At 48.8% G+C, this 143,628-nt stretch overlaps 1 protein-coding gene and 1 non-coding gene across 2 annotated transcripts; one reads left to right on the forward strand and one right to left on the reverse strand.

Annotated features, from left to right (window-relative positions):
* Positions 1-18,016: 18,016 nt before the first annotated feature.
* Positions 18,017-104,789, reverse strand: ADAMTS3 (ADAM metallopeptidase with thrombospondin type 1 motif 3). The gene is made up of 22 exons (XM_077301170.1): positions 104,361-104,789; positions 98,357-98,384; positions 95,012-95,412; positions 80,964-81,123; positions 55,002-55,201; positions 50,964-51,047; positions 49,483-49,639; positions 47,646-47,751; positions 46,743-46,886; positions 45,737-45,869; positions 43,646-43,759; positions 42,132-42,277; positions 41,357-41,532; positions 39,872-40,005; positions 38,396-38,519; positions 34,900-34,980; positions 32,753-32,916; positions 31,689-31,854; positions 30,272-30,404; positions 28,922-29,129; positions 27,488-27,605; positions 18,017-22,453 (listed from the first exon to the last, which is right to left on the reverse strand). The coding sequence occupies exons 1-22, from the start codon at positions 104,427-104,429 to the stop codon at positions 21,855-21,857; spliced, it is 3,645 nt and encodes a 1,214-aa protein (XP_077157285.1). The 5' UTR covers positions 104,430-104,789; the 3' UTR covers positions 18,017-21,854.
* A 33,041-nt stretch (positions 104,790-137,830) lies between these two features.
* Positions 137,831-137,905, forward strand: TRNAA-AGC (transfer RNA alanine (anticodon AGC)). The gene has a single exon. It is a non-coding gene; the product is annotated as a tRNA-Ala (tRNA).
* The last annotated feature ends 5,723 nt before the right edge of the window (positions 137,906-143,628 follow it).

Below are 143,628 nucleotides of genomic sequence, written 5' to 3' on the forward strand. Positions count from 1 at the left end.
CTTTTTAAGGCTGTGATCCTGCAGGGACCTGAAGTGAGATCCAAGAAGAAATTAGCTTCGGTTTATGATTGGGCTCTAAAAAGCTTCATGGGATCTTCCTGCTACAAATCAGCATTCCCCAAACTATGGGTCAGGACCCCCAAATGGGTCATGAAGCCTCTGGAAATGGATTTAGGGTCAGACTGCATGACCTTTCCAGTGCTCTTTTGAATTTCGGAAACCAAGATCCAATCCTGGAACCCGTATCTTCCATGTCATACAGGTGCTGGTATATTTTTTATACTGCACATGCAGGTTGAGCAAGTAAAACATGTCTTTATGGTTAGCAGAGTGAGTTTCTTATAACCTTAGGGAAGAAGAAGAAGAAGAAGAAGAAGAAGAAGAAGAAGAAGAAGAAGAAGAAGAAGAAGAAGAAGAAGAAGACAAATTGGAGAAGGAGGAGGAGGAAGAGGAGGGTTTTATACCCCACTTTTTACTGCCTGGAGGAGTCCCAAAGTGGCTTACAATTGACTTCCCTTCCCCTCCCCACAACAGACACTCTGTGAGGTAGGTGGGCCTGAGAGAGCTCTGAGAACAGTGACTGGCCCAAGGCCACACAGTTGGCTGCATGTTGAGGAGGAGCGGGGAATCAAGCCCAGTTTTCCAGATAAGACGTTGCAGCTCTTAACCACAACACCACGCTGACTCTCAAGGCTTGGAATACGGCAGCTTCTGCTGTTCATTTCATGCTGAATGAAGATGAAGAAGCAAATCGGTGCGGAGGGAAGGAGCACCATTAATGTAGTTCCACAATCTCAACGCATTTCACCTGCAACTTCATTAGGGGGAATCTGTTGGATGCTTTTTCGTTCTGTCCCTTTCCATACACTGAACATTCGCTTGAATATTCAGCAAATGAAGCTTATGAACATTCCTTGGCTCCGTTGTCCACCAGGAAATCAGAAGGAGACTGAGATTGGGAAGGGCAGCTGTGCAGGAGCTGGAAAAGACCCTTAATCTTCAGGATGTTGATTTTGGTATCGATTCCTAAGATCGCCATAGGTTGCAATTGACTTAACCCATTTGGCCCTTCTCCAAACCTGGCCCTTACCAGGCTCCACCCCCAAATCACCCAAAATTTCCTAATCTAGAGCTGGCAACCCCACCTTTTGGGCCAGTCATTTCTTTTCTCTAATTTTCCTGACAGGATTGCAAGGAGGGAGGGACAGGAAGTGATGTACACATCACTCTAAGGCAGTGGTTCTCAACCTGGGGGTCCAGACCCCTTTGGGGGCCGAATGACCCTTTCACAGGGGTCGTGGCAGGGCAAGCAGCTTGGCCGGTGGGGGGGGGGGTGCCATCCACACAACAGCCTTGTGGGATAGATCGAGATAAAGCATTCGTCTGTCTGGAACAGCAGAAAGGAGCAAAATCGGCATGATGGGACAAGAGGCAGAACTGAACTGAGAAACCCTGGGGAAATTTTTTTATATACAATTATGAACCATGGACCTTCACGCTATTGCTCAGTTTTGATTTAATTTCTGTGAAAGAACACTTGCATAATTTTATGGTTGGGGGTCACCACAACATGAGGAACTGTATTAAAGGGTCATGCCATTAGGAAGGTTGAGAACCACTGCTCTAAGGTCATTTGGGAACAAAGGGAATAAACGTCTAATAGTAAAAGCTTTTCATCTGTACTTATGTCTGTACCCGTTCTCTGCACTTAGTTTCCAAGGTCTCCTCTGAATCACTGCCTCCTTTATGTGCGAACACAGGAGTGGGGGAGATGGAAGACTGAAGAAAATTAATGAATTAAATCCCCAATGAATGGCTGTGATTCATGGCAGGATGGAAAGGGAGCAGGGAATAAGCAGACACTGAAAATACGCATATGGCTGACATCCAAAGTAGATGCCTGGTGGGTAGATGGAGATTTAATTCTTCGCTCCCATAATGCTAGAACTTCAGGACACCATGAAACTTGGTTGGCAGAACGTTCACCACGGATGAAAAGGAAGAACTTCTCCATCCGGTGGAACTCCCTGCCACAAGGTTCAATGGTGGCCACAGACTTCCACAGAGTTAAAAGGGAATTGGTAAAAAAAATCACTGCACCCTCTTTTAAAAACAGGAATGCTGTTTTGTCAGGAGAGCTGAACAATTGGATGTGGGCTGGTACTTTCTTGAGCTAGACAAGGGGCCTCCAAAAGAGGTCTGGCCCATCCAAAATCCCCAAGAGGAGGTGGGGATCACAAAAGAGAGGGCAAAGAAGTCCTGATCTACCATTAGGGACTTATCGATTCACTCTGATATTTTTTTGTGGTCCTAAGAGTGTCCATGTCTGTGGACACTATAAGTGTCATAATTGCTCTGTGTGTGGGCCCTTTTGTTTTAGAAACAGAGATATTTTAGAGCAGGGGTCTAAACCTGTGGTCCTCCAGATGTCCATGGACTACAATTCCCATGAGCCCCTACCAGCGTTTGCTGGCAGGGGCTCATGGGAATCGTAGTCCATGAACATCTGGAAGACCACAGGTTTGACTATCCCTGTTTTAGAGGCTTGATGTGAATTTTAGCAAGGATTTGCCTTTCTTTCCTAACTTTTGTTCAATTTTTAAAATCTATATTATTATTATTATTTATTGGATTTTTTTACCCACCACTCTCAGAGTTGACTCGCGGCAGGTTACAATCGAGAATAAAACCCCCTCTACCATTTCCCGGAGTCCATTTAAGTTTGCACCGACTGCTTCAGTGACTCCATCCAGCCACCTCATTCTCTGTCGTCCCCTTCTTCTTTTGCCCTCGATCGCTCCCAGCATTAGGCTCTTCTCCAGGGAGTCCTTCCTTCTCATGAGGTGGCCAAAGTATTTGAGTTTCATCTTCAGGATCTGGCCTTCTGTGTTCTGTACATTTTCAAACTTCACATGTATAATTCTGTTGATGTTGTCAGGGTACTTCTACAACAGATCACTAGATTAATTAGAATCATAGAAACATAGAAGCAACAAACTTTATAATATCCCACTGAAGGCAGGGAAAGATTATGTCCTTTGGGTCAAACCAATAACCTGGGGTCTCTACCCCTTGCACATCCCACAGGACCACCCCATTGCCATTAGGCTAAGTCACCAGGAAAAGGTTACAAAAGTTCTCTTGTTAATATAAACAATTGCATACGGCCTTGAGAATAGAACATATCAGATACAGTCAAGCACAAGTTTCTGGGCCTTCTGTTACGAAACAGTCTGGTACACCAAGCTTCTCTTTGCAGAACAAAAAAATATAATTTCACCCCTTATTCCATCACTCATGTAAAATTTCCCCTTTTGTATAAGTTGCTCTTTTGTGGAATCGTTTGCTAACGGACTTACTGAACAGAACTGAAGAAGATACACACCGAAACATTTTCAGTTCTTTTTTACTTCAAGCAAATTCTGCTGCCAATTAAAATCACTGAAGGAAGAAACTGCGACAAGTTTGTTATTGGATGTTCATTGTAATTAGCTGTTTCTGCCCCACAGTATTTCTCTTTGTTTTAGTCCTACACTGGGTGCTCATTCCTCTGTCATACTGACACAATGAAGTGTTGCCAGCCATGAATTCTGCCATGTCTGTGCCGGTTGTTCTGTGGTTTTTGTCCTGTTTTAATGGGGTTTCATTGGAGTTTTTATCAGACACTTTGTAACTCGCCGCAAGTCTTGGAATCCTCTCCAGCCATATTGACTTATGGTGTTCCCATCTGCTGCTTGGGCATCACAACAGACAGATTGTTTGAGAAAAACAGCCCATCCTGGCTCTTTTCCTTTTGAATCCAGTCTCGGGAGTGGCAGGAAATAAATCAAATAATAATAATAATAGCATATTTTAAAAACCCTCAGAGCCAAGCATATCTCCAATACTCAGAAACCTTGCTGCACAAATGCCCCATGTAGCCTTGCTCGTTTTCGAAAATCACCTGGTGAGCAGCAGAAAAGAGGCTGGTGGGGAATCATGATGCCCACAGGTACCACTTTGGGGACGCCTGCACTAGACAGACCATCATCAACACCTGCAAAACTGCTCTTATCGTCTTAGACTGCTGCCTAGCTTGTACTTGTAGTTGACTCCCAAAAGGAATCATTAGTGAGACTGAGTCCAGCCGACAGAGGAAGGAGTTTGTGCATTCGTAAATTTTCCTGACACATTCAGGCTACCGAGCCATCACCTGTGAAAGGAAGAAGCACCAAAGTGACACTTGGAAGGCGGGGGACACGATGCTTCATGACAGGAAGGGAGTTGCGGGGACTTGAGCTTCCTTTAGCTGTGCAGTTGGTTCTCTTCAAGATGAGAAAGATGAGAAATCCTGAGGAGCCTTCTGGCAACCAAATCCTGATTTGTTGCCAAGAAAAAGGACTCTACGCCCCTGCGGCTGAAACAAAATGAGTCTGGAATCACACTTCACGGCTACCATGTCCTATTCGCTGTCTCTGAGCAGCCATTAGAAGGCGGCTTGTCTCAGAGAAGGGAGACATTGCGGGTGGGTGGGGGTGGGGGGAAATGACAGGCAGGGGGTCTCACAAGGGTTGCCAACTCCTGGGAAGACATCCCTCATGAATTTGAGGGTGGGAAATAGCCACTTTGGACGGGGAAATCTACGTCATTATATCTCCCTGATATAATTTGCATCTACGGGATGGCCTTTTCTCTTATCTCCCTCAGAGAGTATTACGACCGAGCTTTCGAAATCTGTTCAGGGTCCCTGGCCCTAAAGAGATAGAATGGGCCCTGACCAGGGCTTTTTTGGTCCTCTCATAGAGAACTGTTCTGCACACATGTGGTGCAAAGAATTCAGTCTTTATTGGGGGATTCCATGGGGTGAAGTGGGACAAAGCTTGGCAGGAACAAGAACATTGACAGAGACAAGCACAGTTGGCCCCCTCAGGTCTATATATATATATATAAGGGGTTAATTTAAGCGGGAGAGATCATTCTCATAGAGAAGGCTTTCGATCTAAAAGGCGCAAATTCAAGAGGCATTCAGTCTGTGCCCTCTGCCTTCCCTGGCAATAAATTTCCAACCCCTACTATGTGAACCAAGGATGAAGATAGATAAGGGAGAGCTCTTTGCAGTGGGGGAGAGAGTCTCTACTGGTCATGAACTGTGGGATGGAGGAGGGGAGGGAAGGTATAGAAAAGAAACATGAATGTGGGGTCAGGGATGGGTGAGGGACCAGCAGGTCTGTTGAACCTTTAAGCTAACACTCCCGAGAAGTTCGAGAGGGTGATTATGACACATCCTTTCTTCTGAGAAAGGCCATAGAACCCCTGGGGAGTTTTTGAGGAACCCTAGAGTTCTCCAATACCCTGGTTGGGAATCCCTGGTTTAAAGGTTCTGGCAGTACTTTTTATGCATTACGAATGCTAATGTTCAGGTGAGTAGCTGTACTGGTCCACATTAGATAAGGTAGATTCGAGTCCAGTAGCATCTTAAGCTAGTAGCTGATGAAGGGAGCTTTGACTCTCAAAAGCTTGTACCCTGAAATTCTTGCTGATCTGTAGGGGGCTATTGGACATGTGCATCCACATGTATGATTCTGTGGTTCTACTGACATGACTCTGGAAACCAGGAGCATTGCAATAGCCATCTCATTGTACCGAAACCACAACTCACAACTAAAAACTGAACACAAAAGCGCCTTTTAGTATGTCATCATGTTACCTATTTCTCAACCAGGGTGTCATGAAACCATGGGCTTTCTTGACAGACCTGGAAGGGTTTCCCAAATGGGTGGAAGTTAGAATCATAGAATCATAGAGTTGGAAGGGGCCATATAGGCCATCTAGTCCAACTCCCTGCTCAACGCAGGATCAGCCCAGAGCATCCTAAAGCATCCAAGAAAAGTGTGTATCCAACTTTTGCTTGAAGACCCCCTCACTGGCAGTCTTCAAGCAAAGGTTGGATACACACTTTTCTTGGATGCTTTAATTGTTTATATATTTTTAATTTTTGTTAAACATTCATTGGGTGATATGACCATATATGGTCCCTCCTCCCCAAATGGCCAGTGATGGGCCTGGAAGGGGTGAGGAAGGGACGGGCCCCGGGTGGGCGTGTCCTCTCTTCCCAACCATATTTGACACAATCACGCCACGTCTGGGGTTTCTCGAAGCCTGACGAATGTTTCAGGAGTTTCTCAATGGTAAAAAAAAAGTTGAGAAAGGCTGTATTAGAGCCTTTTGGAAGCAGAAGAGATGAACGAAAATGAGCAACAGGCAATACTCTGGAATCCTCTTCCAGCCATGTTGACTTATTATGTTCCCATCTGCTGCTTGGGTATCACAACAGACTGGTCATTTGAGAAAAACAGCTTGTGCTGACTCTTTTCCTTTTCAATCAACACTCTTATTAAGCAGCTCGTAGCACAGTTCCTAAGCCCAGCAGAGCTTTCTGCAACAAGTTATTATCCCTCTTAATGGGCCTGTGTCCCTATTGATTAGCCCTCAGCCTTACTCCAGATCTATTATCCTTCTTTGAATCAATCCGTTTGTTCCAAAATAGCTGCGTTTTTGTATGTCACTTCAGCCGTTTCTCAAGGTCCTCTTACACCAAGAGAGACTCTCATTTTATCAGCAGAATGGTTTGTTTTTCTCTCTTGATTGTCTGACACAAAAGTGGAAATAATAATCTGGGTTGGAGTCATATAGCCTTTTTGAAGAAGAAGAGTAGGGTTTTTTTTTATCCCTTGCTTTTCTTTACCTTACAATCACACGTTCCCTTCATCTCCCCACAGCAGACACCTGGGTGTAAACTGCACGGAGCTTTTATTCCAACCCCAGATCAATTCAGTCCCTGCCCTCTACACAGAATGCGATTTCCGTTTGGATTTGGGGCAATTTAAATTTTCCTTCTGCAGCAGGAAGGATTCATCCGAAGTGACCCTACCTTTACTGTGTGATATCTTAGAGTGCTTTTAATCCTGAATATATTATAAAATTGCATTGTTTTGAATCTGGGCTCTCCTCTGTGGTAGAGGACCTGTGATTGGCCACAGGTGGTCATGTGACGAATTTGCCTTAAAGGAGAAGCCCCTAATTTCTCTCAACTTCTGTCGGTCCTGGATTTTTTCTCCCTTCTCTGCCTTTTTTTATCTTCTCCCCCCCCCCCCCGAAAAGAAAGAGGCTCCCTGCTTGGCTCCTTCCCCCCCCTTCAAGAAAAGAAAGAGGCTTGGCTCCCTCCCCCTTCTGAACTACCCTAACCACGTGCAGAACACTTTCCTGTTTCAATGGGGGGGGGGGAAGAGGAAGACCCGAGTTCAAAGCGATCTGAATTCAACAGGATTGACAAAGGAATAAACAAATAAGTGCAGACTCTGCCCCTGTAAGGTAGGCGAGGTTGAGGGAGAGCTGGGACTGGACCAACGTCACCCAGCTGGCTGCATGTGAAGAAGTGGGGATTCGAACCCAAGTCTCCAGACAAAAGGGTGCCACTCTTGACTGCTACACTATGCCAGCTTCAGCCTCACCCAGCTCTCCTCTTTATCATAGTCTCACGTAGCTTTTGACTATGTTGGCCCTGTTGTCCCCAACATAGACTCTTTGGTGGTCAAAGGGGATCCCTCTTCACTTTCCCACCAGCTGAATAACTTGTGGGATCCAATCCTTTATTTCAAACCATTTTTAGAAAGACCACCTCACAATGAAACCTGAGTTCCTGGCTCCATCTAAAGAAAATGGCAGTCACTGGCAGTCTTCAAGCAAAGGTTGGAGACACACTTTTCTTGGACGCTTTAGGATGCTTTGGGCTGATCCTGCGTTGAGCAGGGGGTTGGACTAGATGGCCTGTATGGCCCCTTCCAACTCTATGATTCTGTGAGTCTGTGATTCTAAAATTAGGTGGAAGAGGTCTTCTGAGAATGAACCAAGCAAGGACTGTGGTGGTAGGACCTCTGCTTTGCATGTAGAAGGTTTCAGGTTCAATCCAGTAGAAAGCAGCTTCATGTACAGGTTCACTTGAAGAAGAAAAATGAGCACAGAATGACTACTCCGAGAAAAGCAACGAGAAGCATCTAGTTGAAAGGTACAAGGAAGTCTTAATCATGTTTGCAGAAACCCACAAAGATGACAAAAAATCTGAAATCAAAACTCACTTTGACAATAGGAAAGAAAACCACTTTAGTGGGCTATTTTTGACAGGTAGAGAACAACATAGATAGTCAAAATACCAGGAAGTAGCTCCAAAATGGGAACTTAAAGAAATGGACGGACTCATTCTAGCTGCACAAGAGCAGGCACTGGAAATGAAAAGTATGAAGGCCAGGATTCAGAAGACTAGTGAAATCAGCAAAGGTCAACCTGGTAAGACAAAGGATGGAAAAGTCAACCACATGGTCACTGCCTACAGTAAAACTGCTCAAACAGACTATAAGGATCATCAATAGAGACTTGCGTGGGGATCTTTGCAAGAAATATGGCTTACCAACAGCCAGAAATTCGTAGGAACACAAACCAGATGAGCTCATGGAGAATGGTGAACCAAAGATTCTTTGGGACTTCCAATTGCAAACAGATAGCCCCTGGTGCATAACCCACCCACCCCCAATCTCACAGCTGTAGAAAGAAAATGAGAAATAGCATTCAGATCATTGTCACTGCAATCCCAGGAAAAAGCAGAATGGAAAAGAAAGAACAGGAGAAGATAATGAAATACCAAGACCTACAAGTAGAGTTAGTGTGCCTCTGGAAGGAAAAGGTGACTATCCTGCCTGTTGTCATTGGAGCTCTTGGAGGAGGGCCTAGAAGTTTCAAGTCACACCTGGACATTCTAGACCAGGGGTAGTCAAACTGCGGCCCTCCAGATGTCCATGGACTACAATTCCCAGAAGCCCCTGCCAGCGAATGCTGGCAGGGGCTCCTGGGAATTGTAGTCCATGGACATCTGGAGGGCTGCAGTTTGACTACCCCTGTTCTAGACATTGAGCAACTATACCAGCTTGGCTCCAGAAGATAGTGTTGCTTGAACCAGCAAGAAACTTGTGAAGATACCTCTGCAGTTCCCAAGAACTTGACTAGATCTCGAATTGTAAAACACCACCTGCCTGTCAAATATCTCACTGTGACCATTCATAACAAGAACCCTAAATCAGTAGTAGTAATAGTAGTAGTCATAATGATAATGATGAAAAGAATAATAATTATTATAATAGCAGCAGCAATAGGGGAGACGTTCTCTCTGTTCTCCTTTATAAGGCTGGACTTGCAAATAAAAAAGCTGTTGAAAATAAGTACAGGGGGGGGAAAAACACACCATGTAACTGAATGCTCAGTTGCTTTGTTGTCTGAAGTGAAAAGCCCTGAACAGTTTTGGTTTTCAAGCGCTCCAACTCTTTGATCATTCCAATTGCTCTTTTTGGTCTCTTTTGCAGCTCTCTCTGACATCCTTTTCGAGACGAACCGTACATGGGATTTGTGAGCCACCGACTGGATGTCTGATCTTTATTCCAACCGGTTTTCTTTACAAAGAAAACATCCGTCAAACAAAAGCAAAAATGTGAAAGGTGTGCCTCTAAATTTTCAAACTGTTCCTTACAAAAAGACCTCAAAAGGATGGACGCCTTCAAAAGCCTCACTGTAGAGCACCTAAAAAAAAGGGAAAGTGGATGCCCAAATCGGTAAGAAAATTGACCCAACTGCTGGAATGTGCAAGAGCTGTAGGGTGCATGATTAAAATGCATATAAAGAGTATCCTCCAGGGGGCATCAGAGGAGATGTGCATTTAGCATAGTTAGATTAGTAACTTCCCGATATTTTTCAAATTATCTCTTCCTGCAGCCTGATTGGCCCAACTGGAGACTTCCTGCTCCTTTAAGCATGCTTCCTCCCGGCTTGCGTCCCCAACAGACAGAACAAACAGAACTGAATTAGACTGCTAGGGCTCTCTCCTCTTTCTCTACAAAGGGGTTTTCTCTTTTCACAATATATTTTTTAAAATTCTTTTAAGCAGCCTGGTATCTCAGCTCCGCTTTGTACATTTAAGCTCTGCCAAAAACTGCCCCCCCCAAAAAAGAAAAAAAGAGTTTTGAGAAATTCTGTAGGTGTTTCTGTAGAGCCTCTTGTGGCGCATAGTGATAAGGCAGCAGACAAGCAGTCTGAAAGCTCTGCCCATGAGGCTGGGAGTTCAATCCCAGCAGCCGGCTCAAGGTGGACTCAGCCTTCCATCCTTCCGAGGTCGGTAAAATGAGTACCCAGCTTGCTGGGGGGTAAACGGTAATGATTGGGGAAGGCATTGGCAAACCACCCCGTATTGAGTCTGCCATGAAAATGCTAGAGGGCGGGATAGCTTTACCTTTACCTTCTGTAGGTTGGCAACAGAGTACAGGACCCATAGTAATGGGTTTAAACTATGTGTAGAACAGTACTGGCTAAATATCGGGGGGGGGGATCTCAGAGTAGTTCAGCAGTGGAATGGGCTGCCTCAGGAGGTGGGGAGCTCCCCCTCACTGGCCGTCTTCAAGCAGCGGCTGGACAGATCCTTCTGATCAGCTTGAGGCTGATCCTGCCTTGAGCATGGGGGGTGGGACTAGATGGCCTGTATGGTCCCTTACCATTCTAGGATTCTAGGAATCATAGAATCATAGAATCATAGAATCATAGAGTTGGAAGGGGCCATACAGGCCATCTAGTCCAACCCCCTGCTCAACGCAGGATTAGCCCTAAGCATTCTAAAGCATCCAAGAAAAGTGTGTATCCAACCTTTGCTTGAAGACTTCCAGTGCGGGGGCGCTCACCACCTCCTTAGGCAGCCTATTCCACTGCTGAACTACTCTGACTGTGAAAAACGTTTTCCTGATATCTAGCCTATATCGTTGTACTTGAAGTTTAAACCCATTACTGCGTGTCCTCTCCTCTGCAGCCAACAGAAACAGCATCCTGCCCTCCTCCAAGTGACAACCTTTCAAATACTTAAAGAGGGCTATCATGTCCCCTCTCAACCTCCTTTTCTCCAGGCTGAACATTCCCAAGTCCCTCAACCTATCTTCATAGGGCTTGGTCCCTTGGCCCCAGATCATCTTCGTCACTCTCCTCTGTACCCTTTCAATTTTATCTACGTCCTTCTTGAAGTGAGGCCTCCAGAACTGCACACAATACTCCAAGTGTGGTCTGACCAGTGCCGTATACAATGGGACTATGACATCTTGTGATTTTGATGTGATGCCTCTGTTGATACAGCCCAAAATGGCATTTGCCTTTTTTACCGCTGCATCACACTGCCTGCTCATGTTTAGTTTACAATCCACAAGTACCCCAAGGTCTCGTTCACACACAGTGCTACCTAGAAGCGTATCCCCCATCCAGTAGGCATGCTTTTCATTTTTCTGACCCAGATGCAGAACTTTAGTACAGTCTAGTACAGCAGGGGAATGGGCTGCCTAAGGAGGTGGGGAGCTCCCCCTCACTGGCGGTCTTCAAAAAGCGGCTGGACAGATCCTTATCTTGGATGCTTCAGGCTCATCCTGCACTGAGCTGGGGGTTGGGCTAGATGGCCTCTGTGGGACCTTCCAACTCTATGGTTCTGTGATTCTAAGAAGGGGGTGAGATCAGGTTAGCCCTGAGGCCGACCAGGGTAGAAAAACAATTAATTGTCATCTAGTCACAGCCATGTTCTGGCAACATCAGTAGGGTTTAGAATGCAAGAGATGTTCAGAGGAGGCTTGCCATGGCTTGCCTCTGCAAGTGACCCTGGACCTTCCTTTGTGCTCTGCCTTTCAGGTGCTAACCAGGACCAACCCTGCTATGCTTCTGAGACCTGGGCCTAGTCTGCACACATAGGATAAAGCACTTTCAATGTGCTTTGGCAGCTGGATTTTCCTGTGCAGAACACGAAAATCTACTTCTAAAGTGCATTGAAAGTGCATTATCCATTGTGTGCAGACTAGGCCCTGGCTCCAGGACAGGGCCTGTTTCCTGCTGGAAATGCAAAGAGAATTCCAAAACGGAGATTTCAGCCCGTTTGTAAGCCTCCACGGTGCACTTTATGCTACAAACCATTTTCACAGCAACCCATTAAGTTTCTTAGGACACACTTTCATTCATTGAAAATTCACCATTTACCCGCAAATGATTCTGAATGGGAGATAACTGCAGATCAAGGACATGGGGATGTTCAGCCATCAATGGTTTCATCCAGTTTAGCAATACTAAGGAAATGATGTGATTGCCGCTTACCACTTTTGTGAATGGCCCCCCTGCTTTCTTCTTGATTACTTTTGAATGGTGCATAATTATGTCTTCCCCCTGTTCTTCACCCATTTCACAACCCCATCTCCTCCTAAAATTTTGGACGATCCACCGCATCCTCCTGATGCAGGAAGTTCCAGACTATGAATGCTTATGCTGTGATGCAAATCTGTCCATCTTTAAAATGATGAGAGAGAAGTTCTTTTTTTTTTTTTAATGGCAACAGAATCGCAGACGTATCCCTTTGGATAAACATTCTCAGTACCAGCTTGAAGGTGCTCCAATTGAATGATCTCAGATCTGGTTTCCGGCCATTGAAGGACAAAAGCGAAATGTTTGTTGTGCTTTCTGGAAAAATGACGTTTAAAGATTCCGTTGGGGAGCCATGTTGGTCCGAAGCGGTTGAACAAAGTTCACGAGTCAAGACCAGTGAGACCTTTCAGCCAAATGAAGTTTTCACAGATCTCGAGATCCTGTTGACACTCATCCTATACCTGCCAGAGATCCAGTTTGGTGTAGTGGTTAGGAGTGCGGACTTCTAATCTGGCATGCCGGGTTCGATTCTGTGCTCCCCCACATGCAACCAGCTGGGTGACCTTGGGCTCCCCACAGCACTGATAAAACTGTTCTGACTGAGCAAGAATATCAGGGCTCTCTCAGCCTCACCCACCCCACAGGGTGTCTGTTGTGGGGAGAGGAAAGGGAAGGCAACTGTAAGCCACTTTGAGCCTCCTTCGGGTAGGGAAAAGCGGCCTATAAGAACCAACTCTTCTTCTTCTTCTTCTTCTTCTTCTTCTTCTTCTTCTTCTTCTTCTTCTTCTTCTTCTTCTTCTTCTTCTTCTTCTTCTTCTTCTTCTTCTTCTTCTTCTTCTTCTCTCACCTCTTACCAAGCATCTCTGAGAGTGGGTGGGGCCATTTTAAGGCAGGGCTAGTTATTGGCTGCCCTAATTCACAAGAAAGGGTCATCAACTGGCAGATGAGGAGTGATAATTGGGGATGGGCTCAAACCAGGAAAACCCAGTTTGGGTTCGAGAGGTGTCCCAAACTCAAACCTGAACTCAGTTGCTGTACCGAACCCAACTGGCTTGGGAAGTTTGAGATATGAGAGGGTCTCCCTGTAGGGTCCTAAGAGACTCCAAAGCCACAGAACGTCTCCAATTAAGGCTCCTCTACCTGCCTACCACCTTTGGTAGGTCTTTCTCCTTGTCCCTGAAGCAGCCTGAAAAACAAATATATCCAAAGAGCCATCCCACGTCTTACTGCAACCAGAAGTGTGGCGGGGGGTGATGGAATAAAATGAAAAGAAAGGAAGAAGGGGAACCGCCAAAGAAGCAGACAGCAGGAAAATCCCACTAAGCAGAAATAGTATGTGACAGAGGAATTCAATCCTGATTTTTCCACCTTTTGCAGCAAAGAAGGAAACAAAGAAAGAATAATAGAATCATAGAATAATAGAATTGGAAGGGACCTCCTGGGTCATCTAGTCCAACCCCCTGACTATGCAGGACACTCACAACCCTATCGCTCATCCACTGTCACCTGCCACCCCCTTGAACCTTCATAGAATCAGCCTCTCCGTCAGAAGGCTATTTAGCCTCTGCTTAAAAATCTCCAAAGATGGAGAACCCACCACCTCCCGAGGAAGCCTGTTCCACTGAGGAACTGCTCTAACTGTCAGGAACTTCTTCCGGAGGTTTAGACGGAATTTCTTTTGAACTGAGAAAATGAATCGCAACACAGAGGAACCGAGGGAAAAGCGAAGCCCCCCTGGCCCTGACTGAGTGAGCTAGTGAAGCAGTCCCCCCAATCATGCCCAGCAGCAAAACCCTTTCGTGAATATACCCCCTCCATCCAAAACCGCAGCACCCATAAAGAATGCGTTCTTGTCCTACATTTCTATAGATCTGAGTTTCCTCCCTTCTTTCATAGACCATTTTAGACCCCGTACCTTTAGATTTTTATAGCTGACTTCGTGTGATGCTCCTGTTGCATTTAATGGGTATGGATTTCCAATTCTCATTTTTATGTTTCTGTCAAAAGGTACTTTGGAAATCCTTCTTGGATCAAAGAATGTGTGAAGGGGGAAATTTTTTAATTAGGGGAGGGGTGAAGTTCCCGGACATGGATTCACATGCGAAAGCAAACGCTCAGGGAGACCAGAGACAGTCATCTTGAATTCAGTTGCATTCATGAATGCTTTGCCAATGGATGCAGTTAATTAAAAACAGCAGGTATTATTTTCAACCTCATTGAATCCCTTTCCTGAAAGACCTGGCACTCTCCTGTAAGCCACGAAAGCTTTTCTTAATTAATGAGTATAGATTTTATGAGATTTTTTAAAAAGCTGCAGTTGTAAAAACTGACTGAGCTTAGAAGGGCATAACTCTGCTTAGGGTTTTTATAATGTATTTTCTTTATTTACACCCAGCCTTTCTCCCCAATGGGGGCCCATAGGTGCTCCCGTTGTTCTCTCCTCCATTTGATATTCACAACAACCCTGTGAGGTAGATGAGGCTGAGGGTGTGTGACTGGCCCAAGAATCTATAGTGGAGTGGGGATTTGAACACTACAAGCACTTTACAACACTGTATATTGCACGGCCTCTTGTGGCGCAGAGTGGTAAGGCAGCCGTCTGAAAGCTTTGCCCATGAGGCTGGGAGTTCGATCCCAGCAGCCGGCTCAAGGTTGACTCAGCCTTCCATCCTTCCGAGGTTGGTAAAATGAGTGCCCAGCTTGCTGGGGGGTAAACGGTAATGACTGGGGAAGGCACTGGCAAACCACCCCGTATTGAGTCTGCCATGAAAACGCTAGAGGGTGTCACCCCAAGGGTCAGACATGACCCGGTGCTTGCACAGGGGATACCTTTACCTTTACCTTTATATTGCACGGCTACTCACCCAAGCACCATCCATGCCTCTCCCCACCTACAAGGATAACACCATCAATCTTTCACTGGTACACAACCAGCAGTAGAGAAATCTGACAATGGGTCAGGGGGCTGGATGAGATTTGCCTCCTGAACCGGTTTTCAGTTGTGTGTATATAAGCCTGGGGGGTTTGGCCAGAGGCATGAACCTTCTGGAAGGAGCCAACGGGATCTTGGCCCTTACCCCGGCTTGCATTCTCTGGCCCTTCAGGCAGCTGTGTAGAGAATCCAGGGCCACCCCTGGGCATTGGAGATGCAGAGTATATGTTGTCTGTCTAAATCAGCAACTTCCAACTAAGATGCTCTACAGCAGTGGTCCCCAACCTTTTTAACACTGGGGACCGGTCAACGCTTGATAATTTTCCTGAGGGCGGGGGGGGGGGAGGGTAGTCTTTTGCCGAAGGACGTCACCGCCGCCTGAGCCCCTGCTCCACTTGCTTTCCCGCCGGTGCTCCTGAATTCCTGCCGCCCATTGGGGGGTGCTGCCAGCAGCAGCTGCGCAGTGCCACGCCGAGGGGGAGCCCCAGCCATGGTGGCCGCTGGAGAGCACCAAAGGTGAGCCGGCGGCAGAGTGGCAGGGCAGCCCCCAAGGCAGAAGCTGGGGAGGAGGACGAGGAGGAGCCACGGCCCGGTAACATCTGATCTCTGGACCGGTCCCGGTCCCCGGACTGGGGGTTGGGGACCGCTGCTCTACGGGCCTAGCCTCTTTCTCCACAATGGGAGTGAAAAAGAATCATAGAAGAATCATAGAATCATAGAGTTGGAAGGGGCCATACAGGCCATCTAGTCCAACCCCCTGCTCAACGCAGGGTCAGCCCTAAGCATCCTAAAGCAATCAATCGAGTGCTTGGCAGAATCCCACATCTTACTTCTGTAAGTGCCCACTTCTCCGAAGGGGCCTGTCCCCACTTCTGGGGTTCCTGGAAGCCATAAACAACTTTCAGGGGTTCCTCCACAGCCAAAAGATTGAAAAAGCCAGGTGCAAATTCTAGTTTTGCTTTTCTATGTTCCTATGCTTCGATTCCCCAGCGGGGAGAAAAGCCGAACAGAAACCCTGAAACAAATAAGATAAATGGGCCGATTTTCCTTTGGCTGCCCAGCCAGCATTTGAGTGAATAAATCAAAATGAAAGATCCGCAAAGCAAACGCTTCCAAGACCACAAGACGGCCGTGCAGCCGGGCAACCACAGCAGTTTCCTGAGAGGCTTATTTGGGTAGACTTGAGGAACTGTCTGACTAATGTTTATTTAATGGTAAGCATGTTTGAGTAGCGTTTGCCTCAGCTGAGCTCCATCAGACATGACTTGCAATGTGCCTCCGGGTACCCCGGAAAGATATAGATATTTATAGGTATTTATGCGACTTGGCTGCGACCCAGATCCAGCCGTGTGCAATGTGCGGGCAGCTGCGATGGGCAAAATGCATTCTCGTTAACCTTGCGACGCAATTAGAAGCGTGCAGGCATGCTTTACAAGGCAAACAGAGATGCCTTTGCATTCAAAACTGCATCCCACTCCTAGAATGTCTGGATATGACATTCATAGAATCACAGAATCATAGAGTTGGAAGGGGCCATACAGGCCATCTAGTCCAACCCCCTGCTCAACGCAGGATCAGCCCAAAGCATCCTAAAGCATCCAAGAAAAGTGTGTCTCCAACCTTTGCTTGAAGACTGCCAATCATAGAACCATAGAGTTGGAAGGGGCCATACCGGCCATCTAGTCCAACCCCCTGCACAATGCAGGATCAGCCCAGAGCATTCTAAAGCAGAAGATTTCCAGTTCGCTGGAAGGGCAAGGGGGAAAGCCAGGGGGAAGGTGGCATAGCAGGTCATAATAGAATAGTGCAGGGACGGCCAAACTGTGGCTCTCCAAATGTCTGTGGACTACAATTCCCATAAGCCCCTACCAGCATACAATTCCCATTTGATTCTTACGACTTTACATGGCCCTATCTGAGAGACTGTGAACTCTGTGATCCTGAGACGACTTGTGCCTTGTTCAGGATTGCTAACTAAAGGATGGGAAATGCTTGGGGATTTTGGGGGTGGATCCCAAAGGAAAGCAGGGCTTGGGGAAGGACTTTGGTGGGGCATGTCTTCCAAGATGCCATTTTCTCCTTGGGATCTGATCACTTGGAAAAGGGGGGGGGGAGGCAGAGGCACCTGGCAGAAGCAACATCAAAGGAAGGCCTCAGCTCTACATGTCCTGTTGTTGGCTCTGCAGAGGAACTAGTTGGCCCCAGTATGAGACAGGAGGTGGACTAGAAGGGCCACAGGTCTGGCCTAGTTGGGTTCTTCTGATGTTCTTACGAAGGCCTTGGCCTTTATGCCCTGTTGATGGTTCTCCAGAGTAACTGGTGGGTTACGGTGACAGACAGGAGACTGTTCTAGGTGGACCACTGGTCTGACCCAGCAGGGCTCTTCTGATATTCTTATGAAGGCCTCGGCCTCTCTACCCTGTTGTTGACCCTCCAGAGGAACTGGTTGGCCCCAGTGTGAGACAGGAGGCTGGACTAGGTGGACCCCTGGTCTGATCCCGCAGGGCCCTTCTGATGTTCTTATGAAGGTCTCAGCCTCTATGTTCTGCTGTTGGTCGTCCAGAGGAACTGGCTGGCCCCTGTGTGAGACAGGAGGCTGGACTAGATGGACCATTGGTTTGACCCAACAGGGCTCTTTGTATATTGTTATCCCAAATGGGATGGAGACAGGTAGCTCCTGCTTCCTTAGATGTTTCACTCGACCCCCATTCTAGCCAAACCATGGCTCTCCAGATGTCCATGGACTACAATTCCCATGAGCCCCTGCTCTGCTGTCATAGTGAGAGTACAGAGCCACGGTTTTTTGTGTAAATACCCGGCCCATGAAATCACCAGCACGGCAAAGCAAAAAACAGTAACAATCTTTTAATAAATAGCTTTACTTTTCATTCCTATATACAAGTACTTTACAGCAAAACCCCTGGTGAGAGAGAGACAGACAGACAGAGAGAGCCTACCCAGTAGACGTGTTGAAGGAGATGGACGGAGATCTCCCCCTAAACGGGAACGGTTTATTGCAGTCAGATGCATGTGGTTGTGGAGTCATCAAGCTGCGCAGTGGGGAGCCACATTCCACACTTGCCTTGAAACCAGAGCTCACTTCCAGCCATTGCCCCATCTAGAATCATAGAATCATAGAGTTGGAGGGGGCCATACAGGCCATAGAATCATAGAGTTGGAAGGGGCCACACAGGCCATCTAGACCAACCCCCTGCTCAACGCAGGATCAGCCCTAAGCATCCTAAAACTGATCTACTGATCAGTTAGGTCTGCTCTAGTGTGGAGATGCTCCTTGGTGTCCTGAATGACAAATAGGCCATTCCGAAAAGCAAAAATGAAATGCCTTCTTCTTAGGAACATTGCAGCACTTTTCACTGTTGGCTCCGGAAGCTTCTCATGCACAAGCACCATGGAAAGGAATTGAGCACACTGTCCCACAAATACAATGGTTTATGTGAACCTACGCAGCAGGGGTCCACAACGTGGTGCCCACGAACGCTGCAGCACCCACCATCCCTTTTCCTGGTGTCCACCTTCCTGGCAGGTGGGTGGGGCCAGGTGGGGCCTGTTGGCCGGAAGGATTTCTGATTGGCTGTGCAGATTAAAAGTTATATTTATCAAATTTCTATCCTGCTCCCTCTTCCATGAATGGGACTTGGAACAGACAGCCTGAAATGTTGAACAGACAGCCTGAAATGTTGAAGAGTTACTCTTAGGGCTATCTATAACCTCGCTCCCTGATACTTTGTGGTAGGCCTTGCCTCCTGTGGCAGCCATTTTGTGACTGCGCCCATTGGTTCATAAAGATTGTAGACCCCTGTTACACAGAGTCACATCAATATGCATTCAGTCCAAGTCCCCTCTGCTTAGAATCATAAAGTTGGGTGGGACCTCCAGGGTCATCTAGTCTAACCCCCTGCAGAATGCAGGAAATTCACAACTACCTGCCCAATGCAGGACATTCTGCATGGGTTTTCTCTTAAGATCTCTTTTCTGGAGACAGCAGGGACTGAACCTCGGACATTATGTGCTCTATCACTACCCTTCTTTTGAATAACTAAATCCCAGGAATAAACATATAACTGCCTTTGATTGAGTCAAATTGTTGGTTCAGCTCTCATAAACTCTGGCTATAGATGACAACTACAACTTCAGGATCTCAGGTGAAGCATAGTCCTCCTCACTATCTGAGTTCCTTACCTGGGAAAACAAGGATTCCACTTAGAACCTTCTACAGCAGAGGTGGCCAACCATGGCTCTCCAGATGCCCATGGACTACAATTCCCATGAGCCTCGGCTACCATGTAGCCCATGGACATCCAAAGAGCCACGTTTTGGCCACCCCTGTTCTACAGACAAAGTGTTTCCTCCACCATTGAACAATGACCTTCTTCCAATGGGTTTTGTGCAGGAGAAGTTCTTGGTACTCTTCCACGGGTCCAATCCCTTTTGGGTCGTGATGGGAACAGGTCAAGTTTGGATATTAAAGGGGCGATGGTCCACTTCCTCATTTTGTAAGTGAGCTCGGTTCTGTTGACCCCGGGGGTGCTGTGGGCACTGCAGCAGGATGCTGTGGTGGAACTCACTTGTTTGGAAAGAAAGGTACAGTGCAGAACGGGGGTGGCAGGCGGGAGGATGCCAGCACTGGAGCCAGTTCTCACTACAAGGCAGATACTGGCGCTGGAATTCGTATTGCAAGCATGATGCAGTCAATGGAAGAAGGCACTGCTGGTCTAGACCTTCACCAAACCTCATAATCTGCAGGCCTGGGTGATAACTCAGACGGTCACCAAAGAGGCACAAGGAGTCCGTTTGCATTCCTCCACAAATACTTTGCCATAAACGGCACAAACCACATCACAACACATGCACCTCACAACTGCCTCATTCCCGAAGCTCTATGGTGCGGCTGAGATCAAATGCCCTCCTAAACAACATCCGAACGTGAGGTTCTCTTTTATTTTTTTCCAAAATGCCAGTCACTGGGACTCAAAGAGCCAAGAGCAAAACTTCCACCTGCTGCGTTGGGATTCTCTCCTCTCGAACCTCCACCCTTCATAAAGTACGTGTGTGGGGGGAATCTCTGATGGAACACAAAAGACGTCTGTTGGAAGAGACCACCTGGTGGCTCCTAACAAGTGCACAGATGCACATTGGTTGCCACAGAAGATCTTGCACCAGAACCAACAGGTTGAAATGAAATTAAATTGGCTAAATTTTGGTTAAATATCTGGAAGAACCCCCTGACAGAGCGGTTCCTTCGTGGATTGGGCTGTCTTGGGAGGTGGTGGGCTCTCTGTATTTGGAAGCTTTTAAGCAGAGCCAAGATGGTCATCTGACAACCACATTGAGGGGGAAAAAAAGACAAGAGCAATGAATCTTTTTTCCCCGTTATAGGAAATAATGGAGCTTGGGTGCCTGTAGAATTGGACCCCTAATCCAATCTTTTAGAAAATTGAAGGTTCTTTTGAGGCATCTTCAGCTATGCTGCAAATGTGACACCTCTTCCTAAAACCTCCACCCCCAAGACAGCAGAATAGACAAAAAGGCAAACAGTCCCATTCACTTAAATGGCTCTGTGGGTTATAATGGTGCCTAATTGATTTGGGTGATTCTGATTCGGTCAAATCTGAAGGGTGATTCGGTGGGTTCGGATTTTACTCGAATCGATTCGGTCCAAATCTAAAAAGAGCTGAATTTTCATGCAGTGCACATGGTGAACGAGTGCTCGGCTTCTGTGACCCCTTCTTCTATGCTCAAGGTAATGCTAATCACAACTTTGGGGTCAGGAAGGAATCCCCGCCCCCCCCCCCCCGGCCACACTGATCGAGGGATCCCATGCCTTTTTTGCCTTCCTCTGGGCACTGGGAGTAGTGAATTTCCTGCAATGTGATGGTGGTTGGATGAGATGACCCTTGAGTTCCCTTCCAGCCCTGTGTTTCTATACTTTTATCCACAGATGCTGGGGAAAAGCGTGCATGGTGCTCTTTGGATCCCAGCCAGACGGAATGTAAACAAGGCAGAACTGAACAGCAGGCACCAAACCATGATCCAGAAATGTCCAATCCGTAAACAGACAATGGAGCGATGCAAATCTCTGAAAAATAACACTGTGATGTTTTTGTTTGTTTCAATAATATACACTATGTACATGGAAGCTGCAAATCTGACCATACAACATACCACTGGTTTATAGAGATAAATTATCAATACAATTCCGACGGACTCTTCTTGTTCCGCAGTAAAAAAAAAAAAAATCCCCACGAACTGTAAACTTTGGTACCTCTGGCAGCTTCCCTCCCTGCTTCCATCCCAAATTAAACCTCTTTCTTTTTAAATTAATAATATTAATAATAATAATTAAAAAGCAGCCAATGTGCAGTGTAGATTTCTGAGCACCGGAAACATAGCCAAACCCATTCAGCTACTTGATTCATATAACCTTTCTTTGGTGCTTTATTTCAAAGCACTGAAGGGTTAACCAGATACTGGGAGAGGAGGAGGAGGAGGAAGGAGGGAAGGATGGAAGCCACTGGAAAGTGAATCCAGCACTTTCCCTTTTTTTTTTTAAAGCAGTCAGTCTACAACTTGCATTCGAAAAGCTCGCCTGTACCCTGGGTACCCGGGACAAAAGAACAAAAACAAAGTCTCTGCTTCCTTCCTCTCCTTTAAAAATTTGCTCTCTGTCTCATCTCTCCACGGTGGGAGGCCTCAGAACCTGCCGCCGACCAGCCTGCTTTCCCGTTTTCCTGGTGTTTCTGTTCGGCGGAGCAGCTGCCTTCAAACGGCTGCTCGACGTGACGGCAGGGTCTGTCTCTAGCAAGGTTGAGGAACTTTGGTTCGCAAGAGGCTCGCTCTTGGTGGGAGGCTGATGTGGCACGGCGAGGAGCCCGGAGGTATTATTCCTCGCTTGGCCACGAGCTCTCCTCTCGGGCTGGTCAGCCGCTGGGACCCTGCTGCGGGACGGAGGAACGAGCGCACGCACTTCTTCTTCTTCTTCTTCTTCTGCAGGGGAGATCCAGCTCAAGGGGACTTTCCTCGCTAACGCAGACTCGGAGCGAGGAGGGACTAAAGAAGTGGGAGCGGCCCACGTTCTGGGAACGTCCCCGGGGTCGGCCATCATGTCTTCTTCGGTCTCCGCGGCTTCGCTGAGGAAAGGGACCGGAAGGGCAGTGCTGTGTTTGCTGCAGGATTCGCAGCAGAGCTTTTTGTAGCCTGGGATCGAACAGTAACGGGCCAGCACCTCCATCTGGCAGAAAATCGACTTGTCCCCCTGGCAGGGTTCATCTACAAAACAAGACACACTGTTAGTTAAAGAAGCCTAGTTCCTCAAGAAGCCTCTTGTGGCGCAGAGTGGTAAGGCAGCCGTCTGAAAGCTCTGCCCATGAGGCTGGGAGTTCGATCCCAGCAGCCGGCTCAAGGTCGACTCAGCCTTCCATCCTTCCGAGGTCGGTAAAATGAGGACCCAGCTTGCTGGGGGGTGAACGGTAATGACTGGGGAAGGCACTGGCAAACCACCCTGTATTGAGTCTGCCATGAAAACGCTGGAGGGCGTCACCCCAAGGGTCAGACATGACTCGGTGCTTGCACAGGGGATACCTTTACCTTTACCTAGTTCCTCATGGGTCAGTTACGTGCCAGAAGAGCTAAGCTCTAAAGGAGGGGTAGTCAAACTGTGGCTCTCTGATGGTCCATGGACTACAATTCCCATGAGCCCCTGCCAGCAGGGCCACAGTTGGGCCACTCCTGCTCTAAAGGCACATTTATAATGTAATGCTAAACACTGATCTGGATATCCCAGGCTAGCCCAATATCATCAAAACTCAGAATCTCAGCAGGGTAGGACGAGGCTAATATTTGGATGGGAGGTCTCCAAGGATGCAGAGGCGGGTAACAGGAAACCACCTCCAAATGACCTTGAAAACCCTATGGGGCTGCCATTAAGTCAGCTGTGGCGTGATAACATTTCCCGTCACCACTTAAACACAGTTACACGCTACTTAGCCCATTGACTTTCACGGCCTCAGGACTCTGCTAAGGATTGGGCTAAAGTTTCTTCAGCTGAGATGGTTTAAGACACGAATCTTCAGCGTTTCAGACCCCAAATGCCACGGTTATCCCACTGCCTAAGAGTCGTTCAGTAGGGGAATCAGCTGCCTAGGGAGGTGGGCAGCTCAAGCATCAGCTCAATGAATGATACTCAGGGCCTCATCCCGCAAAGGACAGTGACAGAGATGATCAGGGGTGTGGGGACCAAGCCCTAGGAGCTTGGGATGTTGGGCTGTTCAGCCTGGAGAAGAGCAGGCTGAGAGGGGACAGGATGGCTCTCTTGAAGTATCTGAAAGGTTGTCACCTGGAGGAGGGCAGGGAGCAGTTCATGTGGGCAGCAGAGGAGAGAATCCCAGTGCTGGCTTTAAACTATGTGTGGAACGACACTGGCTAGGTAACAGGAAAATTATTTTCACATCTGAGTAGTTCATCCGTGGAAAAGGCTGCCTAGGGAGGTGGGGAGCTCCCCCTCACTGGCTGTCTTCAAGCAGCGGATGGACAGATACTTACCCTGGTTGCTTTAGGCTGATCTTGCATTGAGCAGGGGGTTGGGACTAGATGGCCTGCATGGCCCCTTCCCACTCTAGGATTCTATGAGTCCAGTTCAGCAGTGGAAGGGGCTGCCTGAGGAGGTGGGGAACTCCCCCTCACTGGCAGTCTTCAAGCAGCTGCTGGACAGAGACTTCTCCTGGATGCTTGAGGCTGATCCTGCATTGAGCAGGGACCACATGGCCCCTTACATCTCTACAATTTTAAGCAGGGAGTTGAACCAGATGTTCAGTATGGCCACTTCCAACTTTATGTGTCTATGATGCTGTGAACAGGGTCGTGCGAGGTCTAGTGAGGTCTAGTGTCTGGGGCACTTCAGTTGCACGTATGGGGACTAAAGGAGAGTCTGTGTTTCTTTGGAAGAATCTGCTCTCTAACTTGCCTCCGGGGAAAGGCTCTCAGCCAATCTTGTCCGGCTCAACCAGAAGGCTTTAAAAACTTGAAGCACCCCGAAGCTGCCTCTAGGGAGGCCGGGCTGTACACCTGCTGAAGCCAGATCACAGACACAATTTAAAAAATCGAAGACCGGGCTTTTGAGGGGGGGGGGGAGAGAACAATTTACAACCATCAGCAGCTGTCGAGCTCGGAAACCGATTGCCAAGTTGGCTGAGACACCCTCATCCCTTGGGGTGTGCTGCGGCCACATCAGCATTCGTGTTGAGTCGCTCCCTTGGAAACCCAGAACGGCTTGTCTGATTTCCAAAAAAGGCTCCAATGGGATCACTTATCCCACCAGCAATGGATTTCAATTAAAACACTTGCTTCAAGATGGCTTGTTGTGTAAACGCAGACAAAAACATAAAAATACATCACGTACATTTTAAAAAAGAAATGGATAACAATCTCAGATTAAAACTATGAAAATTAATGGGGGCTGCACCAAGAAGAAGAGCTAGTTTTTATACCACACTTTTCACTACCCGAAGGAGTCTCAAAGTGTCTTACAAATACCTTCCCTTCCTCTCCCCACAACAGACCCCCTGTGAGGGAGGGGAGGCTGAGAGAGCCCTGAGATTACTGAAGAAGAAGAAGAGCTGGTTCTTATATGCCGCTTTTCTCTACCCAAAGGAGTCTCAAAGCGGCTTACAGTCGCCTTCCCTTCCTCTCCCCAAAACTGACACCCTGTGAGGGAGGGGAGGCTGAGGGAGCCCTGAGATTACTGAAGAAGAAGAAGAGTTGGTTATGTGCCACTTTTCTCTACCCAAAGGAGTCTCAAAGCGCTTACAGTTGTCTTCCCTTTTTTCTCCCCACAACAGACACCCTGTGAGGGAGGTGAGGCTGAGAGAGCCCTGAGATTACTGAAGAAGAAGAAGAAGAGTTGGTTCTTAGATGCCGCTTTTCTCTAACCGAAGGAGTCTCCAAGTGGCTTACAATCACCTTCCCTTTCCTCTCCCCACAACAGACACCCTGTGAGGGAGGTGGGTCTGAGAGAGCTTTGACAGAACTGCAATGTGAGAACAGTCCTAACAGAAATGTACTTCTGGATTCCTTTTCACTTCCTTTCCCTGTGACACTTGAAACAGAATTTAAAAGTACATCCCCCCCCCTGACAAAACAGAATGCTCAGCGTGTAGCAATTATTCAACCATGAAAGTTCTTTTTTTCCCTTTTGCGCCATTTGTTCTTTTTTCTTCCAAATTTAAACTGCCAAAACTGTCTGGGGTCTTAGGTGTAGATCTTGTCCGTCACCAGCCACTTGATTGTTTTAACTGGAAATGCTGAGAATTAAACTTATCAAATGAGGTCAATTAACAAGGTTGCCTTCAGCTGCCTCCTAAATACTGGGTACATTTAGCAGAGGGACAGAAGGACTGCGTTTCACCCAGTTTCTGTTGGTCTCTTTTGCTTCACTCTGTGCTGTGCTAAAGATCTGCTTATTAAACCTTGTTCTCTTAATCAATCTTCTCTAAATTGGAAGTGGGCCATGGTTCTCTGACCCACTCAGAAAAGCAAAGGGAAGACCCAGTGGGGTAAACCCTTGCAGGATCTCATCCTCCACAGGGCTCAGGTGCTGGGGCTGTGGGAGACCAAGAGGACTTAGGACGCCTTAGTGATGGATGCATTCTAGTAACCAAAACGTAAGCTGCAATAAATTTGTTCATCTTTGCCGGAAGCACAGGACTTCTTTAGGGTGTGGTTGCAACAGAATAACACAGCGGCCCCAGTGGAGTCTGATGCCTTCGTAGGGAAGCCTTTAATGCGGTGGTTCTCAACCTGAGGGGCGAACAACCCTTTCAGAGGGGTCGTGGCAGAGCAAGCAGCTTGGCTGGGGGGGGGGGGGCGCCATCCGCACAACAGCCTTGCGGGGTAGATCGAGATAGAGTGTTCGTTTGTCTGCAGCAGCGGAAAAGAGCAAGATGGGCATGGTGGGACAAGAGGCAGAGCTGAACTGACGTTGGGGGTCCCCGCAACGTGAGGAACTGTATTAAAGGGTCGCGGCATTAGGAAGGCTGAGAACCCCTGCTTTAAGGGGTGCTGAAAACCACTATCTTCTGTTCTGCCAAACCGAGCAGGGACATGAGCCGGATGGAGTCATTTTGGTCAACAGCACTCTTTTCACAGAGGGGATCATCCGATCAGAAAACACGGTTTCCCAAAAGGGGAATATTGCGGTGGGTTTATTTGCATTGCTGGCCCTTTACTGCCCTCATGTGTCCAGAAAGTTGCAAAACCCTTTGTGTCTCATGAATTTGCAGGTGACCGTGTGGGCTCATGGAAGCAGTTCAAAAGCAAATCGGGTAATGAGTTGGACCTGGCAGATCTGACCCCCTAATGAGAGGAGCTTTCCTCTGGGGCGGGGGGAGGGGAGCAAGACTCCTCTTGATGCTACAGGTTCCCATTACAGCTGTGCAGATTATAGCTGTGGACATGCTCACCTGGGGCCCCTCCCCTTCCCACCGCCTCCAGGCCCATCACTGGACATTTTGGGAGCATGGGGCAGGTCAACATGACTGTATAGGGCAGGGGTAGTCAAACTGCGGCCCTCCAGATGTCCATGAACTACAATTCCCACGAGCCCTTGCCAGCGAATGCTGGCAGGGGCTCGTGGGAATTGTAGTCCATGGACGTCTGGAGGGATGCAGTTTGACTACCCCTGGTATAGGGCAATATCACCCAATAAATGTTTAACAAATTAAAAAAAACAATTAACTAACTACCACCAATTTAGGAAACCCTCCCAGGTCCGTCAAGAAACCCCAGGGTTTCTACCACTGAGCCACAAGCACCCTCATTTGGTTGTACTAATCAGATCATTGGCCTATTATTATGATTATGATTATTATTAAAGTTGTTACCCGCCACTCCCAAGCAGGCTCATGGTGAGTTACAGATGTCCAGTTAAAACTCCCATTAAAAACCCATTAAAATGGGCAAGAAATACCGACAACATGGCGGAACCCCCTCCCCCCTTATCCCCAATTCCTACTACTACCTCCAGAGGAAGGAGGCAGGAGAGACAAGATACCCCAAAGTTGTAGCTAGACACCGGGGGTGGGGGGGCATGGATCTCCCCCCCCCCCACTGCCCCAGCCTCAACCATAGACCTGGCGGAAGAACTTGGTTTTGCAGGCCCTGCGGAACACTGAAAGGTGTTGAAGTTGTTATGGTCTGCTCAGGGGCTCAACTGGAGACCTTCCACAACATCTACTGCCAGAGTGCTTAACTGGAGATGCCAGGAATCGACTCTGACTTACTGGAAGGGGGACTGAAGTTTCAACTTACCGCTACAGGGAGCAAGCTTGCAAACCCGTACCGATTCCGGCTTTTCTCCATCACACTGCTCACCGGCGCGGCATAAAACCTGCCTGGATTCAGTTCCTTCACCGCAGGTCACGGAACACTGTGGAGGAATGCAAGAAGGCATGCTAGAGGATCCAAAGTTAGCAAGCTGCACTCATAGCCCTGGATCTGTGTGGTCTCAGATGCTGAGCTGACCTTCTGAACAAAAGGGCTTCTTCTGTTTAGGTCAGGGGTAGTCAAACTGCGGCCCTCCAGATGTCCATGGACTACAATTCCCAGGATCCCCTGCCAGCATTTGCTGGCAGGGGCTCCTGGGAATTGTAGTCCATGGACATCTGGAGGGCCGCAGTTTGACTACCCCTGGTTTAGGTCAAATGGAGAAGTGGGTAGCTGTGAAGACCCTGCAGGTTTCAGAAGAGAACGTAACAATTTCGTCTAATTGCTCCCTCCCATTGCATACCCTGCACTTTGCCCCTGTGGTGTGATTCATGAATCACAAGAACATTTCAGGGGACTCCTATCACTCCGTATCCTGGCCTGGATGGCCCGGGCTAGCTCGATCTGCCAGATTAAGGAAGATGAGCAAGAGGGTTGTGGGTGTCCTGCCTAGTGCAAAGGTTGGACTAGATGACCCAGGAGGTTCCTTCTAACTCTAGGATTCTATGATTCTGAGAGCTGTTTTTATACCCCACATTTCACTGCCTGAAGAAGCCACAAAGCAGCTTACAGTTACCTTCCCTTCCTCTCCCCTCAATAGACACCCGGTGAAGTAGGTAAGGCGGAGAGAGCTCTGGAAGAACTGATCTGAAATAACAGCTCTAACAGGAGCGTGATTCATACCAAGGTCACTCAGCTGGCTGCGTGTAAAGGTGGTGGGAATCAAAGCCATTTCTCCAGATTAGCGGCTGCCACTCTTAACCACCACGCCAAGCTGGTTCTCTACATAACACTGCTTATTATCTGGATTGGAGACCACCCATGGGATGGGAGACCACCCATTGCCTTAGAAGAAGAAGAAGAGTTGGTTCTTATATGCCGCTTTTCCCTACCCGAAGGAGGCTCAAAGCGGCTTACAGTCGCCTTCCCATTCCTCTCCCCACAACAGACACCCTGTGGGGTGGGTGAGGCTGAGAGACCCCAGATATCACTGCCCGGTCAGAACAGTTTTATCAGTGCCGTGGCTAGCCCAAGGTCACCCAGCTGGCTGCATGTGGGGGAGTGCAGAATCGAACCCGGCATGCCAGATTAGAAGTCCGCACTCCTAACCACTGCACCAAACTGGCTCTCCCTGGCTTAGAAGCCCTCTGGGGTCATTATAGGTCGGCCAGGACTTGAGAACAATGTCCACTACCAATCACTCCAAGGTAACTCCCCCTGAAAAGACACGTCCAATTTCATAAAAGATTTGGTGCTTACTGGGCTCCAGGGCCAGGTTTTCCATTGGGAAGGGCACGGGGATCGGTTGCAGGGCCTACGGCTTTCCGGGCGATCCCCGCTACAGTACTTGAAATGGACCGAGCGGTTCCCTCCGTCGTGGAGGAGCTGGATGCAACGGACGGTTCGGATCTGGTAACCGGCGGTCCCGCAGGTTTTGGTGCAGTGCTCCCACTCTTCCGAGGCCCAGCTAGGCGAGGAGAGAGGGAAAGGACAGCTGTGAAACTTCCAGGCGGCGCTAATTCATGTCAGAAACCCCAGCGCCAAAGATTGACTCCACTCAAGAACACACAAATATTTCATGATGCGCGAACTGGCGTTTCCCAGATGGAAAACGTCTGCCAACGGAAAAGAAAACAGGGAATTTTTAATCATTTACAGTGAAAGAGGAAACAAATGCGACAGAACTACAGAGACAACTTTGTAGTAAACAAGCGGGCTTCGTTCCGAGAAAACATGGCCCCGGGGGCTGGATCTGGCTGGGTGTTGAATGTGAGAATTTGTCCTACATACGGATACTTTACGGATCTATCGCTCACGCTGACTGCTGGCTCCTGCTTGAATTGTCTAGTGTGCGTGATGAGATGGGCGGCAGGTCGAGAAAACATAAAAAGTAAGTCCCTCTGCACCCAGTCATTCACACGCGGAGTTCACAGCCCCATGGTGGTGGCCACAAGCATAGTCAGCTTCCAAAGAGGACTGGATAAACATCTGCAGCCAAGATTCATCAGTGGGTATTAGGCACAAGGGGTAGATGGAACACTCTCTCTGAGGCCCCTTCCAACTCTATGATTCTAGGATTCTGTCCGAGGTAGTGATGCTCTGGATTCTTGGTGGTGGTGGTGGGGCAACAACGGAGGGCTTCTGGTGGACCTTCTCATGGCCTTCTCTAGCCCTTCTGGTGGACCTTATCATGGTCCCTGAGATTTGCCCACTGTGTGACACTGAATGGATGGGCCTTTGGCCTGATCCAACATGGTTTCTCTTATGTTCTTAGTGATGTTCCCTATTCTTGGTGCCTGAGGGGGGCAAAAGTGGGAGGGCTCCAGGAGTTCTGGCCCTGCTGGTGGGCCTCCTCGTGGCCCCTGAGATTTGCCCACTGTGTGACACTGAATGGATGGGCCATTGGCCTGATGCAACATTGCTTCTCTTATGTTCTTATGCTGGAGCTTGAGACATTTGGTTTCCATGGCGCCTCTTACAGACTGGTGCCTTAGAATGTTGTAGCACTTTCTCCAGGGCCTGCTCCCGTTGAGTTTTGATCCCTTCCAATTCGACCTTAGCTGACCTTGCGGAACCCCATGCACCTGGAACCCGTTTGCAAATGCTTACAATGGCTGCGTGCATTCCTGGAGATTGCACATCCTTCGGATTGGCTTTGGCTTTTTGCTGGCTTCACAGAAGCTACGGTGGACCATTTTGCTGTCGCTCTTCCTGCGGCACCCGTACTTGGTGTATTGGAAACCTGGGAGAACAAAATGCACGGTTAAGACAAGACATGCCGTTCAAAGGGAGGTTAATCACTTCTGTTCACAACTGAGAAGGTGTCTGCCATTAATCACTAAACTTCACATTTTTATTCCCCTTTAGGTTTAAAGGTAAAGGTATCCCCTGTGCAGGCACCGAGTCATGTCTGACCCTTGGGGTGACGCCCTCTAGCGTTTTCATGGCAGACTCAATACAGGGTGGTTTGCAAGTGCCTTCCCCAGTCGTTACCGTTTACCCCCCAGCAAGCTGGGTACTCATTTTACCGACCTCGGAAGGATGGAAGGCTGAGTCAACCTTGAGCCGGCTGCTGGGATCGAACTCCCAGCCTCATGGGCAAAGCTTTCAGATGGCTGCCTTACCACTCTGTGCTACAAGAGGCTCATCAACCTAAACCTAAACCTTTAGGTTTAGGGAATGGCAATTGACCCCAAAGGACTTAGGCAGGTGGTGAGCGGGTGGGCAGGAAGGGATGTACCAGTGTTTGTCTCTTGTGGCCCTTCCTTGCATCCCCAGGGAATTGATGGTCGCCACTGTGGGATATAGGTGAATTCCGGCCAGGCTGGATTCTGGAGGTTTCTGGTGGAGGGGGGGGGGGGATCACTTTGACATGGAATTGAGGTCACCGTGGGTAGGCAGAATGTCCTGGTACAGTGCAGGGGGTTGGACTAGATGACCCTAGAGATCCCTTCCATGAGTCTGTGATTCTATGACTAATAACTCTGTTATTCTAGCTGTTTACTAATTTCCTGCTAAACTCTAATGATTCCTATATCATTGTCTGAGGAAGTGTGTGTGCACATGAAAGCTCACACCTAGAATAAAACTTTGCTGGTCTTAAAGTTGCCACTGGACTCAAATGTTGTCTTTTCCAGTGACTCTTGTCTACTCTTAAAGTGACCAAAGTACAATAACTTCAGTTGGTGCTTGGTCTAGAGCAGAGATTCCCACCCAGGGCTTCCTGGAACCCAGGAGCTCCATGAGAGGTCACCAGGGACTCCCCGGCCTTTCCGAAATACCCTGCCTCAGTGGACACGGCCACTCTTCCAGCCTAGTTACGAAGCTCCTCGAAGCCTGAAATATAGCTCAGGGGTTCGTCCACAGCCATAAGGTTGAAAAAGTCTGGTCTAGCAAGACTTCAGGCTTACACCAGACATTTTGGGTGTGAGTGCATGCCCATGCAGGTCTGAACACACACCTACATTCCCCCCAGCCTTGTTTTAACCCCTGCCCAGCACAGCCCCCACCCTCCGTTCTGACTTGCCTCCTCCGCAAGGCTTGGAGCATGGGGACCACGTCTTCAAAGCCCACTCGAAAGTGTCCAGTTCCTCTTGCAGGACGTTGTTGCTGTTGACATTGGGCACCGAGTCCTCGTGGATGATGTATTTGTAAGTCAGGCTGGACTGCGTGTCGTTGTCCTGAGGGATGATCTGGGGAAGAACGTCATGGAGAAACAGGTGGGTCAGCTTCCTGATGCAAAGAGGGCAGGACCGGACTGATAACCACAACAACTTCCATTTTTATAGCCTGCCCTTTCTAAGAGACTCAGGGTGAGTAACAACACAATAAAACACACAGCATGATGTACTTTACATCAGGGGTAGTCAACCTGTGGTCCTCCAGATATCCATGGAGTACAATTCCCATGAGCCCCTGCCAGCGTTTGGGAATTGTAGTCCATGGACATCTGGAGGACCACAGGTTGACTACCTCTGCTTTACATGATTAAAATGATTAGTGTAGAAGTTTAAGTTAAAACGATGGTGTTAAAGGTCACTTCCTAAAAACTTGAGGTGGGGGCTAATTTATATGGGAATCCTGGGAGTGAGCAGCTGCCAAAGGAGAGTGGGACAAAAGATGGAGGAAGGGAGGGACATCTTTTCCACATAATATATTTCTGGTAAGGCCTTGGAGGAGGAGTGTGTCTCATGGCTTAAGTGCCACTCAGTACTTAACATCCACTCAGGATGGCTGTCCCGCCCCCAAGTGCCTCCTCCTCCAACCAGCTTGCCTGTCCATCCACCAGCCAGCCAATCGCCTTCCGTCTCCCACCCCTGATCACCCCCTCCTCCTTCCACTTCCCTCCGAGGCTCGGAGGCTGCAGATCCCTGCTGCATGAGAGCTCCCCCTGACAGTGAGTTCCTTTCCTGGAGGCCTCCAGCCTTTCCAGGTCCTGGAGGGAGGGAGAGGCCATCCACAGAATTCTTCCACCCCAACCACCCTGTTGTATTCCTGTTGTATTCCTGACTGCAACGGGCTTTGCCCCTAGTAAGAAAATAAGAACAGATCAGGAGAATCCCACCAAACGGCGAAGGCCAGGAGACTTACCAGGACGACGACAGGATCGTTCAGAGGGCCATCAGTGTGGAGAGTTTCTATGTCGTCTTCTACGTGGTACTCCCATTCGATGCCCATGTCAATGAAGGTACGGGAGTCGGATCCCTCCCCTTTCCTGTTCAGAATGTAGTGGCCCGTTGCCTGGTTTTTAACAGCTAAAAGGGGGGGGGGGAGAGCCACAATTTGTCATATGAGCCAGCAGATCCATCCCCTCTCCCCCCAAATCCTGCACACATAAACACATGAAGCTGCCTTATACTGAATCAGACCCTTGGTCCATCAAAGTCACTGCGGTCTACTCCAGACTCAACCTTCAAGTAGTTAGAATCATAGAATCATAGAGTTGGAAGGGGCCAAACAGGCCATCTAGTCCAACCCCCTGCTCAACGCAGGATCAGTTAAAGGTATTTAAAAGGCTGCCATGGAGAGGATGGAGCAGAGTTGTTCTCTCTCGCCCCGGAGGGACAGACCAGAACCAACGGGATGAAATTAATTCAAAAGAAATTCTGTCTAAACCTCCGGAAGAAGTTCCTGACAGTTAGAGTGGTTCCTCAGTGGAACAGGCTTCCTTGGAAGATGGTGGGTTCTCCATCTTTGGAAATTTTTAAAAAGAGACTGAATAGCCATCTGAAGGAGAGGCTGATTCTGTGAAGGTTCAAGGGGGTGGCAGGTGACAGTGGATGAGCGATAGGGTGGTGAGTGTCCTGCACAGTGCAGGGGGTTGGACTAGATGACCCAGGAGGTCCCTTCCAGCTCTATGATTCTATGATTCTAACCTTGTACTGGGAGCTTCTGCTTGAAAAACTGTCTTCACCCCTGAGCCGCAGCCCCTCACCAAAGCAGGTGAGCTCATGAAGGGGGAGGAGTGCGGAATGTGGAGCAGGGGGGGAGTCAACCCCATTTCTCCAGAGTAAGAGTCCACCGTTCTTTAATTGCTGCTGCATGATTTTGCTTGCTCCCCTCCCTGTTGACCCTTAACTCCAATCCTCCCCACCTTTCTGCAGATACAAACGTTTGGCATAGCATTAGTGAATACTCAGGACCGGTCACGCCATATCCTGGCCCGGATGGCCCAGCCTAACCTGATCTCTGCTGGATCGGGGACGTTCAGAAGTCCAAAATCCAAACGGCACAGATGTATGAAAGTATTTTTTTTCTTATTTAATGAATGCATTTCTAATTTTCAGCTCTCAGTATCCATCCATTTCCAAATATTGGCAACCGTACAGGGCCCTAAATGATACGTGTTATTGGCTCATATTCCATGTGAAATGTGATAAATGCAAAACTTTATTCAGGTACGTTGCTGATTGGATTTGTTGTTGCTGGAGGCACAATTTATCTTATCCCGGCATTAATTATGGCACTGCCTTGTGGTAGATATTGACCGCCAGTCCCTGATGAAGATACAGAAAGCGGGATAAGATTACCTGGGACCCCGTTTCGGTTGCCGATATTTGGAAATTAATGGATACTGAGAGTTGACAATTAGAAACACTTTCAATAAATAAGAAAAAAAGGACTTTAATACATTTGCGCCATTTGGATTTCAATTTTTTACTCATGGATCGGGGACGTTCAGCAGGGTCTCCGGGCTGTATGACCCCCATGCCCTATGATAAATAAATAAATAACCAATCCCATTTATCACACTGTTTGACACATCCTGTTTCATCCTTGAGGTCTGTTTCGGGTTTCTTGCTGTCCTAGACTTATTTAGAGTCCAGTGGCACCTTTAAGACCAACAACGATTTATTCAAGGCGTGAGCTTTCGAGTGCAAGCACTCGAAAGCTCACGCCTTGAATAAATCTTTGTTGGTCTTAAAGGTGCCCCTGGACTCTGATTTTGTTTTGTTGTGCTGCTTCAGACCAACACGGCTACCTGCTTGGATCTAGTCTTATTGGTCATGGGATCCATTGCGCTCCCTTCCGTGACGTAGCCCACTTTGAGATCCAGTGAGAAAGGCAGACGATAAATAAAACAGGTTTCAAAAAAAGAGCAGGACGCTTGGGGGCAGCACTTCTAAGCGGTCAGAGTTGAGCAAGGCTAACAACTGCTCTGTAAGATTGCCCTCCCGGGACAGCAGGGATCTTCCAGAGAAGGTCTAAAGGTCCAGCATAAGCAGAGAAGCACTTACCAAGAATGTGAGGGGAAGCCTCGTCTTCTTGGAGCGACACATACTGAGCACCCGGTGGGATGTCAAACATCTTTAGGTACCCTTTGGCATGTGCGGAAAGGCACGGGGAGAAAGCGGAAAGCAGAAAGGAAACAAAAAAAAGAAAGAAATCACAGCGACGGTTAGTCAGCGGCAAGAAGAGGCTGGTCCCACTTGCAGACGGGGAGCATCCATAAGCCCGTGTAGATCCCCGAGAAGAGGAGGGCGAGGTTTGCCACTGGGAAAGTCTTGCTTTTCCTTCCAGCTGGCGAAAAACAAGTGGGTCTGATCACAGACCTATCAGCCACTTCCGTTGTTATGATGACCAGGCAAACATAACAGCTCGGATCGTTTAGGGAAACCGTTTATGCTTCCTGAGGTTTGGGGAAAGATGATGACCAAGTTAAGACAGATCTCTTTAAACTTTGAAGGGTTTGCCAGCTCAGAGGCGGTTATAGGGTGGAACCGGCATCTGGGAAACCCAGGTTCAAATCCCAGCTCCCCCCCCCCCTCTCCATGCCATGGAAGCTGTCCGGGTGACATTGGGTTAGAGATGTACTGTCCGCCTAGCCTACCTCACAGGATTGTTGTGAGGATAAAACAGAAGAGAAGGGAATGATTTCAACCTCCCTGGCTCTTCATTGAGATGAAAGGTGGGATATGAATCAATAAAGACACATGAATCATAAGGAATGCATTTGTTTTCCCACTGATTTTGATCAGGGGATTGGGCATTTATTTCTTTCCTTATCGACTTCTTTCATTTAGACCCTGCCCTTCACCCCAATGGGACCTGAGGCAGTTTGCATCATTCCCCTCTCTTCCATTTTATCTTCACAACAACCCTGTGAGGTAGGTGAGGCAGAATGTGATTGTGTTGCAATTGCATTCAGCAGGTAATTTGGTAAAGTCAGGGCTTGAAGGGCTGTGGTTAAGCTGTTTAAGCAGCTGAGCTGCACCTATGTGCTCACTAGGGCACCTAATAGTCACACTGAAGTTACAGTGGGAAAATCCCAAGCACATGGCTGGGATTCCTTTTGTTTAAGTTGGGCTCCCGCCCATGTCCTGCTTTTTCAGGAAGATCAGTGTGTCCTTTGCTGAAGCAAGACGCAGCAGCCATTAAGGCTCTCAACTCTCCATCTGCTGACGTGTGACATGTAGTCTGCTTGAGCCTGCCACAGGGGCTTGCAATGTATCTTTTAAGCTTTTTACTCTGTTTCAGTAAGGAGACAGAAGCAAATGAATATGATATATGCTTGTAAATAATCTTTCCTAGTAAAGATTATCTCTCTTTTATACCTCAGAGTGCTGTGAGTCTGAATCTGTGGCCTCATCCACAAAGGCCTCTAATAACTGCATACTTTCCAAACACTCGGTTACTCTGCAGCTCTATTTTTCTGGAGGGACCTAGGACCAAGTCTACTCCAAAAGTCCCAACAGAATGGCCCAAAGTCATTCAGAGAGAGTGGGGTTGGAACCTGGGTCCGATGCCCTCGCCACTATACCGCGCTGGTTCTCAGAAAAACTCCTGCAACTGCTACTGGGGACAAAACCCAGCTCACTGACGCTCTCAGCGTTTCCATTTTTAATTTCCAGCCAATGGATGGAGTTAGTACACTACGTCCTCAGACGATTCTGTCACTGGAATCAGCAATCAAGAATTTCTCGCAGGAAGCATAAAAGGTTTGCTTGCACATTTTTTTTTTGCCAATGAGGGTAAGCAACTTTCCAGCAATGAGCTATGCAGCAAAAATAACGAGCTGTCTACGGTGGCCATGGATGCTCAACATTCTGCAACTGGGTGAGACTTACCCAGGACATTTTTAGGTCCTTTGGTTTCTGAGATGGACACATCGCGGGCTCCCTTGGGAAAACTGAACACTCCTCTCGTCTTCCCTTAAACAGAATGCCTTTGGTTAGTGACCTGGCCCTGAAGCCTTGAATTTTCATTGACTAGCTTCGCGCGGGTGCCCCAGAGCTGTCAAATACAGAAAGGACGTCCACGGTTCCATTTTGAACATTGCCGCCCACACGGCCGTTCTGAAGCCATTTGGCGCATAGTCAATGAAAGTTAAGACTTAAATACCCAGAGCCACGAAAAATGAGTCGGATACTTGCAGATTTGGTTCTCCAGCACCTTGAGCTCCTTATGGCACCGTTTGCTTAACTGTTTCCCTGTTGGGAGAGGTCGGTTAAACTTGCTTGGGGGTTAATCCCTGGAATGCCAAATGAAAACTAATGATAAGAGGCAAGTCAGACCTGTAGAAGGGACAATAAAATAGGCCACTGCTCCAAAGACTGGCCTCAAGGACTTTTCCCCAATTAGACAGGTGTGGTCCAGACCTCACAGAGACATAGCCTACAATATCTTCAAAAGGTGGGCCGATCTGAAAACTTAAGGACAGCCCTGCTGGATCAGACCAGGGGTCTATCTAATCCAGCAACAGGTCTCAAGCAGTGGCCAACCAGTTCCACTGGAGCAGGGGTAGTCAACCTATGGTCCTCCAGATGTTCATGGACTACAATTCCCATGAGCCCCTGCAAGCAAATGCTAGCAAGGCTTCATGGGAATTGTAGTCCATGGACATCTGGAGGACCACAGGTTGACTACCGCTGCTCTGGAGAGCCAATAACGGGGCAGAGAGGCTGAGGTCTTCCTCTTATAAGAACATCGGAAGACTCATGCTGGCTCAGACCAGTGGTCCATCTAGTCCGGCATCATGTGTGATGTGGTGGGCCAACCAGTTCCTCTGGAGGACTAACAACAGGGTAGAGAGCAGGGGTGGCCAAACTGACTGGCAGCAGCTATAACTGGAGATGCTGGGAATGGAACCTGGGATCTTTTGCATGCCAAGCAGAGGGTTTTCAACTGTGTCACAGCTCCTGTCCGTGGCTCTCCAAGATCTCAGGCAGAGGCCTTAACCAACGCCTCCTGCCTGGATCTATAACTGGAGATGCCGGGGATTGAACCTGGTCCCTTCTGCATGCCAAGCAGAGCTTTTCCATTGAGCCACATTCCCTCTGCTAATCCTCATTCTCTATCTGCACATACTGTTCCCTAATACAAAAATCAACAGGGGAAGTTGGAGGCTGGAGTCTCCATGTCTGCAACAGAGCAGTTGGACACAGAGAGTTTAGCTTTTTTGACTTTCAATATTTACAGCTATAGCACTAAAGGCTATAGCTTTTTTTTCTCATTCCCAATGACAAAGAGCTCTTGGCCCCCTATAATTGGACAGAGGGAGAGGGCGGTGCGTTAGAACTCTGTATTCACCATCTTTTTAATGCTCATTGTTGTTCAATGGGTTTTAATGGGGTTACACTAGTTTTTATTGCTTTATTGAGAGTCCAAAGGGAATGCGGCAGTATATAAATACAAAAATGAATGAATGAATGAATGAATGAATGAATGAATGAATGAATGAATGAATGAATGAATGAATGAATGAAAGAGTCAGGGAGGTAGACTTATCCCTACCAGGCTTCTTGGGGGTCCGTGTGAAGGTCCCTTTTACTGTCCGGCAGTGCGAGTTATCTCCTCCGCACACACCACACTTGTCTTCCGCTTTGTTGGACCCAATTTCTTTGTCGCAGCCCACTTTCTGCAGAGAGAAGTTCAAAGTTCTACTTGGTATGTTATTGTTATTGTTATATTGTTATATTGATACTGATACTGTTCCGTGTAAATGTTCCAAAAATGTTTTTTGTAAGCCGCCCAGAGCCGTACGGAAGGGCGGTATAAAAACCTAAATAATAATAATAATAATAATAATAATAATAATAATAATAATAATAATAATAATAATAATAATAATAATAAAGCAAACCATGAGAACTCAGAGGAGAGGGAAGTACCAATTGGAAAAACACAAAATCTACCACCTGTCTGTCACTAGGGTCAAGGTAAAACGATCTGCACTCTTCAGGAATCAAATCCCCAGGCCCAGCATTCAGAATCTTGAGAATCTCCGTTTTTATTACGAAAAACACAGAGGCAAGTTTCTAGTTCATATGACTGGTGAAATTTCAGAAAATTAAAACAGGGGCTGAATGGGAGGTCAACTCTCTTCTCCAGGACTGAAGGGGGTGGAGGTACGTTATCCAAAATATAGAAAGAAGGCTGAGGGGATATTCCGCAGACTTGTGGGATTCTGTTTTCCGGAGTTATGCAAAAGAGATTTCTTATTCCCTCCCACTCCCCATACGCCTAAAAATAAGTCATGGTTATATCGTCATGGGAAGGACATGGCCTCTGTGCCCTATTTTTGGTCCTCCGGGGGAATGGGTTGGCTGCTGAGGTTGACACATGGCCATGCGCATTCAGGATTGAACCTTGGCCCTGGACAGAATGGTGATTTTTAATTGTGAGCTCCACATCTGAATGTATTATTATATATGGTTGGGAGCTTTATGTTGCATGATCCTTTTGCCACCAACGGTCATATTCCATAGCAAATGTCCCAAAAGAAGGCAAACCCAAATTTCTGTCTAGAAGCTTAGAGGTTAATTCAGGCAGGCACAAATGGCTTCACAAGACTCTCGTGCTGCTGAAGACAAAAGGCGAGTAAACACTGGGAGTAGCTATAGAAGCAAAATCCCCCCTCCCTTCTGTACACAATTCAGTGTTGCAATGAATTATTCTTGATGGCCCTGGAAGGGTTTCCCAAACAGGAAGGAGTTAAATATATTTTTATATTTATCAGGTGATAGGACCATATATGGTTATGTCGACCATCCCCCCCCAAAAAAAAATGGCTAGCGATGGGCTTGGAGGGGGTGGGGAGGGGCCCTGGGTGGGCGTGTCCACAGCTCTGCTTCCTGCCTATATTCTGCACGATCCCGCAACTTCTGGGGTTTCTCAAAGCCTGAAGAACGCTTCAGGGGCTTCTTAATGGGGAACGAAAAGGAGGGGAGAACGAGAAAGGCCACCAAAACAGCTACAGTTGTCACTCACCACACATTCTCCCCGCACACAGATGCTGAAGGGGTCTTTGTAGGAACAGCGGGTGCCGTCATGGGTCAGTTGTTTCATATACGCAACATCTCCCGTCTCCTTGGACTGGCAGTAAAGCTGGCATCTCTTGTGGGCTACCAAAGACAGGATCATCATCATCATCATCATCTTCATCATCAATATTGTGTTTTGTTTCAGTATATTTAATAGGAACATCCAGAAAACCTTTTAAAAACATTGCTGCTTATTTTATATTTTATTTTCATTCTTATTTATTTATTATACTTATATTGGCCGCTGCCCCCAGCTTGCTGCCTCGCAGTAACTTTTAAATGACCTGGGACTGCATTTAATACATTTCAAGAACATACAACTTTTTGCCTATTGGTTTTGTTTGCTTTCGGGTGTAGACTCGTGGTAGCTAACAACAGATAAAATACAATACAACGCAATACATAAAACGCGCACAATTTGCAAATCACACAACAAACTGAAGCCCCCACCCTGGCTCCCCGCGATCTTCCAAGTCTCCAGGGGTGATGTTACCAGGGGGCAACGCAAGAGGAGGGGCAAGATCTGCAGTCTGCCCAGCCACAATCAAAAGCCTTGTGGAAGCCCTGTGTATTGCAGGCCCTGCGGGAAGGAGTTAGTTCCAACAGGGCCCTTAGCTCTTCTGGGAGCTCATTCCACCTGGTCCTAGTTCAGCCCAGACGAATTCCACACTGAAAATTATGTATCGCTATTCCTTTCCCATAGTTCCACTGGCATTCTATATCAAGTTATTCCAAGACTAGGGTGTGAAGTCTTTCCATGCATGGAGTAATCAGTATACTGGGAGATGTTGAAATGGGGGAGGGAGTCCAAAGTTGTTCTCGTTTTATCTAGGCTTCAATCTTACTGTATCTGTCTGATGCTTCTCTGAAAGCAGAGGTCCTCATAGGGGGGGCTCAAGAGTATCAATGCCCCTGGCAACCCCTATCTGGTGCGCATTGAGTGGTTTTAGGAAATTGAGAAATCCCAAGGCAACACTTTGTCTAAAGCTGTCTGCCCATGAGGTTGGGAGTTCGATCCCAGCAGCCGGCTCAGGGTTGACTCAGCCTTCCATCCTTCCGAGGTCAGTAAAATGAGTACCCAGCTTGCTGGATGGTAAACGGTAATGACTGGGGAAGGCACTGGCAAATCACCCCGTATTGAGTCTGCCATGAAAACGCTAGAGGGCGTCACCCCAAGGGTCAGACATGACTCGGTGCTTGCACCTTTTTTAAGGCAATGCTTGTTTCGGATTAGCCACTAGGCACGTGCACACACGCAAAAATCATGCTGTTTCCGATTCGGCTTGAAACGATTTGATCCTAATCCGAACCGCACGAATAGCCCTTCAATTTGGGATTTGGCTGAACTGATTCAGCTGAATACGAGGTTTTTTGGAATGGCCGAACTGAGTCTGAAGAAAGGGGATGAAGGCAACAAACTGGGATATCTTACCGTCGGGATGCTCGTAGGGCAGCCAGTGATGTTTGCTGCTCTGATACTCGAAATGCGAGTTGCGCTGTTGACACTGCTGGGCCCGGAAGTCCTCGTAATGTTTCGGACACTCTTCCATGTTGCACAGCTGGTACTCAAAGTTGACGCCCCCACAGTCTTGACCTCCGTTCACTGGCCTTAGTGGAGTGAAGGGTAAGAAAAGAGATTGTGTTTGGGAGACTCAGATGTTGGATTGCGAATCCTACTTTCCTCCCTTCCAACTCCCCACAACTTGACTGCCCTATTTTGTCAGCAAAAGACGACACGATGTCACCGGGGCTTTGTGGAAGGAGGAGAGGGACGGCCAAAAATGCATCAAAAGGTCTAGACTATGGCAGTAATCAACTTGCAGAGAGCCCGTTTGGCGTAACGGATTAAGAGCGGCATTCTCTAATTCGGAGAATCGGGTTTGATTCCCCACTCCTCCTCCAAATGCAGCCTGCTGGGAGACCTTGGGCCAGTCAAAGTTCTCTCAGAGCTCTCAGCTCATCCACCTCACAGGGTGTCTGTTGTGGGGAGAGGAAGGGACAGAGACTGTAAGCCTTTTTGAGGCTCCTCCAGGTGGTAAAAAGCAGGGTACAACAACCAGCTCTTTTTCTTATCCAGAATCATGAGGTACATTCCCAGGGGACAAGTGATGAGATCTCAGCCTTTCCCATGTCGTTTCCCTCCTGGCTCTCAAATCTTGATGCTTAGGTTGTTGACCCCCCTCCCCTCCCCAAATCTTCAGACTTACATGGGATTGTTGCACTGCCGTGTTCGGAAGCGGACGCCGGTTCCACACGTCCGTGAGCAGGAGCCGAATTTTGTCCAAGCCCCCCAGTTGCCGTCTTGCTGCAGTTGGTTGGTGTTCTTCCACATGCAGTGACCTTTGTAGCACCACTGAGAAAGAGGGGGGGGGGGGATGGAAATTCTCAGAAATTATTTTAGCATGCTGTTCATTTGACCCGCACAGGATTTCCAAGTAAAATTGAAAATGCGGGTCTGAACCTCAGAAGCTCTAGCTGGTTTGCATGAGCAATCCTCCAGGAATGCCACAGACTGGAATGGGAGGTTGCTGAGTGACAGATTATTACAATGGAACCCCCTGGGCTTAAAAGAGATATCGGGTTCTTATCTCACTACATGTGCTAACTTGCGCAGTTCTCACTTATGTCCAGAATTCAACTCACATCCATTGTTAACTTTTTTATCTGTACGGTAATTTGCTGCTATTGACAGGTCTTACTAAGTGAGTTATTCCAGTCTTAACTGTACTTATTGTTCAATTACTTATGCATCTTGACTCTAATTAGCTTTTGGAAACTAACCCCTCCCCCCCCACACACACACACTGGCAAAGGGGGTTCTGACCGTCTTGTTGGCCTCAAAGGTGCCACTGGACTCAAAACTAGCTCTTTTTCTTCCTTTCTCCAAATACTAGAATTTGAGGGCACCCAGTGGAGCTGATGGGCAGTAGGTTCAGGACAGACCAAAGGAAATACTACTTTACACAGAGAGTGATTTAAATGCGGGATTGGCTGCAAGGAGATGTGGTGATGACTACAGGAATAAATAGCACTAAAGGGGGATTATATAGATTCATAGAGGAGAAGTTCATCAGTGGCTACTAGCCATGGCAGCCGAGGGGAACCTCCACACTCAGAGGCACTAATCCTCTGAATCCCAGAGCCAGGAGGAGGCAACATCAGGGGAAGACTTTGTCCTCTATGCCCTGCTGATTGCCCTCCAGAGGAACTGGTTGTGAGAAACAGGATACTGGATTAGATGGACCCCTGGTCTGAACCTGCAGGGCTCTTCTGATGCTCTTAGGAAGGCCACAGCCTCTCTGCCCTGTCGTTGGCCCTCGAGAGAGACATGAGGCTGGACTAGATGGACCCCTGGTCTGATCCAGCAGGGCTCTTCTGATGTTCTTATGAAGGCCTCAGCCTCTCTGCCCTGTTGTTGGCCCTCCAGAAGAACTGGTTGGCCACTGGGTGAGACAGGAGGCTGGACTAGATGAGCTCCTTCTGTTCTTTTGTTTTTATCTTGTTCTACTGCAGGCCAATGCGGTTACCCACTGAAGCGACATTCCCCAAAGAAACTCGGTTATCCAGACCCTCACCAAAAAAGCAGCAGACCCCATTTAATGAGTTTCTAGAGAACTCTTTCTATGGGTTGGGAGGGCAAAACTGACCCAACCCAACATCTTGCTTCCGTCTCTTGGTACCACAATCTGACCCACTGTTACAATCCAAAGGGCCTTCTCACTTTGCTCGGTGCGCACTCCGTCCCGTCCAGCGGAGGCCCCTTCTTGGTCTTGCAGAAATAGGGGTTGTCCGGATGGCTGCACCACAGCTGTTTGCAAGGGTCGAAGGTTCGAAACTAAAAGGACGAGATATTAAGATACGTTTTCCCCCTTGAAGAAACGGGGCGGCATTAAGAAAAACAGTCGCAAAGATTAAAACCGGATAATGGCCCCAAGACGGACCGCAGACTTCATCTACTTTCTTTTAACATTGAGAAACCCCTGAAATCTTCTCCAGGCTTCAAGAAACCTGAGAAGTGCAGGGATGGTGCAGAATAGGGTTGGGAAGCAGAGCTGTGGATGAGCCCACCGGGGGACCCTCCCCTCCCCACCCCCTCCAGGCCCATCATTGGCCATTTTGAGAGGGGGAGGCGGGTCAACATATGTGGTCATATCACCCAATAAATGTTTAACATATTTTTTAAAAATATATAGAAAATTAATTAAATTCCACCCATTCAGGAATCCCTTCCAGGGCCATCAAGAAGCCCCCTGGCTGAGAATGCCTGACATCCTGAATGTGACTGCACATGAGTATTTGAAGATCTACTATTGCCCCCCATACACAAAAATCCTTCAATGGCACATTTCCATCCTGGAAAAGGCCATAGCTCTCAGCACCAGAAAGCATGGGTTGCATGCAAAAGTTCCCAGGATCCGTCCCTGAAATTCCCAGATGGAAAGTCTCAAGAAGGGACCCCCCCCTCGGGGCTAAGCAGCCGTACAGCAGGGCCGACTATGGCGTTAGGCTACAGTTCCCTCTTGCCTCTTCCTCTACTGTGGTTATCAGGGGGGGGATTTGTTATGGGGCAGATGAGTAGCGATTCATACAGCCATGTTTCTTGTTCCTTTGTTGTCATTCTATGTCCTGCTTTTGATATTTTAATGGGCTTTTACCCTGTTTTTTAACTGTGGACTATTTGTAACCCACCACGAGCCAGTTCTGGGAGTGGCAGGAATAAAGATCTTATCTTAATGATGATGATGATGATGATGTCCTGTCGGCTCGGGACCTTAGAGCAGGGGTAGTCAACCTGTGGTCCTCCAGATGTTCATGAACTACAATTCCCATGAGCCCCTGCCAGCATTCGCTGGCAGGGTCTCATGGGAATTGTAGTCCATGAACATCTGGAGGACCACAGGTTGACTACCCCTGCCTTAGAGAACTGCCATCACATGCTGCAGATCATGCTGAGCTTGATATACAGCAGTCTACTCAGGAGAAGGCAGACCCTCTCCACGGTCACTCGGTTTTCAGAGTGGGATATTACAGGGAATAGAAAGGAGTGTTGTCTCTGTTCTGGCTCAACTAGGGAATTTCGGAACCTATGGCCCTTTGGGGGGTGGGGGGCACCGTTTCCTCGGACACATTCTTGCAGGAGGACACAGCAATCGGGTCATTTCGAAGCTTAACACCTGCGCAAAAGGGCCTCGGGTACAGATCGGTTTTTTGCACCAGTTGGCCGTTCTCTGGGGACAAAGTGCCCGTTTTGCTCCGTTCAAAGCGCCCCCCCCCCCTTCGTCCTATTTTGCCTTAACTTAGGCTACACCAAAGATGCTCAGTCAACAGTTAATAGAATCATAGAATCATAGAGTTGGAAGGGGCCATGCAGGCCATCTAGTCCATCCCCCTGCTCAACGCAGGATCAGCCCTAAGTATCCTAAAGCATCCAAGAAAAGTGTGTATCCAACCTTTGCTTGAAGACTGCCAGTGAGGGGGAGCTTGCCACCTCCTTAGGCAGCCTAGTCCAGCGCTGAACTATTCTGACTGTGAAAAAGTTTTTCCTGATATCTAGCCTATATCGTTGTACTTGTAGTTTAAACCCATTACTGCACGTCCTTTCCTCTGCAACCTATGGGAACAGCATCCTGCCCTAATAACAATGGGATAAGCGTTATCTGGGGCAAGTGGTATGCTAAATTAACTCAGCCACAATGCTCATGCTATGGTTAACGGAGATTTTTTACTCCTCCGACGCTTTACTTCCATTGAGCAACGGGGCATCTCCTGAGAACGTTACATTGTCAAACATTTAATCTTTCCAGGGACATACCGCTGTGCACATTTTGTAGCCCACACCGAAATCAAAACGGCACTGTTCGTCCATAGAATAGTTGATTCCCGGCAGCTCCGGAAGCTTGGGCCAGTCGTGTTCAAAGGGGTCGTCGAGGAGGCAGTCATAGGAGCTGTGGGGAGAGCACAAGATGCGGTGATTGGCCGGTGACCCAACCGTAAACTTGGTGGCAACAAGGAACCTTTTTGCATTGGCACTTCCTTTCACTGAAATGTGTATTGTGATGGAGGGCCTCATTTTAGGTCATCTTTTAGTTAATTTCTATTGGCTAGCAAAAGAAGAAGGAGAAGGAGAAGGAGAAGGAGGAGGAGAAGGAGAAGGAGAAGGAGAAGGAGAAGGAGGAGAAGGAGAAGAAGGAGAAGAAGGAGAAGAAGGAGAAGAAGGAGAAGAAGGAGAAGAAGGAGAAGAGCAGGAGGAAGAGGAAGAAGCGTTGGTTCTTATATACCACTTTTCTCTATCTAAAGGAGTCTCAAAGCGGCTTACAGTCGCCTTCCCTTTCCTCTCCCCACAACAGACACCCTGTGGGGTGGGTGAAGCTGAGAGAGCCCTGATATCACTGCTTGGTCAGAACAGCTTTCTCAGTGCTGTGACTTGCCCAAGATCACCCAGCCAGCTGCATGTGGGGGAGGAACATGGAATCAAACCCGACTCACCAGATTAGAAGTCAGTGCTCCTAACCACTGCACCCATCTGGGGAGGGGCTGACTGCAAGGGCTCTGAACAAGTAACGAAAACGAGAGCGTAGATGAGCCCCTCGTCTGAGACACTAATTGCTGCACCTCACTGGCAGGCGTATGGGAACTAAAATGAATGGGTTGGAAAAAACCACTGAAATGGGTTAGAGAAGAGACAGAAAGGGGAACAGTTGGATGAGCTTGCAGAGAGATCCTAAACTCATTCTAGTCCTGCAGCCAAACAACCCATGAGCTCTCTGCATCCACATGTGTCATGGGACTGCATTTCCAAGTAACAGACTCATCCTTACTGCAGGTATCTCTTAAGCTCCTGGCCACTGCAGCGGGACCAGTGGTATCGGTGGAAGGCGGCTTGCACCAACGGAGCCATCACACTCCCCATGGCGGTCTCATCTCCACACCGGTTCCCTTGTCCGTCATGTTCCATTCCAAGCCTAGGACCAAAGAAAGTCAAAGGGGAGAAACTGTGTTTATATATGTGTGTGTGTGTAAGCAGCCTGTGCAATTTGCTCTTTGGTTCTCCAGAAGTTTACCATCCTAGGCTGGAAAATAAGCTTGGCCCCATAAAGGCCCTGCTACTCATTTAGGTTATGGTCACGTGAACATAGGAAGCTACTTTATGCTGAATTGGATCTGTGATCCAGCAAGGTCAGAACTATCTACTCAAACTGACAGCATCCCTCCATGGTTTCAAGTCAGGGTCTTTCCCATCACGTGCTACCTGGTCCTTTGAACGGGAGATGTAGGGGATTGAACCTGAGACCTTCTGCAAGCAGAGGATCATGTCACCTGCTGCCTGGTCCTTTTAAGTGGAGATGCTGGGGATTGAACCTGGGACCTTCTGCAAGCCAAGCATCACCTATTGCCTGGTCCTCTTAAGTGGAGATGCAGGGGATTGAACTTGGGACTTACTGCAAGCCAAGCTTCACCTAGTGCATGGCCCTTTAAACTGCAGGTGCCAGGGATTGAACGTGAGACCTTCTGCATGCAAAACAGAGAGATCAAATCACCTACTGCCTGGCCCTATTAACTGGAGATGTCAGGGATTGAACCTGGGACCTTCTGTGTGCCAAACGGAGACAACCCTATTTGATTTGTTGGCCACGTCTGATGCTTTGACAAAGGGTAGTGGGCTCTGAAAGAGGACCACTGTCGTCCCCATGTCCCACAGCCCGCTTTATTGCAAGACTTACACGTGTCCCGTTTCATGGGCGACCACAAAAGCCGAAGAAAACCCGTCTTCGTGATTGAGCGTGCAGCTTCTGACCGGGTGACACATGCCGGTAACCGGAGCATAACCTGGCGGAAGAATGCAACTGTGGGGGATTCTTTGAAATCACAACAGGGAGGGAAACAATCTGATACATGGCCGGAGCAGAAGAAGAGAGAGGAGCAGGAGGTGATATTTCTTCCCTTTCCCCCCAAATGCCAGGAAAGAAACCCACACATTTCTTTCAATTGAGAGCCTGGATCCTGTGAACCAGTTCTGTCCATGATAAACAGCCTGTCCCAAGCAGCACCTTTCCACTTCTGCAATATTTTCTCTGTGCCAGGGTTGGTTGCCAATGCCCATTTACGAAATTCCTGGAGATTTGGGGGGGATGCTTGGAGAGGTCAGAAGGACTGAGATAACATAAAGTCCACCCTCTAAAGTAGTTGTTTTCTCCAGGGGAACTGCCCTCGGTAGTCTAGACCAGGGGTAGTCAACCTGTGGTCCTCCAGATGTCCATGGATTACAACTCCCATGAGCCCCTGCCAGCGTTTGCTGGCAGGGGCTCATGGAATTGTAGTCCATGGACATCTGGAGGACCACAGGTTGACTACCCCTGGTCTAGAGAGCAGTTGGAATTGTGGGAGATCTCCAGACCCCACCTGGAGATTGGCAACCAGGGTTTTATTCAATGGCCTAAACAAAAATCCTGGCAGTAGCACCCTCTGTGGTGGAGACTATCCAGCACACACAAAATCCGTAAAATCAGAGTCCAGCAGCACCTTTAAGACCAACAAAGATTTATTCAAGGCGTGAGCTTTCGAGTGCAAGCACCCAAAGGGTGCTTGAATAAATCTTTGTTGGTCTTAAAGGTGCTGCTGGACTCTGATTTTATTGCGCAGCTTCAGACCAACACGGCTACTCATTTGAATCTACACAAAATCCACGTACAGGATCCAATTGGCAGGAAAATCCCTGTGCAGACTAAACAATGAGAAACCTGATGAAAAACACAAGTTAGCACTCTTGGGGAGTTCAACAGAGATAACTTCAAACTAGTGGCGTTCGAAGGAGATATCCATCATTCCTTTGTGTGTTTTACAGCAGAATGGGCCTTCGATCCGTTTGCAGCAATCTTCTGCGCCTTGCACGGTAACATGGATTTGCAATCAGTATTAGTCAGCTTACGGTCAGCATCAGCAAGCAAGCCTGTTTCGATTTCAAATTTCAAAATTCGATTTCAAACCTTCTTTAGTGTGAATTACAATAGGCCTGCAGGAGTCAAAGGCATTTTATGGAGGCTTCTGGCCTTCATCAAACTTCTAATGGATTTGGGGTGGATGATCAAGGGCCTGTCACAGAGCAAAGCCCCTCTTCCAGCTTGGTGTAGTGGTTAGGAGTGTGGACTTCTAATCTGGTGAGCCAGGTTTGATTCCCTGCTTCCCCTCCACATGCAACCAGCTGGGTGACCTGGAGCTCGCCACAGCACTGATAAAGCTGTTCTGACTGAGCAGGAATATCAGGGCCCTCTCAGCCCCACCAGCCTCCCAGGGTGTCTGTTGTGGGGAGAGGAAAGGGAAGGCAGTGATAAGCCGCTTTGAGACTCCTTCAGGTAGAGAAAAGCAGCATATAAGAACCATCTCTTCTTCGTTTTCTTCAGTAATATCCGGGCTCTCTCAGCCTCACCTCCCTCACAGGGTGTCTGTTGTGGGGAGAGGAAAGGGAAGGCAAATGGAATCCAAAATGGAATCCACAGGTTCATGCAACGACTCTCTGAAGGAAGCAAGAAGCCGTATTACAAGCTGTGTGGGCTGCAGTACCTTGCATTCCAGCTGGTCCGAAATCTTGCCTGGTTAGAAAGATGGCATGGTCATGGTGCTCCGAATGCTTGGGGTCCACCCGCTGTTGCTGGTACGCCCAACGGCAAACGTTCTCCAGGCTCCTGGATGGATTTCCTCGTTCAATTAGGCTGATGGACTGAGACAATGCCATGCGACAGTCAGAGCAGAATGGGAAGCTATCTGACCAGATTGGCCAGGGATTCTGGTGTTTTTTTTGGGGGGGGCATCATCTGGGCATGGAACTGGGGTCACTGTGGGTGGGCAGGTAGTTGTGAGTTTCTTGCCCTCTGCAGGTGATTGGACTAGAAGACCTTGGAGGTCCCTTCCAACTCTATGATTCTATGAATCGTAATATCAATCCATCGAGGTTGGTACTGTCTACTGAGACCAGTGGAGGTCTTTCACATCACATCCTGCCTGAACCTTGACTGGAAATACCAGGGCCTGAACCTGGGAACTTCTGCATGCCAAGCAGAGGCTCAACCACTAAGCCATGGACCCTCTCCGATGGTAGGTGGGTGGGAAGCAGAGAAGGAAGCACCCCAAAAACACACATGAAGCTTCTTTATACTGAATCAGACCCTTGGTCCATCAAGTTCCACACTGCCTGTTCAGATGGTCAGCAGCTCTCCACGTTTTTCTGGTGGAGGTCTTTCCCATCACCTGCGGCCAGATCCTTGAACTGGAAATGGCGGGGATTGAACCTGGGACCTTCTGCATGCCAAGCAGATGATCTACCACTGAGCCACGGCCCCTCCCAGGCACAACAATGCTCAGCAAAAGGGCATTTGTTTACATGAGACTGCTGGAGCCATAACAGCTGAGCTCTGCTGACGGCTTAAACTGTTGGGAGAAAATGCTACTCTTGTATGAAGCTGATGGGTAGTAGACAAAAGAAAGCACTACTTTACACAGGGAGCGATTAAAATGTGGAATTTGCTGCCCGGAGATGGAGTGATGGCAATAGGAATAAACAGCTTTAAACGGGGATTAAGTATCAATGGCTTGGTGACTGAGTGGAATTCATTCAGGCAAAAAGGTTGGCCACTGTGTAAGACAGGAGGCTGGACTAGGTGGACCACTGGTCTGATCCAGCAGGACTCTTCTGATGTTCTTAGGAAGGCCTTGGCCTTTCTACCCTGTTGTTGGCCCTCCAGAGGAACTGGTTGGCCCCTGGATGAGGCAGGAGGCTGGACTAGATAGACCACGGGTCTGATCCAGCAGGGATCCTTTTATCTTCTTAAAACAGCCCCCTCCGCCAACACAGAACACACAAAGTCTCTAGTATGGAAGGCCTGGAAATTTACCAAATATGCACATGCATTCAATTGCAGATATGAAAACCCTCCGAGAGCTCCCATGGGCATCCCTGAACTGGTTCCTCCAACCACCTAGCCTTACTGCAAGTCCGATTGGAAGGAAGAAATGAGAGACAGAAACGGCTCATCTAGTTCATTTACCTTGGCGTAGCCTAACATCATCATGCGCACCAGCACCACATTGATGTGGACCCCCAAGGATTCATCATGGTAAATTTCATTCACCTGAGAAAGGAAGAAAAACAAAAGAAAAGTTGGGGTTGCATCTGTCTGTCTGTCTCTGTTTCTCCATACCTCTATCCGTCTGTCTGTCCGTGTGCCTGTCCGTCCATCCTTCCATCATCCATTAACTAATTATCTGTCTATGTCCATCTAGCCACCACCCATCTGTCTGCTTGTTCTTCTGTCTCTATTTATCTAAACGTCTGTCTATCAATCATCTATCCATCCATTTATCCTTTATCGATCCATCATGTCTCTCTATCTCTCTATCTGTCTCTCTCCCTCCCTGTGTGTGTCTGTTTCTCTCTCTCTCTCTCTGTGTCAATCAAGACAGATAGGCAGGCAGACAGAAAGACAGCTAGATATTTAAAATTAATGATCGGAGGAAGATTGTGGTTTGGCACAAGCTCTCCCCCACCCACCCGCCCTTGAGACCCTACAACTCAAGGGCTCCTGCTGCATTTTTGGAAGGCAATCAATTTCTGTTAGACGCATGAAACGCTGAAGTCTTTTTGGGCTTCATCTTTTTGTTGTTGTTGTTTTTTTTTCAAAGAGGCTGATAAAGAATTGATCCCTTTGAAAGCGGCAGTCGCATTGATTTCTCTCCTACCCTCACAATGTGTTTTTCGAGGCTGGTTACCGGCAAAGAAAATAGCTGCCCTTGAACGGGAGACGTGCTGCAGCAGGGGTAGTCAAACAGCGGCCCTCCAGAGGTCCATGGACTACAATTCCCATGAGCCCCTGCCAGCATTCGCTGGCAGGGGCTCATGGGAATTGTAGTCCATGGATATCTGGAGGGCCGCTGTTTGACTCCCCCTGTGCTGGAGAATCATTCCCCTGAAGTCTATTCCCTAAGAGCATCTCCAAGGAGGGCTTCACAGGGTACAATGGCTGGTGAGAGGAGAAGACACTGTGGTCAGAGGCCATGGCTGCAGCTCTCCTGCACATGGTTGCTTCTCCTTGTTGGCAGAATCTAAATGTGCATAGAAGCTGAGCACATGCTCATTGAGGAACAAAAAGCTTCCTGGATAAGAGAACAAACTGCACAGGAAAAAGGAAAGAGAGAGAGAGAGAGACGCTTGCCAGTCTGCTCCAGGGGGAGAGAGGAAGAGAACTAACTAACTGTTCTCAGAAGAACAGGGGATGAACCTGAATTCCTGAGGAGAGGAAGGAGAGGCCATCGTGAGCTGGAAGGACGTACTCTTAGTGGCACAAGCATGGGGGATCCAGCCTTGAGTGTTCTGATGGGGAAGTGGGGAGACTGCAGAATGGATTTACAGATTGCTAGGTGGATAGGGAGCTGGCTAGAAAACTGCAACCAAAGAGTAGCTGTCCGTGGAATTTCATCAGATTGGAGGGAGGTGAGCAATTAGATGCCACAGGGCTTGGTGATCTTCGCCTGGATGCTTGAGGCTGATCCTACCTTGAGCAGGGGACGGGACTAGATGGCCTGCATGGCCCCTTCCCACTCTGGGATTCTAGGAGTCTAGTTCAGCAGGGGAAGGGTCTGCCTAAGGAGGTGGGGAGCTCCCCCTCACTGGCTGTCTTCAAGCAGTGGCTGGACAGATCCTTCTCCTGGATGCCTGAGGCTGATCCTGCACTGAGCAGGGGGTGGGACTAGATGGCCTGCATGGCCCCTTCCCACTCTAGGATTCTAGGAGTCTAGTTCAGCAGTGGAATGGGCTGCCTAAGGAGGTGGGGAGCTTCCCCTCACTGGCAGTCTTCAAGCAGAGGCTGGACAAGTCCTTCTCCGGGATGCTTGAGGCTGATCCTGCACTGAGCAGGGGGTGGGACTAGATGGCCTTTATTGACCCTTCCATCTCTATGATTCTAAGATCTGACACTCTAGAATGATCAACCATCTCTGGACAGCACCTTCTCTGTGGGGCTTGACATTTAAGCCATCCAGAGTTGCTGAAACTCTGAGAGAGGTATGACATCAGAAAGCTCCAGGGTTTTAAACTGCTAGACAGGATGAAATTAGACCCTTCAAGGGGTGTTTCAGGGAAGAACATCTTTCATCCAGTATCCTGTAAATGACAGTCCTTGGCTGTGCTCTGAATCAACGGCAGATGGCGATGTGCTCCCTTTTTCTTTTTTAGAAAGAAGAGACCTTTTACTTCGAATCTGCTTCAGGAATGATTTCAAAAAGTTGGCTCAGCGGTTTGCCGAGTAAAGGGCCATTAGCGCTGAAAGTCAATACTCCCCAAAGGAAACATTATTATCGCATCTAAAAGGCAATGCAGGAGATTAATTTGCCCGGCTAAATACCCAGGTTTGAAGTCAAGAGACAATCCCCTAAATGGATCCTCGCCAAGTACATCGATACTGATCCAGAAAAAAAGAGATCTGCATCTGGAAGCAAATTCTTGGGGCTCGGACAAAAGGTACTCTCGGGTTCCAATCTACAAGGATGTCTTCTACGCAAAACGGAATTATTCAAGAATGATGTGCAAAGTTACTTGGATAAATTATTGGGGACTGTAGCCTTTACTATGGTGTGTAGTTTGCTGTAAACCATTTTACATCATTTAATACAGACTTTCTCAATTTTTCTTCCTGTTGAGAAACCCCTGAAACAATCTTCAGGCTTCCAGAAACCCCAGAAGTGGTGCCATCATGCAGAATATGGTTGGGAAGCAGAGCTGTGGACACGCCCACCTGGGGCCCCTCCCCTTCCCCCCTCTCCAGGACCCTTATTGGCCATTTCGGGAGGGCAGGAGCGGGTCACCATGACCACATATGGTCATATCACCCGATAAATGTTTAACACATGAGCGATGGGGTGGTGAGTGTCCTGTATAGTGCTGGGGGTTGGACTAGATGACCCAGGAGGTCCCTTCCAACTCTGTGATTCTATTATTCTAAATTCCGTCTAAACACCTGGAAGAAGTTCCTGACAGAGCGGTTTCTCAGTGGAATAGGTTTCCTCGGGAGGTTGTGGGTTCTCCATCTCTCGAGATTTTTAAACAGAGGTTGGATAGCCATCTGGCGGAGAGTCTGATTCTGTGAAGGTTCAAGAGGGTGGCAGGTGACAGTGGATAAGCGTTCGAGTTGTGAGACCCGTTGGCATCCAAATATATTGGCACCGAACACCTGGTCCCTCCATGCTGCCTTTGTAAAGTATTGTCTCAGGGGACAATGGTTTTTTGCCATCTGTGGAAGTTATTGTATATTGTTATTGGGGTTTTAATGGGATTTTATGGGTTTCTTTATTGTACTGTATGGATTTTTTTTGTGGAATCCGCTGCTACCTGGTCTCCAAGAATGGCAGGCTAGAAATCCAATTAATTATAATAATAATGACAACAATAAAAGTGAATTGTGGGTACTACCAATGTAATGTATGTAGAAGGCTACATTGGGGTGAGTTTAAATTACCACTCTACCAAGGAGCACAGAGCCTCTTGTGGCGCAGAGTGGTAAGGCAGCCGTCTGAAAGCTCTGCCCATGAGACTGGGAATTCAATCCCAGCAGCCGGCTCAAGGTTGACTCAGCCTTCCATCCTTCCGAGGTCGATATAATGAGTACCCAGCTTGCTGGGGGGTAAACGGTAATGACTGGGGAAGGCACTAGCAAACCACCCCGTATTGAGTCTGCCATGAAAACGCCAGAGGGTGTCACCCCAAGGGTCAGACATGATTCGGTGCTTGCACAGGGGATACCTTTACCTTTACCAAGGAGCACACCAGAAATCCTTGGGAAAGTGTCCTGCTGGGCCTGACCTACCATACGAGGTAGATCTAATGTGTTGCACTGAGCTCTTTGGTGGACAATTAGGACAGATACTGGAGCACCAGACAGGCCTTCTGCACTGAAATCTGGGAAATGCCTCATTGAGGCCACACCCTGATTCTAATCAAGTGGATAGCTAGCTGGACCTCAGCCCTAAAAATACTGAATTTTGGGTCCCCAGCTGCCTCCCACCAGCTAAGAGCACCAAGGAAACTCACTCACAATATTCATCAAGGTGAGGAGGTAGTTCTGGACGTGTTCTTTACCGTGGAACCGGACAACCGAGTCGTCCACCCCGAGCAGCACTTCGATGTTGTAGTCATCGTCCCCCGCATGCCTCCGTTGTCTCAGGGTCTCGTTGAGATGTTCCACTATGCTTGCATAAGTGGAATCCAGGTTCGGTAGCCCTCCAAAATCAGACCCTGCAGAGAAACAGTAATGAAATTTTCTGTTACTGCTATTTTACTTCGCAAATAGCTTTCGAATGGATTCCATGTTTCCTTTTTTCGTTTGTTTGGTTTCAGGTCTTGCCTATTCAACCAGGTTAGGGTTGCTTGAAACCCATTTGTTAGTTGGGGGACAGTTTTTGACTATCTGCACTCCAGTGTTGAATGACCTCCACGTGTTTGGGTCTGGGCCCCAGACTGGACCTTTTGGGGCCCCAACCAAATGCTTGGGCTGCCTTGCAAAACATAAATCTATAAAGTCAGGGGTAGCCCATTGTTTGAAGAGGATTTGACTTCCAAGGGGCATGAACAATTAGAATCATGTTTTATTTCTAACATGCCTTTCCCTGAAGGTTCAGGGTGGGTAACAACCATCGTATGAAAAATAAAATAACATCTGTTCCACATGATATATTTCGGGTAAGGGTAGAGGTTCACAGAACGGTATTACATTGGCCAGGGGAGGGGACCTAGTTATTTCTGGGCCCAGCCTCAATCAAAGACCTGGTGGAAGTGCTCCATTCTGCAGCGGAACTGAGAAAACTCCGTCAGGGCCCTCAGTTCTTCCGGGAGCTCATTCCACCAGGTCGGGGCCAGGACTGAAAAAGCCCTGGCCTGGGTCAAGGCCAGGCATGCTTCTCTGGGGCCAGGGGCCACAAGCAGATTAGCACCCACAGAGCGAAGAGCCCTGCAGGGGGCATAGGGAGATAAATGGTCCCTCAGATAGGCAGGGCCCAAGCCACAGATGGCCTTAAAGGTGAGTAACAAAACCTTGAATCTGATCCGGGCCACAACTGGCAGCCAATGCAGCTGCCTTAGCACAGGCCGGATATAGGCCCTTCACAATGTGCCAGTGAGAACCCTAGCAGCTGCATTCTGCACCAGCTGTAATTTCCGGGTCAAGGGAAGGCCCATGTAGAGCGAGCTACAGAAATCTAGACTGTTCTCTCTGTCTTTCTACGTGCCCAGTTGTTCAATTAGATACGCAGCTCTCACAACATTTGTGCAAAATTGTCGCACCACGGCATTATGCGCGCTTCACCGACCATGCACCGACCATGTATCCCTGTTCAAAAACACAGGCATCTTTCAAATCTCAATTGCTTCTGCCCATCAAGGGGTTCTTATTTGCGATTGGTCTAACTGTGGTGTCACGGTGCTCATTCAGCTCCCAAATTTCATTTGTGGCTCTAGCAATGCATTACTCACTAGGAACACTGATCTGGGACCATAAACACATCAGGACTGAGGAAAGTAACAGATCTTTGTAGAATGTGTAACCCAGTGTGCGTACAGCCAGTTTTTAAAAAAGTTTACGAGAACGGGATTTTTGTGTATGATTTTTGTGAAAACTTCAAAAGCTAAAACTCCGTATTTAATGTCAAATTATTTTTATGTCGCATTCAAGATCTTGACGAGACAAAACCGTTGGTTTTTAAAGCGCCAAAATCATCCAAAAAAAACAAACACACACACACAGATAGCACGATACAACATATGTTTGCTGCCTCCAGACAAATTGTATGGAGAACAGCTCACTAGTGAATCATGGAACCCGTGACCAGCCTCCTGGATACTTACAGTTGGTGTCTAGAATCATGGAGTTGGATGGGATCACCAAGGTCATCTAGTCCAACCCCCTGCACTATGCACTATGCAGGACACTCACAACTACCTGCCCACCCACAGTGACCCCAATTCCATACCCAAGTGATCCCCTCCACACACCAAAAATCTCCAAAATCCAGCCTGGCCTGGAGGAAATTCACCTGCTTATCCAACCGTAACTAACAACAATTCTTTGGATATGCATAGAAAGGTCTTTAATTTAGTTGGTTGATCATTATTTCCACTGTATATCTTAAAGATTTCCCCTATGGGTGCTGCATGAGATGTTTTCACATCAAAAATTAGTCACAATTTACCTCCCAACCCACACACAAAGTTTATTCTTCTACGCGACGACGGCAGCAAGACTAGAATTGGCCAAGAAATGGAAAACGCAAGAACTACCTTCGATAGAAGACTGGTTGAACAAACTAGCTGACTTTGCCAAACGGACAATGGAAGAACAGAAGAGGCCTTTCAAGAACAATGGGGCCCTTATCTGAATTACTTAAGAAAATAATCTAAAAGGGGACTGAAACGGGGAATTAAGTGTATCAAATGAAGAGCATAGCCTGTTTTTTCTGTATTAATAATGTACCGAATCAGGCCATGGGTCCATCGAGGTTGAGTCCCCACTCTCCAGAGAAGTGAAATTGGTCTCAACGAGAGCCAGGTTTTTCTCTGCTCTGGCACCGGCCTGGTAGCACACTCTTCCGCGTGGGATCAGGGCCCTGCGGAACTTAAAACCGTTCCGCAGGCCCTGAAAAGAGAGTTGTTCCGCCAGGCCTAGGGTTAAGGCCTACAGCAGGGGTAGCCAACCTGTGGTCCTCCAGATGTCCATGGACTACAATTCCCATGAGCCCCTGCCAGCAAACGCTGGCAGGGGCTCATGGGAATTGTAGTCCATGGACATCTGGAGGATCACAGGTTGACAAACCCCTGGCCTACAGGACATCAACAATCACTGGCTCCTCTACATACAGAGAGAAATAACATCTGGACGCCATCTTGTGTACATCGGCATAACACTTTATTCCACGCACACACACACACACACACACACCGGGAGAAAGGGAGAGAGCTCGTTTTTTTTTTAAACAACAGATTTTTAACATAAATTCCTTTTAATGATAGAAATGTTTTTTAACAGAGGGCGCCGATATGTACTCAGGGAAGGACGGCCTAGAAATCGAATCAATAAATAAGTAATAAATAGAAGAGGTCGGTCGCATCTGGTCAAACTGCTGGCAACTCTCCGGGGGTTTCAAGCCGAATTCTTTCACCTCGTCCACCACCTGATTCACACTTGGAGGTGCCAGGGATTGAACCGGCGACCTCCTGCGAGCCAAAGCAGAGACTCCTCCACTGAGCCGCAGCCCTGACCGGATTCGAATCCAAGAACGATCTTGCACATGATACTTGCGCAGTTCCAGCTCCTGCCTCATTAGCTGGGAATTCTCTCTCCCTCCCGCTTGCAACCTGACGGCGCATAAATAACTCTCGCGTCTTCCCCACATCAAGAGGGACGACTTCCCCCCCCCCCTCCCCAGTTGCGAGCCGTCCCTTCTGCGGGTGAGAAACCAGACCTTGCAAACAAGCCCCAAGGTTTGACCTCTGGCTCCTTCCATGCTCAAGAATGCACAGGCTGTGATAGCGTACAAGTGGGAAATTCATACCCTGGCTCCGCTTTCTAAAAATTACTCCTTCTGGCAAGGGCTGCTGGAGTGCCACGTCCAACGGAAATATACAAGTCATGGCAGCGCATCGTTATGCTCGCGGCATGAATGGGAGAGTCTGAATGGGGAGGTCAGGGGAGAAGAAAGAGCCGTCTGGTCCACCTGGGGGCCTTGGGTTTGGCTGCCGTTTCCTTCTTTAAATAAGAGTGGTTTCGTGGTCAGGGGAGAAAGTGGAGAATCCTGCCTTTTGTGTGCCCTTGTGTGCAGAAGAGGGGAAAGGGCAGGGCGAAGCAATTTGCTCCTTCGAGTGTTCAGCTCGTCCCACGGCTGGTAGAGTAAAAGTCAGGGTTGACATACATGGAAAGTCTTAATGAAATATAAGAATCACGTCGTGCAGAGAGAGAGAGAGAGAGAGAGGGAGGGAGAGAGAGAGAGAGGGAGAGAGAGAGAGAGAGAGAGAGAGGGAGAGAGAAATTTTGTGCAGCTGCCGAATATATTAAGAAGAAGAAGAAGAAGAGTTGGTTCTTATATGCCGCTTTTCCCTACCCAAAGGAGGCTCAAAGCGGCTTACAGTCGCCTTCCCATTCCTCTCCCCACAACAGACACCCTGTGAGGTGGGTGAGGCTGAGAGAGCTGAGAGATATTCCTGCTCGGTCAGAACACTTTTCTCAGTGCCGTGGCGAGCCCAAGGTCACCCAGCTGGCTGCATGTGGGGGAGTGGAGAATCGAACCCAGCATGCCAGATTAGAAGTCCGCACTCCTAACCATGACACCACACTGGCTGATGAAGGAACGGACGGGCGAAACCGTACGTTTCGTCGTAGTCGGCCAGCGCATTGTTAAAGTAGCAAAGAGAGACACACATAGACGTGAAGCTGCTTAATTCTGAATCTGACCATCATCAAGGTCATCAAGGTCATGATTGTCTATTCAGATTGGCAAACGACTCTCCAGGGTCTTGGGACGAGATCTTTCGCATCGCCTCCTGTCTGGACCTAAAATTGAAGATGTCTGTGATGTGAAAGATCTCGGCCCAAGACCCTGGAGAGTCGTTTGCCAATCTGAGTAGACAATCCTGACCTTGATGACCTTGATGATGGTCTGAACCTAAAATTGTCTGGACCTAAAATTGAAGATGTCAGTGATAGAACCTGGGATGTTCTGCAAGCGATGCAGGGAGCTCTTCTACCATGCCACAGCGAGATGTGAAGGGGCAGTCACTGATAATTTGTGTGTCTGAAAGTCTTCGCTCATCAAAGTTCAAACTTAGAATCATAGAATCATATAGTTGGAAGGGACCTCCTGAGTCATCCAGTCCAACCTCCTGCACCATGTAAGACACTCACAACCCCTTTGCTCCTCCACTGTCACCAGCTACCCCTTGAACCTTCACAGAACCAGCCTCTCTGTCAGATGGCTATCCAGCCTCTGCTTAAAGATCTCCAAATATGGAGATCCCTTCACCTCCCGAGGAAGCCTGTTCCACTGAGGAACCGCTCTGACTGTCAGGAACTTCTTCCGGAGGTTGAGACGGAATTTCTTTTCAATTAATTTCATCCCACTGGTTCCGGTCCATCCATTCTATGACTCTATCCCTCCGGGACTCCGCGTGTAAGAGAGTAACAAATCTTCCTTTTCCCACTTTCCTCAATTTCCATTTCAGATAACGATTTCTGAGCCAGAAACTTGATAGCTCAGGTTAGCTCAATCTTCTGGGATCTTAGGAGCTAAGCAGGGTTGGCCATGGTTAGCATTTGGGTGGGAGACCTCCAAAGAACACCAGGGTTGTGTTCTTTCTTGGGAGGCAGGCAATGGCAAACCACCTCTGATGGTCTCTTGTGAGCCGTGCAGCAACTCTGGACTTCCCTGGTGGTCTCCCATCCAAGCACCAAAGAGGGCAGACCTGCCTCAGCTTCCAGGTTGGGCTACCTATTCCAGACCCCCTTATTTACTTTCGCACATAACAGATGATTCTTTTGTGGACAATTTCCACCCACGGACTGACCTCCCTTCATATTGTTCCCAGGAACAGTATTTCATAGACTGGTCTATCCGTGGTGTCTAGCCACAGTGATGAAAAGGAAACTCCACATTCAGAGGCACAAATCCTCAGAAGCCCAGAGATAGGAGGCAAAATCAGGGGAAGGCCTCAGCCTCTCTGCCCTGTTGTTGGACCTCCAGAGGAACTGGTTGATCCCTGTGTGAGACACCAAGCTGGACTAGATGGGCCAATGGTGTGACCCAGCAGGGTTCATTTGATGTCCTAGTTTGATGAAGTTTCTATGATTCTATGAAGTAGCGTTTGCTCATTTACCAGTTTTGTTCTTTTGAGCTTAGCCATATGTTCTATCCCTTTTCTGGGTTTGTCTCTACTGGTTGCATCAGCAAGAAGCCTCAATGGAACTGCTGAGAATTGTACTAGAAAGGTGGTGCTCCGTGGCTGGGCTTGAAAGTTTCGGGCAGTATAAAGTGTCCTGTGCTCTGATCTATTTTCCAATGTGGACTCAAGGGCAAGGAGAACATCTCCCAAAGACCGACTTAGCGGGGCACCACTTCTAACGTGGCGTTTCCACAAGCACACAGAAACATGACTGTGGACCCAGAGCATTCTGCACCAAGTGAGAAATTCCACGGCAGCAGTTCAAAGAAAGACAACGGAGCCCGTCAGTGATGTCATTTCTGGAAGGGAGCATCTTGGATTGTGGGTCTGTGGAAGTAACACTTGGGTTGAATGTAAGCATGACTGCTCCTGCCAGAAATAAAGGAGGGAAGGGTCTCATCTGACCTTCCAAAACGGCAAGATGGGGAACACAGGGCCAGCATGTACGAGAGCAGTCATACAGGGGGGGCTGAAGGAATGGGAATTTGGCAAGATGCAGCAAGCAACGCAAAATGAACCCTGGTGGGATTTAACCCCATTACAGGAGGGCATCTAAGCCCATTCCAGAGAGCTGTTAAAAATGGCGCAAGAGTCATTCATAGAAGGTTTCCGAACTCCTAGAAGGCTTTTTGGCTGCTGACTGTAGCATAGGATGCTATTTTGTGGTTAGGATTGCAAACCGCCTGGTGGCAGCTACAGATCTCCTGGAGAAACCAGCCGCTTTGGAAGGTGGACTTTATCCCTTGGATGTCCCTCCCCTCCCAAGCCGCACCTTCCCCAGGCTTCACCCCTTAAAATCTCCAGGTATTTCTCATCCCAGGGATCCTAATACTATCCATGGTTCTGATACGGTTACCTTAATAGTGTTAAGATACTTACGGTTTTTAACACCTTTGTAAGGTGTCTTAAGTCCACCACTGGAGAAAGAGGGTTCTCGAAGTACCTTAACAAAGTTTGAGTCCTTTAAGGCCAACCAAGTATTATTCGTGTGAGCCTTCGTGTGCGTGCCCACGTCTTCTACAATGAAATAGCCATCTTCAAGTATTTAAAAGGGTTCCAGGCAGAGGATGGAGCAGAGTTATTCTCTCTTGCCCCAGAGGGACAGACCAGAACCCATGGGGGTGAAATTAATTCAAAAGAAATTCCATCTAAACCTCCGGAAGAAGTTCCTGACAGTCAGAGCGGTTCCTCAGTGGAACAGGCTTTCTCGGGAAGTGGTGGGTTCTCCATCTTTGGAGATTTTTAAACAGAGGCTGGAGAGCCATCTGACGGAGAGGCTGATTCTGTGAAGTTTCAAGGGGGTGGGAGGTGACAGTGGATGAGCGATAGGGTTGTGAGTGTCCTGCATAGTGCAGGGGGTTGGACTAGATGACCCAGGAGGTCCCTTCAACTCTATGATTCTATGAAATGGGAATCATCAGACTATGTACACAAGGAGAGAGTAAATTAGCAGTTAATTAGTAATCAGCATCATGAAATTTACTGCTGATTTACTCTCTCCATATATACGTGTTCTGGCAATTTCCATGTCATTGTCGGAAGACGTCGGCACGCACACGAAAGCTCACGCCTTCAACAAAACATTGTTGGTCTTAAAGATGCCCCTGGACTCCAACATGGCTCTGAGACTTGTGACTAACACAGTGACCAACCTGAAAGCATTCTTAACCAACTAAATACATAATACTTTCACCAGCCAAACTCACTTTGCCATTCATCAGCGGATTCTGGCTCACAAAAGCGGATGCCCGAGACTCCTTGTAACTTTCGATCGTCAACGTCCCTTGGGATAGGGACTCATATTTTTGGACGATGGCTGAGACTCATTCTACGCCTGTGTCCCTTGAACAGACGCTATAGTGTGTCAACGGGAGCCCCTTTAAGGTTAAATTCGATTTTTGCAGGCTTCAGGAAAAGGCATAAATGAGGTCTCTCATTAAAGAAAGAAAGCAAACTTGTTTGTATACCGAGAGCGAAAGGAGCCAAACGGGAGTGTAAATCTGTTTGCCAAAAAAAAGAAGAAGAACCTTCTTCCACGAGCAGCTATTTAAAATTGTAAAGTTAAATATGGCTTGCTAAAGAGCAGAATCAGAAGCCGCTCAAGGGACAGAATTTTTGAAACCCCAGACAAACAGGGGCATTGCATTACTGTTTCAAAGAGCACGGCGTTGGAAATGCCAAAGCGATCGCAGCTAGATTCTTGAGTTTCTCTTACAAGGAACAGGGTGAAATAATGACCTTGTGTAACCAATACTTAAAACAACAAAAAAAATCCATGTAGCTAAAAGTCATCACCTGGCTTCTGTCTCTCGGTCATGCTCTTGTGTGACCAAGAAAAGGAATCTGTGTGCAGCTATGATAATTCAATGCCAGGACATCCATCTCCGTGATCCCATGATAAAGTTATCGGCAATTTCCAAAGAATCCAAAGGACCAAAGTAAATGAGCATGCCCTTTTTATTTATTTTTATTTATTTATAATTTGATTGATTTATTTCTAATTGGATGTCTAGACCGCTGCTCCCAGCGAACTGGCTCACGGAGGTTTACAACGCGTATATAAAAACAGAGTAACATACAACCATCTTCGGATACGCTGGCTATACTACATGCGTGCTGTATGATGAATAAATAAATATCCAAGAAACAGATTTTTGCAGATTATGAGTTTGTAGAATCATAGAGTTGGAAGGGGCCATAGAGGCCATCTAGTCCAACCCCCTGCTCAACGCAGTCTCCGCCTAAAGCATCCTAAAGCATCCAAGAAAAGTGTGTATCCAACCTTTCTTTGAAGACTGCCAGAGAGGGGGAGCTCACCACCTCCTTAGGCAGCCTATTCCACTGCTGAACTACTCTGACTGTGAACATTTTTCCCTGATATCTAGCCTATATCGTTGTACTTGTAGTTTAAACCCATTACTGCGTGTCCTCTCCTCTGCAGCCAGCAGAAACAGCATCCTGCCCTCCTCCAAGTGACAACCTTTCAAATACTTAAAGAGGGCTATCATGTCCCCTCTCAACCTCCTTTTCTCCAGGCTGAACATTCCCAAGTCCCTCAACCTATCTTCATAATCTGTGAGCATCTGGCCACCTCTGGCAGCCACTCATGCCACTGCCGCCTCTGCTGGCCCTCAGGAGTGTGGGTGGATTAAGGATGGGCTTAGCCAGGCCCAGCAGTGAGCCCTGCTTGCTCGGCCACCTCCCATGCCTCTCCCGCCGCCACCCCCATGGCCACCTCCTGCCTCTTCTGCCGCACTTGGGGAGGGGGTGGGACAGACTGACGTCACCTCCGTTACAACTTCCAGTGCAGCCCTGAGCACAGCATAAGATGTGTTCAGCATCCATAAGCGATTAGGACCGGACTCGGCCATGAAGTTTCTGAGTGAACCTGAACTGGTCGTTTAGACCTGAATCATGCCTTGAACAGGAAACTATGTTTTTTCTTTAAAAAAAAAAAAGACTCCCTTCCAGCCTGACAACACTGTGATAGGTTATTAGGGAAGCTGCAATCTGAGGCTGTTTCCGCCTTCCAAACAGTACGGGGGGCTCTAATGGAAGTGGAGCGGGAGGGGTCCGGAGGGCAGGAGAGCCAGCAGTGTGCGCGCAGACTGGAGAGGTTTTTCAGCCGTAGGAAAGGAGGCGAATTTTCGCCAGCTGCACACGAAAGAATGCCTATGAGATCATTCCTCCGATGACTTTTTCTTCCATACACCTGACATAATATGAACCAGTTTGGCGTTTACATTTTCTGGAAACTCTGTTTGTGGGTTTTTCTTTTTTTTAATGGCTCTTTAAGCTAAGCCTGCTGCTGCTATTGACGGCATGCGGCAAAGAAAAAGCGTGGCAAAGCACATGCATTTTGTCTCCTTGAAACATATCTGCACGTGCAACATGGGTCTTATTTAAACAACTAGGGACAAAACCTGTTGCAGTCAGGAATACAATGGGTGCTAGACTGGGGGGTGAGTGGGGTGGAAGAAATCTGCAGATGGCCTCTCCCTTCCCCCCAGGACATGGAAAGGCTGCAGGAAGCTGTTAGGGAACTTACCGGCACGGGGAGCTCTCCTGGGGCAAGGATCTTCAGCCTCTGAGCCTCGGAGGGAAGTGGAAGGAGGAGGGAGTGGTCATGGGTGGGGGACAGGAGGCGATTGGCTGGTTGCTGGACAAACAAGCAAGCCGGTTGGAGGAGGAGGCATTCAGGGGTGGGACAGCTGCCCTGAGTGGGTGTTAAGTGCTGAATGGCACTTAATACATGAGACCAGCTCCTCCTCCCAGGCCTTACCAGAAATATCAAGTGGAACAAGCGTTTGAGTAACAGTGACCGCCACATCTGTTCCAACAGATACTCTTTGAAGGTCGCTTCATTTCACCCCAGGTCAAATTTCTAGGTAGACTTTGAACCATCTTAAACTGCATCCTGTTCCCCCCCCCCAGCCCTCCTTGGGGCTGCCAGCTAATGCAGGTGACATGCAACTTCTGGTGACATGCAACTTCTGCGGCCGTGGCAAGGAGGCGTGGCCAACTGACCACTTCCAGGGTCCCTCAATGCCTGAAAAAAACATTTCAGGGGCTCTTCCATGGTCAGAAGGTTGAAACGGGCTGGTCTAAAGCAGTGAGGCCGACTTCTCCTCCAATGAAAACATTCAAAACCCCAAAAGAAAACGTAACCCAGGCTGCTGAAGAGGACAAGAAAGGAGATTTGTCCTCTACCTCCTCCCTCTCAGACATGCAAGTCTCCATCCCGTCTTTCCTTTCAGGAAAAGACCTGACTCCTACGTTTTGCCAAAAAAGAAGAAGAAAGAAAAACCGTCTCCTGACTAATCCATTTGCATTTGCAGAGGCCGATCAATAAGTCAGCCAGACACCCGACATATTGCAGACCAGCCGCTAATGTGCTACGAATTGGCTTAATCAGCAGGGTTGCATTCAATGAGGCCCTTCATGCTCATCCCTGGCTACGTTTCGGCCTCGTCCCTTCTCATCCTAAGCTCCGCAGGATAAAGCCAGGATTGCACTGCCTTCCCCCCCCCCTCCCCTCCCCTCCCCCTGCCCACCTTTTCAGTGCCACTCCTTTAACGACAGGCCCCAATAAATTGCAAGGGGGTTTATTGGCTTAGTTGAAAGGAAATAGGATTTACTGAGTGGACATTAAGCTGGAGCATCTTACGCGGCAGCAGAGGGCTTTGTCAGCGGGTCAAGACGAAAAAACAGCCACCCCTTATCTTTATTAGCAGGGACCGCGGCGGCCTTGTCGTTGTGTTCGTTTCCACAACTCCGCGGTGAATCGGGCAACATAACTTTGATTATAGCCGGTTTGGTGTAGTGGTTAGGAGTGCGGACTTCTAATCTGGCGAGCCGGGTTCGATTCTGCACTCCCCCACATGCAGCCAGCTGGGTGACCTTGGGCTCGCCACAGTGATATCACCGCTCTCTCAGCCTCACCCACCCCACAGGGTGTCTGTTGTGGGGAGAGGAAAGGGAAGGTGACTGTAAGCCGCTTTGAGCCTCCTTCGGGTAGGGAAAAGCGGCATATAAGAACCAACTCTTCTTCTTCTTCTATACGAATCGATCAAGATCGGGAGCCATATTTGCCTGTCTGTATGGGTAGTGGAGAGCAAGAATCCAGGATCTGAAGGAACAGGGACTCACAGAAGCTCCTCCCCTACCACAAATTTTGTGAGTCTTGAAGAAGTTGCTGGACTCTGGCTCTTTTCTGCTAGGACAAGCGGACTCCCATCTTAGCTGTATGTGAAGAAATGAGCAGGGTCTCACAAAAACCCCAACCCTGCCGCCAATTTTGTGAGTCTTGAAGGTGCTGTTTGGTGGAGTGGTTAGGAGTGCAGACATGTCAGGCATGGACCAGGCTTTCTCAACCAGGGTTTCATGAAACCCTGGGGTTTCCTGACGGCCCTGGAAGGGTTTCCCAAACGTATATATTTTAAAATTGGTTGAACATTTATCAGGTGATATGACTCTATATCAGTGGTTCTCAACCTTCCTAATGCCGCGACCCTTTAATACAGTTCCTCATGTTGTGGTGACCCCCAGCCATAAAATTAGGCAAGGGTTCTTTCACGGAAATTGAACCAAAATTGACCAATGGTGTGCAGATCCATTGTTCACGATTGTATATAAACTGGGTTTTTTTCCAGGTTTCTCAGTTCAGTTCTGCCTCTTGTCCCACCATGCCGATCTCGCTCTTTTCCGCTGCTCTGGACAGACGAATGCTCTATCTCGATCTACCCTGCAAGGCTGTTGTGTGGATGATGCCCCCCCCAGCCAAGCTGCTTGCCCTGCCACGACCCCTGTGAAAGGGACGTTCGACCCCCAAAGAAGTCCCAACCCCCAAATTGAGAACCATTGCCCTACATGGTCATGTCGACCCCAATGATGGGCCTGGAGGGGGTGGTAAGGGGAGGGGCCCCGGATGGGCGTGTCCACAGCAATGCTTCCCAATCCAATTCTGCACGATCGCACCACTTCTGGAGTTCCTCAAAGCCTGAAGAATGTTTCAGGGCTTTCTCAACAGTAAAAAACAGTAAAAAAAGATAAATGCAGAGGTTTGAATCATGCCTTTGGAGAATGCAAGAACTAATAATCACACACACGCTGTCCTGAACGCATTCACTGTCCCATGTGAGGCTTCATGTTCTTCCAAAGAAACCAGATGAGATGCTGGAAAATCCGATAGTCAGCACATTGTGATTGATAGTTAGGAACCGCAGAGAGCCTGGATTCCCACTGTGGTCACCATGCGGGGGTAGCAAATACCCATCCCATGCTGTAAGGACACAAGAGAAACTATGCTGGATCAGGCCAACTGGGTATTAATGGGTTTAAACTATGTGTAGACCTGAACTAATGGGTTTAAACTATGTGTAGAGCAGTACTGGCTAGATAGCAGGAAAAAAATTTTTTTCCACCATCCGAGTCGTTCAGCCGTGGAAACGGCTGCCTAAGAAGCTCCCCCTCGCTGGCAAACGTTTCTTTGAGGGCTTTGGAGGAGTCTTTTTCTGATGCCTCCTGATGTTTTTCTCCCAATGTGTTTTCGTTAGAACACCGCTCTAGTCCAGGGGTAGTCAACCTGTGGTCCTCCAGATGTCCATGGACTGAAATTCCCATGAGCCCCTGCCAGCATTTGCTGGCAGGGGCTCATGGGAACTGTAGTCCATGGACATCTGGAGGACCACAGGTTGACTACCCCTGCTCTAGTCCACGTTGGTTGGACCTCACTTGGAATACGGCGCTCAGTTCTGGCCCTGCAGTTCAAGAAAGGATTTGGACAAGCGGGAATGTGTGCAAAGAACCACGACTGGGACGGTTGAGGGATCGGAAGCCATGCCTTAGGAGGAGAGGCTGAGCGAGTTGGGGAGGTGTAGCCTGCAGAGGAGGAGGGCCAAGGGAGACAGGTCTACCTGCGTAAAAGGCAGGCTTGCTGAAGAAGCCGATTTGTTTACTGCAGCTTTAGAGACAAGGGCTAAATCCGCACGGAGCTTTTTTTCCCTTCTGCTTTCGATCCTGCTGAATTCCTGCTGAATTCAGATCGATTTGAGACCGAGTCTTTGTGCTCCCCCCTCCACTTGAAACAGAAACCCACCTGCAGGAGGCTGCGAGTGGGTGAGCTAGCGGGCAGGGGGGCGGGCAGGTGTGGGGGTGCCGAGAGGAGCGTAGAAGAGGACCCCTGATTTCATCCTCCAGAATTAAGAGAAGTGCCTCCCATGCTGATCTCTCAGCCTCTCCTACCTTACAGGGGCTGAACCTGCAAAGGGCAGGCGAAGGAGTGGAGGGGGCAGGGGGCGGGCATTTTGTGGGGTAGCCAAGATGAGTGGAGACGAGACAGTAGGGGACGGAGCTCAACAGTTTAGTATGACAAAAATCTACTGACCAGGGCTGCCGTTTTCTGATCTTGTTTGTCTGAAAATCTGCTGTAATACCGGGCAATTTCTGGGTGCTCACCAGAAGATTGGAAAGCCTGAGAGAAACCCACCCTCTTGTTTCCTACGCATGAAAGGGAGGCTTGGTCTTCATTATAAAAAGTTTGATGCCATGGTGAAGCCCCTGGTTGTTTTAATCTAGCAGAGGAATCGATGCTAAAATCAAATTAGAATTTCGGAGTCGATCTGAAGTCAGCCCTGGCCAAAAACACAAAACAAAACAAAACAAAACTGGCTTGTTTTCCTACCTTGAATTTATTCGTCATTCCTATGGGGGAGGGGAGCTTTTCACTGTCTCCTCCTCCCTAATTTAATTGCTTTTAATTAACCGAGCAACTCCCGCAGGTGGGAGAGCTACACTTTGGGGAGGCCGATGTTTGTTCTTTGGTCGGGAAAAATATCTACGGGATTGGACTCTTTTTCAGCTCTGGTTGTTAAAAAAGAGAGAATTAAACTTCATGGAACACAGGCCAGTGGGGTCAGGGGATGGGAGTAAAATAATTGGTGTGTGTGTGGGGGGGGAGAGATCTTAGGTTGGTTTTGCAGAGTCTCACGGTAATATATCATATATTGCTGTTTTCTAGGTCCCTGGGAGATTTTGGAAGCACTGGCAGCAGTGTAGTCCAGGTTTGGGCAGCCTGCGATCCGAAATAGCCATGACCACCCTGCTCACAAGGTCACGGTGTTAAATCTGTGGGTTCAGAACCGGACTTGGACACTGGAAGTGATTCGAGCTCTTTATTAGGGCCCCAGCGTGGCACAAGGAGGACCGGCCTGACCCCGAAACTGAACCACAAACCCCTGCAAACCCCAAATTCTATGCAGTAGCAAACAAAGGATCTTTCCGCCTATGCTATTGGTCAGTTTCAGTTTAAACTGACTGGATCTGGCAGATGGGATCTAGCTGCACATAGTTCAATTACGTTGCCCGCTTTGATCCAGCCTAGGACTTCAAGCTCGGTCCTTGGCAGAACCACAAACACCACATGGTGTTCTAGGGCCCTGAAGACCTAAGTTCAAATCCTCCTTATCACAATTAGCTTTGAATCTGAGACCTTATGCGTGCCAAACAGATGGACGACCTCTGAGTCATAGCTGCTCCCCAGGACCCGAGCCATCCAGGTCAGGGCCATCCATATTAGGGGGTTATTTTTGAGCAAAAATTTCTCTGGGGCACCATAAATGGAGAGGGATATATGTGTGTATACTTCCAAGTCAGCAAACATCAAAGATCGTGAAGAGTTTGGAGACCAAGAGCTTGGTCTGTTTAGCCTGGAGAGGAGACGAATGAGAGGGGAGCTGATAACCATCTTCAAGTATTTAAAAGGCTGCCATGTAGAGGATGGAGCAGAGTTATTCTCTCTTGCCCCAGAGGGATGGACCAGAATGAATGGGATGAAATTCATTCAAAAGAAATTCCATCTAAACCTCCGGAAGAAGTTCCTGACAGTTAGAGCGGTTCCTCAGTGGAACAGGCTTCCTCGGGAGGTGGTGGATTTCTCCAACTTTGGAAATTTTATAAACAGAGGTTGGATAGCCATCTGACGGAGAGGCTGATTCTGTGAACGTTCAAGGGGGTGGCAGGTGACAGTGGATGTGCGATAGGGATGTGAGTGTCCTGCATAGTGCAAGGGGTTGGACTAGATGACCCAGGTGGTCCCTTCCAACTCTATGATTCCATGAAAGGGCTCCCAAGGACGAGGCAGGGTGTTTCCAGAATGTTTGATTTTTTTCTTTAAAAAGGGGAAACCCAGATGTTTTTTCTTGCCGACAATTTTCCCCAAGAACGTTGACATCGCTCCACTTTAAATCAAACAAGCAAACCGAAATACTCCGGGCTTCCTTGCCAGCTCCAGAGCAGCTTCCCTGGGAAAACAGTAAAAATAGCTCACGCCTCTTCTGCCCTGGTCTAATAAAGCCCACCCTGAAGTTTTCTTCCAGGAACAATTAACAACGTCGTTTAGGAGTTCCTGGGGAATTGTAACCGTCTTTCCTTGTGAGGCCTCGCTGGCTTCCTTTAATGGGTCCACTCTGCTCTTCTGTTCCACATTAAAAAGCCATTTGTAACGCAGAACAAATAAGCTGTTTCGCTACGGTCATTATTAACGTCCTGGGCGCCCCTCCCCCCCGGCATGCTGGAACCAGTGACGTCCTGGTAGCAGTGACCCAGCTGCTTTCTCCAGGATGGCGGCCACGAAGACTTGCCAAAGAAAATGCCACCATCTGGTCATCCCACACAGCCTGAGAACTTGTCCGAGGTTTCCAGGAGAGAAAAAGTGAGGGTTTCCAACAAACTTTGACACAGAAGAGGTCACCAAAGAGTGGAGGAAGGGATTTCCCACTAAACGGCTGTCTATAAAGAAGTCTACCCTGCATACCATTTTAGTTCCAGATGGAGTCCAAAGTGGGATAGACCTGTAGCCATATATCAGGGCCCCTCAACATGGGTGCCATAACACTGTCCAACGCCAGTTCTAGTGTCCACCATGTGTATTTTTAGCAAGTGAGCAGAACTAGGTGGATGCTTTAGGATGCTTAGGGCTGATCCTGCATTGAGCAGGGGGTTGGACTAGATGGCCTGTATGGCCCCTTCCAACTCTATGATTCTATGATTCTATTATTCTTTTGCTTAGCAAGACTTCTGATTGACCACTGGAGATTTGACCGACTGTGCAGTGTCATTCCAGCAGCAGCTGCCATCACAGTTTAGGGATCTTCACTGAGTGACTGAAGGAATGCCATGTGGAAGCCACTCTGCAGCTGGTTCCACCTTCTGCGGCCGCCATTTTGTGGCTGCAAAAACCACACTGTTCCAGAATTCCAAAGGTGCCCACAGGCTCCTAAAGGTTGGGGACCTCTGTCCTACATGACATTTCAACGGCCATCTTTGCCTATTAAGATCTTCTCTGGTCCCTCTCGCTTTTGGGGATAAGGAGGTTGGCAACTGGCCATGGGAGATGCTTCATGAATGGAATGACCTTGGATGAGGTTGACCAGAACTATCTTGGGAGGCATCTAGGTGTCAGACAAAGAATGTGTGTGTCTGTTCTCCCCACCCAACTGAGCTCTTCTTTGTGTTATGGCTGCATGACCCAATCGCGACCTTGTGAATTTCAATACCGCTTGAGCACACCGACTTTCGTTAATGATTTAATCTGTTGCATAAATCATTGCTATCTCTTTGCCTTTCTCAATTGGACAGGGTCTGTTCTTACATAGTTTGGTTCTCCTGCACTGTCTTCTTTGTATGTTTTTCTCAAATCTCACGGGTTCTTTTTTGAAAATCGCTACAAGTTGCCGATCTCGCTAAACGGTTTTGGGTTGCAAGGAAAATACAATATAAAGAAACGAGATGGGGGTGGGACCAGAATGGTGATATAAAACTGTATTTTATTTAATGTCAAAAATGGACACCGTGTCTTGTTTATAGCCTCAGGCTCCGTTTGTCAAGAGAAGGGGGTAGGCAGCGATCGCCTAGTCGGTGATAAACTAGCAGCATTAATACTGAAAGGGGGACAGTTCCTTTAGTGAGAAACACAAATACTGAATGTTTGTTGAAAATAACCCACGGCAGACAATATAATCTCTATCATGGGAAATTAGACCAATCGGTAGACATTATATTATCAGTATTGGGCATGCTGTATCCCTGACCCCCTACACATGTTTTGGGGCGGGAAAGCATATCAGGGTAGATGTTTTGTCACCCCACTGAGCTGCCCTGTTCTAGTTGTTAGTGTTATCAAATATTTGGGGCTGCACTGCTGCTTCTATCTATCTATCTATCTATCTATCTATCTATCTATCTATCTATCTATCTATCTATCTATCTATCTATCTATCTATCTATCTATCTATCTATCTATCTATCTATCTATCTATCTATCTATCTATCTACCTACCTACCTACCTACAGTATTTGCTGGCGTATAAGACTACTTTTTTCCACTGAAAAACATGCCTCCAAGTGGGGGGGTCGTCCTATGCGCCGGGTGCACTTCAGTTGGGATAGACATAGCTGCCCATAGTGGCCCATAGTACTGTAATGTAATGTAACGAACTCTATATTTTGAGTGGAAATGTTGGGGGATCGTCTTATACACCCAGTCGTCTTATACCCCAGCAAATACGGTATTTATTTTTATGCCGCTGCTCTTCCAGTGGTCTCGCGGTGGTTCACACAAAATGGAACAATAAAATACAATAATCCCCCCATAAAAACACCCCTTTCCATGATAAGTAGATATAGATGCCGACGTCTTATTCGAGCATTCCAATTCCATTCCCCCTCCCTAATCCCCCATTAAACTGGAGGGCCAAGCATCTTCCGCTGGAAGTGAGGGGCCGGTCTAATAGGAATCAACTGGGGGGGGGGGAAATGAAAACATGAGGACTCTACCCTGGTCTCAAACATACGCCTGGCGGAAGAGCTCCGTCTTGCAGGCCCTGCGAAAAGTTGACAACTCCAGCAGGGCCCTCAGCTCTTCCAGGAGCTTGTTCCACCAGGTTGGGGCCAGGGCCAGGTGGACATAATTCTTTGGGGCTGACTGTGGTTCATTTCTTGTCAACTACTTCAAGCAGAATACACAGAGAAGTGACTAGCCAAGTGTGATCCATGCAGATCAACAAATCTACATGTTTGGGCCATGCAAAGATAGAATACAGGCTTCAGAAAGCCCTGGGGAAACACGACGTTTGCAGAGATTTGTTAAAACAATAACCCTCGAGGGGAGAAATCAGGAGTATTCGGCCTGGCACAATATAATTTTTTTTTTAAAAACCCAAACAAATCGTGACAGTTAGAGAAGACTCAGCTGAGTTAGACGATTGACCAGCAGTCTCTCTGTGTGTGCAGGGCCCATTCATGTGTAAGGAATTCCACAGACATCTCTGACACCATTTAAAAGAGGCACTATAAATCTTGGGGGTGATGATCTAATAAACTGATGCCTCAAACAAAGCCACCTCAGACAAGCCACTATAGCTGTTGACTTCGTGCTCACCTCTATCAAGAAGAAAGGTCTCGTGGCAGAATGGGTAGCCTTCCGCCCCCACTCTCTTCCTGCAACAAGGTTGAACACAAATATCATCTCTCTCTCTTTCTCTCGTTTCTGCTTTGTGATGTGCGCAAAAAGGTCTCTTATCTCCAGAGGGGCCCAGCCTTAAGACATAACAGGGCTTTGTCTCCCGGAGATTTCAAAACTAATTCTCCAGGATCTTGTTTGGACAGATGTAACCCTTCGCATACTTAAAATGCTTGAAAAGAATTAGCTAGTAAGATGTCTTTGATAAGAAGGGCTTTTTCTCTCAGTGCACCCCCTCCCCCCGAAAAAAAAACGAAGAAAAGAAAATACAGCAGGGTCATGCCATGAAATCTATGATGCACTTTGCTATGATTTACGCATGTCTATAACCTTTCCGAGCATGACACAGCAGAAGTGCCGTCCCTTGGGAACCATTCCTGGCTGGGCGCATAATGTTCGCACAAGTCGTTTGCCTGTAGATTCCCAGTGGCTCTGAGTGTAGGGAGCTCTGACATCACAAGACGATTCTCCCTTGGGATTATCTATAACGGTCTTACAAAAATATAAGCAGGAACGAAAGAAAGAATAAAACCACAGGCATAAGATTTTTACGTGGACAACCGACCCAGGGCATGAGCTACATGGGAAATGTATTGCCACATAGGGAGGCATGTATTCGATCCATAAGAAGGAGGTTACTGTGGGGATGCTATGTGCAGCCCTGCACCCAGATATTTCCTGAAAACATTTTCATTGTCCACCTCTGAGGGATCATCCCATAACTGACTCACAAGGGAAAGAATATTATTTCAAAACGGATTCCCCCCTTCTTCTTTAATTTACAGCCAATAACAGACACTGTAAATCACCAGCAGACAAGGTCGCCAGTTTCCTGTTGGCAACTGGTGTGGGATGGGGACTTATGGGGAGCAGGAAGGAAGCCCAGCCATTGTGCATCAATGTACACAATGTTCACTGCCCACACAACCCGGACTTGATGTCAGGGCAACACTCTGGTATTTGGGCAAAACCTCTATGGTAAATTTGGCTTCTACCAGAGAGATTTTGCCCAAATGCCAGAGTGTTGCCCTCAATGTCCTTGTCATGATGATATTACTTCCGGGTCACATGAGCAGTGAAGTAGACACATTGGTGGAATCTCTTTTTAGGGATTAAGGGGGGGGGGGGGTATGGCATTGCTGCAGGCAGCTTCTATTCTGTACTCTGTTCTCACATTTCAGTACGGCAGGCCGGAGGTCCAAAACCTTTTGGCGTCTTTCGGACCCACAAAACGGCTACCAAAGTAGGCCGAGCCGAACCACAAAACGCCAGAGGGTGAGGTTATGCAGAAATGTAATGGTAAACTCATCCACATTTCAGGTAGAGACACTGCCTTCTAAGCTCCCCAGTAGCCAATCAGAAGCTCTACTGCCAGCGTCACCACCTAGCCCCACCCACTCTTCATGGGACGAGGGAAAGTTGGGGGTCCCTTGAAGTAGATAAAAGATGGGGGAAGGGTCTAATTTCTTCTAGAGATGTAAGATGAAGAGATAACCCAAAGCCCATCTGAGATTAATTTACAAAAAAAAAAACACTTAATAAATTTCCCATCCAAGAGAATTTTTCAAGAAGGGAAAATGCACCTCGCCGTCTTAACGATCCCCATCATTATCTGTGGAAACGGCAAAATCCCTCTTGGATGCCGTCTGGAACGCATGTAAATATTTGTGTGTAGAGGAAATTGCAGTGAGAAACCACAAAACGCTACTGGAGTCGTGGAAATGATTCGTCTTCTCCACTCTGGCATCCAAAGGGGATTTGCCCAGAACTATCTCTCCACTGGAAAAAAAAAACAAAGCAAAAAACCCAAAAACATCTCCTATGTCCCCAGTAGTTCTGGGAATTATCAGCTCCCACACCTCTCGCCCTCTATAGCAGGGGTGGCCAAATTGTTGCTTTCCAGATGTCCGTGGACTACGATTACCATGAGCCCCTGCCGATGCCATGCCAGCAGGGGCTCATGGTAATTGTAGTCCATGGACTTCCGGAGAGCCACAGTTTGGCCACCCCTGCCCTATCGTTTACTTTGCACTCTATCATTTTGGACCCTTGGAAGAGCTTGAGGGGAGACAGGCCACAGGAAGAAGAGGCGCATGGGGACAGTCAGCTCCCTTCTCCAGTGTACAACACTAATAATTATGTACCACCAAATTGCAACTCGCTGACTTATGGCGACTCCTCATTTAATTTAATTTTCTCCATGGGAACTGATCTATGAAACCTGGAGATGAACTGCAATTCCAGGGGATTTCCAGCCACGGCCTGGAGGTTGGCAACCCTAGATAGATGAAAATCGAGTACTTGACAAACTGGGTATTTGATGAGAATGTAAAAATGGAAGGAGAGGAAAAAAAAAAAAAACCCTCCCCTCTCTCCACCCAATCTCTCCCCTTTCCAAATGCCCTCTAAGTCCCTGCTTGTTTTTCATATTAAGTGGTCACATCCCCACCCCCCTAATTATTACGTTAACATTGTCGTATATCATTAGCTGCTGAGCCGACTTCAAGCAGAGCCAGTGTCATCCGAAACTCCCTCTGGAAGGCGTTCTGGCAAATATGAGCAGGCCCAAAGCTTGAAAGGTGAAATGAGGTGACCTTAGTAACTTTGGAGGTTTTTAGAGGAGACTGCAATCCCGCCCGCTTTCCCCGTTCTCCGGGGAAGTTTCCCACCAGGGACCCAGAGTGTTGAGCCTAGTACCTTAGCAACAGGGTTTGCCCCCAAAGCTTTTGGGTTCTCTTTGCGGGACCAGAACTGAAAATCCCGAATGGAAAGCGTGAGCTTGGAAAATCTGCTGCGGCGTCTGCCCACTCTCCTCCGCTGATTCAAGGCAAGGATGAGAATTCACTGTCAGGTTTTGCGACCAAGGCCAAGGGTAGAACACGTTGGAGGAGTGGGGGTACTGCCCTGGGTCACCTCCTCACGATGTCGCATGTTCCCCTGCCCACTGACCAGCTAGCCAATGAGACAGAGTGGAAAAACATGGACCACGATGGCATCACGTGGAACAGTTTGCAGAAGCAGATGCCGCGGAGGGAAGACACAAATGGGAGGGGAGGGGAACCCCCAAAACGGGTTGCTGGTTTTGGCATGATCTGTATAACTTCTGTCCCGTCTACTTCCTGACCGAAATATGGAGTCCTCAGCGCGCTACCAAACACAGCCTCGGAACTTCACAGGACGATTAGCTCATGCGAGTTTCACAATATTTCCACGAGAGAGAACCAGCTTGGTGTCATGGTTAACAGTGGCAGCTTCTAAGCTGTCGAGCAGGGTTTGATTCCATGCTCCTCCACATGGAGCCAGTTGGTGACCTTGGGCTCACCACTGTCCTGATAGTGCTGTTCTTACAGAGCAGTTGTCACAGTCCTGAGAGAGCTGTCTCAAAGAGGTTCTGTTAGAGCTCTCTCACCCACCTATCCCGCAGGGAGAGGAAGGGAAATCTGCTTTGAGACTCCTTTGAGCAGTGAAAAGTGGGGTATAAAAACCAACTCTTATTCGTCTTGTTCTCTACTCAGAGAGGAAAAAAAGACTTTTAAAAGGCTTATTCTGCACACAATAGATAATGCACCTTCAATGTGCTTTAGAAGATTTTCTTGTTCTGCACAGAAAAATCCAGCTGCAAAGCACATTGAAAGTGCATTATCCTATGTGTGCAGAATGGGCCTCAGAGTGAAGGTCTTGCTCATTTTGAACCTCCAAAGAAAAAAGGCATCCCTTCACAGCTGCTATTGCATTCCTTTTGTTTCATGTCAAAGTGCTATTTCCCCCAATAATGCTTAAATGTCCAAATCTGGCACATCAGAAAGGAGAGCAGGCAGAGGATTCTGGGTAAGGGACGTGGTACAGCCCCCATTCCTTCATTCCTCCGTTTGTGTGGGTAGCAAACCAGTAAAAAAAAAAGAGAGAGAGAGAGAGAGAGAAGCGGTCAAGAAACTTCGAGTGGTTTCATTTGCAAGGCCAAGGGAAAGCAAAGCGCAGCCAAAAGGACAGTCCGCCTTCCCTTGGCGGCTCTTGGCTCCTTTCTTTCGCTGAAACTTTCTAGGCAAAATACCTGAGGCTGCTTCCAAGAACACAGCAGCCCAGAGTGACCTCTGGCAAGAACCTCTGCTCCCATTTCACTCAGAAAATGCCTTGTTCAGTTCCCTCACCTAGCTCCTGATTTTGCTTGGGTTCCCCCCCCCCTTCCCCTTTTTCTTCACTCACTGACATATCTCCCCTGTCCTGCAGCATGTATATGAGAGAGTGCGTACTTGCGTATGCACCCTCATGCACGCCTGAGAGGGGCACTCTCCAAATTTGGCCTCAGATATAAATCTGACCTGCTGCCGCCAGGTTCCCTGCGAATGACTCACGGGCCCAGATAATTTGGAGCCTGTCCCTATTTATTTGTCAAACAGGGCTGCCCAGTTCCTTCAGTTCTGGCTGCTGGCCGGTGGAGAAGCAAATGTCCCTCGGGACTCTTGTTCCCTTACGTGCCGGGCTGGGCAGACATGTCAGGGAAGCGGCTTCTCTTCAGATGGAGTTCTTTCCTCAGGGTTCCTCTGCCAGGTCAAAATGTGCAAGGTTTATTGGCCCTTAGCAGGGCCAGCCGCGCCAAGGAAAAACCCAGATTATCGTTCAAAAAAGACATAGGTAGTAGGGACATCTCAACTTTTCCCCCACCTAAGGGAATCAGATTTTTTTTAAGGGCTTCTAGGCTTAATTTTGCATGTCTCTCATTTTAGCTAGGTGAAAAGGAGAAAGGGGCCAGTTCAGAGACTTCAAACGTTGTAGCAACAATATATTTAGGGTTAGACTTTTTAAAATCATAATATGGGAATAATAAAGGTAAAGGTATCCCCTGTGCAAACACCGGGTCATGTCTGACCCTTGGGGTGACGCCCTCCAGCGTTTTCATGGCAGACTCAATACGGGGTGGTTTGCCAGTGCCTTCCCCAGTCATGACCGTTTACCCCCCAGCAAGCAAGCTGGGTACTCATTTTACCGACCTCGGAAGGATGGAAGGCTGAGTCAACCTTGAGCGGGCTGCTGGGATAGAACTCCCAGCCTCATGGGCAGAGCTTTCAGACTGCATGTCTGCTGCCTTACCACTCTGTGCCACAAGAGGCTCTTATAGAAATAATAAACTGCACATATTTACAGATACACAAGCAAATCTTTCAGTGGATCCAACCCTACACTAGCAGGTTTACATGCGTGACATCACCCCTAAGGGGAACCATTGTTTGAGTTTGGTTGGCAGGTAGGTTGTTCTCCCAAATCCAGGACTGGCCTGCCTATCGCCCCTCCCCCCACATGCCCCACCACTAGTGATGCATTTTAGCCCTCTTCCTGTTCTTTGGGAAACTAGCACATCTATATACCAGGGTCCCACTTTACAGAATACGGGGAACAAAACAATATTTGCCATCAATGCGCCCTGATGCATAGAGTTATTTCGACTGCATTTGAGAGAACCATCTACTTATCCACAAACCCCTTGGCTTAGTGAACATTCCTCAAGGGGGGGGGGGACACATCATTTCAAAAAAGGGGGAGGGAAGGAAACTGTGCAGATTAGAATCAGCAGGAATTATTTTAAGGTTGATCGACCGCATTCTGCTTACATCCCAATATACATCCGCAGCAAAGCAATTACTCAGAAACAGTGACAAGTTCATACAAGTCAGCAATCTAAAAAACGGCCCCATCGTGGTTCCCCCCACCCCGTCCCCGTGACTTGGAAACGGAAATCGAACGTAGAATCCCGTATCGGCCGCCAAGCAGAAAATAGGCACAGGCACAGAAAAGCACCGGAGTACCCAAAGGGACTTGTGGGCCTCTTGCCTTAATGAACAACCATGCAAGTTTGAAGATACAGACTATTACTGGAACGCTGACCAAGGTCTATGAAGCTACGGCTCAAGCATCAGCCATTGAAGCCACCTTATACTGAATAAGACCCTTGATTCATCCAAGTCAGTGTTGTCCACGGGCACAGAAACTTCAGGGTTTCAGCAGAGGTCTTTCACACCACCTCCTACCTGATCCTTTCAACTGGAAAGGCCGGGGATTGAACCTGGGGGCATGCCAAGCAGATGCTCCACCAGTGAGCCATAGCCCCTCCCGTTTCCCCATAGGTGAGCACCAATCACCGCGTGGTGCATCACGGACTGATGCCTCTTTGACAGGTGTGAGTGAATTTTCACAGAGTAGTTCAGCAGTGGGATGGGCTGCCTGAGGAGGTGGGGAGTTCCCTCTCACTGGTGGTCTTCAAGCAGTGGATGGACAGGCCCTTCTCTTGGATGCTTCAGGCTGATCCTGCATTGAGCGGAGGGTGAGACTAGATGGCCTGTAGGGCCCCTGCCCACTTTAGGATTCTGTGAGTCTAGTTCAGCAGTGGAATGGGCTGCCTAAGGGGGTGGGGAGCTCCCCCTCACTGACGGTCTTCTAGCAGGGGCTGGACAGAGACTGATCCTGGATGCTTCAGGCTGATCCCGCATGGAGCACGGGATGTGACTAGGTGGCCTGGATGATCCCTTCCTATTCTGTGATTATAGTTATTTTCGCTTCAAGGGAGTACTCAGGCTAAATTGCTGCTCTCCAGATAATCAGCCTTTTTATGTGACTTGCGACTTCTTTCGTCGTCATCGGGTAATATTTAATTCCACCAAAGATATTGGCCTACACCCAATTCAATTGGGACTGAATCCCGTTTGAATCCAGCTCATCAATCAATCAGTTTACACCGCCGAACGCCTCCAATCCCACAAGGTTAATTTAATCACACAACGAACGCACAATCTTGGGACGCAGACCAAATAGTGTATTCGGCATCCAAAAGAAATGATAATTTTTGGGGGTGGGGCGGGGAGGGACGACAACACAAGTTCTGCAGAAAGAATTTTCACACTGAAAATTCTAGAAAATGCCAACCAATCCTAGCTAAAAGAATCTCTCTGGGGGACAAGCACTTCAAGTAGAAATCTCACGGTGAAAAGAAAACTCTAGAAATGCCAAATAATTGTAACAGGATGAGTCTCTTGCCGTTGGTTCAAAGAAAGATAAGCGTGATACCTTCACTGTGGAAGTCTGTGGGGGGTACATTGGTTGGATCCTGTGCCATCGCGGACCGCTTGTAGACGACGTGAGCCCTCCCGCCTTCTTCTTCCATTTGCTTCCCTTTCTCCAGCGGTTCGATGAAATATTCGTCTTCGTCCGTCCGAATCATTCCAGCCTACGGAGAGAAGCAAAGAGGCAAGCCACAAAGGATGGGATGAGTCCATCTTTCTCGGCAACCTTTCAGTGGCGTGGAGCGGAATGTACTAATTATCTTAGTCATTTTTGTTTGCCTCTGTTTTGCAAGAGTCAATCACAGTCCGTCAAACAGAGCAGGGGTAGTCTACCTGTGGTCCTCCAGATGTCCATGGACTTCAATTCCCATGAGCCCCTGCCAGCAAATGCTGGCAGGGGCCCATGGAAATTGTAGTCCATGGACATCTGGAGGACCACAGGTTGACTACCCCTGAAATAGAGGGTTAATGTGCGTTGACCCTTATTGCTGGGGGAACAAGTATTTTGGAGCAGGACCTGATGTTGCAAACCTGAATGTGCTACTGTATTGGTGCATCAGCATGAATCAGGAGGGGATTTCTTTGCTCTGTTGGGCATAATCGGTTCCAGGGTTTTTTTTTTTTAGGAGAGGGTATCGCACGTAGATAGTGTTTGGGTCCTCCATCTCCTCTGACACATGAAGCTGCCTTAGACTGAATCAGGCTCCTGGTCCATCAAAATGGCCTACTCAGATCGGCAGCTATTCTCCAGGGTCTCAAGCAAACCCTCCTGCCTGGTCCTTTCCCATCCCCTCCTGCCCGGTCCTTTTAACTGGAGATGCCGGGGATTGAACCTAGGACCTTCTGCATGCCAAGCAGAGGCAATTCCACTGCCACCATTCCCAGGCCTGCCATCTCTCAGTGGCTAACAACAACAATAAAAACATACAATAAAAGAAAAGCATACGATATAATCACATTAGAAGAAGAAGAAGAAGAAGAGTTGGTTCTTATATGCCGCTTTTCCCTACCCAAAGGAGGCTCAAAGCGGCTTACAGTCGCCTTCCCATTCATCTCCCCACAACAGACACCCTGTGGGGTGGGTGAGGCTGAGAGAGCCCTGATATCACTGCCCGGTCAGAACAGTTTTATCAGCGCCGTGGCGAGCCCAAGGTCACCCAGCTGGCTGCATGTGGGGGGAGCGCAGAATCGAACCTGGCATGCCAGATTACAAGTCCGCACTCCTAACCACTACACCAAACTGGCTCTCACCAAACTGGCTTATCCCTTCTCAGACCCCTAACCTCTCCGTACTCCTACCCCCAGTCTGCCAGATGGACCAGGTCCTCAGGGGTGATGTTGCAGACGAGAGCCCCTAAATTCCAGCTACAGGGGAGGGCAAGATTTTCTGCCTGCCTGGCATCAGCCAAAAGACTGGCAGAACAGCTCTGTTGAGATGAAGAGAGAACTGTAGAGTGATCAGCTATCGTAGTGGGAAGATGGGGAACTACCAGAAGGAGGGGACCCCTGAGAGCCAGCATGGTGTTATGGTGTTATGGTTAAGAGTGACGGCTTCTAACTTGGGGACCCAGGTTTGATTCCTTCTCCTCCTTCACATGCAGCCAGCTGGGTGACCTTGGGCTCATCACAGCACTGATAGGGCAGTTCTGACCGAGCAAGAATATCAGGGCTCTCTCCGCCTCACCCACCCCACAGGGTGTCTGTTGTGGGGAGAGGAAAAAGAATTGATTATGTTTATTGGATGATGTTTATGGAGGGGGGGGGTGTTTTGGATTTTACTGCCATGTTTCTTGATCTATGTATTGTAATTTTTCTGTCCCTTTTTAATTTTAACCCACCACAAGCCAGTCTCGGGAATGGTGGGAAATAAAAATTGAAATGCTAACAACAACAACAAGACTGTAAGCCGCTATGAGACTCCTTCTAGTAGAGAAAAGCCACATATAGGAACCAACTCTTCCCCGTCTTGTCCCTCATCTTCTTCTACTACTATTACTAGTACTACTAGTAGTAATAGTATTCTGGGTAACAAAGGGATGGCAGCTGGAGTGGACAAAGGAAAACCCAGGAAGCATTCTATCTGTTTGGAAGGTGGACTCTATTATACCCCATCAAAGCCCCTCCCCAAGCCCCACCCTCCTCAGGCTGCACCCCCCCCCCCAACACCTCCATGTATGTATGTATGTATGTATGTAATTAAATTTATTGTCCGCCACTCTCGGCGGGTTACATAACAAATTATTTATTTTTAATGCAATTTATTGGCTGCCCCTCTTGGCCAGGCAAGCTCGTGAGGGCTTACAATGGTGATACATTACAAGAATCCAAAATACTAAAATCCCCAATTAAAATCCCAACAACATAACAACATCATCATCAACATCAACCCTAAGACAAAGACAGCTGCAGAAAGGGTACAATCAACCGTGATGAAAACATCCAAAGGAAGGGGAGAAGGGGGGGCGGGATTCTTCACCCCTAGCCCGGACCAAACGCCAGTCCGGAGCTGGAAGCCGTGTCTCTTGCCCTCCGGAGACTCCGCTGTCCGTGCTGCCACTCAGCGACGGTGCTAAATCCATTCCTTCCAGCACTAAGCCCGTGTTTTTACCTCTCCTCTCAGCTTCGTTTTTGGCCGGGTCGCCCACGATGGTGATGACTCACTCCCAAACAGGGAGATCTGTTTCTGCCATTGCAGCTCCCCCGTGGAAATCCGTTTCCAACATCGAAGCCGTGCCATTTCAATTAACGGCAAGGCATACCCTTACCGCAGGAGCAACGGGCAGGGATATTTCGGTTCAGATAAGTCCACTATGGATCACACCCTCATTTTTTCCCCTTCCACCAGGCCAAGAGGCATTATTAGGCTGGCGACCTGTCAGCCTCTGGCAAGCGAAGGGACCGTTTCCTTGCCATAGGGGAAGAGGGCGGGAGAGAATTTGTGTGTGCCTACAGTTGCTATGCCCCTGACATCAGACCGGATCCTGGCACAGGGGGGCAGGGGGGTGGGCTGCCTAAAGATCCCGGTGTTGAGACTTTGGTCTTGAAAAAAAAAAAAAACAGTGCATTCAGGTTCGCTTTCCTTTTGCCATGACAGAATGGAAGGAAGCATCTGGAGTTGGAGTTGGATGTTATAAACATCTATCATGTTCCCCTTGAGTTGCCTCTTTTCTAAACTGAAGGGCCAAGAGGGTTTCAGGGTATAGGTTGGGAAGACTAACTGAAGCAGGCAACTTTGATACTCCAAAGATCAGACCCCCTAAAACCTTGTCAGCCTCTAAGGCAGGGGTAGTCAACCTGTGGTCCTCCAGATGTCCATGGGCTACAATTCCCATGAGCCCCTGCCAGCAAATGCTGGCAGGGGCTCATGGGAATTGTAGTCCATGGACATCTGGAGGACCACAGGTTGACTACCCCTGCTCTAAAGTGCTTCTGGGCTCAGACTTCAGTAGATTCTGAACAAAGTTTGAGTCCAGCGATACCTTTAAAACCAACAAATTTTAATTCCGGGGCTAACTGAGAAATGAATGACTAGAGAAAGAAGAGTTGGCTTTTATATCCTACATTTCACTGCCCAAAGGAGTCTTGAAGCAAGATTAGAATTGCTTCCCCATTCTCTCCCCACAATGGAAACTCTGTGAGGCTGAGAGATGAGGCTGAGAGAATTCTAAGACAGCTGCTTCTAACAGGACTGTGACTAGCCCAAGGCCACCCAGCTGACTGCATGTGGAGGAGCAGGGAATCAAACTCAGCTTGCCAGATTAGAAGCCCCTAAGCATGTGAAGTTAGATAAGAACCCAATATCTCTGTTAAGCCCTGGAGGGTCCATTGGACAGAGATATCAGGTCCTTGTCTCACTCGACACTCTGTTCGCATTTATTCCCAGAATTAAACTCTGTTGCTCCTAAAGGAGCCACTGAACTCAAATTTAGTCCTCACGTCTGTTTGTTAACCCTTTTAATACCTGTATGCTACTTTGCTGCTATTCACAGGTCTTAACCAACTGCTTTAAACCAATATTAGCTATACCTATCTCCCAGTTACTTATGCATTTTAACTGATTGGCCCTTCCTGGCAACTAACCTCTGCGTCAGAGTATCTGAAGAACTGCACATGCACACGGAGGTCTATACCCAGAGTTAAACTTTGTCGACCTTAAAGGCGCTGCTTGTCTCAGGCTACTCACCTGAACCTAAGCAGACTCTGATACTGGCAGTGAATTCTTTGCCCTAATCCCCCCCCCCCCCCAGTTCATCTGGGCCCAGTTCATCTACACCGGATTGCACGGGTTTCAACTTTCAACTGGAATAGGACACATATAAGAGCCCCCCTCCTGTGTTGATTTCAACAGCTGGATCCACTTTGGCTGGCGGAGGGGTGGGTGGGATCGGGGGTGAGGGCCGGACCTCAGTTCTTAGAGAAATCCTGCTGTTTCTGCTCCAGGAGCGGCCTTCCAAACTACAATGGGAACACTTGCTTCCGGCGCCCAACCGAAGACGCACGCAGGCCTGTGCGGAACTCTGGACAAAAGCAGGTGGCCAAAGGAGTCCCGCTTGAGCCCTCCCGAGACGGGAGCCCTGCCGAAAAGGGATCAAGGCTCCTGTGTTCTATCAGGTTCAGATCGATGCACCAGCCCAGCAGACGGGCCGGGCCTGCCAAGAGAAACACAAGCGAGCAGGCAGAAGGGAGGTGCGCACGGGGAAATGGGGGGGGGGGGAGAGATTGTGCCGTTTCTGGAGACAGTTCTCCACTCTTTGGACTTCTTAAAGAGCGGGCATGAAACGTGCTTTCATAGCCCGGTCTTCACAAACACACCTTCCCGAGCGCCATGCACACTGCTACCTTTCACCCTCTCTGTTAGCTTAAGGTGTGTTCGGTTCCATGACTGGGCAAAACCTGCGTCACAGGCTACCTGCCCCCTCGGGCCCGGGGAGGGGAGCCGCTCGGAGCCGGGCTGAACACTGGCCGATTTACTGGAGGGGGAAGACGGCAGCCAAGAAGAGACGGCGGAGCCCACATCACAGGGCTCCCAGCCCCCGGCCCCATCCAAACAAGAGCTGCAGCCGGGGCGGGTGTGTGTGTGTGTGTGTGTGTGTGGATTATGGATTTCCTAATTCTGCGGCAAAGGGGATGTATCTCAGGGTGGGTCCTGCAGGGGAGGGCAGCGAGGCGTTTCTCTGCAGCTTTCAAGATTTGGCAGCGTCTCGGTGTTGCAGAGGGAAGGATGCTGAAGAGGCCGCATCGTCTGCCGAAGCCTTCTCCTGAAGCAGAACCCCTGCTCTGTCGTGGTTAGTATTGGTTACTCAGGCAGGCAGGAGTTCTCCAGGATATCAGGCAGAGGTCCTTCCCATCACCTTCCGCCTGGTCCTTTTTAAATTAGAGATGCTGGAGATAAAACATGGGAGTTTCCACGCTCCAAGCAGGTGCGCCACCTCGGAGCCATGGTCCAGCCCCAAAGGAAGGACACTGGTCAGACTGCACTGGGAGTCCCGTGGGCAGTTTTGGAGGCCTCGCTTCAAAAAGGATGTGGACAGAATGGAAGGGGTGCAGAGTGGGGAGGAGGATCCGGGGCCTGGGGACCACGCCATGTGAAGAAAGGCTTAGGGACTTGGGAAAGTTCAGCCTGGAGAAGAGGAGACTGAGAGGGGACAGGTTGGCTGGTTTTATGTATCTGAATGATTGTCACTTGGAGGAGGGCAGGGAGAGGTTCCTGTTGGCAGCAGAGGAGAGGACTCGCAGGAATGGGTTTAAATTACATGTAGAACGGTACCAGCAAGATATCAGGAAAAAAATTCATAGTCATAGTTCAGCAGTGGAAGGGGCTGCCTAAGGAGGTGGGGAGCTCCCCCTCACTGGCCGTCTTCAAGCAGCAACTGGACTTCTCCTGGATGCTTGAGGCTGATCCTGCACTGAGCAGGGGGTGGGACTAGATGGCCTCTATGGACCCTTCCCACTCTAGGATTCTATGAGGCTAGTTCAGCAGTGAAATGGGCTGCATATTCTTGGTGCTTGGGGAGCAACAGAGGGAGGCTTCTGGAGTTCTGGTGGACCTCCTGAGGGCACCTGAGTTTTGGCCACTGTATGACACAGCATGTTGGACCAGATGGGCTGTTAGCCAGATCCGACGTGGCTTCTCCTGTGTTATCTTTTTTTCTTCTTATGTTCTTAAAAGCACACAATTTCTGTGGTTCAGGCTATTTGAGCTGTGCAAACTTGGGTTGGTGACGCAAAAGCCCTGAAAATGCACTTGGGGAAGGGGGGGGGGGGCAATGAGATCCAAGACGCCCTCCGTTTGGGTTGGCAGGGCCCTACCTTGCTGCCCACACCTTTGGCATTAACAGGCTAATATTTAACCAGAAGCATGGTGCGCATGAAAACAACTCCTTCTCGAATCTTAACGGGAGGCCTGAGCAGACCCCAATCCAAAAAGCTTCTCACTTTCCACTGGAGATTGTATTGGCTCGAAGAATGTTTAGGAAGCCAGTAAGGTCCAATGAACTTTTGTGGGCCTGATAGCTAACCAAAGAGTCGTGCAAGAGTTAACAGCCGGCCTCCTCCATGAAGTCAGTCATGACAAGATGACAGAAACTTGTCCCTATTTTTGTGTTTTAAAAATAATCAAGAAGGACGTCGATAAAATTGAAAGGGTACAGAGGAGAGCGACGAGGATGATCTGGGGCCAAGGGACCAAGCCCTATGAAGACAGGTTGAGGGACTTGGGAGAAAAGGAGGTTGAGAGGGGACATGATAGCCCTCTTTAAGTATTTGAAAGGTTGTCACTTGGAGGAGGGCAGGATGCTGTTTCTGTTGGCTGCAGAGGAGAGGACACGCAGTAATGGGTTTAAACTACAAGTACAACGATATAGGCTAGATATCAGGAAAAAGTTTTTCACAGTCAGAATAGTTCAGCAGAGGAATAGGCTGCCTAAGGAGGTGGTGAGCTCCCCCTCACTGGCAGTCTTCAAGCAAAGGTTGGATACACACTTTTCTTGGATGCTTTCGGATGCTTTGGGCTGATCCTGCGTTGAGCAGGGGGTTGGACTAGATGGCCTGCATGGCCCCTTCCAATTCTTTGATTCTATGATTCTATAAGAACTGTATGAAGCCCCAGCTGGCCTGGATGGCTCAGCCAAACCCAAGCCTGCAGCATTTTGTGGCTACGTGTCAGAATTTGAAAGGTGCCCACAGGCTCAGAAAGGTCGAGGACCTCTGCCTTGATGAGAGGCAAGAGGCGCTATCTAGTCCATATTTTATGGCACCCGCCCTCCAAGGAGCTCAAGGCAGCATGACACATCCGCACGCGATCATGTGCATGATTCAAGAGCATGCAAAGAATATGCTACAGGGGGCAGCATATGCTACAGGGGAGATGCATATTTAGCATAGTTACAATAGGAAATTGATGATTTTTCAAATCATTTATTCCTGTGTCCCAATTGGCTCCTTTGGAGACTTCCTGCTCCTTTGAGCACATTTCCCCCCCTGCTCACCTCTGGAACAGAGAAATTGAGGACAACAGAACAGTTAGACAATTATCTCTCTCTCTCTCTCTCTCTCTCTCTCTCTCTCCCTCCCTCCCCATTTTCTACACAAATTGTGTTGCTTTTCTTAATAAATCTGCTTTGCTCTTTTAAGGTGCCTAGTGCACCATAATCTTTGCATATTTAAAACCAGCTGACAACAACAAATTGAGGACAACAGAACAGTTAGACAGTTACCTCTCTCTCTCCCTCCCTCCTCATTTTCTACACAAATTGTGTTGCTTTTCTTAATAAATCCGCTTTGCTCTTTTAAGGTGCCTGGTGCACCGTAATCTTTGCAATTATATGCTATTAAAGGCTTGTTGTTGTTGTTGTAATCTTTGCATATTTAAAATCGGCCAACAACGACAACCCTGTGAGGCAGCTCAGGCTGCGAGAGAACAACTGACCTTCAGCAAGTTTCATGCCAGCATAGAGAGCTGAACCTGGATTTTCCAGGTTCTCCCCCGACACTCTGATCTCGCCCCTGCCAGAAAGTTTTTCAGCAGAATCGTAACCAGATTCGAGGGCAGCTTAACAGGCTAGCAACATTTTCAGGGGAGGGAAGGGTGTTGAGCTTACAAACGTCAAAACTCCCTACATTCAGGAAAGCTGATATCCCCCAAATATTGGGGGTCTTTGAAGTGTAACGGGACACACCTCTGGCAGCTCCACGGCAAACCAACAGGGGTGAAACTATGAAAAGAATGACAAATTTTAAGATGTAGAAGGGAAACTGCTTTTTAAAATAAAGGTGTCGGGAGATCTGGCTTTGTTTTTCAGCCCAAGCAGCAAGGGCTTAAACCAGGGGTAGTCAAACTGCGGCCCTCCAGATACCCATGGACTACAATTCCCATGAGCCCCTGCCAGCAAATGCTGGCAGGGGCTCATGGGAAGTGTAGTCCATGGGCATCTGGCCGCAGTTTGACTACCCCTGGACACAAGCGGCACGAGGTTGTAAATAATTGCCACTTGCACGTCCCGTTACTGTACCCGGCTTTAGCCTGAAACATTCTTCAAATATTCAAGACTTGGCTCCTTCCAAGGCAGCAGTGGCTATTTTTAAAGCATGGCTCACGCTGGCTCCGGACCCAGCCCTCGCGCCAAACTGACCAAGAGGTGACATTGGCCTGAATGGAATCACTCCACATTTTGGACTGCCCCTTCACCTGGCAACAGAAACTACACTCCCCCCCCTGGCCCCCGCTTCTTTAACCTTTTGGCCAGCTAAGCAACAGCAGGTAGATCAGCAGAGTATCTTCCACAGCTGGCTCCAACTTTTAGGGTCCAGGTAGTTGACCCTGATGGACTGCTGGCAAGTTTAAATTACTGATTATAATGCCTTGTTTTTTAAAGACCTATCTATCTATCTATCTATCTATCTGTCTGTCTGTCTGTCTGTCTGTCTGTCTGTCTATCTATCTGTTCGATTTATAAATGGCCTATCACAGTAGAACAGCTCCAGAAGGGGTAACATATTTATAAAACATATTAAAAAAATTTTTTAAAGTTCAAATCACAGTACGACTGTTAAACGGAAAGTGAAAAGGAGGATATAAAGAACATCTCTTCTTCTTCTTCTTCTTCTTCTTCTTCTTCTTCTTCTTCTTCTTCTTCTTCTTCTGCTTCTTCTTCTTCTTCTTCTGCTTCTTCTGCTTCTTCTGCTGCTGCTGCTGCTGCTGCTGCTTCTTCTTCTTCTTCTTCTTCTTCTTCTTCTTCTTCTTCTTCTTCTTCTTCTGCTTCTTCTTCTTCTGTTTCTTCTGCTTCTTCTTCTTCTGCTGCTGCTGCTTCTTCTTCTGCTTCTTCTTCTGGCAGACAATAAATTTCATGCTAGTTGCCCTTCCTGGGGGATACGATTTCAGGTCCAAGATTTCTACCTTTCAAAAGCAGCACACGCAAAGTGAGATCCGGCCTAATGTTTAGGAGTTGGCTGACGGCTGTCAGACATAAAGGTCTCCTTGAGCTGTCCTTGCGCCCTCTGTGTTGTATCATAAATATCCTTACACTAAGGGCCAAGCCCGTTGCATTCAGGAATACAATGAGTGCTAGATTAGGGGGATGGCCTCCCCCTCTCCCCAGGACCTGGAAAGGCTGCAGGCAGCTGTTAGGGAACTCACCAGCAGGGGGAGCTCTCATGCAGCAGGGAACTACAGCCTCCAAGCCTCGGAGGGAAGTGGAAGGAGGAGGGGGAGGTCAGCGGCGGAAGCCGATTGGCTGGCTGCAGGACAGATAGTCAAGCTGGTAAAAGGAGGAGGCACTCAGAGGTGGGACAGTGGGTGCGTGTTAAGTGTTGAGTGGCATTTAAGCCATGAGACCCCGTGCATGTCATACCTTCCAAATGCTCACCAGCGCCGACAAAAATTCTCACTCCCACGCAATATTGTAACCTGCACTGCATGGAGCCAGTTGGTTGCCTTATCTGGACCCACAAGCCACCCTGGTAAAATACATCTGTGCTAATAGTCCCCAGATGAGCACTTGATCATTCCTCAAACATGCCATTAAGTCCTGGATGTTTGCGGGAGCCACAAAGGAAGCCTGAGAACAAGGGAATCTCTCTTCTGCTTCCTGGCCTTTTAACTGACAACAAAACTTATTGGAATGACACTCCCAGTAGGGTACTATCGCCCAAAACAGAGGGCATTTCTCCTGGTCCCTTTTTGCAAACCCCGCTCTGGGTTCAGCCCAGTGCTAAGGATAGGCTACGTCCCTTTGGACCCATTCAGCAGTGGTGCTTTCCTGCTCGATCGTCTCCTTTCTGGAGAAGAGATCTGCCCCTAATAAACCTGCACTGATGGACTGCAGCATCCTCATTTCAAACACCTCTGTAGCTTTTTGTTGTTTGGCTGTGGCTACTATGCACCTTTGGGCCCTCCTGCTCTGCTCCCTGCCGCCACCTCCCCTCTCCCAATCCGCTCTCCGTTTCATGTCCTCCTTAGTGGCTTTCTCCCTTCTGGTGTTCCCAAATCTTTCTACGCAAGTGTTCACTTTCTCAACCCAAGGTCTTGCTCAAGCCAGGAACGCACGTGAGCCCTGTGACGACAACGCTCTGGACATTTGGTTCGGGAAAACCCCATCAATCAGACAAGATAGACGCCGGTTTTGCAAAGCACGTTACCAGTTGCAACACCAGCCTGCCCGAAATCTTGCCGGCGGGCCTGTCATGTGAGCATCCAACGTGGGTTCAGTCTGGGTCACCGAGACATCCAGGGCTGATCTGAACAGTCTAGGAATTATCTCTCTTGCTATCTTTCTGGCTATAGCAATGCCGAATGTTCAAGAACAGACACAACATGGGACAGAAGGTCAGGAAGGACGCCAGAATTCCTTCGAGAAGATGAGGGCAGCGTTTATTCCTTCTCTCAGGGCCACAGCCTCTGCACGGCACGGCAGAAGGTCCCGGGTTCAATCCCTGGCATCTTCCCTTAAAAGGATCTGGCAGGGGGGGATGGGAAGGACTTCTCTGCCTGAGGACCTGGAGAGAGGCTGCCAGTCTGAGGAGACCAAATTGCAAGACTACTCACGGGGTGGAGAAGGTAGAGAAATACGACACAACGCATTAGCTTGTGGGCACGGAAGGAAACGAAGGAGCAGAAGACAGAGCAGAGGAAAAGGAGTCAAGTTTTCACCCAAAGAGTCATGAACCTGTGGAATTCACTGCTGCAAGAAGTGGTGGAGGATGCAAACACAGATAGCTTCAAGGGCAGGGGGGGGTTGGAAATACCATCTGGATCTGGTATTTCCCAGCTGGTGGGGAAAGACCTGGACTGTTTACGCACTGGGAACTTCACTGCCCCAGCTCCCATGCAGGAGCACAAATCTGGGGAGGATGAGGTGCACCAGGCCAAATGCCCCCCCCCATGTGGGTGCAGGAAGAGGTGGGGCAACCCGCCACGACTAAAACTCCAGCCTGCAGCCCGGCATGAAACCTCCAGTGCATAAACGGTCCTGGGCACTCCTTTACACTATCTTGTAAACTACTTGAGGATTTCTCAGAGCTGTTTTCCTCGTAGATCGCGCCTCCTTTCCCTGCCCAGAGGAGCCCAAACTTGCCATGCGGCAAGCCAACAACCCCAAGCACCGGTGCCCAATGCACACATCCTCTGAAAACTAGCCACCTGCTGATGTAACGTCAGAGCAGTGGCGGCACAACCCTGTGCCAACCTGTCCTGCCTTGTATGGAAGCTGGACAGCCCTGTGTGTTAGGGACAGCAAGGGCTGTCAGCTGGAGAGCTGCAAAAGACAGATCTGATGGCAGGGAGACCAAGTTGGGAATCTGGCAGTGAGTGCACTTGCTCTCCCGTTCCCATGACAATTTCCCGAGGCCACAGATGGGACAGGTGGTTTAACACCTCCTCCTCCTCCTCACTAACTTGCTCTTTGATGCAGGAGAAAAGCCCAAGCATCCAGGAGCACCTTAACGACTAACAAAAGTTGTGGCCAGGGAGGAGCTTTCAGGAATCACCACTCGCTTCTTTAGACACAGCGAGAACGTGTGTCCATCCGTCCCTCTGTCATGGAGAGTGGGGTGATTTCTGATGCCAAATGACAATAGCAGGTGAATGACAACAGCAGGCAAATGACATTAGAGGTGTGATCGGATTGGGTGTGATCTGCAGAGGGGTCGAAGGTGTGGAGAAAACTGCACTGGTAATGAGACAGGAAACCTAGGTCTCGATTCAGGCCAGGAGGACATCTTGAGTTTCATTATTTCATTATCAGTGGCGATTCGGCAGTCTCTCTTTCTAATCGCCTTTTAGAATTCCTTTGCAGGAGAACGGCTACTCTTAGGGAAGGTACAGAGGATTCTTCCTCAAGCAGATGGATTTGACACACCCACACGAGCTAAGAATGTAAGAGCATCTCAGAAATATGGCAGCAGATAGGGGAGTCCTCCTTGCGCCTAAGCCCAGGGTAGTAAATACCCATTTAGCTAGCTGTCTCCAGACCACTGGAATATGCAAGATCAGGAGTGTGAATGATTCAAAGCCATATGAGGAATATCCTACAGGGGGCGTCGGAGGAGATGTATATTTCGCATAGTTTGGATAGGCACTTCCTGGTATCTTCCCATTGATTTCCTGCTCCTTGGAGCACCCTTCCTCCCTGCTTGCCTCCAGAACAGACAGAATAAATGCAGAAGATAACCGCTATTCACATAGACTTGGGACTCTCTCCCTCCTCTCTTTCTTTACAAAGTTTGTTTCTGTTCTAAATAAAACTGTTTTATTCTTTTAAGCAACCTGGTACTGGGAGACCAAACACACAACAGCATTATGGTGGCCAAGGGTAAAGCTGCCGTGTAGATCCAACCTGTAAGGCCACTGTGGAATGTATTGATTGATTGATTGATTGATTGATTGATTGATTGATTGATTGATTGATTGATTGAATGCATGAATGCATGAATGCATGAATGAATGAATGAATGCATGCATGAATGCATGAATGCATGAATGCATGAATGAATGAATGAATGAATGAATGAATGAATGATTTTTACCCCGCCATTCCCCAGGATTGATTTCTACCCTGCCATTTCTTATTCACGTTTCTATCAAAGCAGTGTATCAAATGCAGATAAGGGTTTCAGCAGAAAGACCCCCATCAAAACAAGCAAACTTTACCCTTCAAGATCCCCTGGTCCAATCTTTTGGAAACTTGGGAGGGTCCTGCAGCTACACTGAAAATGTGATGACACTACCTTGACACCCCCCCCCCGCCCCCCAGACCATGGAATAGAGAGAAAGGGAAAATTTCCCATTGGTTTTACTGGCAGTTTCACCTTCTCACAAACCACTGGAATGAAGATGAAGAAAGAAGAAGAGTCGGTTTTCAGACCCTGCTTTTCACTACCCGAAGGAGTCTCTAAGCAACTTACAATTGTGTTCCTTTCCTCTCCCCACAACAGAGACCCTATGGGGTAGATGGGGCTGAGAGAGCTCTGACAGAACTGTTTTGCGAGAACAGCTCTAACAGGACCGGCACTAGCCCAAGGTTACCCAGCTGGCTGCACACGGTGGAGCAGGGAATCAAACCCGGCTCTCCAGATTAGCAGCTGCTGCACTTAGCCACTACACCAAGACAGCTACAGTGCAAAACATCCTGAATGAAAATACTACAGAAACGAAGCAGCTCTTTCGCTGGATGGAAAACCACTGAGAGAAAGCATATATAGAAGAAGAGAGAGAAGAGATGGTTTTCTGTACCCTGCTTTTTCCTGCCTAAAGGAGTTTCAAAGCGGCTTACAATCGCCTATCCTTCCTCTCCCCAAAATAGACACCCTGCGAGGTAGGCGAGGCTGAGAGAGCTCTGAGAGAACTGTGGTCGGCCCAAGGTGGCTCCCTGTAGAGAAGTGGGCTGCCCCAGACAGAGGCCGCCGCTCTTAACCACTACACCAAATCTGCTCTCTGGCTCCAAGTTCTCAGAGAACAAGAGTGGAATACAAACGAAACACCTCCGAAACGTTCATATTCCTGACCAAGTGTTGCTGCCTGTCCAAGGATTTTTAAAAGTGATATGGAATATATCTTACCAGACCATCACAGTTGCTGACAGCGACTGAGGCTCCTGGGACACCCACGAGGTCGCCCACGTAAGCACAATCGGTCCAGAGCGCCTCCTTTTTCCATATCCTGTCCACAACGCCCCCGGTCTGACCCAGCTTAACGCTTTCCGTACTGTTCCCAGTTTCCACCGAATCTTCGTGCCATTCCACCACCGCCCCAGGCGCGATCAACCGAATGTTCGGGTGCAGCCGAAGGTGGAAATCCCTCCCGAAAGCAGTGACGTTGAAGTACAGCTGTCTTGAACTCGGGGAAACATCCCTTCTGGAGCGCCTTAACCGGCTCGAGGAAACCACGTTGGACCGGAAGCTTCCGTCCGCATGGGTCCTGACCGGGGTCGCCAACACGTAGTTCTTCGTTGCCAGCGTGTCTAATCGAGGCAAAGAACCGAGACAGAGGATTAACCATAGAGGCAAAAGAGAGGCAAACCAAACCATTTCTATCAAGGAAAAACCTCTTGATAGTTGGAGCAGTTCCTCAGCGGGGCAGGAGGTGGTGGGTCCCCCTTCTTTGGAAGTTTGTAAGCAGAGGTTAGATAATCATCTGAGAGAAATGCTGATTTTATAAACTGAGGCAGATGGTGAGGGGGTGGGCAGAAGGGAATGTGTCGGGGCCTGGCTCTTGTGGCCCTTTCTTGCATGCCCAGGGAAATTCTGGTTGCCACTTTGTGGTCAGGAGGTGAATTTCCTCCAAACCAGACTGACTAGGGATTCTGGGTATTTTGGGGTGGGGGTGAGGGGCATCATCTGGGAATGGAATTAGGCTCACTGTGGATGTGCAGGTAGTTGCAAATTGCCTGCATTCAGCGAAGGGTTGGCCTAGGTCTGTTTAGCCTGGAGAGGAGACGATTGAGAGGGGATTTGATCATCTTCAAGTATTTAAAGGGCTGTCATGTAGAGCAGGGGTAGTCAACCTGTGGTCCTCCAGATATCCATAGACTACAATTCCCATGAGCCCCTGCCAGCATTTGCTGGCAGGGGCTCATGAGAACTGTAGTCCATGGACATCTAGAGGACCACAGGTTAACTACCCCTGATGTAGAAGATGGGGCAGAGTTGTTCTCTCTTGCCCCGGAGGGCCGGACCAGAACCAAGGGAATGAAATTAATTCAAAAGAAATTCCGCCTAAACATCCGGAAGAAGTTCCTGACAGAGCGGTTTCTTCCTCGGGAGGTGGTGGGCTCTCCATCTTTGGAGATTTTTACACAGAGGCTGGAGAGCCATCTGATGGAGAGGCTGATTCTGTGAAGGTTCAAGGGGGTGGCAGGTGACAGTGGAGGAGCAATAGGGTTGTGAGTGTCCTGCATAGTGCAGGGGGTTGGACTAGATGACCCAGGAGGTCCCAACTCTGTTATTCTAAGATTCTAGTTCAGTTTTTGCCTCTTGGGTCATAATAAAGAGCTGAAATGAACTCCCAGTCCTGGTCTCTGAACTCACTGATCTAACAGAAACCCCCTAGAGTTTTTTTTCTTTGTGTGGGGGGAGAGACTGAAAAGAGCAGGTTTTGAGGAGGAGAGGAGTCCTCCTTCCAAATTAGCCCTTTCCTCCAGGTGAATGGATCCCTGTCACCTGAAGATCAGCTGTAAGGGGGGGGGGAGATCCCCAGCCATTGCCTGGAGGTTGACAACCTTGTATTCCAATTAACTTTTTGAAATGCAAGCATGCAACTTCTCTCTCGCAATCGGCAAACTTTTCACCCCTTTCATCTGCTTGGAAGGAAAACTTCAGGGAGACTTTTGATCCACGCCAAGGTTAAGTCCTTAGGTCCATTGGGGGCACATCCAACTGATCTGGGGGCCACCTCCGGCTCACGTGCTCTGGATTTTGTTCCAGCAAAGTGACCCTGGCAGCCTCATGAAAGTCGCCTGCAAATCCACGGAGAGGATCTGCTGAGCAGAGATAAGGCTTGGACCGAAGGCTCAAGACGACCTTGAAAGAGCTTCAAGGTCGCCTTGTGAAGGGGGTGCGGATAAACTTTTCTCTCTCTAAGTCTTCTCGGAATAATTTGATTTTGCACAGCTTGTTGAAAGGCAGGAGGGTGAGAACCTTTCTGATCTCCACAGGCAGGCCATTTCGGAAGAAGAAGAGCTGGGTTTTTATACCCCACTTTCCCACTAACCAAAGGAGTCCCAAAGTGGTTTACGGGCACCTTCTTTTCTCCACAACAAGTATCTTGCAAAGTAGAAGAAAAAGAGCTGTTTTCATTACCCAAAGGAACCACCAAAGTGGCTTATAAACACCTTTCCCTTCCTTTCCCCTCAACAGGCACCTTGAGAGGTAGAAGTAAAACTGCTGTTTTTTATACCCTGCTCTCCAAAGGAGTCTCAAAGCATTTTATAATCGCCTATCCCTTCCTCTCCCTGTAACACACACCTTGTAAGGTAGCAGAAAAAGAGCTGTTTTTTTTATATCCCGCTTTTCACTACCTGAAGGAATCCCAAAGCGATTTGTTAAGGCTGAGAGCTCTGAGAGAACTGATCTATAGTAACAGCTCTAAGAGAACCATGGCAGGCCCAGGGACACCTTGCTGACTGCATGTGGAGAAGGAGTGGAGAATCAAACCTGGTTCTCCAGATTAAATTCCACCACTCTTAACGACTACACCACGCTGGCCCTCAAGGAATCAGAGTAGTTTCTGATATCTTGTCACCATACATGGGATAAATCCTCCATACGGATCACACTGACGAAATTTTATATAAATAAGACTGTGAACGGCGTTGCCTGATTTCGCACTCACGCCGCATCCAAAGAAAACAAATCGGGAGCACCAGTAATGAAAAATGGGTAAAGGGGGAGAACGTACACATGAAAAAGAGAACTGCCTGTTCTCAGATACCCATCCGGATCACATGCTCTGCATTGCGCCGGACATATATTTGTTTTCCTCACCTGTAGTCTGCCTTTCTCGCTGAAGATCAAGGCGGATTACAAAACCAAGCGAACGATGCAATCCGGCAGTGGAAAATGTCTAATAAGCAATGCATCAGGATAAGGTTACAAAATCATAGAATCATAGGATCATAGAGTGGGAAGGGAACTCCTGGGTCATCTAGTCCAACCCCCTGCACTGTGCAGGACACTCACAACCCTCTTGCTCATCCACTGTCACCTGCCACCCCCTTGAACCTTCACAGAATCAGCTTCTCCGTCAGATGGCTCTCCAGATTCTGTTTAAAAATCTCCAAAGATGGAGAACCCACCACAAAAGACAATGTGGACGGAGGAAGGGGAGGCTGTTTAAAAGACTACAAATGATAAACAAAAGCATTTATTTATAGTTATTTTAGAAATAATTTTAATTAGTGTCCTTACCTATTGGAAGAATTTCTTCTTTAGCAGCCTGGAAGGAGAAATAAAATGAAATGAGTATTAATGTATGTCTGATCCAAGGTTGGGGACTGAAGCCCAGCATAGTTTGAGCAGTCTAAATACAGGAAGGAGAAGGAGAAGGAAAAGGAGAGAGTTGGTTCTTATATGCCGCTTTCATCTACCTGAAGGAGTCTCAGAGTGGCTTACAGTCGCCTTCCCTTTCCTCTCCCCACAACAGACACCCTGTGAGGGAGGTGAGGCTGAGAGAGCGCTGATATCACTGCCCGGTCAGAACAGCTTTCTCAGGGTTGTGGCGAGCCCAAGGTCACCCAGCTGGCTGCATGTGGAGGAGGAGCGAGGAATCAAACCCCAGTCGCCAGATTAGAAGTCTGCACTCCTAACCAGTACACCAAGCTAGACTAAGATTCAAATCCCACTATGAAAGGAAGCCCATGGGGCAATCTTGGTCTGGCTAACCTCTCTCCTACCTCACAGGGTTACTGTGAGGATAAAAGAAGGAATGCGTGTGGAAAGATCAAATCAGACCTACTAGGTATGTGACTTATACTGAATCATGTCATCCATCTATCCAAGTTACTATTGTCCACTCAGACTGACAGCACCTCTCCAGGATCTCAGGATAAAGTCTTTCCCATCCCCTCCTGCCTGGTCCTTTTAACTGGAGATGCTGGGGATTGAACCTAGAACCTTCTGCATGCCAAGCACAGGTTCTTCCACTGAGTCACAGCCCCTCTCCATGGCCCTCCACGACTTCAGGCAGAGATCTTTCTCATCATCTACTGCCTGGTCCTTTTTAACTGGAGATGTCAGGAATTGAACCTGGGACCTTCTGTATGCCAAGCAGAGGCTCTTCCACTGACCCATGGCCTCTCCCAGGGATGAATGCTCCTGAAGTGCCTACTGAATCAGACCCTTGGTGAATGAGGGTCAGTAGTGTCTACTCTCTTCCAGGTGACACAAAACAGTTAAAATCCCCATAAAACCCCCAAATTACATCATATAACATATAAGCATCAGTGGTCATAATTCTAAACACAATTACTCAACTTTTCCCATGTTCAGCTTGGTGGGAAATGATATTCAGAAAAGGGTGGAAGCCAGTCCAGTAGATCTAACAAATGATCTTGATTTTGGAGATCTCAGTGTTGGGGGGGGGGGGGATCTTCAGATGGATTAACTGGAGAACTGCCCTGGCCTCAACCATACACCTGGCGGAAGAGCTCCATCTTGCAGGCCCTGCGGAAAGCTGGTAACTCCCGCAGGGCCCTTAGCTCTTCCGGGAGCTCATTCCACCAGGTTGGGGCCAGGACCGAGAAGGGTGAGGCCAGGCGAACGTCCCGTGGGCCCGGGACAACCAGCAAATTCGTACCTACAGAGAGAAGTGCTCTGTGGGGGGCATAAGCAACCAAGCGGCCCCGCAGGTAGACGGGACCCAGGCCCCATATAGCCTTGTGGAGAGAGGGAAGAGAAGGCTACTGTAAGCAGCCTTGAGACTTTGAGACTCCGAGACTCCTTTGGGTAGAGAAAAGCGGCATAAAAGAACCAGCTCTTCTTCTTCTTCAGTAATCTCAGGGCTCTCTCAGCCTCAACTCCCTCACAGGGTGTCTGTTGTGGGGAGAAGAAAGGGAAGGCGACTGTAAGCCGCTTTGAGACTCCTTTGGGTAGAGAAAAGCGGCATATAAGAACCAACTCTTCTTCTTCCTCAGTAATCTCAGGGCTCTCTCAGCCTCACCCACCCCACAGGGTGTCTGTTGTGGGGAGAGGAACGGGAAGGCGATTGTAAGCTGCTTTGAGGCTCCTCCTGGTAGAGCAAAGCGGCATATAAGAACCAACTCTTTTTCTACACTCACCCAGGCACAGCATTCAGCTAACAAACAGCATCAGCCCCTTTCAGGAAGAAAACATAAATAGCTTGAGCTAACAAACCCAGATCTCTGAACGGGCCATTCTATCACCGTGCCAAAAGAAATTAGCGTCTGGTGGCTGAAGAACTACCTTTCGAAAGGTCATTAAGCCTACGGTTCCTGAGGGACGGCGAGGGTGAGGAAACAAGAAGCCCTGTATGCTGACAGCGCTCCAGAATTCGAGGGAAAATGAGCAACGCTGAATTCTCTTGCGCCTGTCCCAGAATTGAACTCATGGAGACAGAGCAGCCCAGAGCGATGTGTCGCTTGAGCGCACACAGGTTTTCCAGGATGCCAAAATGCGACGGAGCTTGTTTGCCCAAAGACAACTGCAAGTGAAACACAACCATGGAGCAGCTGTGGAGGCCTCGATCTCACCTTCTTCAGCTCACCGCCTCCCAAATCGATTTGCATGCTTAGCAACCCACATGCCTCGAATAATACGGGTGCGTTTTGAACTGGGACCCGCATCTAAATTTCCTGTGATTCTTGGGGTCCGCGTGCGATTGGGGGACCAGTGGACAGAAGGGCCATGACCACAGATGACTTTAAAAGGGGAGACTGGCAGAGAACTGGCCTGGCAGTGGCTAAGGAGAACCTCCATGTTCAAAGGTAGTAAACCTCTGCATCCCAGTGCCAGGAGGCAACATCAGAGGAAGGCTTTGGCCTTGAGGTCCTCGAAGAAGGAGGAGGAGGAGGAGGAGGAGGAGGAGAAGAAGAAGAAGGAGTTAGTTCTTATGCGCTGCCTTTCTCTCCCCAAAGAAGTCTCACAGCAGCTTACAGTCGCCTTCCCTTTCCTCTCCCCACAACAGACACCCTGTGAGGGAGGAGAGGCTGAGAGAGACCTGAGATTCCTGCTGGGTCAGGAAGCACTATCAGGGCTGGGATGAGCCCAAGGTCACCCAGCGGGCTGCATGTGGAGGAGGAGTGGGGAATCAATCCCAGCGCACTCGATTAAAACCAGCCACTCTTAACTGCTACACCAAGCTGGCTCTCAAAACCCTGCAGTTTCTCTTTTTTCGTGATGTGTCAAATGCACTCATAGGATTCCTGATGCAGTCTCGCCCCAGACTTACAGATAGGCAGGACACTGGATGAGACAAGCCCTGTTCACATATGAAAGCAAACACGCGTCCATCTTGCATATACCCTGATGTGTAGAAAGATCCAGCGTGCAACTGAATTCAGAGACTGATACCTGGACAGATGTGGGACTGCGACACACAAGCCGCATGTCCGTCCTATACCCCACTCTGAAGCTGAACGTCTAAATGTTGTAGCAGACACATCCCAAGTTGCACCGCATAATTTTGGGAGAATGTTGATTTTGGATCATAGGATGCTAGAGTGGGAAGGGGCCATCCAGGCCATCTAGTCCCACCCTCTGCTCAGTGCAAGATCAGCCCCACCTCCTCAGTCAGCTCCCCACCTCCTTGGGCAGCCCATTCCACAGCTGAACCAGACTCCTGGAATCCTAGAGTGGGAAGGGGCGATAGAGGCCATCTAGTCCCACCCCTGCTCAGTGCAAGATCAGCCTCAGGTATCCAGGAGAGGGATCTGTCCAGCTACTGCCTGAAGACAGCCAGTGAGGGGGAGCTCCCCACCTCCTTAGGCAGCCCATTCTACCGCTGAACTACTATGTGATTTTTTTTTCCTGATCTCGAGCCAAAATCATTCTCCATGTAGCTTAAACCCATTACTGCAGGTCCTCTCCTCTGCTGCCAACAGGAATTGCTCCCTGCCCTCCTCTAACTGGCAACCTTTCAAATACTTCAAGACAACAATCATGTCACCTCTCCACCTCCTCTTCTCCAAGCTGAACATTCCCAAATTTGTGTATTTTTGCTATTGGTAGGATGGTGTTTATAGTTCAGGGTGGTCCAACTGCAGCTCTCCTGATGTCCAGCTGGCAGGAGCTCATGGGTATTGTAGTCCATGGACATCGGGAGAGTGGCAGTTTGGCCCTCCCTGTTCTAGGTCACGGTCCTGCCCGGGGTCCTGCCAAGGTACTCAGGTGTATGGTTGTAAGTCAAGTGCCATTATGGTAGACATTCAGTTCACAGTAGGCAAAATTGCTTTTGAGATCGTGCTCCTAACCATTACAACAACCTGGCTCTCACCATGGCTTACAAACACCTTTCCCTTCCTCTCCCCACCCTGTGAGGTAGGTAGGGGGGCGAGAGCCCTAAGAGAACTGTTCTGTAAAGCTCTAAGAGAGCTGTGACTAGCTCAAGGTTACTCAGCTGCGTGTAGAGAAGGGGTGAGGTAGGTAGGGTGGAGAGAGAACCCTAAGAGAACTGTTCTGTAAAGCTCTAAGACAGCTGTGACTAGCTCAAGGTTACTCAGCTGCGTGTAGAGAAGGGGTGGGGAACCATGACTGGATTGAGCCCTAAAGGTTGAACAAGGAAAGAAGCTGAACAGTAGAGCTGGCCCAATTCCTCGGCACCAGGATCTAAACCAGGGGTAGTCAAACTGCGGCCCTCCGGATGTCCATGGACTACAATTCCCAGGAGCTCCTGGGAATTGTAGTCCATGGACATCTGGAGGGCCGCAGTTTGACTACCCCTGATCTAAACCCGTCATTTCTCAGAAAAAGGATCAAAATGTGCCTCCCCACCATGAAATTAACATTAGCATTATTATGCACCATCTCTAGGCAGAGTTGTGGTTAAACTAGGATCTAGGAACCCCGGGTTCGAATCCCCCCACCCCCGCCACAGAACCTCACCGAGTGGCCTCGGGCCGGTCACGTCCTCTCAGCCTAACCTACCTCACAGGGTTGATGTGAGGCTAAGACAGAGGAAAGGAGAACGGTGGCAGGTGCTGTTGGATCCCATTGGGAAAGAAGGTGGGATATAAATAAACAAACAAACAAATAAATCGCTCTGAAAGTGAGCCGAGGTGTAAACTGAACCCTTCAGCTGCAGGGTTTTATGCTGGTTTTTCTTTAACCACGCAATTGAATACTGTCTTTCAAGAAGAGAGGGAAATACAGACATGCAGAGAGGCAGAGAGAGGCAGAGAGAGAGCGCACAAATGAGAAAGTTAGAAACGAACAGAGTTCTTCTATGACGGTAGGCATTAAAACCTTCAAGCCCATCTGTGCTTCGTTCTGTGCCCAAGCGAGGCAGGCCCAGACGCCTTTGCAGAACAGGGGTGGGTTAAGCCCTGGAGAAAGTTCTGGCGGGCGACAGCTGTCTTTTCCATCGGCATCGCCCACACGGCACATGTACCGTAACATCCCCATGGCGGCACACGCGCTGGGATTAACACTCAAAGAGGAAGCTCCTCGGAGTCCAATCTGGCTCCCTCGACTAATGCTTCAGGGGGGTCGCTGGTTGGCAGGTCCCCCTCTGGCCCCCAGTAGGGGATGGGGGTCGGGTGGGGAACGCCTGGAGATTTGGGGATGGTCCCTGGGGAAGACAGGGGCCTCAGTGGGGTCCGATACTGTAGACCCCCACCCCACCCTTCCAAGCATCCCTTTCCTCCAGAGGGACATCTCTGCAGTCTGGAGGGGAGCTGTCATTCCAGGGGATTCCCAGGTCCCACATGGAGGCTGGCATCCCTAGGTGAGATTCGAATTCAGGATCTTAGAGGACACTAAGATTTCCAGGATCTTAACTAAGAGTCAGTGCTCTCTTCCTCGGATATCCCCAAGGGATATCCAAAGCTCCCATCCCTCAGAATCTTGAAAGACAGAATTCAAGAAGAGCCGGGTTCGAATCCTATTAGCATCTTAGAAGACACTAAGCTTTCCAGGGTCTAAACTAAGACTCCACGCTCTCTTCCTGGGCTATCCCCAAGGGGACGCTTTCCTTCTCCAAAGCTCCCATCCCCCAGAATCGTGAAAGCCAGAATTCAAGAAGAGCCGGGTTCGAATCCCCGCGCCCCTCGCAGCCCAACAAGATTTCCATCCACGACCTGGCCACGGGAGTTTTGACTTGGGGACGCGGATCCCCCGGAAAGCTCGCCTCGGCCTGTTTTCTTGCGGACTACCTTCCGCAAAGCCGTCGGGGGAGGGGGGGCAAAGATGCCCGGGGAATCCTTCTCCCTCCCCCCCCCACCCCACTCCCCGCACTTACTTGCCCGTCCGCCGAAGTCCAAAGCTGCCCCAAGACGGCCGCGAGGAACCAAGCGGACAGCGGCACCATCCCGGAGCGAGATGAGGCGCTTTTCCTTGCAAGCGAGCAAAAAGAGAAAAAAAGAGGGGAAAAAACGGAAGGGGGTGGGAGAGACGGGGGAGAGGGGGGGGGGCTATCCCGGACTGCCCAATTTCCGCGCGCTGCACAATTGCAAAGGAGGGTGGCCCAAGGCAGCACCCCCGGCGCGACTCCTCCGCTGCGCAGCCCCCGGCTCGCCTGGCCCCCTGCGCAAAGTCTGGCGGCGGCCGGAGGAGGCAGAGCCGAGGGGAGGAGACGCCGAGCCGGCCCGGGCAGGAGGAGGAGGAGGAGGGCTGGGACGGAGGGAGGGAGGAGGCGCTGGGTGGGCGCCTAGAGCTCGGGGGCAGCCCCCTCGGCGCGGCAGCCCTGGGACGGGGGACGGAGAGGAGAGCGCGCAACCCGCCCGCCCGCCCGCCTCCCGCTGCTCTCCTGCCAAGGCGCCCGGCGGCTTAATAAAGCGGCCGCCCGGCCGGGCTCCTCCTCTGCAGGCGGCGACGTCAAAGGGCCCCCCTGGGTGGCCGCGCCCGGCCGGCCCGCGCCGCTTCTCCACGTGCTGGGCGCCTGCCACCGGCGGAACTCCCCGCGACAGGATCCTCCCGGGACGGGCTGCCGAGTCTGGGTTGGGAAAGGCCTGGAGACTGGACGGGGGGGCGGGGGGCGGGAGAGTGAAGTTTGGGGAAGGGTGGGATCCACATGCGATCCACCTTCCGAAGCAGCCGTTGTCTCCACCCCGAGTGGAACGAATGTTTTACATGCCTAAGCGATGTGCGCGGTGCGGAGATCGGTTGTGATTCCAGCAGAGCGCCAGGCCACGCCTGGAGGTTGGCAACCTGCAGTTGAGTCCAGGAGCACGGCTGGCCTTGACAGGAGGATTGAGCAGTGGTTAGAGTAGGCGAGGTGCAGTGGTTAGAGTGTCAGGCTAGGTTGTGACAGACGCAGGTTCGGATTCCCCCCTAGGACATGGAAGATGGGGAGCTGTCTGCCTAGCCTACCTCGAAGGGATGTTGTAAGGGCAGAAAGCGGGTGAGGAGAACTATGTGAGCCACTTTGGGTTCCCAGTGGGGAGAAAGGAAGGAGATAAATAAAAGTTAAAGAGGCTGACAGAGCAGAGGTCCCTCCACCTTCTGGCAAGCTCTGTGTTGTCCCTCTAGCGCCCCTGACTGGCCTATGTGTGAAACAGAATGCTGGATTAGCTCTCAAGCAAACCCACCTACCAGGGTTGTTGTGAAGATGATAACATGGATCAGACCCTTGCTTGCCGCTCTGAACTCTGTGGAGTGAAGTTGGGATTTAAGAAAACATTATTCTGGATCAATATTTAGGGCCACCAGCCCTTGACTGGACAATTCCCAGAGATGGGGGGGGGGGAGGATACTGGGCGGAGAGGGATTTCAGTGGGGCACAGTGCCATGGGGTCCACCCTCCCAAAATACATTTTATCCAAGGGAGATAATCTCTGTATGTAGATCCATTGAAATTCCATATCTCCAGGCCCTACCTGGAGGTTGGCAACTCTATGCTGGTCCCCATGCAACCCTAATCCAGGGCATGCTGCCTGTTCTAATGCCCTGTCTTTCATTCTAGTACATTCTCATCCGCCAAGGGATTCAAACACCACTGTTTGGCCATTTGATCCTCACAACGACCCTGCAAGGTAGAGTGCGAATGAATGACTGGTCAGTGGTCACCCAGCAAATGTCATGGCAGAGTGGCCATTTGAACCCAGGTCATTTGAAGTACCAGCTGCTCTGGCTCTCTAGTTCCTGTACAAAGGAGAAAAAGCTGGGGCAGGGCAGGGGGGGGGGCAGTAAAACTGACATTTCCCCAGTTCATGGAGGGTGGCATTTTGGAATGTCCCCCTGGGATTTAGGAAGGCATTTGGAAAACCAACAGAGCTAGCAAACTGAGGATGCAGATGCTTTGTCCCTTATGTTTTCTATTTGAAGGGAAGAATTATTATTATTAATAATAATATAATAATATTAACCGTCCCTCCCTGCAAGCGGGCCCAGGAAGACTTGCGACATATAATTGCAGCTAAAATCTTGAAAAACAAATCCAAAGCATCATTTGGGCACGAGGATAGATTCGGGTGGGTCCCCAGGTTTGGTCTGAAGTCCGGTGGCACCTTTCAGAACAACACAATTGAATTCTGGGTATACGCTTTCATGTGCATGCACATTTCTGAGTCTCTGAAGAAGTATGCACGCCCTTGAATAAAACTCCACTGGTCTTAAAGATGCCACAGCACTCAGACTTTGTTATTCAGACATAAGAGCAGTGAAATTCCAGATCAAGCAGAGTTCCAGGATATAACCCAGCCTATTTCAAGCTTTTGAACATGGAGGAGCCCCTGAAATAATTTCTCAGGCTTCGAGGAGCCCGGAAGTTATGTCATCTGGCCACGCCTCCCTGCCAAACCCCCAAGTGCCATGTCACAGGAAGTGACATCACCACCTGTGTTAACAGTCAGGCTTGAGGAGGACTGGGGGGAGGAGACAGGAGGCGGTTTAAGGCGGGAGTAAGCATGCAGGCTCCGCCCCCTCCCAGGGACACAAACCACGAGAGAACTCACTCATGCTCAGGAGTGGCGGTAGCAAGGGAAGTGGCCGGTTACTTAGCTCTGGTCAAGACTAGGCAAATGTCTTTGGGCCAACTGGTGTTTTCAAAGCATAATGTTCTCCGGGGAACGTATTGGGAAATGGGGTTCCTCAGATACCCAGGGTCCAGGCCACATAGGTCAATAGCAACACCTTGAACCTGGTCCAGAACCAATGCAGTGTTTTGAAGGCAGGTCAAATCACAGGGTCCCCGTAAGGCCCTATGGCCGCTGCACTAGCTGTACTCGCCCCACTTCTTCCCTTTCTTCAACTCAGCCCAGTTACTCTGGTTCTGAAGAAGATTTGAGGCTGTCAAGCCAAAGGTAATTACTTCCCTTTCTGAGAACGAGCTGCACCGTTCCTTCCGTGCTGGTTCCTCAGGGGTCTCTGTCGGAGCACTGCAGAAGATGCACAGAGAGTTTCGAAACATGTTGGCCAACAGGGCAATCCCCCACTCCCTGGTGTGTTTCTGGAAATGAAGTCAGAAGGATGGTTCTGCGTGTGAGAAATTCCACTGTTATCAGATAAAGCCATCCTGATGGGCCAAGCGGTCTGGTTGGGAATAGCTCGATTGCAGAAACACTGAATTCACAACTGGAGAATGTCAGAACGGGCATGAATGCACGACTAGTATCGTGTTGCTCAGATTCCAAAAAATCCATCTGTCACAGAGTCCTAGAATCGTAGAGTTAATTGGATCCCTTTAGATCAGCCTTTTTCCAACCTGATTATTAGAAGATTAGATGCATAGGCGTTTCAACGGAGAAGTATTAATTTTAAAGAAACTGGCAGGCATTGCGGGACCTTTAAAGAAAGGAGAAAGGGGATTGGCTGCCTGGCTTGATTGACAGGTGGAAGAGAGTCATTTATAAACCGCATTGCTCTCTTCTGCTATTTCCAGTAGCGATGGTGGAGGGTAAGAAGCATGAAAAGCCGGCAGAATACAGCAAGATGGCAAGAAGGTGAGGAATGGCCGGAGACGTGATAATATTTAGTGCTACCCCGTTTAGCTGGCGTAACGCTATTTTTTGCGATGTGCGGAAATGCCCTGGATCTTCCCACCAGTGCATGCTATTGGTCAGTTTCAGTTTGAACTGACTGGATCCAACAAACAGGATTTAGCCACGCATTGGTCCCTCAGTGCCTTTGGGTTTCCGCCATGTTTCCCTGTATTTCATCAGGGAAAGAGTAAAGTAAAACAACAACAAAACCAATCACATTTGTTTGTCAGTTGCCCAGATTTCCCCATTCGGTAAGTATGCTTTAACCCTGAACACACAGTAGGAGGTTGGCAAGAATTGTGTTTCCCGTAAACCGCTAATGCATCCGAGTGCATCTCAAACCCAGACGTGCAGGCTGTTTAAATGTCTTGCCATGTGAGGCGATGTGCACAAATCTGGCCAGGGGAGAAGCAATCCTGCCTGAGAGAGTTATTTTTGCACAGAATACCTGATGGGCTGCGGGCTTCTGTCCAGTGAATATTTACAAACACGTTTAAACAGTTCAGAGAAACATAGACTTGAAGAAGCCCATTAAGTTAATGATGTCCGTTGTAAAAAAAGAAAGAAAATCAAAGGCCGGGCTATTCCCCCCCCCCTTCCCCCATTAAAACACTTTTATTTGATGGTGAGATGAATCACACACGGTTTCCATTTGGAATTTCATCTGCACAGTGATATTTCACTGCGTATGTGGAAGGGGCTGTCAAGGCACAGCGGACTTCTAGAAATCCCTTTAGAGGTTCCCCCCTCCCCCCAAAAAAAACCCTTTCATGAACCTGTGGGCACCTTAATGCTACCACAGCATGGTAGGCGCAGACACAAAATGGCTGCTGAAGGAGGTGGGGCAAAACACAAAATGGATGCCACAGCTTACCTAGAGTTACACATGGGGTGTGTGTTGCTGGGGTGGGAGCTGCTACCAACTCAAAATGTTAAAAGACTTGCACAGCCCCGCAGGGACGGACCAGAACCAATGGAATGGAATTAATTCAAAAGAAATTCCGTCTAAACATCAGGAAAAAGTTCCTGACAGTCAGAGCGGTTTCTCAGTGGAACAGGCTTCCTCGGGAGGTGGTGGGTTCTCCATCTTTGGAGATATTTAAACAGAGGCTGGAGAGCCATCTGATGGAGAGGCTGATTCTGGGAAGGCTCAAGGGGGTGGCAGGTGACAGTGGGTGAGCAAGAGGGTTGTGAGTGTCCTGCATAATTCTAGAGAACACCTCCAGAATAGCAAGCAAGCAACGTAGGTGCAGTCATCGTCTCAACTCAGAATATGGCTGCCAATCTGGATCCAGCCAACTATAACCAGCCCTGAACCTAATGGACTGATTCAGTATAAGGCAATTTCACGTCTGTGTGAACCCTGCGGATGGAGTGCCCTTCATGGGGGGCTTTTAAATAGCAGACATAAGGACCCTGGAGTTGAATTGGGAAGTTCTTATTACTTTGTTAGGTGTGAAGTCGTGTCCGACCCATCGCGACCCTATGGGCAATGATCCTCCAGGCCTTCCTGTCCTCTACCATTCCGCAAAGCCCATTTAAGTTTGCAAATCCATTTAAGCTTCCACTGGAGAAGGAAATGGCAAACCACTCCTGTATGTTAGCCATGAAAACCCAATGGACAAGTTCTTATTGCTAGCAGACATAAAGGCTGAATGGTCCTTCCATGGTTCAGCCTGGAGAAAAGGAGGTTGAGAGGGGACATGATAGCCCTCTTTAAGTATTTGAAAGGTTGTCACTTGGAGGAGGGCTGGATGCTGTTTCCGTTGGCTGCAGAGGAGAGGACACACAGTAACGGGTTTAAACTACAAGTACAACGATATAGGCTAGATATCAGGAAAAAACTTTTCAAGTCAGAGTAGTTCAGCAGTGGAATAGGCTGCCTAAGGAGGTGGTGAGCTCCCCCTCACTGGCAGTCTTCAAGCAAAGGTTGGAGACACACTTTTCTTGGATGCTTTAGGATGCTCTGGGCTGATCCTGCGTTGAGCAGGGGGTTGGACTAGATGGCCTGTATGGCCCCTTCCAACTCTATGATTCTATGATTCTGTGATCCTGCATTGAGCAGGGGGTTGGACTAGATGGCCTGTATGGCCCCTTCCAACTCCATGGTTCTATGATTCTATGATTCCATGCTTGGAGGCAGCATGTTTGTGGATTGTTGGGGACAGCAGTGCTGGGGGGGGGGGAGCCTGGCCTTAGTGCCCCTGCCACATTACTGCTACCCCCTGGGATAAACAGGATGCTGGACCACGGGGACCATTCATCTGACCCAGCCGGGCCCTTCTGGTGCTATGCCTTTCCTATTGGCTCCGTGGGGAACTGTTTAGTCAAAGATTTAGGAAGGCACCACAGTTTAGCAAATAAACATCTTTATCTGCCTGCCGCTGTTTGCTCAGTTGAGAAGTGGGAACATCTGTCCGCCTCCCCAAACAAGACCTTTCCCTAATTGAGAACAGCTGCTGCCTCCGCACATACACAGCGTAGTCAAATGCAAGCCCCGCGCGCCACTAGGAATGCCAGCTAAGGACAGCCCGTGAAGCAAAATTCATGACGAATTTTGCCCTGTTCGTGGTTCACGAATGGAAGGTCGGGATGGGTCTATCGACACAAGCATCCACAAACTCCTGTATCGGTTTGCGGTGGTTTGCGGAAAGAGCAGAAAGCAAGAGTTTAAAGGGGTTTCCGAGTTCCTCTAAATCCCTTCTTTCTGTCCCTTGCAAAAGCCACTAAAACACCTGCAGTTTTTGAGCAGCCAGGAACGTTTAAGGTGTTGGTTTTAACCTTTAAGGCTATACGTGACATGGGCCCTGCGTATCTGTGGGACCGCGTGTTTGCCTATGCCTCCCGCAGGGCACTCCACTCTGTGGGTAAGGACATGCTGGTTGTCCCGGGCTCCCGGGACATTCGTCTGGCCCTGACCCCAGCTTGGTGGAACGAGCTTGCAGAAGAGCTAAGGGCCCTGCCAGATTATCAGCTTTCCGCAGGGCCTGCAAGATGGAGCTCTTCTGCCAGGTATATGGTTGAGGTCAGGTTGAGGTCTCGGAGTTACCATTAGGGGATCCCCTAGAGCAGGGGTAGTCAACTTGTGATCCTCCAGATGTCCATTGACTACAATTCCCATGAGCCCCTGCCAGCAATGCTGGCAGGGGCTCATGGGAATTGTAGTCCATGGACATCTGGAGGACCACAGGTTGACTACCCTTGCCCTAGAGATCAGGGCCCTCGCTCCTAAGGAAAGACCTCCTGACTGCAAGCTGGACAGGTGGGAAATGAGGAGTTAATTCTAATGGATAATCATCATTTAACGTGTTGGGGATTTTAAGGGTTGGGTTGTTTTTACTACTGTATATCGCTGTGAGACTGAGCGTGATGGTATATAAGTTAAAGAATAAATAAAAATAAATTAACAAAATAAAAACTGACTGACTAAAGGTCACCCAGGAGGAGTCGTGTCTCAGAGTAGCTTACAATCACCTTCCTTGCCTCTCCCCACCACATGCACCTTGTGAAGTAGGTGAGGCTGGCCCAAGGTCATCCAGCAGGCCTCATGTGTCTCAAAGTGACTTACGATCACCTTCCCTTCCTCTCCCCACAGCGCACACCTTGGCAGGTAGGTGAGGCTGAGAGAGCTCTGAGAGAACTGTAATTAACTAAAGGTCACCCAGGAGGCTTCATGTGTCTCAAAGCGGCCTACCATCACCTTCCCTTCCTCTCCCCACAACACACACCTTGGGAGGTAGCTGAGGCTGAGAGAGCTCTGAGAGAACTGTAATTAACTAAAGGTCATGCAGGAGGCTTCATGTGTCTCAAAGTGGCCTACCATCACCTTCCCTTCCTCTTCCCACAACGCACACCTTGGTAGGTTGGTGAGGCTCTGAGCTCTGAGAAAACTGACTAGCTCAAGGTTAATCAGCGGGCTGCATGTGGAGGAGCAGGGAAATCAAACCCATTTCTCCATCTTAGAGGCTACAATCTCTTCAGCATTACACCAAATTATGAGGTTAAACTTTAAAAATAATGTCGACTTCAGCAAACAAAAGAGTGTTCAAAGTCCTGGCATTATCGTCCATTGTGAGGGACTCCTTGTCTGATACATCTTTTGTCTGTTTGGAAACAGAATACTCTGCTTCTCTTGGGCCAAACCAAGTCTGAATCTGGTTTGAATCCTTTTAAAACCAATTGGCACCTTCTAGGTTTTGAAAATTAAACACATGCCTTATGGACATCTCTTAAATTGTCTGGTAATCGTGAACTTTTGCTATGCAGTTCATTTCTTCATTGTGTTTCCTCACAGTAAATGTTTCAAGCTAATGAAGACGGATCAGTATCTTTAAGTAGACATATTTTGTAATCCATTAATGGAACGAAACTTTCTGGCCAGACGTTAACCTTTTGGCATGGTTAGCCCTAGGCTGGTATGTCAAAACATCTGTAAAGTATGATAGATTCTAAATTAATCCCCCCCCTCTCTCTTTTTTTATTAACCTTTTGCCTAATAACATTATGGAAAAGTGGATTAACTAGAAAGCAGGAGAGATACTGTTTGCATGGGTGTAGTGTCCCCAAAACGTTATACGAACATACTCTTGGTGTGTCCTAAATTTGCTCTATATCGTCACCCTTTAGCTAATTGTTTGAAGAAACTGAGACTGGACCGAAACATGTTTCGGGCCAAAACTGAAGCCATGCCAAACGGCTCCCGTTTTCCCCACTCTTTCTCAGAAAACCCTGCTGCGCTCGCACAGAGTCTCCCCTTTCACTCTCTGCTTTGATTTATCCACAGTTGTTGCATCCTTCAAATACCTGCCGGCTGCTCTCATGTCCCTTCCCTGCCATTGCTCAGGATTTGCAGAGCCCTTTACCAGTTTGCCCCATCAAGCGGGCCACGCGCTCCGGCCCGTCCCTCGACCCCCTTTTTTCGGTGGCTCTCGTAAAAATTCCCACATCGGATGACCCAAGGCGCTTGGCATCTCATTCCTTGAGTTCTGTAAATAGTGGCGGACTTTTATGAGCAAATAGCCATATCGCATTAGCGTCATGTACGCCGACATGCCTAGACTGGAAGAACATGCATTTCTAAGGCCAGCAAGCAAACGTCCAACTTTGCAAATCCCAGCACACGGATCTCGTTTCTATAAATCTGACGGATTGTGTCCAAAATCCAAATATAGCAAAGCACGGGATTCGATGATGAACTCTAGTGCCACCTGTGCAACTAATACTACCATCCTTTGGGGCATGCCGAAGCAGACTATCTCGACTTTTAACCCTTGATAAACCACTGAGACATTCTTCAGGCTTCGAGAAGCCCCAGAAGTGGCACCATTGTGCAGAATATGGTTGGGAAGCAGAGCTGTGGACACGCCCACCTGTGGCCCCTCCCCTTCCTGCTCCCTCCAGGCCCATCATTGGCCATTCTGGGGAGGGGGTGCAGGGTGACATGAACATACATGGCCATAGCACACGATAAATGATTAGCACATTTTAAAAATATATTAAACATTAATTAACTCCCACCTGCTTTCGAATTACGGTGTTGGAGACGAATGCTGTGAATACCACGGACAGCCAAAATGACCAACAAGACAGTTTTAGAGAGGAGCAAACCAACTATGTCTTTAGAAGGCAAGATATTACGGCTAAAGCTCGCTTACTTTGGACACATCCTGCGATCAGACTCGCTAGAAAAATCATTAATGCTCGGCATGGTCAGTGGCAAAAGGATCTGCTGGTCGCCAAAGGATCTGCTGGCTCGACACGATCAAAGCCAATACAGGGATGACCATGGACCAACTGAAAGAAGCAGAGACAGGGATGCATGAAGAAAACTTTCCTAAAAAATCGTGAGGGTCGGACATGACTGAACGGATAACATCATCATCATCATCAACTCCCACCCATTCTGGAAACCCTTCCAGGGTTGTCATGAAACCCTGGCTGAGAAAGCCCAATCCAATTCAGCTGGTCCCAAACCGAGGGCCAAAATCAAGCTCTTAATAGAATAGCTACAGGTTCTGATCTTCCACGTTTAATATGTATCTTTAGTCTTATGATTCTTGCTCCATTGTCTGGGGAACTGTGCACGTACATGAAAGCTCACACCCTGAATAAATCTTTGTTGGTCTTAAAGGTGCCATTGGGCTCAAATTTTGTTCTGCTACTGCGGACCAAGACAGCAACCCACCTGAATCAATAATTCTGTATCTGGGGAACCTCACTGGTGGAGGACCTTCCGCATTGCATTTGTCCATGGTATATGGACTCAAGGGCCAAATTTCTCGCTAATTTACTAAGTGGCCTAAATGGTCAATCTGATCATGAAAAATTAATCTTTTTGTTATCTGACACTAATTCTTTTGTTACCGACAGAATGTCACTGTTTGCCCTTGCCACTGAGAAAATAAGGCCTGAAGCATTTCTAAGAGGTGAACTTAAACAGATTATAAGTGGGTGGGCAGAAGAGATTGTGTCGGTGTTTGGCTCTTGTGGCCCTTTGGCCAGTTTGGTGTAGTGGATAGGAGTGCGGACTTCTAATCTGGCAAGCCGAGTTCGATTCTGCACTCCCCCACATGCAACCAGCTGGGTGACCTTGGGCTCACCACAACACTCATAAAGCTGCTCTGACCGAGCAGGAATATCAGGACTATCTCAGCCTCACCCACCTCACAGGGTGTCTGTTGTGGGGAGAGGAAAGGGAAGGCGACTGTAATCCGCTTTGAGCCTCCTTTGGGTAGGGAAAAGCGGCATATAAGAACCAACTCTTCTTCTTCTCTTCTTCTTCTTCTTTCTTGCACACCCGGGGAAATGTCGATCGACACTTTTGGATCGGAAGGTGAATTTCTTCCAGGCTAGACTGGCCAGGGATTCTGGTTTGGGGTGGAGGGAGGCATCATCTGGGCATAGAATTGGGGTCACTGTGGTGGGCAGGGAGTTGTGAATTTTCTACATTCTGCAAGGGGCTGGAATAGATGGCCCTGGGGCTTCCCTTCAAAGTCTATGATTCTAAAGAGACCAAATATCAGAATAATAATAGGCAGATAGATACAATCTGTTTTATTTTGATTGGTCAATGTAATTTGCAGCATTCATTGTACTGTTTTGATCTGAAATGCTTTTTTAAAATCTTATGCTTTTTTGTAAAGGCCTACAGCTATATGCTGATAAACTGACCGAATTATGCACAGGATACAGAAGGTAGAGGAAGAAGTCATAGAATCATAGAATCATAGAGTTGGAAGGGGCCATACAGGCCATCTAGTCCAACCCCCTGCTCAATGCAGGATCAGCCCAAAGCATCCTAAAGCAAGTCCTTTTCTCCCTTTTGTGCAATATAAGAACTCATGGGAACTCCATGAAATGGATGAGCTTAGAACAAATTAAAAGAAGCCCTTCACCAAAAGAGTCATTAACCCGTGGAATTCCCTGCTGCAGGAACTGTAGTAGCATAGACAGCTTTGAGAGGGAATTGGAGAAACATCTGGAGCAGAGGTCCATGAGTGGCCATTAGCCACAAGGTATAGATGGGACACTCACTCTGGGGCTGTAATACAGTCTTCTTGATGCTTGGTGGGCAACAATGGGAGGGCTTCTGGTGTTCTAGTCCCACTGGTGGACCTTCTTATAGGACCTGGGTTTTGTCCACTGTGTGACACAGAGTGTTGGGCTGGATGGGCCATTGGCCTGATCCAGCATGGCTTTTCTTCTGATCTTATGTCTGAGGTAGTGATGCTCTGTATTCCTGGTGCTTGTGGGCGACAGTTTAAGGATTTCTGGAGCCCTGGCCCTGCTGGTGGACCTCCTGAGGTCACCTGGGTTTTGGCCACTGTGTGAAACAGGATGTTTCTGGTCCGATCTAGCAGGGCCCTGAAACCTCCAGGAATCCCCTAAACTAGATATGGAAACTCTACCGTAAGAATATTCCACATCCTTAGGAACAGTTCCCATCTTCAGCTTGGGGATATTCCTGGGATATTCCATGTTCTACAAGCCCAGGAAAGTCACCAAACTGCACCCATTCATCCCCTGGAACCGGAGGCCCCGCAGAAACTGATTCCTGAAAGCTCCCTCGTAAAGATCCTCCGCGTGGCCCCTCTTGGCTGTTTCACCAGGCCAGGCATCGGGGGCTGGAGGTTCGCTATGGATTTCATTATCGGCTTTTGCTGGCTCAGCAAAAGCCAGAATCGAAATCCAATGTCTGTGCTAAGTCAGATCGCCACAGGTGCTGAGCCAGCAGGACGGCCGTGCTCGCAATGAAATGAAAGGCAAATGGAACCGCAAAACGGCGCTGAATTAAGAAATGGGAGACTTAAACTGCCTCGGGACCATTAGCGGGGAAGGAGGAATAAGGTCTTGACACACGCTAGACCCAAGTAGATGAAACGGGGCTTCTATGGACCAATATCTATATATTTTTTTCTGCAGCAAGCACCAACAGCAGATAAAACATAAGGAGAAACAGACAGAAAAAGGATGCAGCTTCTAAATCTGCCTGATGCTTTCCTGCCGCCCACTTTAGCTCTTCTACTTTGATGGCACCAAAAGGCACCTGAGTGGGATGAGATCGTGCCCGAGACCCGTGTCTTTCTGTCCAAGGAGCGGCTGTCCAGGAACGGCCTCAGACGATGAGTCCATCTAATGTACCATGGTCTGGCCACCAAGAGAAGTTCTCCAGGTAGGGATGCCAGCCTCCAGGTGGGACCTGGAGATCCCCCCGGCATTACAGCTCATCTCCGGACTACAGAGGGGAATTCCACCAAGGGATGTTGGAGAGAGGCGAGCAGTGACAAACCAACCCTGGACATCTCTTGCCTTGGACACTCTATGCAGGGGTAGTCAAACTGCGGCCCTCCAGAGGTCCATGGACTACAATTCCCATGGGAATTATAGTCCATGGACCTCTGGAGGGCCGCAATTCGACTACCCCTGCACAGGGTCTTCGTAAGTCCATGGGGACTTGGCAGCCCAAAAAAGAAAGACTGAAAAGCAAAAGAAAGGAAACGGAAAAGAAACGGATGCATAGGATTGCACGGAGTGGGTCAAACTCTTCCTGTGGAAGGTGAGGGCTAAGCGGAGAGCCAGATTGTCCGTTGTTTTGTGCAGAGTCCAAAGGGCAGCTCCATTATCATGAATTATTGCCACTTAGCAAGCTTTAATGATCTGCCCCGTGCATCCAAGAAACCGAGAAACGGAATCAAGCGGAGGGAGACCGGATTTCAGATTTTCTCCTGCTGCCGGCAAAGCAATACATAGAAAGCATTCTAAAAATATTTTCATCTGCAGCTCCCCTCCTAACCCCTCCGCCTGCAAAAAAAATATATATATATCCCCAAAGTCTCTTTTTAGGAATTTCAGAAATTTGTGAAAGGGCAAGCCTTTGAAATGAGATGCTCTGGTCTGTATTGAAAAATATTTTGCATACATTGCTAGGCTGCCTGAAATAAGGTGAACGGAGGTCCCTTGTCCAAGTTGGGTTGGCAACTCCATGTCAGGAAGTCCCTGGGGATTTGGGATGAGCTCGGTTGGGAGGTTTGGTTCCTAGAGGAGAGTTTTGCCCAGCTGTAGAAGTGCAAGTGCAAGTAAAGAAAACACTGGCAGGGGCTCATGGGAATTGTAATCCATGGACATCTGGAGGACCACTGGTTGACTACCCCTGCAGTAGAGGAAGGCCTTGTGGAGAAGGAGACAAAGTAAAGTCCAAGGGCAGGTTAAGACAAAGTGATGCACACCATTGAAGGACCTATGCAACCTTAGAGTGATGCAGTGCCCCCTCCCCCAATATCCAAGCATGGGGAGTTGAGAGCCCACTTGGTGTAGTGTTTACGAGTGGTGACCTCTCATCTGGAGAACCAGGTTTGATTCCCCCCCTCCTTCTCCACAAGAAGTCACTTGGGTGACCTTAGGGCGGTTCCCGTTCTCTCAGAGCTCTCTCAGCCCCACCTCCCTCACAGGGTGGCTGTTGTGCGGAGAGGATGGGAAGGGGATGGCAAACCTCTTTGAGAATCCTTCAGGTAGAGAAAAGTGGGGTACCTAAAAAATAGCTCTTCTCTCCTTTTCTTTCATTCCAACAGGATCCTGGGGTGGGCAGGGCTTGGGGAGATGAGGGGACTTCTCTGGGGTCATCCTCCATTTTGTCCGGGAAAACAGGTCTCTGTAGAGCAGGGGTCAGTCCAAGAACACACCAGACCCTGCCTGGAGATTGGCACCCTTCCTCTAGGTTTTGGCTATTGTACAATTGGAACCGTTCACCAAGAGGAAAGTGATAACATTCTGTTGGAATCCTACTGCCTCTGCAAGTATTTAGGGTTGCCAGTTTTGTGTCGGGAAATACCTGAAGATTTAGGGAGTGTAGCCACAAGGAGGGCGGGGTTTGCAGAAGGGAGGGGCTTCAATGGGGTATAATGTCATCGAGCCCAATTTCCAAAGTGGCCATTTCCTCCCCATGAACTGATCTTTGTCACCTGGAGATTGCTTGTCGTAGCAGCAGATCTCCTGTCACCACCTGGGGGTTGGCAACGCTAGCTGATGTTTGCTTGCTTTTTGCCCTCAGATGTCTTCCAAGATTAGTGTTTAGGGGAGACTTTCTCAACCAGGGTATTGGGAAACCCTGGGGTTTCTTGAGGGCCCTGGAAGGGTTTTCTGAATGGGTGGGAGTTTATTAACTTTTATTTATCTTATTTTATTTATAATTAGATGTATTTATAATTAGACGTATAGGACCTCTTGGCCCAGCCGTCTAGGGTTAAAATAACATACAATAAGCAGTTAAAAGGCCATAAAATAACAGAACAATATATTTTGCAAATTTGTTAAACATTTATCAGGTGATAAAATATGACATGGCCATGGCCACCGGTTGGCCCCCTCCCAAAACAGCCAGTGATGGGCCTGGAGGGGGTGGGCAGGGGAGAGGCCCGGGGTGGGCATGTCCACAGCTCTGCTTCCCAACCCTATTCTGCACGACCATGCAACTTCTGGGGTTTCGTGAAGCCTGAAGAATGTCTCAGGCATTTCTCAGCACTAAGAAAGTTGAGAAAGTTTGGTTGCAGGATCCATTCTGGATAACCTTGGCTGACCATGGATGAAATGAAAAACGACATTTTACAGGGGAGTTGTTTTCCTAATTAATGAAACAGGCGTGTGGGGTGAGGGGGCTGGACGTTCGGCTAGAACCGTGGGGCTGGAGGAAGAATCCCTACCCCTTGCCCCATGCCCTCCTCCTGCGATTCTCCATCAAGGGGGTGCAATTTTGGGGAAATCAACTGGGGGCTCAGTGCTGGTGCTCCAGTCAAATTGGAGGCTTCCCCCGTACCCCCCCCCCCCAACTCACACACCCCCCCCCCCAACTGCAGCTGCAATTCATTTCTAGAAGAGCAACAGAAGCTGCCTAAGGTGACCTTTGACCCTACCTTCCTTCCTCTTCCGAAGATAAGACTCAGCCATCCTGCAAACTGCAGCATTGAAGAGCCTGGAAACCTGATATTCGGCTACAAACGCTGCGCTCTTTTTTTGTTTGTTTGTCAGACGCTTGGAATGCAGAGTCAGCCGAAGGCCGATATGGCTTAAAGTCAATAAGAAGCATAGCCTGTATTTTTACTCTGTGCTTGGAGGCGGGAGAGAAGAAGAAGGGTTGTTTTTTATACCCCGCTTTATTCTACCTGAAGGAGTCTCAAAGTGGCTTACAATTCTCTTCCCTTCCTGTCCCCCAGGACAGATACCCTGTGAGGTAGGTTGGACTGAGAGAGTTGAGAGAGAACTGGGACTGGCCCGTGGTCACCCAGCAGGCCTCATATGTCTCAAAGAGGCTTACAATCGCCTTCCTTTCCCTACACCTTGTGAGGCAGGTGGGGCTGAGAGAGCTCTGAGAGAACTGTGACAAGGTGAAGGTCACTCACCACCAGTGAGGGGGAGCTCCCCAAATCCTTAGGCAGCCCACTCCACTGCTGAACTAGACTCATAGATTCCTAGAGGTGGAAAAGGTGATAAAGGCCATCTAGTTCAACCCCCTGCTTAGTGCAGGATCAGCCTCAAGCATCCAGGATAAGGATCTGGTCCAGCCACTGCTTGAAGACCACCAGTGAGGGGGAGCTCCCCACCTCCTTAGGCAGCCCCTTCCACTGCTTAAGTATTCTAAATCTCCCTCCCCCCAATATTTAGCCATTATATAGTTTAAATCCATCTCTGCGTGTCCTCTCCTCTGCTGCCAACAGGAAATGTTTCCTGCCCTCCTCCAAGTGACAACCTTTCAATGGCCACCCTTAAGACCTTGGAGATACTCCTCCATCTCACCACTTGCCCAGTTTTGCAAAGACTGAGCACAGCTGCCCAGCCGATACCCAGTTGTATAAACCCTGCAATGTCAGAAAAGGAACGGGGCACTAGCTTTTAAAGAAGAAACAGCTTTATTGAGAAGTGTCCCAGGAACTGGGACATTTACTGTAGTATATGACAAAGAGAAATAAAAAGAGGAGAGAGAGAGAGAGAGAGAGAGAGTCCTAACAGTCTAACTGACTAACTGTTATCTCCTGTTCTGGAGGCAATCAGGAGGAAATCTGCTGCAAGGAGCAGGAAGTCTCCAATCAATCCAATCAGGACACAGGAGGAGAGCGTCTGAAAAATACCAGGGGGTTCCTGATCGAATAACTGGAATTACACATCTCCTCCGATGCTCCCTGTGGGATATCCTTCATAAACTGTTCAAGCACGCCCACTAGAGGCCTTGCACGGTCTAGCATGCCAGAAGACAGGCCGTCCAAGACTCCAAGCTCAACGTTTTTAAAAGGCTCTTTTCTTCTTGTCATGCTCCATTTTTTTCCGAAGTAGATGCAAACCTCAGTGTACTCTACGACCACAAAGTTGAGAGAGAGAGAGAGAGGGAGAAATTCTCTCACCTTGAGATCCCCAAGGCCAATGGCCTCCATCCCGGCAGCATTCAGAGCCCTCCTCCCCTCCTTGGTCTGCCCCCGAAATTTTTATTCATTCAAGACGATGCCCTCACCACAGACGAGACAGAAACATGAACTTAACCACTGGGCTGCTGTTTGTATTGGCCCGGGCGTCCCCTTCCCCCCGCCTCCCCTAGCCCAGCCTCCCGAAACCGTCTCCACAGGAAAGTCTAATATTTGAACTTTTCACTCCCGTTTTGCTTTATGAACGCAAAGCAGGCCAGTCTGGCCTCTCCGAAGGATGCCGAAGCCTGCTCGCTTTTTAAAGGAGGGATAATTAATATTTTATTGAACACGGGACAGCAAGGAGGGAAAGCCGGAGAGACGTTTTCTGGGGGAAGGGAGGAGGAGGGCCACGCGGAGTGGAAACGGGGGACCACCCAGAACAAATTCCAGCGCATGTTCCTGGAGACTGCCCTTCCGTGAAATATGTGCTTTCGCATTAAACGTGACTGAAAACTTATTCCCAGCATTATTCCAACTCAAAATCAGGAGGCTTCCGTCACATCTGACAAATGGCCTGGGGCAGGGTTGCCAAACTCCAGGCAGCACCTGGAGATCTGCTATTCTCTTCCCGAAGGAGTCTCAAAGCGGCTTACAGTCACCTTCCCTTTCCTCTCCCCACAACAGACACCCTGTGAGGGAGGTGAGGCTGAGAGAGCCCTGATATCACTGCCCGGTCAGAACAGTTTTATCAGTGCCATGGCGAGCCCAAGGTCACGCAGCTGGCTGCATGTGGGGGAGTGGGGAATCGAACCCAGCATGCCAGATTAGAAGTCCACACTCCTAACCACTACACCAAGCTGGCTCTCAGTGCCTCGGGAGGTGGTGGGTTCTTCATCTCAGAGGTGACTCATAAATTAGCATGTGACAACACCATGCCAAATGGATTTTGCGGCTTGTGGCACACATCCAAACTCCACGCAGGGTTAGCGGCAGAGGTGCAGTGGAGAGTTTGGAGGCCAAACCAAGTTCCTTTGCTGAGTCACCATGTCCTTGGGCATCCTGCCTTGAGTCATGTCTGTTGGCTACCAAGCGGCCACAAAAACGTTCATGAAACACATACAAGCCTTCCCTCTCTTGAGGAATCAGTGTGGGGGTGTGGATAAGAGCAGCAGCTTCTAACCTGGTGAGCTGAGTTCGATTCCCCGCTTCTCCACAGGAAGCCAACTGGGGGAACTTGGACCAGTCACAGTCCTGATAGTGCGGTTCTGACCAAACAGTCCTAACAGAGCTCTCTCAGCCCCACCTCCCTCACGGGGTGTCTGTTGTGGGGAGAGGTAAGGGAAGACAATTGGAAGCCACTTTGAGACTCCTTCGGGTAGTGAAAAGCAGGGTATAAAAACCCAACCAAGCTGGGCTGTATGAGAGGGTGGTATAAAAATCTAATAAATAAACTCTTCTTCTTCTTCTTCTCCTCCTCCTCCTCCTCCTCTGTTGGATGCAAAATTCCGCACTTCACTGAAAGCCTTCTCAACTTACCGGTGCTTATTGTGACCAGTTTTGAAAATAACTCTCCCCCCCCCCCGCCCCATCCTGAAAAAAAAGCAGCTTTTCCACACTTCAGGGTAATGTGTGGTCTGAAGATTTCATAACCTTTTGATGGACAGCCATCTCTGTCATTCCCCAGCTGGAGGGAAAGGCCCTCTGCTGGAGACGAGAGGGTATGAATGAGGTCACCTCGAACACACAGGGAGGGACACGGCCTCTGTCCATCCATCTTTCCTCCAAGGCGTTCAGGCTCAGAGACGTGGTCCTTCTCAAAACAACCCTGCAAAGTAGGCTACACTAAGGGAGAATACCAGGCTCAACGTTGCCCAGAAATCATTGCAGTCGAGAGCAGGTTCCAATCAACCCCTCAAACAGGAGATCCCACTTTTTTGAAACTCTAATCCAGGGGCGGCTGACTTGTGCCTATCCAAATATCCCATATTTCACACACTGACCGGGGTATGAGGGGGCGTGGGTTTGTATACCCTTTCATAAATAGAAGAAGAAGAGTTGGTTCTTATATGCTGCTTTTCTCTACCCGAAGGTGTCTCACAGCAGCTTACATTTGCCTTCCCTTTCCTCTCTCTACAACAGACACCCTGTGAGGTGGGTGAGGTTGAGAGACCCCTGAGATTACTGAAGAAGAAGATGAGTTGGTTCTTAGATGCCGCTTTTCTCTACCCGAAGGAGTCTCAAAGTGGTTTACATTTGCCTTCTCTTTCCTCTCCCCACAACAGACCCCCTGTGAGGGAGGTGAGGAGGAGAGAGCCCTGAGATTACTGAAGAAGAGTCTACCCGAAGGAGGCTCAAAGCGGTTTACAATTATCTTCCCTTTCTTCTCCCCACAACAGACACCCTGTGGGGTGGGTGAGGCTGAGAGAGCCCTGATATCACTGCTCGGTCCGAGCAGCTTTATCAGTGTTGTGGCGAGCCCAAGGTCACCCAGCCGGCTGCACGTGGAGGAGGAGCGTGGAATCAAACCCGGCTCACCAGATTAGAAGTCCGCACTCCTAACCACTTCACCAAGAAGACTCTGTGTCTGTACCAGAGATCAGCCGCTCCATCGGGGACTCTGCCTTTCCGATCTATGCTTTTTTTTTTTTTTTTTGCATGAACGCACTGCATCAGGAGTGGATCCGGCTTTTGCCACGCACACCCCTCCGCACTCCAGACGGAGCTCTGTGATTGCTTAAACTCCCAGTATGCTTCTCCTTTACGCAACACCCATAATGCCGTTCCCCGTGAAGCTAACAGGGCCAAAGGTCCTTGGCTCGTCTTCCTCGCCTGCCGGGGGTATTCTCTGTAGCCATGCTGGGCATTCCGTGGAGACGGCCTCTGGCGGTTGGCAGGCGGGGACATTCCGATGCTTCCCATTGCTCACATCATGAAAAGCGCTTACCTGCTCCCATAGTTATTCCGCAGTGCGCCACCCAACGAGCATACGGACTTCTACGTTCAGGCTGCTCATATACTTCCTATTCGGGAGGTGTTCTCTAGCCGGGTGATCTTGCAGAGAGGTTGTTCCAGAGGTCCTTCAAGGGCATCATGGACCCAAATGTTTGGCCTGATACGTGGTTGCATAATGATGACTATCCACCCAAGAACTGAGGTGCATCCAGGTAAGGAGTGGAGGAAAGGGCCTGCAGGGATTAGATGCAAGAAATTCCCGAAGTAGGTTCAGGGCTGGTTATAGTTGGCTGGATCCAGATTGGCAGCCATATTCTGAGTTGTGACAATGACTGCGCCTACGTTGTTTGCTTGCTCTTCCAGAGGTGTTCTCTAGAATCATAGAATCATTGAGTTGGAAGGGGCCTCCTGGGTAATCTAGTCCAACCCCCTGCACTATGCAGGACATTCACAACCCTATTGCTCCTCCACTGTCACCTGCCACCCCCTTGAACCTTTACCTTCACAGAATTAGCCTCGCTGTCAGATGACTATGTCTTGGTCTCCAAACCCCTCACCACCTTTGTTGCCCTCCTCTGGACACGCTCCAGTCTGTCAACATCCCTCTTCAATTGGGGTGCCCAAAACTGAACACAGGACTCCAAGTGAGGCCGAAACAGAGTAAAGTGGTACCATCACCTCCCGTGATCTGGACACGATACTCCGTTTGATACAGCCCAAAATCCCACTTGCCTTTTTAGCCGCTGAGTCACACTGCTGACTCATGTTCAATGTATGGTCCACTAAGACTCCTAGATCCTTTTTGCACATGCTACTCTAGTTTGGAGATGTTTCAGAATGGTTTCTTCCAGAGGTCTTGCAAGGCTTTCATGAGCCGAAACACCTGGCTTGAAACAGGGTTGCATAATGATGACTTTTCATGCAAGAACTGGGATGAAGCCATGTTGGGAGCAGAAGAAAGCCTACAGGGATACGATTCAAGAGATTCTAACAGTAGGTCCAAAACCGGTTATGGTTGGCTGGATCTAGCTTGGCACCACATTAATGACCTGCAGAATGTCCTCTCATGAACAGCCTCGCACAGGTCTTGCAGACTCAGGGCTATGGGTTCCTTGACAGAGCTGATCCATCAAGGGACAGGAAGAAGAAGACCTGTTTTTTTTATACCCCTCTTTTCATTACCGGAAGGAGTCTCGAAGTGGCTCACTCTCCCTACAACAGACACTGTGTGAAGTAGGTGGGGCTGAGAGAGCTCTGACAGAACTGTTCTTCCAGAAGAGCTCCAGAAGAACTGTGACCCTTCCTACCATAAACATTTCTGGGCTTCTGAATGAATATTGTTCCCAAAGATATACCTGAATTTGGCTCAGGGTAGAAAGATACCCCAAATGAACATAAGAGAAGTCATGTTGGATCAGGTCAGGGGTCAATCCAGTTTAACACTCTGTGTCCCATGGTGCCCAAAACCCAGGTGCCCTCAAGAGGTCCACCAGCTGGGCCAGAATGTGACCCCCAGCATTAGGGATCTCAGTGTTCATTTTCACCCATTGTGGGGAAAGACCAAATTCCGGCCAGAGAATTCTTTCAAGAAACCGTTTTAAATAGGTGCAGTGATGAAAAGGTGACACTGCAATTTACATCCAAAAATCCAGAATGTGTAGCTGCCCTGGGCACAGATTTATATACAGTCAGAATAACACACCCAGATTATATTCCCTGTCATGTAAGAAGATCATAGTCATAGAATCATAGAATCATAGAGTTGGAAGGGGCCATACAGGCCATCTAGTCCAACCCCCTGCTCAATGCAGGATCAGCCCAAAGCATCCTAAAGCACCCAAGAAAAGTGTGTATCCAACCTTTGCTTGAAGACTGCCATAGTCTGATGAAGAGTCCTTGCATTCGAAATCTCATGACCTGAATAAATCTTTGTTGGTCTTAAAGGTGCTACTGGACTCTGAATTTATTGTGCTACTTCAGACCAACACGGCTACCCATCTGTATCTATACACCCAGATTAGGTCATTATCTCACTGACCTCTCTTGTACATCTGCTTGATAAACGCCATCCAATTAGCTCAAGCTGTTATCTTCCATATCCAGGCACGCATTGAGGTTGTGGCTCTGTACAGGCAAGCTGCCGGGGCACCTTGCAGATCTCTTAGTCTGCATCAGGGTCGCTGCAACCCATCTTTAGTCTGTACAATGTTCCCCCTCCAGTTCTCTAATAGCGGGACGCATTAAAAGAGGGACACCAATGATGGTCAATCCATCAAGAACTCCAGAAGTCCTTCCACAGTTGCCTCCCCCAATACAGGGCATCCCTGCCCACAGACAGACTGTTCCATCTGTCCTTTTTGGTGAAATGCCACTCGTAGACCTCTGCTCCATATGTTCCTCCGTGCGTTCTGTGCAAGTTATTTTTCCAGAGTCTGGTTAGTGTGATCAAAGATGGGCGCAATGCAAAGGTAGGCTCAGATCACAAGCCGTACTGCAGATGAAAAATCAAAGTGGACGGGGGATGTCCACCTAATGCATTCACCGTAAAGGCAAGATTTGGACCAGGAGCTTCCTGAAGGTTGCTTGGGTACCACCATCTATTTGTATTGTCTACAAGTTCTGGGGAGGAAAGCTACGGAAAATCTAAACAGCATTCTAAAAAGCAGAGACATCACCCTGCCAACGAAAGTGCGTCTAGTCAAGGCTCTGGTCTTTCCAGTTGCAATGTATGGCTGTGAAAGTTGGACCATAAGGAAGGCCGAGCGTCAGAGAATTGAGGCTTTTGAACTCTGGTGCTGGAGAAGACTCTTGCGAGTCCCTTGGACTGCAAGGCGAACAAACCGGTCAGTCCTAGAGGAGATCAGCCCTGACTGCTCTTTAGAAGGCCAGATCCTGAAGATGAAACTCAAATCCTTTGGCCACCTCATGAGAAGGGAGGACTCCCTGGAGAAGAGCCTAATGCTGGGAGCGATCGAGGGCAAAAGAAGAAGGGGACGACAGAGAATGAGGCGGCTGGATGGAGTCACTGAAGCAGTAGGTGCAAGCTTAAATGGACTCCGGGGAATGGTAGAGGACAGGAAGGCCTGGAGGATCATTGTCCATGGGGTCACGACGGGTCGGACACGACTTCGCACCTAACAACAACAACAGGTTCTTATGGGTTTTATATTGTATTTTTATTGGATTTATACTCTGTAAACTCTGTACTCAACTATTGTCGATAGCGGTGGTCTAGAAATAAAAAAAATATAATAAATATATACATTTTGAACATTTGCACTTCAGTCCCAGTTGCAAGAACTGGCAGGATAACTCTCCCCCTACCCCAAATTCATTGCAGAGCCATTTTATAGCTTCCCCTAACCGTTTGGCCTTCTGCTGACCCTTAACAAGACCATAAACAGAGGAATGCCCAGAGCTGAAATCATGTCCCTCATTCTGACGGCCTGTGCAAATACCATCCTGGGTACAAGTGGGCCGACAAGCGATGACTTCATTCCTTTTTCAACCAGCCCCAGCGCACGACCATTTTTGTCTCGAAATCTCGATTTGCACCCGACGGGGCAAGTTCTCAGAACTTGGAAAGCCTGATCCCCCCCCCCCCCAACTGGATGCCCTTCGTGTCAAGTCGACTGTGTTGTTTAAAAATAAACCTCCCGAGAGGGGAGCCATCCCCGTCCGTCTGGGTCTATTTGCCAAAGGGTGTCATAATGCCCGCAACGGCAGGTCTTGGGAGAGCTCCAAGAGTCAAGGAGAGTTCATGTTGGATAGCCATTCTTTCGGACCCCCTCTCGAGGTTACCCAAGTTCACCCCTTTCTCTTTTCCTCTCCGATCTGGTCTCTTTATGGAGTCTGACTCACCTTCTAGCAATACTCCGTGGCCACTTGCGAATGGTCATCTGCTTTCTGGAGAAGTTATGCATACAGTATCATTCGACTCGCGGCTGGAATCCTTTGGCACAAGATGCCTTGGCTGAAAACAGACAGCCATGGCTGCAGAGGCAATGAGGTGCAGGGAAGCAAGCTATTCTTACACATTATGACTTAATGTCATGGCTATCCTGTCCCAAAGTCACCGGACTCTTCTTCAGCCACTGCAGACGGAAATCCATGCCGTTGCATAGTTTTGATACTTAGAATCATAGAGTTGGAAGGGACCTCCTGGGTCTTCTAGTCATGCAAGTTTTTCGACCAGATTTAGGTGCGCTATTGTTGGGACGCAGAGCTGTGTGCATGCTCCCCCCCCCCAGGACCCCTCCCCTTCCCACCCCATCATCGGCCATTTTGGGAAGGGGTGTGTGTGGTGACAGGAACATATATGGTCATATCAACTGATAAAAGTTTAACAAATTTAAAAAATATATATTACAAGTTAATTAACTCCCACCCCTTCAGGAAACGCTCTCAGGGCGGTCAAGAAACTCCAGGGTTTCACGAAATCCTGGCTGACAATGCTGGCATTAGGTACTGTGTTTTATTCACAGTAGTGGCTTGTTTTTATAGGGTGTTTTCTGATGGTAAGCCTCCTCAAGCTGCTCTCAGAAAGGGCCCCCTAGCACCAGTCTAAATAAATTGCGTGCTGTTATTGTTGTGTCCGACCCATCGCGACCCCATGGACAATGATCCTCCAGGCCTTCCTGTCCTCCACCATTCCCTGGAGTCCATTTAAGTTCACGCCGACTGCTTCAGTGACTCCATCCAGCCACCTCATTCTCTGTCGTCCCCTTCTTCTTTTGCCCTCGATTGCTCCCAGCATTAGGCTCTTCTCCAGGGAGTCCTTCCTTCTCATGCATGCACGTGCCATCAAAAAGCTACCTTTCTCATCATGGCTGCAATGATAGCCAGACCGGGATTCTTCTGGTCACCTTGCCAAGGTTGTTTTTGCACAAATGAGATCAGTCCCAAACCAATTAGGAAAATAAACATCCCAAGAGAGGACCCCAGGAAGAGCCTGTGCTTTGCATCCAGAAGGTTCCAGGTTTAACCCCCTGCATCTTCAGGTGAAACAGACCAGGTAGTAGGTGGTACAAAAGGCCTCTACCTGAAGCTCTGGGGAGCCAATGCTAGCCTGAGTAGACAATATTGACCTCAATGATTCACTGGCCTGATGCAAGATAAGGCCATTTCCTGTGTGTTCGTGAGTGACCATCCTGATGACCAGGGGTGCAATGAAGAAAACAAGTTGGTTCGTGTACCCCGGTTTTCACTACTCAAAGGAGTCTCAAAGTGGCTTACCATTCGCCTTCCCTTCCTCTCCCCACAACACCCACCTTGTGAGGGAGGTGGGGCTGAGAGAGCTCTGAAAGAACTGAGATGGACCCAGCGTCACCCAACTGGCCCAGCGTGGAGAAGGAGTGGGGACTCAATCCCCGTTTGCCATGTTAGAATCTGCTGCTCTTAACCACTGCGCCACACCGGTTACTCCGCACTGCAGATCTACCAGAGCTTTCCACCCCAGCAGGTACACCCCAGGGACTTTTTCACTTCCCCCATACAAACCCCTGGATTCTTGTCTCAGTTCAGCAGCCCTTCCAGTTCTCTCTTGCTGGCTGCTCCCCTCAAACAGATTAAAATAATAGGGTTTGCTTCTTTTTTTCCCTTCTTTTTTTGGTATTTTCCCAAAGTCTTTCCAGAATTCCACTTGGCTTCTTTATTCCAGTTGCTCTTTGCTTGCAAAGGCTCACTGTTCTGGACCACGTGGGTGGTCCGAGGCCCCAAACGGCACCAGGGGAGCCAATCTGGAGCAGGGGGTAGGAAAAAATTACTACCCCGCTAATACACGACTGGTTCCTGTTGTGGTGATCACAACGGTACACGGCTCGGAGCCTAACAAGCAGAGAGGAATGTGCACCCCCGTTTCATGCCCCCAGAATTATCCCAGAAGCTAGGTACAACTCAGGTTTTATCTGCAGGTAAATCGAAGCCTCCCAGAGAAAAACAAGAGGCGGCCTTCTAATCTACCGTTAATCAACTTTTAATCCGTCTACCAGGTAGCAGGTTTGGTGTGGTTGGTCAAAGGCCGGTCTGAGCAATGTCTCAGGTCAACGGCCCCAACGTGGCACCCACCAAATAGGCCAGACCAGGGCCAGATGGGGCTCTTGCCTTACAGAACTTCTGATTGGCCCCTGAAGATCCAATGGGGTTTTTGCCGATTAAAATAATTCTGTTTCTGTGGCAGCTGCCGCCATTAGCCTTATTCCCCCTCACTCTTCTTTTTCTTTCAAATTTCTTCATCCCTAGCCGGTTTGGGAGTGGCAGGTAATAAATTAAATAACAACAACAACAATAATAATATCAACAGAGGCATGACATCAAAATTGCAAGATGTCATAGTCCTGTTGTATATTGCATTTGGTCAGACTGCACCTGATGTTCTCCAGGCCTTGTTTCAAAAAGGAGGTTGCCAAAACTGAGAGGCTGTAGAGGCTGCAGAGGGGAGGAACCGGGGCGAAGGGACCAAGCCCTGTGAGGAAAGGCTGAGGGACTTGGGAATGTTCAGCCTGGAGAAGAGGAGGCTGAGAGGGGACTGGCTGGCTCTCTTGAAGTATTTGAAAGGTTGCCACTTGGAGGAGGGCAGGGAGTGGTTTCTGTTGGCAGCAGAGGAGAGGACCCACAGTAATGGATTTAAAGTACATGCAGAACAGTACCAGCCAGATATCAGGGGGAAATTCTTACAAGTCCAAGTAGTTCTGCAGTGGCATTAGCTGCCTAGAGCTGCTCTCTCTCACTGGCGGTCTAACATTCTTTCAAATGCCATCTGGGGGACAGGGTGGGCTGGAAGAAAGGCATGAGCAGAGGTCCTGGTGGGGACCCAAGGATGGGACCCCTGGATTCTGTCCCCAGGGCATCACCGTATAGCATCTTGTTATATAAGGTGGTAGGGTAGCTGGATCCAGGTTAGGAAATTCTTAAGAAGGAGTAGTTTTGGTTCTTATTTGCCGCTTTTCTCTACCCGAAGGAGTCTCAAAGTGGCTTTCGGTCGCCTTCCCTTTCCTCTCCCCACAACAGACACCCTGTGAGGGAGGTGGGGCTGAGAGAGCCCTGAGATTACTGAAGAAGAAGAAGAAGAAGAGCTGGTTCTTAGATGCCGCTTTTCTCTACCCGAAGGAGTCTCAAAGCGGCTTACAGTCGCCTTCCCTTTCCTCTCCCCACAACAGACACCCTGTGAGGTGGGTGAGGCTGAGAGAGCCCTGAGATTACTGAAGAAGAAGAAGAAGAGTTGGTTCTTAGATGCCGCTTTTCTCTACCCGAAGGAGTCTCAAAGCGGCTTACGGTTGCCTTCCCTTTCCGCCTGGAGGCGGAACAATCCCTCTCTGCACCTACCGTTCTGCACCTTTCCGCTCTTTCCCATTCCCGACGTCCACCATGGGTCTCCTAACCACTTTAACGACCTGTCCGGTCGTGATGAAGTAAGAAGGGAAAAAATATATATATTGGATTTCATGTTTGTTTTGGGAAATCTGTTTTGGTCCATTGTAGCCAAGAGCGAACGTCTCTCCAAGAACAATATCAGGGCGTGTGGTTTCCATTAAAGCTCGCAAGGAGGATCCAATGAAAACATTTAATGAGGTTTGTTTGGGGGGGGGGGAATGCTCTGGCACAGAGGACACAGTCAACCCACTGCTCCAGCTCTGCCAGCAACTAACGTGAAATCAGTCTGTTGATGGATCGCCTAAGTTTGTTGATGAACAGGCCGGCTTTTCCTGTAACGTTATCTCCGGCATTTCTGCTGCAGCCGCATGAAATTCTTTTGCCGTTTTCCATGTTGCTTGAATTAAGGAAATTGGCGGCCGGCATCTAAACACCATCGCTGAAACAACACGCTCAGCAGATTGCTTGCCAGCACCGAGAGCAGCCTTCGAGCTGTTCTCTCGGTTTCTCCGTTTGAATGGAAGGTTATTTGCCACCTTGGTGTTGCTGGTTCCTACTGCCAGTGGAGACTGGACCCCTGCCACTGGGCCCTCCTTCCCCCACACCACCAATGAACTAGCTGGTTGGAGACTGACCGGAAGAGAGAGGACGGCCTAGGTCAGAGGTAGTCAACCTGTGGTCCTCCAGATGTTCATGGACTACAATTCCCATGAGCCCCTGCCAGCGTTTGCTGGCAGGGGCTCATGGGAATTGTAGTCCATGAACATCTGGAGGACCACAGGTTGACTACGCCTGGCCTACGTAAAGCCCCTTTTGGTGCATGCAGGAAGTGATGTCATCACACCAGCGATGTCTAGGTGATGCTCTGATATTTGGGCGCAACCTCTACGGAAGGAGCCATTTTTATGATTGAGTTTTTGCCCAAGTATCAGAGCGTGATTGTGAGTCATGCTTGTAAATAATCTTTCCCAGTAAAGATTTCTCTCTTTTAAAATTCAAAGCGCTGTGAGTCTGGATCTGTGCCTCATCCATAAAAGATAACTAATAACTGCATACTTTCAAAAACTCTGTTACTTGGCAGTTCTGTGTTCTAGAAGGACTCAGGACCCAGCCAAGTTCAAAAGTCCCCGCAGAAGTGACATTGCCATGCTACCTGGGCCACCTTTTCTCCACTGGTAGATCTCCCCTCGCCCCCCAATTCCCTGGCAATTGCTGGGAGGGACATGGCAACCTGATGTCACCTATGGTGCCTAACCTTTGAGCCACTAGGGGTGCCAGAACTCCAGGGCAATTTGAGGATGGTGCCTGGGGAGGATGACATTTGGGAAAGGGATGGGATAATACTATAGAGCCCACCCTACCCAGTTGCCATCTCCACCAAGCAAACTGATATAGGCAGTCATAATTTCAGGAGAACTCCAGGCCCCCCCTGGAGGTTGGCATCCCAAACTGTCCCCAGGCACACAACATTATGGCTTGGATCCTCCAAGACTTTTTTTTCCCACTCAAACCCAGCCAATTCCTCATCCTGATTAAAGGCAATATCCCATGTGGCTTTTCTGCATTCATGTCCCATAGCCATGTTGGTGCTGGCAGAGTTTAAATACGCAAAGTTTGAATATGCGTGGTAGAGTGGTGAAGAGCGACAGGCTCAGATCTGGAGAACCGGGTTTGATCCCCCACTCCTCTTCCACATGCTGCCAGCCGGGTGATCTTGGGCTAGTCACAGTCCTCTTTAGACCTGTTCTTACGGAGCAGTTCTCTTAGAGCTCTCTGAGGCGATTGCAAGCCGCTTTGAGACTTCTTTGGGTAGCGAAAAGCAGGGTATAAAAACCAACTGTTCTGAAAAGCTCTTCCATAGACAAGCTTATTTCTCAGAATCTGTTAAGCTCCTCTGTTTCCCCGACTCTCTTCCCTCGATGCCACCAGGGTTCAGAGAGGCAACTGGCAAAGGCTGCCGATAAAGAAATACTGATGATCTGGAGAACATTAAACTTTACACCTATATGAGAAATATTTTTTGCTGTCCCGGAGCCAGAAGTGTACTGTTTGCCAAGCACATTAAAATATAAAATAAAAATAAACCACACAGAACCAGATGGGATTCCTGCTGGAGAGCTCCATGCCTTTAGGTCTCTGTTCAACAGTAAGGGAGATGCTCAAGATGTACCTTGAACACGTGAAACCGCTTGATACTGAATCGGGCCCTTGGGCAACTGAAGTCCCTATTTACTCAGTCTGGCAGCTGCTTCCTGGGATTTTAGGGAGAGGTCTTTCATATCACCTACTGGTCCCTTTAATGGGAGATGCCGGGGATTGAACCTGGGACCTCCTGCATGCTGAGCAAAGGCTCTTCCACTGAGCCACAGGCTCAACTAGTTTCCTTCAAGGGATCTTCTCCATGATAACTTTGCCACCTAGGAGTCTCCTCCTATGCTCTGCTTGGCTCCTTTGGAGACATCCTGCTCCTTAGAGGAGACTTCCTTCCTGCAAGCCTCCAGAACGGATAGGCTGAATGAACAGAACGGTTAGGCCAGGCTTTCTTAAGCAGGGTTTCGTGAATGGATGGAGGCAATAGGAAAGACCTGTGAAGAACAGCAAATTAGCATACAGCATAATAAAAGCATCTGCAAACCCCCTATATGATCCAAACTGTGCCCACCCTGTGTGTGGGATATGTTATTCACTTTATGGTTAAGAAATCCCTTCTCTTTCCTTAGCATGGGTTGAAGTCTGCTTCCCCAACAAAAGATGCCCGTCTTGACTTCTTTGCCCTTCACCGAGATCTGACAGCAATTACCTTGTGGAACTTGCTGTCCTTGGAGCGGAACTTCTCCCTGGAAGATCTGCAGTGTCTTCTGCCCAGCTTGATCAGTCCATTGACTCACCCATCTCACAGGGTGTCTGTTGTGGGGAGAGGAAGGGAAGGCAATTGGAAGCAGCTTGGAGACTCCTTCGGGTAGAGAAAAGCAGCATATAAGACCCAACTCTTCTTCTTCTTCAGTAATATCAGGTCTCTCTCAGCCTCACCCACCTCACAGGGTGTCTCTTGTGGGGAGAGGAAAGGGAAGGTGACTGTAAGCTGCTTTGAGACTCCTTCAGGTAGAGAAAAGCAGCATATAAGACCCAACTCTTCTTCTTCAGTGATCTCCGGGCTCTCTCAGCCTCATCTCCCTCACAGGCGTCTGTTGTGGGGAGAGGAAAGGGAAGGCGATTGTAAACCGCTTTGAGACTCATTTGAGTTGAGCTCTGACAGGACTGCTCGTTCAGAACAGTTCTGTCAGGACTGTGACAAACCCAAGGTCACCCAGCTGGCTGCATGTGGAGGAGCAGGGAATCAAACCTGGCTTGCCAATTTAGAAGCCGTTGCTTTCAACCACTGCACGATGCTGGCCACCTTGTGTTCTGACAAGTAGGAAGGTGGCTAATAAATGTTATAAATAAGTACAGTTTGAGACAGAATTACCGATAAGGGGCACCAGCAATTTCTGTACGTCCTGAATCCTCACAGGCACTGCAGTTCACCTGGGAAAATCATTTGGAGGCAGGTTTTCCATGGCCTTCAGTCCTGGAGGGAGATTAGCCACAGCTGTGCTTCACACCCAATAACCAAGCAGAGGAACAAGTGCTGTCTGATTCCTCCAGCGCTTCGCCCGTCACAACCGTGTCGAGAAAAGAAATCAAATCCCAGCGACCTTGAATTGAGCCAAAGGAATGCCTGACATTTTCTCCCTTTAAAATAAATGAAACTTGGAATGAATTGTTGTTGTTGTTTTTTTTCTTTTACAGGAATTTCTTCTCTCAAAGAACAGCTGCTTTGGGGCACTTGGGAGGGGAAAAAGCTCTCTTGACAGACGGTATCGACCCTGCAAAACTTTTTCAGGAAGGATCTCTTAATCTGTGGCTCCCTCCATGACCTTCAGAAAGTCCCTTTGCCGTTAAAGTGGTCACCTTGATCCGGATCCTATGCCTTTAGAGGTCTTCGGCCAGGCATCTGGTTGAGACCAGGCCCCTGCTCCCTCCTAGAAATCCATCAATGCATTCTGCTCCTGGACTTCTTTGCACTGTTACCATTGTTACAATGATCAGTGTTAATAGTTTTAATGTTGTTGTTGTTGTTCGACCCATCGCGACCCCATGGACAATGATCCTCCAGGCCGTCCTGTCCTCTACCATTCCCCGGAGTCCATTTAAGCTCGCACCTACTGCTTCAGTGACTCCATCCAGCCACCTCATTCTCTGTTGTCCCCTTCTTCTTTTGCCCTCGATGGCTCCCAGCATTAGGCTCTTCTCCAGGGAGTCCTTCCTTCTCATGAGGTGGCCAAAGTATTTGAGTTTCATCTTCAGGATCTGGCCTTCTAAGGAGCAGTCAGGGCTGATCTCCTCTAGGACTGACCTGTTTGTTCGCCTTGCAGTCCAAGGGACTCGCAAGAGTCTTCTCCAGCACCAGAGTTCAAAAGCCATGAAAACTCTATGCCATGAAAACTCTATGGACAGGTTCAAATGAAACCTCCTACTCTAGCGCAACATTTGTTAGTCTTAAAGTTGTTGCTGAACTCTTGTTCTTGGCACGGTCCCACAGCAAAGTGCTAACCAGGGCCAATCCCTCTTAATGTCCAAGATCTGACATGATCCGCCTCGCGTGTCCCGTCCCGGTCAGAGCCTCCCGGTCAGTAAGAGATACGACATTTCTCTCTCTCTCTCTCTCTCCAAGCAGTTGTGATTAGCTTACAAACTGCGATCAGCTTACTCATCCTCCGAAAATGCCATTGTTCTAAAAGTTTTATCCAGTTGAATGTTCACAAATTATGCCTCTTTAGCACAAAACCGCAAACCTCTGTGTTCAATTGAAGCCAACCACTCCGGGCACCCAAACACAGAAGAGATTAATGCATCCTTGAATTCCAGAATTAGTCTCAGAAATCATCCCAGCTGAAATGGAACAATGGAGGAGGAGAACTCGAGAGGCATGAATTTTGGGGAAGGAGGGGGAGGGAGCGGCAGAATGGGGAAAATCTGCTGATCCCCATTCCTCACACCGATCATGGATGCTCTAGAAAGACGAGAAACTTGGAATGAAAAGAGGGTGGGTGACCTATTGATTTCTGGCAATAGGAGACACAGCTAATGTTGGCAGAGTTCAGATATGCAGAGAGCAGAGAAGCACCAGGCTGCTGAAAAGGATAAAATAGTTTTATTGTGAAGAGAAACAACTATGAGTAGAGAGGAGGGAGAGACCTAACAAACTGTTCTAACTGATCCTTGCAGTCATTCAGTCGGTTGTGCAGGCAAGCAGGGAGAACGTGTCCTCAAAGGAGCAGGAAGTGTCTTCAAAGGAGCCAATCTGGACCCTGGAAGAGATTATTTGAAAATCATCCGGAAGTTCCTGATCCAGCTATGCAAAAGGCAAATGTCCTCCGATGCCCCCTGCAGGACACACTTGATAGTCTACTCAAGCATGCATACTGCAGATCTTGCATGTTCCAACAGCTAAGATACGACCTTTAACCGGAACCTTTTTGAGAGCCAGCTTGGTGTGTCATGATTAAGAGCAGCTGCTCTAATCTGGAGAACTCGGTTTGATTTCCCGTCCCTCCTCCACACGCAGCCAGCTGGATGACCCAGTTCTCTCAGAGCTCTCTCAGCCCCACCGACAGGATTGTGGGGAGAGGAAAGGAAGGTGATTTGTAAAGCACCTTGAGATTCCTCCAGGTAGTAAAAGGGCTCTGCTTTTGTTCTTAGTCCCAGCCTCTCTGCCCTGTTGTTGGCCCTGTAGAGGAACTGGATGGCCCCTGCGTGAGACAGGAGGCTGGACCAGATGGACCCCTGGTCTGACCCAGCAGGGCTCTTCTGATGTTCTTAGGAAGGCCTTGGCCTCCATGCCCTGTTGTTGGCCTTTCAGAGGAACTGACTGGCCCCTGTGTGAGACAGGATGCTGGACTGGATGGACCACTGGTCTGATCCAGCAGGGCTCTTCCGATGTTCCTATGAAGGCCTTGGTCTCTCTTCCATGTTCTTGGCCCTCCAGAGGAACTGACTGGCCCCTGCGTGAGACAGGAGGCTGGACTGGATGGACCCCTGGTCTGACCCAGCAGGGCTCTTCTTTTGCTCTCAGGCTTATGAAGCCCACAAACATGACAACCCACAAACTGATAGTGCAGTAGAAGGAAAGAAAATATCCCCCAAATACCTACACGTGAAAATATAATAAATGGAGAATTCTATTAAAAAGTTACGATTTTAATAATTTCAGCTAGTGAGCTCCATTTTCTCAGGAGGTCAGCAAAATTCCTCTGCAGTATGCTTTGCGTTCCAAATGAAATCTTTTAAAAAATAATTGGTTTTTGGAGGAAGGGTCATTATTCTGTACAATGGTTACTTTGTGCAGGAAAAAAAAAGGGGGTACCTCAGATTACACAAACTGTCTTCTTAAAAAGAAGAGAAGGGGTCAGTGGCTGAGTGGTAGAGCATCTGCCTGGCATGCAGAAGGTCCCAGGTTCAATCCCCGGCATCTCCAGTGTAAAGGACCAGGCTGTGGGTGATGGGAAAGACCTCAGCCTGAGACCCTGGAGAGCCATGGGGGAGGGCCTGTGGCTCAGTGGTAGAGCATCTGCCTAGCCTACAGAAGGTCCCAGGTTCAATCCCTGGCATCTCCAGTTATAAAAGGCCCAGGCTGAAGGTGACTGAAAGACCCCTACCTAAATCATCCGAGAGCCACTGCATGTCTGAGCAGACTATACTGATCTTGAGGGACCAACAATCTGATTAGGTTGAAGGCAGCTTCCTGTGCGGCGTTACCAGCTCTGGGTTGAAATGTCTGCAATCCATTTATAAATAGCTGGTTTTCACTGAGTTTGCATATCCCATTGTATCGGCTCCAGAAGCCTGGACGGAAGCCCGAGAGCACAACTGGAATGAATTATTAGTGCAGCACTTATGAAGATTCTGCAGGGGAGGGGGGGGTGTCTGTGAAATATTATTGCCATCTGGGTCAGAGTTGGACCGCTCTGTGTGCAATGCATGTGTATCTAACTAGCAGGGCTGGAGTCAGTAAATGCGGGCCCATGGTGGGCCCTCCACCAGCCCAACCTCTCCTACATGTCCTTCTCTCACACACTTGCTTGCGAGCACTCTGTTGCCAATTCCCCAGGTTACCTGGGTGCTGCTCAGCATGGCCAGAGTGTACAAAGCAGGAGCATCACAGCAGGGGCCTTCCCAGCTTAGGAATGCCAGACCCACCCCACATCCCCATTTGGGTCTAGGGCAGGGGTAGTCAAACTGCGGCCCTCCAGATGTCCATGGACTGCAATTCCCATGAGCCCCTGCCAGCATTCGCTGGCAGGGGCTTCTGGGAATTGTAGTCCATGGACATCTGGAGGGCCGCAGTTTGACTACCCCTGGTCTAGGGGAACCCTCATTTGGGCATTGCTCAGCAAGCTTTGGGGAGGGGGTCAGAAAGTGGGAGGAAATCCTCTCTTGAAACAGTTGATTTTGCAGTGATCCTGCTAACCTCCCTCTGTGCCCGCTCCATACTCACCAGGACTAGGAAGGACATCCTCAAGTACTGACATCACCTGGAAGTGACATCAGAAGAACAAGAAGAAGAGCTGGTTCTTATATGGCATTTTTCTCTACCCAAAGGAGTCTCAAAGCGGCTTACAGTCGCCTTCCCTTCCTCTCTCCACAACAGACACCCTGTGAGGGAGGGGAGGCTGAGAGAGCCCTGATATCACTGAAGAAGAGTTGGTTCCTATATTTTAAAAGGTTCTTCTTCTGTATTCATTTGGACATTTAGGCTGTCTTCAGGCTCTGTTATCATACAATGGACAGCTCCGTCTTCATTCTGAGAACGCTGATGTTTTCACCAAGAGTCTTAAGCTAAGTTCCCCCAGAGAAGCTACATTTTCCAAGCCTCGTCTTCCCTGGAAATTCTTCAGGGGTGCAACCAGAAAAGGAAGGAACCCCCCACATTCGATCCAAAGATCACATCACTCAAACGTTCAGAGGGATCAGTTGTTCGAATCAGAATACGACGTTTTGTGCGCAGTGAGAGAGAGGCTGCGGCTGAGTGAAACGCCAGGCGGAAGGTCCCGGGTTCAAATTCCAGCATCTCCAGCTAAGAGGAACAGGAGGGAGACCTCAGTCTGAGACCCTGGAGAGTCTCTGCAATCTGAGTAAGTAATAATTGGCCTTGATGGGGCTGACAGCGTGATTCGGCATTGTCGGCACATGCAAGATCTGCACGCTGCATGACTAAGCAGACTATAAAGAATGTCCTGCAGGGGGCGGTGGAGGAGATGTGTATTGTGCATAGTTGCAGCGGGCATTTCCAGATATTGTTCAAATCATCCCCTCCAGTGTCCATATAGGCTTCCATGGAGACTTCCTGTTCCTTTGGAAGAGTAGAAGAAGAAGAGTTGGTTTTTATATGCCGCTTTTCTCTACCCGAAGGAGGCTCAAAGCGGCTTACTGTCGCCTTCCCATTCCTCTCCCCACAACAGACACCCTCTGAGGGAGGTGAGGCTGAGAGAGCCCTGATATTCCTGCTCAGTCAGAAGAGCTTTATCAGTGCTGTGGCGATCACAAGGTCACCCAGCTGGATGCATGTGAGGGAGCGCAGAATCGAACACACCCTGCTTCTCTCCACAACAGACAGAATTAATGTAGAAAAGAGCATTTAGTTCGGACTCTCTCCTCTCTGCTTTCTATGCAAAGTTTCTTTCACTTCACAATAAAAACCTATTTTGTTCCTTAAGCATCTCGTCTCCTCTTTGCATCTTGTAACTCTGCTGAGCAGCCCAAGGCAGTTCCGTTTGTGTTCGTAAGTGTGGCTCAGATATAGCCTAGCAGTTCAGCCAAAATATAATAGCCAGCCCTCTCCCCAGCAGCTCGTTCTGGGGGTGGGGGCAGAGTGGGATGCAGCAGAAAGGGCAGGGCCCAGTTGGCTGATTCTGGCTCCGGGCATGAGCGCAGTACCACCTGCGCTGGCTCCGTGTCCCCCAAAGTTATAAAAATATCCCCAAATCATATTTTCCAGCGCTGGGGAGGCTAATTGGTGCAGCATCTGGGTTTCCACATAAAACTAAATGTGACTCTTTCTGTGTAACCTTCCAGTGCTCCAAAGTGTGTTAAAAAAAACAACAACATTAAAATCTCACAGCTGACTACATGAATGCATTGAAACACTCTACACCAGGGGTAGTCAAACTGCAGCCCTCCAGATGTCCATGGACTACAATTCCCATGAGCCCCCTGCCAGCATTCGCTGGCAGGGGGCTCATGGGAATTGGAGTCCATGGACATCTGGAGGGCCGCAGTTTGACTACCCCTGCTCTACACTACACACGGCAAATGGAACAGCATTGTCGTTCTGTTGTTTTAATAGTTGGCTGTCGGCTGCATGGAGTTTGAGGCATGGCTGTGCTCAGCGCTCTCCTGCTGATGTTTTCAGCATAAGGAAGAAGAGTTTGTTTGCTTTTTACTTCCCAAAGGAGTCTCAGTGCAGCTTAGGATCACCTTCCCTTTCCTCTCCCTACAGCAGGCATCTTGTGAAGGAAAAGAAGAAAAGGTGGTTTATATACCCCATTTTTCACTACTAGAAGGAGTCTCAAAGCGGCTTACATTCGCCTTCCCTTCCTTTCCCCATAACAGGCACCCTGTGAGGGAGGTGAGGCTGGGAGAGCTCTGACAGAACTGCTCTGTGAGAACAGCTGCCCAAAAGAGTCTTACTTGCAGACTTCCTACTCCTTTGGGCTCATTTCCTCCCCCAGCCAGCATGGTGTAGTGGATAAGAGCAGTAGCTTCTATTCTGCCAAGTTTCATTCCCCGCTCCTCCAAATGAAGCCAGCTACGTGAACTTAGGCTAGTCACAGTTTTGCTAAAGCTATACTTGCAGAGCATTTCTCTCAGAGCTCTCTGGGCCTCTCTTACCTCACAGGGTGTCTGTTGCTAGGAGAGGAAGGGCAGACGATCGTAAGCCGCTTTGAGACTTCTTTGGGGTATAAAAACCAACTCTTCTTCTTCTGATTGCCTCCAAAAGAACAACAACAGTCAGGCTGTTAGGACCCTCTCTCTCTCCCCTCTTCTTCACAAGAAAGCTATTCATTCTTTAAGCAACTTGTGCTGCATGCCTTTGCATATTTAAACTTTGCCTACAATTTTGCCGTCTCCCTGCAGTGGGTTAAGATAATTTTGTTTCCTTTGATTTTCCCCCAGTGATATCTAGTTCCTGCCCACTATTTTTTTTTTCTAGGGGTAGAATTCAGAAAGTCATTTTATCTTGGAAATAGGGGGCTACTGGGTCCATAGCTTTTGACCGAAATCTGAGTCCAGCTGGACTTTAGGGATTTTCGTTTTCCAGCTTATAAATTTTCCCCAGTCAGCCCTCGGTACCTGACGAAGGGAGCTTTGATTCAGGGAAGGGCGTATATTTGGAAACCTTTTATTGGTCTTTAAGGCGCTACCAGACTCGAATATTCTTCTACGTGTTGGAAAGGGGGTTCAGTTTTGGGGTTGCAACCACAGTACTCCCTGTGCCGATGGCTCATTTCATGCTGCAACACTGTGTTCCTTAATAACTGAAGGCAGAACTCTGTGGGCCCTGGCCTCCGATTTCCACAGGAAGGGGTAAAAACACAATTACTCTGCAGAAATTATAAGACTCTTTCCCTCTGTCCCACGTACCTCTACCAGCCTGACGCCGTACGGCCACAGCTGTTCTCAACGCAGGGCTGGGTGGAAGCCAGAGGAACAGGAGGAATTCTGGGAAAATGGAAATCAGGAGTCGCTTTTCGACTCCTCGCGGGCAAACGCTTCACAGTTCTTCTGGAACTCTCACAGACAACGGGAGAGCAGTGTAAGAACTGCCAAGCCCAAGAGGGGGCGGGGAATCTCCTGTCCCGAGATCCCATTGGCCACCCGTGATCTGAGTGGCAGTGGGAGAAAAACACAAATCAAAATACAGCAGCATTGTAACAGGATAAACTTATTAGAAAAAAAGAAAGACCTTGGGGGAATACACATCCTCACCTGCTTCCTACCTGTGTTTCCCACCTTATTGCTTTAAGCCAGCTACCTGCCTCTCATCTGGGTTTGCCACTGACAGACTGGGAAATGCCTGAGAAGGATGGAATTTTGGGAGGGGAAGGACCTTAGCACAGAGTCAGGTAGACTGTTGGGGGACTCTCTCTCCCTCTCTTTACAAGGTTGTTTCTCTTCTCAGTTAAGCTATTTATTATTTAGGAAGCAAGTGCTCGGCCCTTTTGCATATTTAAACTCTGGAAGGGAAACCACCAAGGAAGTCCAGGGTCATAACCCAGAGGAAAGCAATGGCAAACTGCCCCTGAACATCTCTTGCCTGGAAAACCCAACTATTTTTTTAATGTTGAGTAACCCTTGAAACACTTGTCAGGCTTTGAAATACCCCAAAAGTGGTGTGATCATGCCTAATACGGTTGGGAAGCAAAGTGGTGTACACACCCACTCTGGGCCCCTCCCTTTACCACCTCTCCAGACCCATCATTGGGTTTTTATACCCCACTTTTCACTATCTGAAGGAATCTCAAAGCGGCTTACAACTGCCTTCACTTCCTCTCCCCGCAACAGACACCCCGGAAGGTGGGTGAGGCTGAGAGAGCTCTGGAAGAACTTCTCTGTTAGAACAGCTCTAACAGGGACACATGCCCAACCAGAACCCCTCCCCTTCCCACCCACTTCAGGCCCATATATGGTCATATGAGGGGTCAGTTTGGAGGGGTGAGGTGATCCCAGAAAGCGGGCGATCCCCTGCCCAGACTAGGGGAACTGGCACCCCTAAATCCTATCTACAGGAATTTCCTGGCCTGGAGCAATCCAGATTTGATGTTGATTTCTGGGAAATTCCTACCCTTAGATAGCTAACAGGGACACCTTTAATTCTATTATACAGTCGACCCGCTTTCTTCCAGCTCCTGCCTAAGGTGCTGGCGGATGCAACTTTCGTAAAGCGGCCTCAGCACGCTCAGGACCAACATGGCCCCTTCCCCATCTCTGCATTCACCTGCCAGCTGTCTGCAGAACAGACCTGGGGGATCAGAGAACGGGCCTCTGGCCATGTGGGGAAAAGATGGATGAAGACCGATGCAGGCAAACTCATTCCTTTTCTTCCCTGAACTTCTTCTAATCCATGAGGGTCTGAAGCCAGGAATGTGGATGGCAGCCATCTGTTTTTTGGATCCCGAAAACCTGCCAGAGCAGCGTAAAACAGACTCGATCGCATTCTGACCGCGGCGGGGCCTTTGAATGCACCGAAGGTATCTCTCCTCGCCAACAGAAAGCTGGCCTGGAAGGGAGAAGGCTCAGCTAAAACATTCTTCTGTAGTTAGAAGACTTCTACGGCGCC

Source organism: Paroedura picta, chromosome 10 (assembly GCF_049243985.1).
Source record: "Paroedura picta isolate Pp20150507F chromosome 10, Ppicta_v3.0, whole genome shotgun sequence".
NCBI lineage: Eukaryota > Metazoa > Chordata > Lepidosauria > Squamata > Gekkonidae > Paroedura > Paroedura picta.

Excerpts from the sequence above, each read along its gene's own strand:
- ADAMTS3 (XM_077301170.1), bottom strand. The coding sequence starts at position 104,429 with ATGGTGCCGCTGTCCGCTTGGTTCCTCGCGGCCGTCTTGGGGCAGCTT. Across the intron at positions 40,006-41,356 it reads GCCCTACGAGCATCCCGACG|CCCACAAGAGATGCCAGCTT; the intron begins GTAAGATATCCC and ends TGTCTTTGGTAG. Across the intron at positions 22,454-27,487 it reads CAAGCTTGCTCCCTGTAGCG|ATGAACCCTGCCAGGGGGAC; the intron begins GTAAGTTGAAAC and ends CTTGTTTTGTAG.